Source organism: Zophobas morio, unplaced genomic scaffold (assembly GCF_036711695.1).
Source record: "Zophobas morio isolate AGI-343-1 ecotype UQ-CSIRO unplaced genomic scaffold, CSIRO_AGI_Zmor_V1 ptg000031l, whole genome shotgun sequence".
NCBI classification, from domain to species: domain Eukaryota; kingdom Metazoa; phylum Arthropoda; class Insecta; order Coleoptera; family Tenebrionidae; genus Zophobas; species Zophobas morio.
Window position 1 is genome coordinate 7,628,411 of NW_026972136.1, and position 137,764 is coordinate 7,766,174.

Here is a 137,764-nt window from a genome sequence, read left to right on the forward strand (position 1 = left end):
AGTTTCTGACAATTAGTAACGCTGAAAAGTTGATGTATAAGAAATCAACACGGATTTATAAACCACAAGTACAGTCACCTTCTAAATTATCCTAGTGGAGTAGCAACTTGCACAACATAAATAAGAAAAAATCCGGTCCTGGAAGCAATAATCCCCATGTGTGCGTAAAAGTAAAAAATCTCGCCCACTGCATGGTTTACCAAAAGGGTTAAACTGTTTACATTCTCTTCCTCAAGTGTTCGTTGACAAACAAACCCCATCCCTTTGATCCAGCACCATCTAATCGCAAAAGCAGATAAAAGCCCGTCGACGGATTTATAGCACGATAAAAATGTGAAGGATTTCACACAGTCACGAAGGTAGCGTGCCACCTTTTAAAATGATATGTTATTTCAATTGGCCGCCAGAAAAACAGCAACAAAAAAATCGAAAATGAAAGGGTGTCTCGGTAGCACAGGAGGGATCAAACATCCAACCCTTCTTAATGCGTGCGTGTATCGCATCAGTTCTTATTCATATTATAAGTATAAGAACGGCTCGCCGCCTTCTTTCATTTACTTTTTGTGCCTCGGAATATGTAATGGGTGTCTGTGTGTATACACATGGTGCAGACGCTGTAATGATGTTGGTTTTGTATCATCCGACCTCATTATAATACTTCGTTGGGGCGCTTTTTGCCTCGCTTTCGTAACGACGAATTATAGATCGGGGGGATTGTTAAGGACGAAAGCGATCATGGACCATGGGTGACCAGTGGATGGTGGGATTGGATATTGGAAACTGAATGGTAATGAAAGTGTTGGTCGTAGCAACAGCTGGGGAATGGTGATTATGAGGCGGAATAAATACGAACATATTTTTGGAAATATACAGGGTGTTCATTTTGTCTGTACTCTTTTTCTCTAGCAATAAGTCTCGGTCCAAACGCTGTGTGTAAATAAAAAAAAAAAATAGATAAATAGATGCGTTTGAATTTTCTTCAAAAAAATGCGGCCAATGACCTGGGTACCAACAATTCCACACCAAGCATTAACTTTGAAAACTTCTTGGAAGTGCTTTTCCTAATACCAATGGGGATTTTGCTGGGCATAGTAATGTGAGTTGTGTCTGTTTACACACCCCTTATTAGTAAGTGTGGCTTCATAAGTAAATAAAACGTTAAATAAAAAATTGGTCGAAGGTCATTTTAACAGAACTTCCCTTGCCACTGAAGTGCAGCCAAATAAATCCCAGTTCTTTAAAAAATTATCTTTTTTTTTGCGATTTTTATTTTCTCTATAAACTAAAAACTGACTTGAAATTTTACTTCAATTTTTTATTTTTTCGAGTTTTGAAGGTAAATAAAAATTTTCAATTTTTCAACTTTTTGCAATTTCTCGATTTGAGTTTCTCGAGTTTTCAGTTTTTAATTTTTCCATTCTACCCTTTTAAAGACATTATTCATATGGTAATTTCTTGTAGAGAACTGAGGATTTTGCATCTAAACTCCGCCCCAATCAGCTCACGATGAATAAAACATTGATCACAAGTGAGAAGGGGTGGGTGGGCGGGGCTTATATTTGGTCTATTTTTTCTTAATATACGAAATCTTCTTTTCCCAACAAGGAACCGACAATATGTTTAACTATCCTGTTGTTGAAAGGAAACTCTATATATTAAAGAAAAAGTAATGAGTTTTTCATTACTTATCAAACCGAAGGGCGGAGTTTGGTTATAACATCAGTATTACTCTAAAAATTCAATCTTTTTAAAAACATTTCATATGGTAATTTCTTGTAGAGAAATGAGAGTTTTGGAACTAAACTCCGCCCTTCAGCTCACGATGAGTAAAATATTCATCACAATTGAGAAGGGGTGGGTGGGCGGGGCTTATATTTTGTCCATTTTTCAGGTTTGGGATTTTTCCAGTTTTTATTCGATTTTTTTTACGTACTCGATTTTCCAATTTCGAATTTTTAATGTTTCGAGTTCTCGGTTCTTCAATTTTTCCCTATTTTAATTTCTCAATATTTAACATTTTAGGTGTTTCCATTTTTCGAGTGTTTAGCTTTTCGACGTTTCTATTTTCAATAATATGAGATTTTAAGTTGTAGATTTTTCGATTTTTTGCTGTTTCGATTTCTCTATATTTTTCGGTTCGTCAATTTATCGATATTTTAATTTTTCGACTTTTCGAATTTTTGGATTTTACAATTTTTTAGTTTTTTGATTTTTTAAAATTGTCGGCTTTCGACTTCGATTTTTCGATTTTTCAGTTCCGATTTCTCAGTTTTTCAATTTCTCGATGGTCTCAGTGTTCAGATTTTTTCAATTTTTCCGTACTCAATTTTTCATTTTCGATTTATCAAGTTTAGATTTTGCAATTTTTCGATTTTTGATGGTTCGATTTCTCGATGTTTCCATTTTTCGGTTCTTCGATTTTTCCATATTTCAATTTTTCAATTTTCAACATTTTAGATTTTTCGATTTCTCGATTTTTGATTTTTGATGTTTTAATTTTTCGTTTTTTCTATTTTTCGTTTCTTCAATTTTTTGATATTTTGATTTTTCAATTTTTGAAATTTCAAGTTTTTCTATTTCTCAATTCTTCAGTTGTTCGACATTTCAATTTTTCGAATTTTTTAATTTAAATTTTTAATTTTTTTGGAGTTTCAATTACTCGATTTTTGGATTTTTCGACTTCTAGGTTTTTCAATTTTCGATTTTTAAAATTTTAGATTTTCCAATTTTTCAGTTTTTTGATTTTTTAAAATTGTCGGTTTTCGACTTCGATTTTTCGGTTTTTCAGTTCCGATTTCTCAGTTTTTCAATTTCTCGATGGTCTCAGTGTTCTGATTTTTTCAATTTTTCCGTACTCAATTTTTCATTTTCGATTTATCAATTTTAGATTTTGCAATTTTTCGATTTTTGATGATTTCTCGATTTTTCAATTTTTCGGTTCTTCGATTTTTCCATATTTCAATTTTTCAATTTTCAGCATATTAGATTTTTCGATTTTTTTATTTTCTTTATTTTTACAATGTTTCAATTTTTCAATGTTGCTATTTTATAAATTTGTTTTTTTCAATTTCACTTTTTTTCAATTTTTCGTTTCGTCAGTCTTTCAATTTGAAGTTTTTCAATTTTTCGGTTTTTTTCTTTAATTTTGCGATATCTAAACATACTGTGTATTTTTATGTACAAATGATTTAAAATAAAAAAAAAATCTCTTCGAGTTTTCATTTTTAAATTTTCCAGTTTTCCGACTTTCCAAATTTTGAACGTTTCAATTTTCATATTTTTTAGGTTTTCCCATTTCTCGATTTTTTAGTTTTTCGACGCCCTTTAGCCCACGATGAATTAAATATTCATCACAATTGAGAAGGGGTGGGTGGGTGGGGCTTATATTTTATCCATTTTTCAGGTTTGGGATTTTTTACATTTTTCGATTCCTCAGGTATTATCCGATTTTTCAAAACCTCGATATTTTTAAGTACTCGATTTTTCAATTTTTCAATTTATAAATTTAGATTTTCCAATTTTTCGAATTTTTGATTTCTCGATTTTTCAATTTCTCGGTTCTTCCATTTTTCACAATTTTAATTTCTCAATTTTTAACATTTTAGGTTATTCCATTTTTCTATTTTTTAGTTTTTCAACATTTCTATTTTCAATAATATGAGATTTTAAGTTTTAGATTTTTCGATTTTTTGCTGTTTCGATTTCTCTGTATTTTTCGGTTAGTCAATTTTTGGATAATTTTTCAATTTTTGAAATTTCAAGTTTTTCTCTTTCCCGATTTTTTAGTTGTTCGACATTTCAATTTTTCGAACTTTCGGGTTTCCATTTTTTAGATTTTCCAAGTTTTCAGTTTTTTGTTTTTTTAAAATTGTCGGTTTTCGACTTCGATTTTTCGATTTCTCAGTTTTTCAATTTCTCGATGTTTTCAGTGTTCTGATTTTTTCAACATTTTAGATTTTTCGATTTCACGATTTTTGATTTTTTGTGTTTTGATTTTTCGTTTTTTCAATTTTTCGTTTCTTCAATTTTTTGATATTTTGATTTTTCAATTTTTGAAATTTCAAGTTTTTCTATTTCTCAATTGTTTAGTTGTTCGACATTTCAATTTTTCGAATTTTTTAAATTTAAATTTTTAAGTTTTTTGGAGTTTCAATGACTCGATTTTTGGATTTTTCGACTTCTAGGTTTTTCAATTTTTAAAATTTTTGATTTTTCGATTTTTAATTTTTTTTATTTTTCAATTAATGTTTAGATTTTTTGATTTTTTATGTTTCGATTTTTCGATTTTGCGCTAGTTTGATTTCTCAGTTTTTCGTTTTTTTGACTTCCCAACTTTTCGGTTCTCAATGTTTCAGTTTTTCAATTTTTCGATTATTCGATTTTCAATATTTCGATTTTTCAACTTTTCGATGTTTCTGTGTCTCGATTTTTCGATATTTTAAATTTTGGATTTTTCGATTTCTCGGTTTTTTAATTTTTCCATTTGTAATTTTTCGTATCAGTTTTTTATTCTCTTTATTTTTACAATTTTTCGATGTTCCGATTTTACGATTCTGTATTTTTTCAATTTCACTTTTTTTCAGTTTTTCGTTTCGTCAGTTTTTCAATTTGCACCTTTTCAATTTCTCGGTTTTTTTGTTTAATTATGCGATATTTCTTCGAGTTTTCATTTTTAAATTTTCAATTTCTCGATGTTTTCAGTGTTGATTTTTTCAATTTTTCGATTCTTCAGTTTTTATTCGACTTTATGATTTTTCAATTACTCCATTTTTTATGTACTCAATTTTTCATTTTCTATTTATCAATTTTAGATTTTGCAATTTTTCGATTTTTGTTGGTTCGATTTCTCCATATTTCAATTTTTAAATTTTCAACATTTTAGATTTTTCGATTTCTCGATTGTTGATTTTTTGATGTTTTGATTTTTCGCTTTTTCAATTTTTCGTTTCTTCAATTTTTTGAAATTTTGATTTTTCAATTTTTGAAATTTAAAGTTTTTCTATTTCTCAATTCTTCAGTTGTTCGACATTCCAATTTTTCAATTTTTCGAATTTTTTAAATGTAAATTTTTAAGTTTTTTGAGTTTCAATGACTCGATTTTTGGATTTTTCGACTTCTAGGTTTTTCAATTTTCGATTTTTAAAATTTTTGATTTTTCGATTTTTAATTTTTTTTTATTTTTCAATTCATTTAAAAGCAAATTAAGATTGAAAATATTTGGCTGACAGAAATAATTTGTCATAATTGCGTTCATTAATATTTAAAAATAACAACAAATCAAAGCTGTTTATGAAACGTAAAATGGGTTACCTATGCAGAAATATTCAGGCGTGAACAGATAAAATGAACAGCCTGTATATCGCATACCTCTTATTTGTAAGTATTTTCTAAAACATTAAAATATGTTAACACTCTTTGCAGCAAAAATCCTCTTAATGACATCTTCATCCTCTCCAAATTAGTGCAATTTACGACATCCACCTGCATGAACCTATATTAACAAAGTCTTCTTGTCAACGACCAACCATCACTTTTCAGCACTCAGCTGCTTGTTATTCCCGTCAATACCATACCGATTAAACCGCAACCCGTTCTTGGCGTGGCACCTCTCCACCGTTATTAACCAAAGGAAGAGCAATTAATCCGCCTCAAAAAAGTTAATTACGGCCTAAACACCATTCATCATCGAATATGCAGAACACCTTCGGCTTCCTCCGACTTTCCAATTCCGTGTAATCAAATCATATTATGCGTCGACAGGTTCGAAAAAGCAAACAAGAAGAAATTTACCACCGCGATGGATTTCAAGCTGAAGAGTCCACAAAGCCTTCTTCGGAGCGATCCTTTCTATTGGTTTTCCAGCATTTCGAGTAAAAACTCGTCATGTGTGCACAGTTATTATAACCTTTTTGTGAAGACGTCGAGTGGGAGGATACAGTTTTGTTTACACAAGTCTGTTAGGGTGGGTGGACTCCTTACATACCAACACCTGCCGCATTTTTTCCGTGTAATACCCGTGCAGACCAACACAAACACGACGAGTGGGGAAATACGAGATTTGTGGCAGGTAGGACGCAGGGCGAAAAAATTAGGGAACAAAGGGTGAAGGAGGTTCGAAACACATAACGATTTATGCAATAGCTGTTTGCCTTAAAATTTTCAATCATATTTAAAAAAATAATTTGGAAAAAAGTAAACTAATTTCACAATGTCGCTAAATAGACTCTGTTGGCAATTTCCCGCCGTATAATTTGGTTCTTACGCAGGTAGTAATCTTTGAAGTCATTTGATCGTTGCGTAGAGATTAAACAACGTGGATAATAACGTACACGCTTCATTAATCAAAAAGCTAGTGTTCGTAATTATTTTTTAATGACCATGAATAAGCAAATTGTGAAACGATATCGCAAATTCTAATAACGGTTTAAACCACATCAAAGATGCTATATTTACTTTATCCATCAGTTTATTTCACTCATAAAAGAATATTTATTGGATACTTTCCACAAGAGCTTTTACTGCATGATTTAGAGTTGTTGCCTTTTATCTTAATATTTATCTAGATCACCTATGTACCTTAGAATCCCAAATCTTTAAATTCCTTCAATTCCTCTGTTTCTTAGTGTCCCCACCTCATTTCCGAAACACAATTATTTTTGTTTTAACCATATTTAGTTCAAATCCTTTCAAGATTTCTAATTCAACTATTTTGGTATGTTTTCATCTATTCACCGCTCGTTCATTATTTGTCATTCTGCTGATAACATTGTCAGATGCCTTTAGCCATGCTTCAAATGGAATCCTATCTTTCCCCGCTGCCTTTCCCTTTTTTATTTCCCAAGAGTAAGCTAAGGAAGTATATCGGACGAATGGCCACTTTTACATTTTCTCGACGTTTCATGACCTCTACAGCATGAAAAAAGTAGTTTCCCGTTTCCGTCCGTCTGTCTATATGACTGGTGTCTGTATTCATTTTTATTAGATACGTAATCTCCGAAACTGCTGGACTGATTGTTGTCAAATTTTGTATATACAGTAGAACCTCGATAATCCGAATTAATTAGGGAAAAGGTGTGTTCAGATTAGCGATTTGTTCGGATCAGCGAATTTTCGAAAAATCTGAAAGAGAATTGAATAACAACTTCATACACTGCTGAAGACAAACTTCAAGAAATAAGCCTTAATTTTTTTAAATAGAAATTAAGTATAGGGTAAAGTCAGGAGAGTTGGACCACCTTTTAAAAAACTCACTATAATTCCTTTATTTAACAACTTAAAGAAATATAAAATTTACAAGAACATAGCTGAACATTTATTCTTTAAGGTACAAGTAATTTTTTTGTTCCAACACAATATGATAATCCATCAAAAAAAAAATGATAAACGCTTGCAACGGTCCAACTATCCTGTCAAGGGTAGGACAGTCGGACCATTGTAGGTTGGCTAGATAAACCACCAAATTTTTACTTTTTCTTTTTGTTAATAGTGTTTCCACAGGTTTGACAAAGGGCCTCATAGCTCGTACATCCCTCGTGTAACCATGTTTTGCATAGTACACATTATTGAATCCAAAAAAGAAGCCAACCATATTTTGCCCGCTATAGCTAAAAATTAATAGCCATAGAGATGCAATACAAATCTCCCTTGCGTTGGTTTTTCGTGTGTAATTGCTTGGCATTTTTTAAAAAATAGAGCATAAGTCTATCTCTCTGTCACACCGTTGGACCATCTATCCTTTTATGTTAGGACAGATGGACCACTACATTGCGGCACAACTAGGTGATAAATTCACGTAAAGTGAGGTTAAAATCAAAGAAAAAGCTTCCATTAATTGCACTATCTATAACTTTTATAAGCAAACTTACCAGGCTTCCAAGAAACGTTATCGCAAACTAAGCGACTGAAATTTCAGGCCCGCAAGAAAATTTTAATGTTGAATAACGCAAGACAATTAATTCAAACAAAAGTATTTTCACATGTCCCGACATGAATGCAGATAAATGCAACTGTAGTTCGCGGGAAATTTAAATTGTTGCAATAGGTTCAGAGTTATTGCTAATGGACCGTCTCTCCCACTGGTCCAACTCTCCTGACTTTACCCTACTTGACCATCTTTTTTTGGAATCAAAAAGTAGTACTTTATAAGATAAAACTGATTTTGGCAAATGAGTTATCCTCGAAGAAAAGAGACGATGGGTAGGCGGGGTTAGTAGCTGCAAAAATAAGATCGATTTTGGCAAATCACATACTTTCTAAGAAAAGAGGGGGTGGGTGGGCGGTTATAGTACCTGCTAAGGTAAGACTGATTTTGGCAAATGGAAGAAGAATGGAAGAAAAGAGAGGGTGGGTGGGCGGGGCTAAGCTAAGACTGATAAGATTCTAAAAAAAATATGAAAAAATTCTGGAGTCCCTTGTGTTTTGTTTTTGAAAAATCCGCAAGAATCTCGAGATCCCTAGTGTTTTATTTTTGAAGAACTCTAAAAAGAAGAACCCTCGTGTTTTATGTTTTAAAGAATCTCAAAGAATCTTGCGCTTTTTTGTTTTATTTTGAGCAGAATTTTAGAGAATCGGGGGAACATTTGGTGTTTTATTTTTGAAAATAATAATATGAAATAATTTTATAGGTTCTTAAGTTTTATTTTTGAAAAAAGCCTGAAGGAATTTTAAAGAATTTTGAGGTGTCCTGTTTTTGCTTTTAATAGAATTTTAAAGAATCTCGGAGATCCCTAGTATTCTATTCTTGAAAAAAATATCAAAGCATCTTGGGGTCCCTTGTCTTTTATTTTTGAAATAATGTGAAACAATGTCGAGATCCCTAGTGGTTTTTATTTTGAGGAAATTTGAGGGAATCTCGACGAACTCTGGTCTTATATTTTTAAAGAATCTTGGAGTCCATTGTTTCGTTTTTAGTAAAATTATAGAGAATCTCGGAAACCCTTGGCATTTTATTCTTGAAAATAATCTGAATTAATTTTGGAGCTCTCTTGGGTTTTATTTTTGAAAAAATCTGAAAGAATCGCGGAAACCCTGGTGTTTTATTTTCTTAAGAATGTCAGAATTTTTAGATGACTTTTTCAAAAATGAAATTTTCCATTATGTACTCGTATTAGGTATTCCTTATGCAAATTTCGACCCATTCTCGACGATTTTCGAAATTTAACTAAATAGATTTTCTTGTAGATTTTGGGTCACAGAAGTCACTTCTGGCTTCATTTCTTCGATAACTTAAACTGTTCGTCCATTGAAATATATTGAAAATATTGTCCCATATACCATCAACACGCTATGTTTTTGTTTTTTCACCTTCTTCAAATTTCGGCCAATTTTTGACATTTTCCAAACCTAACTAAATACATTTTCTTGTGGATTTCGAGCTCTAGAACTCACTTCCGGCCTCGTTTCTTTAATAACTCCAACCTTTTTTCCAGAATCGACCGTTGAAATATCGAAATTTTTAGAAATTTTCAAAAATTCGCATTTCGTACTGATTCTTTCGAAAATGTTGCTCCGTTTCCATCACCACACTATATTTTTGTAATCAGCAAGTCGAGATCTACGCCCCAGAATTTTTTCACAATTTTCAGACAACTTTTTTAAAACTGAAATTTTTTCAAATGTCAGCCAATTTTTGACATTTTCGAAACTTAACTAAATATATTTTCTTGTAGATTTCGAGCTCCAGAACTCACTTCGGGCCTCGTTTTTTTGATAACTCCAACCGTTTTTCCAGAATCGTCCGTTGGAATATCGAAATTTTTAGAAATATTCAAAACTTCCCATTTCCCACTGATTCTTTCGAAAATGTTGCTAGGTGAGCATTAGCACGCTATATTTTTGGAATCAGCAAGTCAAGATCTACGTCCTTGAATTTTTTGACAATTTTTAGACAACTTTTTTAAAAGTGGAATTTTTTCAATGATCCCCCCTTCTTCAAATTTCGGCCAATTTTTGACATTTTCGAAACTTAACTAAATACATTTTATTGTAGATTTCGAGCTCTAGAACTCACCTTCGGCTTCGTTTCCCTCATAACTCCAACGGTTTTCCAGAATCGTCCGTTAAAATATCGAAATTTTTCAAAATTTGCAAAAATTCGCATTTCATATCTATTCTTTCGAAAATGTTGCCCCACGACCATTAACACGCTATGTTTTTGGAATCAGCATGTCAAGATCTACGTCCCTGAATTTTTTCACAATTTTTAGACAACTTTTTTAAAAGTAAAATTTTTGCAATTTCAAATTTCGTCCAATTTTTGACATTTTCGAAACTTAACTAAATACATTTTTTATAGATTTCGAGCTCTAGAACTCATTTCGGGCCTCGTTTCTTTGATAACTCCAACCGTTTTTCCAGAATCGTCCGCTGAAATATCGAAATTTTTAGAAATCTTCAGAAATTCGCATTTCGTATCGATTCTTTCGAAAATGTTGCTCCGTGACCATCAACACGCTATGTTGTTGGAATCAGCATGTCGAGATCTACGACCTTGAATTTTTTCATAATTTTTAGGCAACTTTTTTAAAAGTCAAATTTTTCCAATGGTCTTCAAATTTCGGCCAATTTTTGACATTTTCGAAACTTAACTAAATACATTTTCTTGTACATTTCGAGCTCTAGAACTCACTTCCGGCCTCGTTTCTTTGATCATTCCAACGGTTTTTCCAGAATCGTCCGTTGAAATCTCGAAATTTTTCAAAATTTTCAAAAATTCGCAATTCATATCGATTCTTTCGAAAATGTTGCTCCTTGACCATCAACACGCTATATTTTTGCAATCAGCATGTCGAAATCTACGTCTCTGAATTTTTTCACAACTTTTAGAGAACTTTTTTAAAAGTGAAATTTTCTTCAAATTTCGGTCAATTTTTGACATTTTCGAAACTTAACTAAATACATTTTCTTGTAGATTTCGAGCTCTAGAACTCACTTCGGGCCTCGTTCCTTTGATAACTGCAACCGTTTTTCCGGAATCGACCGTTGAAATATCGAAATTGTTAGAAATTTTCAAAAATTCGCATTTCCTACCGATTCTTTCGAAAATGTTGCTCCGTTTCCATCACCACATTATATTTTTGGAATCAGCATGTCGAGATCTACATCCCAGAATTTTTTTCACAATTTTTAGACAACTTTTTTAAAAGTGAAATTTTTTCAATGGTCCCCCCTTCTTCAAATGTGGGCCAATTTTTGACATTTTCGAAACTTAAATAAATACATTTTCTTATAGATTTCGAGCTCTAGAACTCACTTGGGGACTTGTTCCTTTGATCACTGCAACCGTTTTTCCGGAATCGACCGTTGAAATATCGAGATTGTTAGAAATTTTCAAAAATTTGCATTTTCTACTGATTCTTTCGAAAATGTTGCTCCGTGACCATCAACACGCTATGTTTTTGGAATCAGCATGTCTAGATCTACGCCCGCGAATTTTTTCACAATTTTTAGACAACTTTTTTAAAAGTGAAATTTTTTCAACCTTAAAATTTCGGCCAATTTTTGACTTTTTCGAAACTTAACTAAATACATTTTCTTGTAGATTTCGAGCTCTAGAACTCACTTCCGGCCTGGTTTCTTTGATAATTCCAACCATTTTTCCAGAATCGTCTGTTGAAATATGGAAATTTTTAGAAATTTTCAAAAATTCGCATTTCGTATTGATTCTTTCGAAAATGTTGCTTCGTGACCATTAACACGCTATATTTTTGGAATCAGCATGTCGAGATCTACATCCCTGCATTTTTTCACAATTTTTAGACAACTTTTTTAAACGTGAAATTTTTCCAATGGTCCCTGCTTCTTCAAATTTCGGCCAATTTTTGACATTTTCGACACTTAACTAAATACATTTTCTTGTAGATTTCGAGCTCTAGAACTCACTTTGGGCCTCGATTTTTTGAAAACTGCAACCGTTTTTCCGGAATCGAGCATTTCGGACTGATTCTTTCAAAAATGTTGCTCGGTGACCATAAATTCGCTTGTTTTTGGAATCAGCACGTCGGGATATATATTCCTGAATTTTTTCAGAATTTTTAGATTACTATTTCAAAAATGAAATTTTCCGCTATATATCCTTCACTTAATTTAAAGCAGTACTCTGATGTTCCTCAGGGCTCCGTCTTCTCTCCGTTATGTTTTGCTCTTTACATGAATGACATTGTGAGTCAAGATGCGTTTCAATACTTATATGTTGGCATACAATTGGACTTAAATCTGTTAACCAACTTTCAATAATAATAAAAAAAATACGTTTATTTTTTGTCTATTTTATTTGTTCATTTTTAGTGAAGAAAAAATATATAATTTTGAAAAACCTTCTAGCTACAAAAAATCTGCTCAACAGTTATTTGTTCACAAACATCTATTTTCTGTTTGTTTCTGCATCGCTTCCCAATTTCCAAACCCCAATCAAAGCCTCATTCGCCGTCGATCCTTTATATTTGGCAACAAATTATAACCGAACATCTCCTAAACGAGTCGCCTCATCCGGTTATCCTCTTGTTGGTTCTTTTGCGAAGAATGTCCCGGCCAGCCCGCAATAATTCATTGCCAATTATGTTACAACAACGCCACTTAAACCCACCGAAAAAAATCCCAATCAATAAAAGCTCCTTTCATCATTTTCTTGCATCGGTTCCGCTCGATCCGGTTACTTTTTCTTTTATGCAACGGCCGCCAAGCACAATCGCGCCAGGTCATCTTTTACAGTTTGATCTGCTCTCGTGCCGGATAATAACGTTGTAACACAAAGACGTCCATTAAACAAGATGAGATGCATTTACAAACCCTTGCGGTAACCCTTTGGGAAGCAGCGGGGGGGAAAAATTCCGATCGCACGCCAAACAACGGATTTCCATTAGGTTCGACGCTGGGATACACAGAATGGTTGTGGTGAAGGGTTACGTGGATATGTGGCTTTGTCAGAGGGAGGATTTACTGCTGAAGGTGTAGGAAGAGGTATTTTTGGTTTTGGTGTGAAAGAATGGACGTGTGTTTTTGTATTAATATCATTTTGTCAAAGAAAAAAGAAAAAATTGTTACACCTCCTTTAGCAAGTCCACTTATTAAACATTCCTTGTTGTTCCGACCCGCCGTCATTTACATTTCCAGGTTAGCGCTGTATCAGAAATCAGTAACGGCTCGGTTGTTCCACCGCTATAATCGCATGATTAATACCAGAAACGAATATCAAGATCAGTGATCGCGATTTCACGCCCACCACTGTCCACAGTGTAAAATTTGCCCATTACCATCTGGTCGCGATTTTATCGCCGGTTCCAGTTATTCGGGCGTTTGTCGCCGTCACGGCACCGGCACCAGGAGGAAGAAAGTGCCTGCTTTTCTCGGCGAAGGCGACTTCCTCGTGGCGCAACGGTCTCTTTGAGAGCAATTAATTATCTCGTCGGTACTGATACGGGGAGACAAGAAAATAAAGGAAAACAGCGGGCAGCTGTCGGGGCCGAGGCCGGTACATAACTCACGTGCGTTGCATATTTGCGGCAACGGCAAACGGCAAGACTAACCCGTGGCCACTGCACCCGCTTCTGATTTAGTGGCTGATGGTCCTGCTGCACCCAGAATATTTACAATGTAGATGTATGTATGTAGATACAAATGTGGTAGTCGAGCGGGTTCGTGCAAGATCGTAAAAAACACAGAAGCGAAAAAGGACATTGTAATTTCTTGATGATTTCAACTGGTGACGTCATCCACTTGTATGACTCGTAAAAATGTTAACTCCACCAGCAACAGAAATATACTTTAGTGCAACAACGAAATGAACACTTGATATCGTTCGAGATTTTTTTATTAACAAACTACCACAGATGTTAAAAATTTTGTTCCAAGTACATTTGATTTCGTCATCTAAGTGAATGGATAACATTTTGTGGCATACTGTTACGATGATCGGTGATTTAAAATCGGCGTGGGTAAAACTCAACACAGCACGTGGTCCTTCTCAAAACGTCTCCGTCACCGCTTCTAGGACTTGTCTGGAGCACCCATTCGCGACCTTCGCTTCCAGGCTCTTCGTTAGCGAACGCACTCCGACCGCCGTCACCGACGATGATTCACCCATCATCGCCGCACATACTAGAAACCCATACGTGTGGTACCGTGGCGGCGTATGGGTTTATTTCGTAACATACTTACACGGATTTCAATACTATTCGTTAATTTTTGCGGTATTCCTTTGCCTTAATTCGTTCACGTTGTTAATGGGAGAATGGTAAATTGTGTTTTTCAGATATGGCCACTGGAAAAAATCTGCCGGTGTAAGAGTGCGAGACATTGGTGGGCAGAAATTTTCTGTTTCGACTTATTTTTGAAGATTAAAAAAAAAACTCATTCCATTTTTTCATTTTTTTAAATCTGAGAATGTATTTTGATTTTTCATTCAGATACTTTACTATTTCGGCTTTTAAATTTTTCGATTTTTTAGATTCTCGATTATTAATTTTTTGAGTTTTCGTATTTTGAGTGTTTTGATTTTTTTTTATTGTTCAATTTATCAGATTTTTGTTTTCTTGTTCCACTTTTCATCTTTTAAGTTTTTAGATTTTTCGTTTCTTCAATTTTTTAATTTTTAAGATTCTCCTTTTTTAATTAACCTTTTATCTTTTCAGTTTTTCCTGTCTTCAATTTTTCTACGCTTGAATTTTTCAATTTCTTATTTCTTCTTTTTTCGATTTTCGGATTCTTAATTTCTCATTTTTTGAAATTTTTGATTTTTCTAAATTTTTAGATATTTTAATTTTTCAATTTTTCATTACTTTTTTTTCTCGATTTTTTATATCCTCGATATTGCATCTTTCGATTCTTTCAAAATTTCGACTTTTCATCGTTTGAATACAGAATTATTTTATTTCTTTCTTTTTCTAATTTTCCTTTCTTCAATTTTTCATTTCTTCTTTTTTCGAATTTTCGTTTCTTCGATTTTTTGATTTTTCGTCTTTTGAATTTTGCAATTTTTTAAATTCTTTTTTTTTGATTTGTTAATTTTTAAGAATCTCCTTTTTAATTGACCTTTTATCGTTTCAGCTTTTCGTGACTTCAATTTTTTTTCACTTGAATTTTTCAATTTCTTATTTCTTCTGTTTTCGATTTTCGGATTCTCAATTTTTCATTTTTTTAAACTGTCGATTTTTCAAAATTTTTAGATATTTTAATTTTTCAGTTTTTCAGTTTTTCATTAGTCTTTGTTGTCGATTTTTTATATTCTCGATATTGCATCTTTCGATTCTTTCAAATTTTCGACTTTTTATCTTTCGAATACATAATTATTTCATTTCTTTCTTTTTCTAATTTTCCTTTCTTCAATTTTTCATTTCTTCTTTTTTCGAATTTTCATTTCTTCGATTTTTTTATTTTTCCTCTTTTGAATTTTGCAATTTTTTAAATTCTTTTTTTTTGATTTGTTAATTTTTAAGATTCTCCTTTTTAATTGATCTTTTATCGTTTCAGCTTTTCCTGACTTCAATTTTTCTTCGCCTGAATTTTTCAATTTCTTATTTCTTCTGTTTTCGATTTTCAGATTCTCATTTTCATTTTTTGAAACTGTCGATTTTTCAAAATTTTTAGCTATTTTAATCTTTCAGTTTTTCAATTTTTCATTAGTCTTTGTTGTCGATTTTTTATATTCTCGATATTGCATCTTTCGATTCTTTCAAATTTTCGACTTTACATCTTTTGAATACATAATTATTTCATTTCTTTCTTTTCTGATTTTCGTTTCTTCAATTTTTCATTTCTTCTTTTTTCGAATTGTCGTTTCTTCGATTTTTTGATTTTTCGTCTTTTGAATTTTGCAATTTTAATTTCTTTTTTTTTGATTTGTTAATTTTTAAGATTTTCCTTTTTAATTGACCTTTTATCGTTTCAGTTTTTCGTGACTTCAATTTTTCTTCGCTTGAATTTTTCAATTTCTTATTTCTTCTGTTTTCGATTTTCGGATTCTTAATTTTTCATATTTTGAAACTGTCGATTCTTCAAAATTTTTAGATATTTTAATTTTTCAGTTTTTCAATTTTTCACTAGTTTTTGTTGTCGATTTTTTATTTCTCTATATTGCATCTTTCGATTCTTTCAAATTTTCGACTTTTCATCTTTTGAATACATAATTATTTAATTTCTTTTGTTTTCTGATTTTCGGTTCTTCAATTTTTCATTTCTTCTTTTTTCGAATTGTCGTTTCTTCGATTTTTTGATTTTTCGTGTTTTGAATTTTGCAATTTTAATTTCTTTTTTTTTGATTTGTTAATTTTTAAGATTCTCCTTTTTAATTGACCTTTTATCGTTTCAGCTTTTCGTGACTTGAATTTTTCTTCGCTTGAATTTTTCAATTTCTTATTTCTTCTATTTTCGATTTTCGGATTCTCAATTTTTCATCTTTTGAAACTGTCGATTTTTCAAAATTTTTAGATATTTTAATTTTTCAATTTTTCATTACTTTTTCTTCTCGATTTTTTATATTCTCGATATTGCATCTTTCGATTCTTTCAAATTGTCGACTTTTCATCTTTTCAACACACAATTATTTCGTTTCTTTCTTTTTCTAATTTTCGTTTCTTCAAGTTTTCTATTTCTACTTTTTTCGAATATTCGTTTCGTCAATTTTTTGATTTTTCGTCTTTTGAATTTTGCAATTTTAGTTTCTTTTCTTTGTAATTTTTAAGATTCTCCTTCCTAATTAATCTTTTATCTTTTCAGTTTTTCGTGTCTAATTTTTCTTCGCTTGAATTTTTCAATTTCTTATTTGTTCTTTTTTCGATTTTTGGATTCTCAATTTTTCATTTTTTGATATTTTCGGTTTTTCTAAATTTTTAGATATTTTGATTTTTCAATTTGTCATTACATTTTCTTCCCAATTTTTTATATTCTCGATATTGCATCTTTCAATTCTTTCAAATTTTAGACTTTTCATCTTTTGAATACATTATTATTTCATTTCTTTCTTTTTCTAATTTTCGTTTCTCCAATTTTTAATTTCTTCTTTTTTCTAATTTTCGTTCCTTCAATTTTTCATTTCCCCTTTTTTCGAATTTTCGTTTCTTCAATTTTTTGATTTTTCGTCTTTTGAATTTTGCAGTTTTAATTTCTTTTTTTTTGATTTGTTAATTTTTAAGATTCTCCTTTTTAATTGACCTTTTATCGTTTCAGTTTTCCGTGACTTCAATTTTTCTTCGCTTGAATTTTTCAATTTCTTATTTTTCTGTTTTCGATTTTCGGATTATCAATTTTTCATTTTTTGAAACTGTCGATTTTTCAAAATTTTTAAATATTTTAATTTTTCAGTTTTTCGATTTTTCACTAGTTTTTGTTGTCGATTTTTTATATTCTCGATATTGCATCTTTCGATTCTTTCAAATTTTCGACTTTTCAGCTTTCGAATACATAATTATTTCATTTCTTTCTTTTTCTAATTTTCGTTTCTTCAATTTTTCATTTCTTCTTTTTTCGAATTTTCGTTTCATCGTTTTTTTGATTGTTCGTCTTTTGAATTTTGCTATTTTTAAATTCTTTTTTTTTTGATTTGTTAATTTTTAAGATTCTTCTTTTTTATTGACCTTTTATCGTTTCAGTTTTTCGTGACTTCAATTTTTCATCGCTTGAATTTTTCAATTTCTTATTTCTTCTGTTTTCGATTTTCGGATTCTCAATTTTTCTTTTTTGAAAGTGTCGATTTTTCAAAATTTTTAAATATTTTAATTTTTCAGTTTTTCAATTTTTCACTAGTTTTTGTTGTCGAAAGATTCATTATATTCTCGATATTGCATCTTTCGACTCTTTTAAATTTTCGACTTTTCATCTTTTGAATACATAATTATTTCATTTCTTTCTTTTTCTGATTTTCGTTTCTTCAATTTTTCATTTCTTCTTTTTTCGAATTGTCGTTTCTTCGATTTTTTGATTTTTCGTCTTTTGAATTTTGCAATTTTTAAATTCTTTTTTTTTGATTTGTTAATTTTTAAGATTCTTCTTTTTTATTGACCTTTTACGTTTCAGTTTTTCGTGACTTCAATTTTTCTTCGCTTGAATTTTTCAATTTCTTATTTCTTCTGTTTTCGATTTTCGGATTCTCAATTTTTCATTTTTTGAAAGTGTCGATTTTTCAAAATTTTTAAATATTTTAATTTTTCAGTTTTTCAATTTTTCACTAGTTTTTGTTGTCGAAAGATTCATTATATTCTCGATATTGCATCTTTCGACTCTTTTAAATTTTCGACTTTTCATCTTTTGAATACATAATTATTTCATTTCTTTCTTTTTCTGATTTTCGTTTCTTCAATTTTTCATTTCTTCTTTTTTCAAATTGTCGTTTCTTCGATTTTTTGATTTTTCGTCTTTTGAATTTTGCAATTTTGATTTATTTTTTTTTATTTGTTAATTTTTAAGATTCTACTTTTTAACTGACCTTTTATCGTTTCAGTTTTTCGTGACTTCAATTTTCCTTCGCATGAATTTTTCAATTTCTTATTCTTCTGTTTTCGATTTTCGGATTCTCAATTTTTCATTTTTTGAAACTGTCGATTTTTCAAAATTTTTAGATATTTTAATTTTTCAGTTTTTATTCTTTGTTGTCGATTTGTTATATTCTCGATATTGCATCTTTCGATTCTTTCAAATTTTCGACTTTTCATCTTTTGAATACATAATTATTTCATTTCTTTCTCTTTCTAATTTTCGTTTCTTCAATTTTTCATTTCTTCTTTTTTCGAATTTTCGTTTCTTCGATTTTTTGATTTGTTAATTTTTAAGATTCTCCTTTTTAATTGACCTTTATCGTTTCAGTTTTTCGTGACTTCAATTTTTCTTCTCTTGAATTTTTCAATTTCTTATTTCTTCTGTTTTCAATTTTCGGATTTTCAATTTACAATACGATTTTCGAATGTGCTACAATTTATAAATATCATGACGGAAATCTTAATCTCCCGAAAATCTTAATCTCTCAACCACGTGAAAGAGACCTTTAAGAAAAACATTGTCCCTAAAACGTGCGGAAGTGCGATTCCGAATCGAAATTGCTGATTTCCCGCACTTGTTAGGAAAATAACTATTTTCTATCTGGTCACTGATTTGGAAACAACTTCGTACGGTTCTACGGTAACTAGAGTGATTATTACACAACAGTCAGAAAATCACGTAACCAATTTGTAGTGGCGAGGATTTAGTAACATTTTTAAGATAAGCAAATTATTTGGATCCTATTTATTTAAAATATTTACCATTAAAAAATAAAATTGTCTACATTCTAGATTTGTTAACTTCTAGTACCTTTATAAGAACGAGTTTTTTCTAGAGCTAATTATTTTTATTAGAAAAATTTCAAAAAGTTCTGAAACATGTGACATTTCGCAATTTTTTTTGTTACTCTGTACATATAATTAAAAAAATAACTTCACAATGTTTCCTTTTATAAAATATATATACATATATATCACACTTTAATATACATAAAATTTTTGATGAGAATGGTAAGACAACACGATATTCTTAAATTCAGTTACTCTCAGTTATAATTTCACTTTGCAATTTTTCATTAGTGTTAAGTAATTTCGGCTATTGATTAGTAAGTGTTTCTTGTATTGTAATAATTGATGTAATGTACTATATTTTCCTGTAAAGGCCTTTGGTCGTTGGATCTATTAAATAATAATAATTATTATTATTATTAAAATAACTTCAAATTTCACAATAAATCGATCCAGTAGTTTCGAGTAATTAATAAAATCGCCAATCGACGAAAGGCAGATAGACAGACGGAAAAGTGAGGCCCTAATTTACGCCTGTTGTATTTACCAATGACAGTTTCGTTCGTAGAATATTTAGTTAACAATCACGTTAATTTCGTGATCTCGCTTTTCCAGTTCCAGTAGTGGAATACACAATTATTTTTCACCGCTTATTAAAGAATGCATTTTTTATTAGTCGCAATTACGCTTCCACATGCATAAGGACTTTTCAGCAGTATATTTAACCCTTAATTTTTATAAACACTGTATTTAAATTTCCACTGTACAACGAGAGTATTCATCGAAAATGCACGAGATCAAAGTTATAATTTGTAGGACTATCGTCAGGGATAAATAAATTTCATTAATAATAAAGAAACGTTTAAAAGGACATTCCTTACGTAAAATGTCAGTGATGCATTAACATTTCAGTTGAAAACATTCAACTATTGAAAGTGACAAGTTTTTAATTGTGAAAATATTTTTAAAAAGTAAGTAGTAAGCATTCTTGCTAAGTGCATTTTATTAATCTAGTCCGTCTAGTTGATTAGCAATGGCAAATTTTAACTGGATTTTAGCAATAAACGCAAATTTAATAATGTTTAAAACTGTCGGACTATGGCCCAAAGGTGAAAAATACAAACGCGACGTTTACACATTATATATGGTAGTTTCGATCACTTTTATCGTTTCAGTTTTTCGTGACTTCAATTTTCCTTCGCTTGAATTTTTCAATTTCTTATTCTTCTGTTTTCGATTTTCGGATTTTCAATTTTTCATTTTTTGAAACTGTCGATTTTTCAAAATTTTTAGATATTTTCATTTTTCAGTTTTTCAATTTTTCATTAGTCTTTGTTGTCGATTTTTTATAATCTCGATATTGCATCTTTCGATTCTTTCAAATTTTCGACTTTTCATCTTTTGAATACATAATTATTTCATTTCTTTCTCTTTCTAATTTTCGTTTCTTCAATTTTTCATTTCTTCTTTTTTCGAATTTTCGTTTCTTCGATTTTTTGATTTGCTAATTTTTAAGATTCTCCTTTTTAATTGACCTTTATCGTTTCAGTTTTTCGTGACTTCAATTTTTCTTCTCTTGAATTTTTCAATTTCTTATTTCTTCTGTTTTCAATTTTCGGATTTTCAATTTTTAATTTTTTGAAACTGTCGATTTTTCAAAATTTTTAGATATTTTAATTTTTCAGTTTTTCAATTTTTCATTAGTCTTTGTTGTCGATTTTTTATATTCTCGATATTGCATCTTTCGATTCTTTCAAATTTTCGACTTTTCATGTTTTGAATACATAATTATTTCATTTCTTTCTCTTTCTAATTTTCGTTTCTTCAATTTTTCATTTCTTCTTTTTCGAATTTTCGTTTCTTCGATTTTTTGATTTGTTGATTTTTAAGATTCCCCTTTTTAATCGACCTTTATCGTTTCAGTTTTTCGTGACTTCAAGTTTTCTTCGCTTGAATTTTTCAATTTCGTATTTCTTCTGTTTTCAATTTTCGGATTTTCAATTTTTATTTTTTTGAAACTGTCGATTTTTCAAAATTTTTAGATATTTTAATTTTTCAGTCTTTCAACTTTTCACTAGTTTTTGTTGTCGATTTTTTATATTCTTGATATTGCATCTTTCAATTCTTTCAATTTTTGGCTGTTCGTTTCTTCATTTTGTTCTTCCTTTGAATTTTTCAAATTTTTATATTTCTTGTTTTTTTTTTCGATTTTTCGTCTTTTTGAATTTTTGAATTTTTATTTATTTGAATTTCTTGATTTTCAATTTTTCATTTGTTCTTTTCTCTATTTTTTAGATTTTCGATGTTGCATATTTTGATTTTCACCTTTTTTTGCATCTTTCGAATTTCTTCTTTTTATCGATTTTTTATAGCTTCAATTTTTTGATTTTTCGTCTTCTGAATTTTTCAATACTTCATATCACTTTTAAATTTTCTCGACGTTTCATGACCCCTATAGCACGAAAAAAGAAAAAAGTAGCCTCCCGTTTCCGTCTATCTCTTTGGAAGTCTGTCTGTCTGTCTGTCAGTCTGGTGTCTGTATCCATTTATATATATTAAACACATAATCTCCGAAACTGCTGGACCGATTGTTGTAAAATTTTGAATGTATATTAGAAATATCATGTAGATGGTTAAATGCTAACCAAAATTTTGCTAATCATCCTCACCAACAATTTGATGACGCCATTTCACTGAACTATATTTTAAAATGTTTTTAATGTTATACACAAATATACTCCTGTACTTTTACTCTACTAATTCAGTTTTTTCGTTAAACGTTCAAATTTTCGCAAAACATCTGCATGGTATAATAACGTTACATTACCAAGAATTTTTTTTCTTGCATTGGTAATACGCTGTGACTACTTTTCTTTTGTGCTTTTGTATTATCCATGTTGATAACGTCAACACAAATCTTTTATTGGTCAGTTTAATTTTCTCGAACATGTGACGAATGCGGACGTCTTTATATAATAATGATAAAATAAGATTTATAATATTCATAACATTTTGTTCGATTGTGGTTTAACTAATAATATTAGTCCTCTGTTTTGAGAAGACAAACTCATTCAAATTAAAAAAAATCTGCGTGACATTCTTTCGACGTATAAACATAAACAATCGAAGTTAAGGATATAATACACTTATAATAATACACTCTTTCCCGTTGGTTAATTACTTTGAATATTTTCATTTTCATGTTGTCATATCGTCCGTATGTCCGTGGATGGCACCTCTTTGGAATTTGTTATTTACATCGCTGGTTTTTATTATATAAAGGTTATCAAAAAACAATTTTTTTTATAGTCTATTCAACCTTGGACCAATTGTTTTATTTGATTGTCTTCTGAGTTTTTCGATTGTTCGTTTCTTCAATTTTTCTTCGTTCAAAATTTTCGTTTCTTCTTTTATCGTACTCTTAATATTTCGTTTCTTCAATTTTTCGATTTTCCATCTTTTTCTTTTTCATCCTAATTTTTCTTCTAATATGTTGATGTGTCTCTTAAAAAAAGTAAAAACTCACAGTTACTCTTGATTTTAAATATAGAAAATACTTACCTAACAAAAAAGAAAGATAATATAAACAGAACAAGATGCAGTAATAAAATACAGGATGTTCTACTGAAAAAAAAAAAACAAAAATATTAATATTTGAAAAGTGGCAATTAAAAAAATATATATATATAAACGCTCTGTATACGAAAGTTTTATTTTATTTATACCATAACAAAACCCTACTGCGATTTTTTGTGAACTCTTCCATGGCCAGAAAAAATTTGAGAAAATTGGAATAACGTGGCAATGTCACATCGGAATTTCAAAAAGCCTCAAGCCAATGACAACGCTAGGTTCGTTGTTCTCTCGTTGATCTCAGGCTTTTATTATTGCATCTATTCGGCAACTATAGTACAAAGGAACTCATTTAGGACTAAAGTTATTTTATAAGTTATAAACCTACACAGTTGTATTTTTTTAATAGAACATTGGTCAGAAAAAAGAGATCTCCAAACCCTCTGAGAAGATTTAAGGACGTCACAACCTGCAAGTTTTGTAGATGTTGACGATTTCGTTAATTTAACCTCGACTGTATTTCTCTCCTTGATACGTAAAAGCATAATAATTTTCGTATGAAAAACTCATAATTTTTTCAGTTATCATATTTCTTGCTGCATCTTTTTTGCACTCTTCTTGCTTCTTTTGGAAAAAAATTAGCAGAGCGTGGTTTCGATCCACGGACCTACCGGGGTAACAGCCCAGCAACGCTTCCAACTGCGCCACTCTGCTCAACAAAAAGTGTCCAGGTTTTCTTGGATTTTAACATCAACTCTAAACGCTGTTGCGACTTCGATGAAGCGGCACCGTGTGTGGCCATCAACGGGAGACTATGCAGTTGACAAATGGTGCAGACGCTTACCAAGAATATAGAGGTAATTTTTTTTGAATTTCCTTTGTATATACAACCAATTTGATTCCTGAAAAAAGTGAAGAACCAACAACATCTTTGTGAAAATTCGTGTTAGTTGGGTTTACTTGTTTGTTTTTGGAAAAAAAGTTTAGCAGAGCGTGGTTTCGATCCACGGACCTACCGGGGTGGCAGCCCAGTAACGCTTCCAACTGCGCCACTCCGCTGGACAAAAAAGAGTAAAAGATTTCTTAAATTTAATATAAAGCCTAAGTACTCGTGGTTTTAAAAAGGAGCATAGCGTATTGTCATTCAATGGAAGAATATGCACGTGGCGTGTGGTGCCTACCAACAATGGAGGGTATATCGGAAGAACAAGTTTTTGCATCATTCAAGCAGTGTCCCTAAAGTGAAGCATTCAGATTGTAACCGGTTAGGTTCGTCAGAAAATAACAACAAAACAAAGAAAAATTTGTCAACGTAACTAAAAATGTGATATTATCCGTTCATGATCTTTATATAGTAGGGTTGGCCTTGAAAATCTAGTGAGTTTGTTGGTATTCGATGCAGAAGAATAAAAATTCCCTGAACTTTTTTCGTTAGGTTATGTTTTATTTAATTAAAGGTTAAAAAAATGCCAGAAATATAAACATTGTTGCCGATACTTTCAGTTTTCAGTAGCAATGACCAAGTTAACGGTATCCATTTCATAGAAAGCATAAAACTTTACGCTATTTAAAACAGTGATTCGGTTTTTGGTAAGTGTTTATTTCATATGTAAGGAACAAACACTAAAATTTCACTTAAACATTGTTTTTATATGGATGGGGGTTCTACATACGACTATTGTCGCATGCCACATTTAGCATCTCATCTTTAATTCTCAATCATCAGTTCGTTCTGCTCGCTCACTCTTCTTAGAAATGGAAATTTCGACCATTGTGAAGAGCCTATTTCCATATCTTCCAACTTCTTTTTTCACTTTTCTAAGATTACTAAAAGGGTTGGTAAAATACAACGTTGCTCTAGTGCTTTGATGGGTTTAGCTCTTCTGAAACATTTTTCCGGCCTTAAATTGATGGATTTACCGATATAGCTATTACTAATGCTTACGTAACTACTCTTTATTTGCTTTTACTAAGTACTTCCAAACGCTTATTAATAAGAACGTTACTATACGCCTTATCCAGGTCCATGAAGAGTTACAAAAAAAAATGAAAATGCTTAAAATTTGGTATTGTATTTGCATTGTAACAACGTGGATTATCTGACTAAAATTATACTTATTTTGTTGTAGGTCAGGTAGTTTTTCACATGCTACCTCGTTGTAGACTTGCTGAAACACTGGGCCTACATAATTTTTTCGGAGAGTACTTTCAACCGGAATATGTCGATTGCAGTGTTTTTCAAGGAATTCTTGAAGAGGGCCTTCATCCAATTTTTTTAAAGGTATATTAGACTGGATCATCATTTACATAAATCGAAATTAAACTGAAACTGCTCATCTTTTGTGGGAGTAGATGCAACAGATTCATGTATGGTCTGCTGTTTAATTTTAGAAACTTCAAACATTTTCTTCCTTTCTACATAAAGAGTCGTTCTGACATGTTGCGTCACGTTATATTTTTTATCACTTTGAATCTAAAACAACGTACATATACAAGATTAACAAATGAAAATAGATAAAAAAAAATTAGTAGGCTTACGGTTTTCACACAAGCTCTGCAGAATATTTTGTTGTTTTCTAATTTTAATTCTGGAAAATCCCTTATCCACTCATCCGGTGTCGATTTTACTTTCGGCATTCTTTTAAAATCTTAGTAATATTATCAAAAAGAACTCAACATGTAACAAGGGAGAACCACGTATAACACTGTACTACGACAGATGCGATAGACTGATGGTTGTGAAATAAACGGTTCATTTACTTAAAAGTTTCCATTAGAAAAATTTTAAGGTAGGTAGTTGGGTACAATAATCCTTTTTTCTAGAAAATCTTCAACGGTCTTGCCGCAAAATGCCGAAAAAGAACATCTGGTTAAAAGCTTTAATTCATTATCAACGGAAGTAAGGATTTAAAGTCATAAAATGTATGGAGTATTTTTCCAATCCTATAATAAAATTTTATTACCCAAACGACCGGGATCTATTTACAGAAAGGGTCTTGAGTAAGTGTACTTCAATGGTCAAGTCCAGGTAAAATGCATACGATACGATACGGCTAACTAACAAGTATTTGTCATCCCGACAAGGCCGGCATTTGAACAAAATAAAAAATATGCATTAAAACTCATATTCGTCGAAAAAAGCATTAAATAAGCATATTAGTTTTAATATGCATAAAATTGAAAAAAAAGCAAATAAGCATAAAAAAAATGTGTCAAATGACTCCAAATTGTATCATAGTTACAGATATAAAAAAATTTTGAAGTGCTTACATTTTTCACAAAAAGCATTAAACCTAGAAATCCGCTTTCTAATCATCACCGTCATTCTCAAATTCAAATTCTGAATCAGATTCACCTAGCGAAATAATGAAAGGAGGTATAGATTCGTAGGAAAGATTTCCCAAATTTTTTTCCCAATCAGCCGAAATAAATTGTTCACAATGTTTACAAAAATTTTGCCACATGCTTGGAGTACATTTAGAAACCGCCTCAAGCCATAAATTCTCTACCCTATTTTTTAATGAAGGTTGAGAATTTATATGCTTGTTGTAATAGTTCTTACAAAATCCCCACGCCATTTCAATTGGATTATATTGATAATGGTACGGAGGTAATCTAAGAACTTCATGGCCACTTTCTCTTAATGTCTCGTCTACCAAATATCTTTTTTTTCTATTGTTTCTGAAGGGTTTAATTAAATCCCACAACTGTTTCTTCGAAAATTTTTTGTCAAATTCAACACTATATTTAAAGAACCATTCCTGCATTTCACATTTTTTACTAGAAAAAGTGGGTGGTTTATCCAACTGAACCACATATTTTTGGTTCAACTTTGCCAAAGCAGGAATGAGCTGATCAACCACCCAGTTTTGAAAAATTGTCCCGTCCATCGTATTATGATAGTTTCTATTGTTATTTTTTGAATTTAAAAAATTGTTACAACCATCCAAGAACCCCGTTGAACACCCGCGTGGAGAATAGTAAACCTTGATCCTTCACTTTTAATTTTGGTGGAATTGCGTTTTAGATCAGTATCGTGCACCCAGCGACGAATGGACGAACCATTTTGATAGATTCATGTTTCATCCAAATACACGAAAGTCAAATTTTCACAAGAATTTAGAAACTGTAAATATGTTCTCAAAAAAGTAATTTTGGCTGCAACGACATGCTTTTGTTCACATAGAATTTTGCGATCATTTACTTCCCTGTGTTTATAACCCATTGACTTAAGAATTTTGTATAATGTGGTTCGCCCCCCTTTAAATTCCAACTGTTCCCTAGAATATGCCAAAAGAGTATCTACAGTGAAATATTCGTGTTTTTCATTAAGTTGCCAAATTTGTCGTTGCAGGTCTTTCCGAAACATATAATTTGTAAATAAATCCGTTGGTTTTCGCTTGCCAGATAGTGATGTTTTTAAATTTTGGTCCCCTGTTGATAAAATTTTCGCCACAGTTGATGTTCACCCTATGAGAAAAAAAAATAAAAAAAATTTTTCCAGCGTATTTTTACATTACAGAAAATATGTTCGAGATCCTCATAGTTACCGTTAATCTGTCACAATGACAAATTATCTATGCTGACAAAATTAAAACATTTGTTCGCTTCATTAAAAAAATGCGTCTAATAATTCTGATATAATAAATGAAGTAGAAAAGTGGCAATCCAACTCAAAGCAAATGTCAATCAGACTACTGACAGACAAAAACTAAATAATCAAATCAGTTTATCCAACGTAAAGAAAAAATATCAAAGTCTACTTTACTATATAAAGATCATGAATGGATAATAGGTAAAAATATAAGTCCTACCCACAATCGTTTTATATCTGGTATTGACTGCTCAGAACCAGTTAGTTATGAATAAATGAAAACATAAAGAAAAGAAGCGGGAAAAAGAATGAAGGAACTCTCTAACCTGATATTAAAACTGCATATCTATTAAACTTCTTGTCTAAAAAAGAAAACTAATAAATGTCGATAGTTTCATTCAGTTTTTTTTAATGTTCAGCAAAAAAATAAAAAATACTGGAATATATTGCAGACTTGAACATATTATGCCGCAGACATTATTATTAATTTATACTACCACGGATCTTAATAGGATAACGGTCTTGTCAATGGATCAGTTAATTAGCTGTAAATACACTCCTGAAGAAGGTAGAGTTTTTTTTACATAGTTAGAATTAAATTGTTATTAGCAACCGCAGTCTCTGCCATCTTATGGTAAGCGATTATAAATGTTGATATTGTGCGATCATAAAAGGAAATACATACAATGAAGTGGTACTCGAATCAGTTTACCATCTGGTTTGTACATGTATTTTAACGATAGTGACTCTGAATAATGGAAATACGTTGAAATAGGTGAATAGAGATCCTAAAGGTAAGATCTCAAGTGATTCAGATCGCCAAATTGACGATTCATTATAATCAAATTTCTAGGAAAGAAAAATTCCAATTTTTATGAATACACTAATTCATGGACAACTTAATGTGTTATACCGAGTACGAAATAGCTTACAGTTTTGTTTTTGACAAGACGTTTCTCTGAGATAAGAGGTTACAGATGGCTTACCCCAGATTTAGTACCGCTAGCCCGGACCTGACATGAATTTAAAACTTTAAGCAAGATTAGATATTTCTAAAAAGGCAAATTTTACTAACCGTCACTAAAGTGTTTTCCTTTCTATCTTTCCTTAAACACCCTTGGTCCGACAACGAGGGTAATTTACCGACATTAGACTCAATCCACGACCATAAACCCGATCGATATTAAGATTTATCTTCTGGTCAGTCCATTTACATACAAACCCCATCCGCCTTGTACCCGTCGGCCTTATTAAAATTTATTGTAATCGTTCGATTGCCCACGATCCCAAATTACCAATAATAGTCTAACGGATCCATGGTCAAAAAAATCAAAAACATCGTCCGAGGTCAAGCGACTTTCCTTCATCTTGTAAAATTAGCCCGCTCTAATTTTACGATGTAGGCCCTAATCTCGATTGTCCATCGTTTGTGATGGAACGAGCTTTTGATTGGGGGAATGGTAGGACATCGATATGGGTGGCATTCCGTGTGCCATCCGTTACTCTTTCAACAGCTCGCATTATCTACGAGAGTATATAGTGAGTTTCAAGGGCCGAGCTGTTTTCTTTCGGGCGGCGTCTGTTCGGCGCTACAGGTTGTATAAATCACGCGAACCGTCTGCCGCAGAGGTGTCGATTTTAGAACACTTTTGTATGCAAAAGAAGGCCACCGGTTTTCCAATTTTCAATTATTGGATGCCGTTTTGTTGATTTATTGCCGGATGCTGGCTGCTTGCGTAAGTGTGCGACTCGCACTGCATGTGATGAGGAGAATTTATGGGAGATGTTACTCATTTCCTTTTGTCGACGAGGCTTTTGACATTTTGTGGGGTTTTTTGCAATTGACAGACAATAGGACGGGTTTTTGTTCCGCTGCGAAGTGGGAAAATTTTTGGCATTCTTCGTATCATCATATGTTTATTTTAAAACAGCTTCAGTTGGGAAATAGCAAGAGTTTTGATTTTTTTTATTTTGGACACTCACTTTAGCGTCAATTATCAAATTTAAATTTAAGTTCGATCTCAGTTTGAATTTAAAAAGCCTAAAAATACACGTGCCGGAATGACAAGTTTACTTTTAAAATTTAGGTAAGAACAAATATTTTTGTTGGATTAACCAAAATGTTCTTCAGACAATAGATTTTTATTAAATTTTAGAAGTGGTTTTTTGACAAAATATGTTGAAATGCCAGCACAAAAAGTGATATTTAAAGAAATTTACAAATGTCAAATTTATACAGGCTTATGATAAAGTAGTGCACAAAATTCATAAAAAAAAAAATAAAAGGGTGCTTTAAAAAAAAGCAAAAATATGTCAAGTCATTCATTTTATTTTTATTTGTAAAAAAGACGCTATAATTTTGATCAGATTATTATTTTTCTAGACATGAAAATGTAGTTTGATGCTTGATGTAGGGGTTGCATAACAAAAAAAAAATTGGTCGAAGGCTATCTCAACAGAACTTCCCTCGCCCCTGAAGTGCAGCCAATACTTGTCGCAAATATATATATTTAAAGCAGATAACCAACGGGAAAAAATGCTTTTCGAAAACCCGGAACAACGAAAAATCGAAATATCGGTAAGTCGAGAAATCAAAAAAATTTAAAAAATCGGAAAATTGAATAACTGAAAAATCGAAAAATTAAAAATTTTTGACATGAAAAAATTGATGAAGCGAAAAATCGAAACAGAAAAAGTTGAAAAATCGGACAATCGAAACCTCAAAAATTGAAAAATTAAAACATAGAAATATCCAAGAACTGAAAAATCGAAAAATTCAGAAATCGAGAAATCAAAAAATTTTTAATTCAAAATATTGAAAAATCAAAAAATTGAAAAAAATTTAAATATCGAAACAATTAGGAAGCGAAAAATTTAAAAATCGAAAATTTGAAAATGTAGTTTGATGCTTGATGTAGGGGTTGCACAACAAAAAAATCGGTCGAAGGTTATTCCAACAGAACTTCCCTCGCCCCTGAAGTGCAGCCAAATAAATCCCACTTCCTTGAAGAATTATTTTTTGCAATTTTTATTTTCTGATAACCCTATAAAGTAAAAATCAGTGGCGTAAATAACGTTCCCGCAGCTTATTTAACTTGAATTTTTTCTTCAATTTTTCATTTTTTTGTTCCTTCATTTTTTCGAGTTTTGAAGTTTAAATTTAATTTTTCAATTTTTCAACTTTTCAATTCAATTTCTAGATTTTTCGTTCTGAGTTTCCCGAGTTTTCAATTTTTAATTTTTCTTTCACAATTGTTCGTTTCAATTTTTTATTTTCTTTATTTTTACAATTTTCCAATTTTTCAATGCTTGTTTTTTAAATTGCACTTTTTTTCAATTTTTCGTTTTTTTTTTCTTTAATTTAACGATATCCTCTAGTTTTCATTTTTAAATTTTCCAGTTCTCCGATTTTCCAACTTTTGGACGTTTCAATTCTTAGATTTTCCAATTTTTCGATTTGAAATTTCACGAGTTTTCAATTTTTAGTTTTTCAAATTTTAGATTTTTCATTTCTTCAGTTTTTCGAGGAAAACGAAGTACAGGTTATTCTACGTGACTTACCTTAGGAGTAGAGTCCAAAATGATTGAATAATTGACTTTATGTTTTTTATTATAATAGCTCTTGTTTTTGCGTTGTTGACAGAAAACTATGTATATAAAAAGAAATAAAACAAAAATTATTAGTTTAGTTTATTGTAACATATTATTTCTCTAGAAAATTTTATCCTTTTAAAAACATATTCCATATGGTAATTTCTAGTAGAGAAATGAGGATTTTGCAAATAAACTTCCCCCTTCGGCTCACGATGAATAAAGCATTCATCACAATTGAGAAGGGGTGGGTGGGCGGGGCTTATATTTGGTCCCTTTGTTCTAATATACGAAGTCTTCTTTTCCCAACAAGAAATTGACAATATGTTTAACTATCCTGTTGCTGAAAGAAAACTCTGTATATTACAAAAAAAAAAAAAACAAAAATTGTAATGAGATTTTCATTCCTAATCAGACCGAAGGGCGGAGTTTAATTGTAACGTCAATATTTCCTTAAAAAATTCTACCCTTTTAAAAACATATTTCATATGGTAATTTCTTGTAGAGAAATGAAAATTTTGCAACTAAACTTCGCCCTTCGGCTCACGATGAATAAAGCATTCATCACAATTGAGAAAGGGTGGGTGGGCGGGGCTTACATTTGTTCCATTTTTTTTTTAAATTATGAAGTATTATTTTCACAACAAGAAATTGACACTATGTTTAACTATCCTGTTGTTGAAAGAAAACTCTCTATATTACCAAAAAAAAAGAAAACAAAAATTGTGATGAGATTTTCATTCCTAATCAGATCGAAGGGTGGAGTTTAATTGTAACGTCAATGTTTCTCTAAAAAATTCTACCCTTTTAAAAACATGTTTCATATGCTAATTTCTTGTACAGAAATGAGAATTTTGCAACTAAACTTCGCCCTTCGGCTCACGATGAATAAAGCATTCATCACAATTGAGAAGGGGTGGGTGGACGGGGCTTATACTTGGTCCATTTTTTCTTAATATACGAAGTCTTCTTTTCCCAACAAGAAATTGACAATATGTTTAACTATCCTGTTGCTGAAAGAAAACTCTGTATATTACAAAAAAAAAAGAACAACAATTGTGATGAGATTTTCATTTCTAATCAGACCGAAGGGTGGAGTTTAATTGTAACGTCAATATTTCTCTAAAAAATTCTACCCTTTTAAAAACATATTTCATATGGTAATTTCGTGTAGAGAAATGAGGAATTTGCAACTAAACTTCGCCGTTCGGTTCACGATGAATAAAGCATTCATCACAATTGAGAAAGGGTGGGTGGGCGGAGCTTATATTTGGTACATTTTTTCTTAAATTATGAAGTATTATTTTCACAACAAGAAATTGACACTATGTTTAACTATCCTGTTGTTGAAAGAAAACTCTCTATATTACCCAAAAAAAAAAACAAAAATTGTGATGAGATTTTCATTCCTAATCAGATCGAAGGATGGAGTTTAATTGTAACGTCAATGTTTCTCTAAAAAATTCTACCCTTTTAAAAACATGTTTCATATGGTAACTTCTAATAGAGAAATGAGGATTTTGCAACTAAACTTCGCCCTTCGGCTCACGATGAATAAAGCATTCATCACAATTGAGAAGGGGTGGGTGGGCGGGGCTTATATTTAGTCCATTTTTTCTTAATATATGAAGTCTTCTTTTCCCAACAAGAAATGGACAATATGTTTAACTATATTGTTGTTGAAAGAAAACTCTGTATATTACAAAAAAAAAATAAAAATTGTGTTGAGATTTTCATTCCTAATCAGACCGAAGCGTGGAGTTAAATTGTAACGTCAATATTTCTCTAAAAAATTCTACCCTTTTAAAAAAATATTTCATATGGTAACTTCTAATAGAGAAATGAGGATTTTGCAACTAAACTTCGCCCTTCGGCTCACGATGAATAAAGCATTCATCACAATTGAGAAGGGGTGGGTGGGCGGGGCTTATATTTAGTCCATTTTTTCTTAATATATGAAGTCTTCTTTTCCCAACAAGAAATTGACAATATGTTTAACTATCCTGTTGCTGAAAGAAAACTCTGTATATTACAAAAAAAAAAACAAAAATTGTGATGAGATTTTCATTCCTAATCAGACCGAAGGGTGGAGTTTAATTGTAACGTCAATATTTCTCTAAAAAATTCTACCCTTTTAAAAACATATTTCATATGGTCCGTTCTTGTAGAGAAATGAGGTTTTGCAACTAAACTTCGCCCTTCGGCTCACGATGAATAAAGCATTCATCACAATTGAGAAGGGGTGGATGGGGGGGGCTTATATTTGGTCCATTTTTTTCTTAATATACGAAATCTTCTTTTCACAACAAGAAATTGACAATATGTTTAACTATCCTGTTGTTGAAAGAAAATTCTATATATTAAAAAAAAAAACAAAGATTAAGCCCCACCCACCCGCGCCGGTCTCAATTGTGATGAATTTTTCATTCGTTGTTAGACCGAAAGGCGGAGCAAAAGAGATATTTCTCTATTGATTTGAATGAGTTTGTCTTCTCAAAACAGAGGACTAAAATTATTAATCATATCACAATCGAACAAAATGTTATGAACATTATAATTTTTATTTCATCATTATTATATATATATAAATGGATACAGACAGACCGACAGGCAGACAGATCGATAGACAGACAGACAGACAGACAGACAGACGGAAACGGGAGACTACTTTTTTCGTACTGAAAGGGTCATGAAACGTCGAGAAAACATAAAAGTGGCAATTCGTCCGATGGACTCGATTACTATACATACTTCCTTAGCTTTCGCTCGGGAAGTAAAAATGGAGAAAATTAATAACAATCGGAATAAGCATGATATAAACATTAAACAAAATGAAATCCAAATAAGCAAAAATTAAAACAAAAATCTGTCAAAGAGAACCGTTTGTCAGTTTCTTATGTTGCTTTAATAAAATAAAAAATATTTTTTGGCATGTAATCCGGTAGTTTCTGACTTGTAAACAAATATGTTTTTTGTTTGTCTATATATCTGTCAAATAGCTCGTTTAACCGAAAAATAACGTATAGGAATCCTAAAAATGGTAGGTTATGGCGTAATTAACGTAGATTTTTATTTAAAAGGGCGATTCTGGAAAAACGATTGGAGTTATCGAAGAAATGAGGGCGAAAGTGACTTCTGCGGCCCAAAATCTACAAGAAAATGTATATACTTAGTCAAATTTCGAAAATTTCGTCGAAAATTGCTCGTAATTTGTATAGATTTTTATTTCAAAGGGCGATTCTCGAAAAAAGATTGGAGCTATCGAAGAAATGAGGTCGAAAATGACTTCTGCGGCCCGAAATCTACAAGAAAATGTATTTAGTTAAATGTCGAAAATTTCGTGGAAGATTGGTCAAAAGTCTTTTTACGAATTGTTTACCTATATTATGATTTTATCTCTAAAATATCATTTGTCAAAAACGTAGTGTGTCAGACCGCATTTTTTTTTTTTTTGATCAGATACTTTCGTTGGTGTTTGCTGAAAAAGATTTTGATACTGACAGCAGTACCGTGAGACCGAAAATAATATGAATTTGAGTTGGTTGCCAAGCTTTGGGTGGCACTAGTATCTTCAGTTTGACATTATCTTCAACTGTTCATTTTTTGTCGGTGGATGTTTCACATTTATAATTTTGACACTAATAAAATACTGTGACCTCAGTTGTGCACTAGTACCACCCATTTAACTGGGCTCATAGCCAATTCTCATTCGCTATATTTTCAATCGGACAGCATTATTTTGTGACATTCAATTCTAATCGTCTATCTGTCTACGACCCTTCACTTTATCGCAGTTATTTGTTGTCACTTTTTTATTTGAAGACTTGAAATCTAGAACCTTCTTGCACTCTTCCAGTTTTCCTTCATTCCTTTTATGTATTTCAATTTTTTCCTGAACTACTTGCTTTTATTTGAAATCAAGCTCATTATCAATATCCGGAACGCTAATTGCTCTAGTAATTACATAGGTCGTGACTTTTATGAGCAAGTTTCCGAGTTACTACCTTACTAGGGCCATGTTTTGTCTTCGTTTTCCTTTATTTGATTGAATATATTTTTTTTTCATTTGTTATCTTCTGTTTGCCATCATCATTACAGTTTCTTTATTTCTTCTTATGTTGCTGAAGTTTGAAACTGGAGTTCTAATCTCGAAAGGTATAAAATATTTGAGTTATTTTAACAGAAAATTCTGCTGACTTATATTTCCTTGTTCAGTTACCATTAAGAAATCCGGAATTAGTTTACCGATTTGAGCAGTTTTAAAATTCTGTCAAAAAGAGGACTCATCTGGCTTATGTGGCTTTAAATAACTAAGGGACAAAAATCACGAAAAAGGAAATGTGAAAAATCGTTACATAACATTACGAAGAAGTCACAAAATAGAAAAACGAACGCCACTGGCGGACATTTGTTCGTCTACTGTGACCGTTGTATGGTGTATTCTTATCCAAATATTTCCACTTTAACATTGAAATAATAACTTTTATTACCACGTAGTTGTAAGTACTACTAACTGTCTACTTTTACGTTTTCACGACCTCATGTTCCCCGGAGTATGAAGAAATAGGTTTCCCGTTTCCGTCCGTCCGTGTGTCTGTCTGTCTGCGGTCTGTCCAGATTTTTTAAAATCTGGTTCTTTCATTACAAATAATTTAATTTAATAATTTGGGTTAAACCAAGTTGTGAAGAAATTTACAATGGTTTAAGAAAATCTGTACGAGACGATTTACTTTACACAAAAAAACAAATAACAAAGCCCGTCCAGAGAAAATGGTGGCTATTTTGCATATATCATTAGCACCACTTTACAAGTGTCAACCAGCCTTGATTAACGCACACATTTAAAACCCGAATGACTAACACATAAATAATCCAATAAATAGAAAAATGACGTAAGTTAAAGTTCACTAAACTGACCAGCAATTAAGCCAACAAAGCCCGCACGATCGCAATCAATGCACGAATCGTGACTTTTGTAAACTTAGTATTTTTACAAATGCAAGAGCGTGCACACTTTCACCTATTTACGGCCCTGGAAGTGCGGCAACGTGGCAAAACTTCGATTATGAAACCTAGAACGAAAAAATGGGCGGCCGCACTTAATTGGAACAAATACGTTCTTGTTGCCTCTGTTTGAAAGAATCGTCTTCGTTATCAATTAGAGTCAATCAGATTTAACAAGCCGACTCCGAATACAGATCGGATCGTGCATAAACAATGTAAAACGACCAAAACTTTGTTTGCCAACGGTCGCCGTAATTAATAGCGAGCTTTCGGATTTGATTTTCGTTCCAGGAATGGTTATTGATGTGACCTTTTCCATTGAACTCATTGAAGAGTGAGCGAATTTTGTGGCGTTGTTGCATGGTGGATTTTTTCTCGAGGACAAGGTGATTTATGTAGATATTTTTGGCTTCCCGGATCGGGAAGTGATGCAGATTTTCGATGTGGGGGCTTTAACAGGTTTATAGGTTTCAAGGCTTCCTGAGTGAATAAACTGTGCAGTATCCATTCATTTAATTTTATGATATGGAGGTTACATTAAACAGGAAAATAATCAGAGCAGTTCAAGTCTTTGCACAAAGCCCCTTTGTGTCGCCTAGGAATTCAATTTCAACTCGATTAAAATCCCCGTAGACTTTTGTCTGTTATTTCCTTCTCGTCCAAAGGTATCTGAATAATAAAACCAGAATCGTAAAGCAAGATCCGATTATAATATAATCATCTCAACCCTACTTAAGAAAGGTAACCATTAGTCACTACATGATTAATGAGTTGTTATACAACCGCATTAGAGCCATACCTGGGCCGTACTGGTCGCAATTTCGGCGATTTTGTAACATATAATCACGAAAGCAAAAAAAAACCAACACGAAAAATTTTTGTATTGTGCGGAGCTAAAGAGAGATCGGTGTTTGGACCAGATGAAGTTATTTGACTCACGCTGGGCTGTTTATTACTCGAAATTGACTGTTTCCTTAATTATAAATATCGCACACAGAGCGATAAAACCTACTTGGCACTTCCTAATTATCACTTTATTTTTCGAAAATTTGTTCCGGCTCGCAACCGCTCTAATCCGCCCCTGCCTCAACCCCCACATACGGGTTATTAGAACACGTGCAAGATAATATTTATGTTATACAAGTGGTTGGGTTAGGGGTTGCTCGACGGGGTAGAACTTTCCTTCCACATTCCTTTGTTCTGGTCTGACCTTGGCCGCTCTTAGCCACCATGCAAATTCGACCAACCCGAGTAAAACCTACCATTTTCCGGCAATTTATTACCACAGGTTAGGTCATGGCAGAGACGACGACGAGTCGGCCTCCGGTAAAATAAAAGAGCCGTGGTCACTTTGATATATGATCTTCTGGCGGAGCCTTCGGAGGGAAAAAATCAACAGTGCAGAACTGTAAAGTATGGGGAATTTAATCCCGGCTTTGGTACCGCTGAGATGCTGTTCCTCGGTGTTTAGTGCAGAATGCTGACGCCATTATAAATACCTTTCCAGTAAGTGCTTTAATAACGTCTCAATTCGAGGAGGATAAAAAGTACGACACCGCTTGGGCGCATCTTTTTCACGGGATTAAGCGGTGGGTGACGGCGAGGATGTGCAGATATTAGAGATCTTTTTATATGAGAGACGCTTCAGCATAAAATCTCACTGAAACGATTACGAGTCCAGCGGATGAAGGAAAATTTCAAATAAATGAATACACGTTGACACGATTCGTTTGCCCTTTTATGTCCTTAATGTTAAAAATCTCAAATTCGTAAAAATTGTGTTAAGATACCTTAGGCCATCGTCCATCGTTTTGGTACTTTGCTTTTGACACAAGGAAACTTTGTTAATTAAGTGAATCTGAAATCTAAACCCGCGTTCATTTGTTTTTCTTACAAGAGAAGGTCTTTGTCAGGCAAGCGGATTACTAGCCCACTGTGACGAAATTGTAAGAATTACCGCAAGTTGAGCACCAATTAAGCCATAACCGCACTACCTATTTTTTTAGCCGAACTATATGTGATTTTAATTGTGTTTGACAAATGACAAATAAAGTCTAGTTTAATGTGGTAAATTAGTGAGGGTAATAATTTTATGTTTAAATAAGTTTAAACTGTGCTTTAACAAGCGATGTTTGGGGGAGGTGGTCATTAAAGACCACCGCAAACCACCAGTCTGAAAAATTCTTATTCGTGTTTAAAACTTCCTGCACTTGTGGTTTATGAACACGTGTAGAGTTTTTACCCTTGGGATTCAAATTTTTCGAATAAAAATCAAAACGGTATAATATTTTGCAATGTAACTTTGAAACTATAAAAGAAAGTTCTCTGAAAATTTGCAAACGTTTTAAGGTTATCAATTTCTCGACAATTTGAGTACATAATACTATTATAACTAGTTTTACAGTAGCCCTATCCCAATTTAAATACGCGTCCGTGCTAAAATGTTGATGAAGTTTTGTTATGGAAAAACTCATTTGAAACATACGCACAACATGTTATATTTTAACAGTCTATATTATATAACTTTATTTTAACCTATAGGGGTTATCATAAAAAAATAAAAATCACAACATTTTTCAGTGGCTGTATTGTTCGACTGAATACTTTAGGAAAAAAATTCTGTCTGAACAACTTTAGACCATTTTTTAAATTTAATTTTTACTTTCTAAGTTCTTCATTTCATATTTCCACGTTTTGTTGTAGATATGTTTCCATTATTGCACACTTCATCACATCCTTTGCAAAAGTACATTTTGTTATGTATATTGGTTTAGGTTTCTATACACTATATGCAGCTTTTTAGCTTTTGTTTTCACCGCCTTCGTTACATCATTGAATATTATATCAAATAACGTTAGACCTAAAACTCCACCTTGCCTCGGTTTATCTCTGGGTTCGAATACTTCCTTCCCCCATATTATTTGTTCTAATATCGTTTCTTATTGTGATGTTGATAATTTTTTTCTTCACACACATTCAGTTTTCGTTTCTTGGTGTCTTCTCCAAGACTTTTCTAGGTCTATAAAAACTCTAATTATTTTATTATTTCGAGTATTTTTTCTCAATTACCTGCTATACCGGGCGTCTCGAAAATGGCGAATTAACTCTTCAGTACGTTATCTACAGGGGTTCCGGGAGTCCCAAAAAAATTAAAACTAAAATTGGCAAGACTGCACGCACCTAATGCGTAAATACCTCTGTCTGAAATCCAGCTTTTTTTTTTAGGACAGTAACCAAACAACGAGTAGTCATTAATCGTTATTTTTCATTAATAAATAAACCAAAAAACATTTAATAAGACACTTATAAATTATAAACCAAAACAAAACCAACAAAAGAAAAATCTATTAAAGCATGACCAACTAAACACTAGAGAAGATGTTCAAATTTCCTGCCTTTTGCATGTGTATAAGTAATGTTTTCAAATTTTGATCATTTTTTGTAAAAGTTATTCATCAGTAAGATAAAACTGGTTTTTGGCAAATGACATACCCTCTAAGAAAAGAGAGGGTGGGTGGGCGGGGCTAACAGCTGCTAAGATAAGACTGATTTTGGCAAGTGAGATCATTCACTCTAAGAAAGGGTGGGTGGGGCTAGTACTTACTAAAATAAAACTGATTTTGGCAAATGATATACCTTCTAAGAAAAGAGAGGGTGGGTGGGCGGGTTCTAGTACCTGCTAAGATAAGACTGACTTTGGCAAATGAATTTTTTTACTATTTTTCCCAGACTCACCAGTTGATTGTTAAGAGCGTAGCGGAGAGTTAATCCACCATTTTTCAGACACCCGCGATAAAGTATATGTGATTCTGCATTCCTTTTATTTTACTTTAACATTCTGTGTTTCTTTTAATTGTGTTTCCATAGTCACTTTAATTCAGTCATTTAATCTAATAATAACCACTGATATTCCTTTTTACTTCCCGAGAGGTCTAAAGAATAGGTCTCCTGGTTCCGCCCGTCTGTCTATTTGTTGTCTATGTCGATTTTTATTAGACGGATAATTTCCAAAACTATTGGACCGATTGTCTAATCATCTCCATCAATAACTTTATGACATCAGCTCAACATTTTGGGCAGTAGAAGATATTTAAATTTTATAAAATAATGTGCTCCTGTACTTGTGGTTGATGATGACGCTTTGATTTTGTTCGAACTCGATCTCTGGACATATCAATTTTTTTAATGATTAGATCAAGAACGGTTCACCCCATTGCCTAGAAAGTGTAAAACTGCAGTAATGTCGACCTCACCTATAATTAATAATAACTACTCACCAAAATCAATATTCGGACATTTAACTCCATTGTAACTTAATTAATTTATTAGTTTCTTCTTTTGAGGAGACAACATCAAATTTCATTTGCTTTTAACAAAAATGCAAACTTTAATCTACCGCTGATTCTGGTTATCAAAGCTTAATAGTCGAATGGACCAAGACTATATTTCATATTGTCCAAGCTTGTGTGGACCGCGCCCCGTGGGAATTTACGTCACTGGAAAGCATCCTTTTTTACCTGTATTTTGACTAAAAAATGTTATTATAAAAAATAAAATTCGCAGAAATAAATTTTATCATTTTTCGAAGAAGTTATAATTGCCTCAATTTTGATTTTGCTGATCTGTCTCTTTTTAGCTTCTTTACTGCTTCTGTTACCATTTTTGTTTTGAACTTTTCTTCTTCCGTCTGTTCTTTTTCTTCTTTCGTACCTTCTTCTTTGTCACCCTCTTCTTGATTATCTTCATGTCCCTTATTTAGCATTTCGTCCAAATATTTTTTCCAACGTTTTATTACATATGTTTTCTTGGTCTACCAGTTGTTTACACTGGATACATATTTGTGTATTTAATTGTTTTATAGAAACAATTTCTCTGTATGTCTTGTTCCATTCCTTCCTTGAATTCTTCCCAAATGTTTTATTTTGCTTTTTCTACAATTTTTTAACTTCTCTCCTTTGTTCCTTATAATGCATTGTAATTTCTTAAATAATGTTTCCACTGTTCCTTCTTCAGCTTGATTTCTTCTTTTCTTTCTTTGTTCCATTTGTTGCTTATCTTTGTCCAGCAGCTTCACTCCACAAAAGTTTCTACTTCCCGACGTATAGTAGGTAATAGACTTCACAGTTTTCTGTTTTCTCGACGTTTCATGAGCCTTAGATTACGAAAAAAGTGGTCTTCCGTTTCCGCTGATCTGTTATATCTCTCTGAAAATCTTCGAAACTACTACACTGATTATTGTCAAACTTTGTTGTACGTGCCTATATTAGTAATGTCATGTAGATGGTAAATAAAATCTCCTTTATCATCTCTACCATCAATGTGATGCATTCGCTTACAATTTTTCATAGTAACTAGGATTTAAATTTTACGAAATAACAAATTCCTGTACTTGTTGTTTATGAATTCGTCTTCAGATTTTCCCTGAAACATTTAAATTTTCGTAAAAAAATCCAAATTGACCACCAACATTTTACACTAGTCTAAGTGGAATTCTCGCAACGTTATTGTAATACGTATACTGTTGTAAATGCGAAATTCGTATACGTTCGAACGTCGCATGGTTTTTTTTTGCAATTATTGCTATTATCTTTATATTTTTTGTTGATCAAATTTAAAGAACTGCAGTGTTTTATTATTAGTATTACACTGCACGTGTCGGAATTGACAGACGTGTCCTTGTTGACATAATGTTGTTCGAAACATTTTCAAATAAGAAAACTCACTAATACAGGCATAGCTTCTACCTTTATCAATGCATCGATATCTATGGATCAGTCGCTAATCCGTTTCTTATCATGGTCATGGTCACTCCAGACCAAATATAGACAAGTGTGTTTTCGAATGCTTAATGTTATCGAATCAGACAGTGGCGGACTATGGATGATTAAAGTATAATGCATTAAAGAATTGTCTACAAGAATTTGAAAAAAAAAAAAAATAAAGAGTGCCAATAAAAAAATTGGATGTCATACACAAACAAAAAAAATTATAGGATGGCAAAACACATTTGTGGGATGTCATTTAGCTTTTTATTGATATTGTTATTATTAGCTGTTACTGATATTACTTACCTGTTATATTTCTTTTAATGTGTAAATGAAAGTTCGCAAAACCAAAATTTTTTAATTTTTCAAAGAAGCGGGATTTGTTGTACTATTTTTTTATATTAAGTACATATATTGTATTATAATAGTGTGTGGCCTCTCTTCAGCAGGTTTTCTCCCTCTGTTTAATTGGGTTGTACAATTTTTTCCAAAAAACTCCAAATTAAAAATAAAGATTTATTAATAAAATACACTTGTCATTAAATTTCTCGTAGAGGTAAACAGACAAGTTTTGTTAACAGAAGCGGCTTGTTCTATGAGGCAGATGAGGTAATGCCTCAGATGAATTTGCGCTGTATTATTATTTTTATTAATTCTGACTGATATATTTCTGAAAAATAAAATGTTTTTTTTATATTTTACAAATAAATTTGAAAAATTAATGTTTTTCTCATCTTGGAAGGTGAGGATTCGCTATCCCTATATTTAAACAGTGCCCTTCAACACACCACATAGAGCCAGAGTCGAATCATCCATAGTTTACGCAAAAGTAATGTCGTTTAATATGTAGGCTGTCCGTAATGCAACTTTTCGAATTTTTCTTTTTCAGTATTCAACTTTTGGATTTTTCAATTTTTCGATTTTACTTTTTTCGTTTTTTCAGTTTTTCGAATTTTTCTTTTTTAATTTTTCCTTTCATCGGTATTCTGATTTCAATTTTTTGAGTTTCCAGTTTAATTGTTCGTTTTTTAAATTTTTCGTTGCTTCATCTTTGAGAATTGCAATTTCTAGATCCCAGAATGTTTCTAAATATTTTTGAATTTTTTGGTTTTTCAATTTCTCGTTTTGCATTTTTTTTTAAATTTCAAATTTAAAATGTTGTTTTTCCAATTTTTTGAATTTTCAGTTTTTCGATTTTTAATTTTTTGTTTCCTCAGTTTTTTGATTTTAATTTTGTTTCCAGTTTTAGATTAATGAATTTTTCAATTTTTCAGTATCCTTCATCTTTTCATTTAACTCTTTAAATTAAATTTATTAGATTTTTAAATTTTTCGATATTTTATCTTTCGTCTTTTCAGTTGTAATCGTTTAATTCAAATAAAGAAAAATTAAAATATGTACAAACTGAAAAACTGAAAAATCTAGAAAACGAAAAATTGCGGATCGAAAAACTGAACGAAAATTTGCATGATCGAAAATCTAAAAATTCGAAAAATTGAAAATTAGAAAACTTGAAACCGAAAAACTGCAAAAATCGAAGAACTATAAAATTGAATAATTCTGAATCGAAAAAGTTAAAAATGCAAGTAAGAACAAAAGAGAAAATCTGAAAAGTTGTAAATAGAAAGTTAAAACAACTTCGAAAAATTGTAATAACTAACAAAAATTGGAAAATCGAGAAATTGCAAAATCAGAAAAATAAAGAATTTTTAAAAATTCAACAATGGATGTTATTAAAAACGTGCTCATTGCTCAGTCAACACAGTATAAATAAACGCAGTGAAAGCAACTAAAAATTAATTAGCTAAGAAAAATTTAAATATAGAAATTGAAAAATCCAAAAACTGTAAAAGGGTGAAAATTTCAGTTGTAATAAATTTATTCTTTTGTTTACAATTTAAAAATTCGAATCTGGGAAAATGGAACAGTAAAAAATTGAGAACTTGAAAAACTTAAGAGCTAAATTAAAAATTTAAAAATTGAAAACTAGAAAAACTACAGATAAAAAAATTGAAAAATCGATAAAAAGTTAAAATTTCTACAAATTGAAAAATTCAGGAATTTCTACAAATTGAAATATCGAAAAATTGCAAATTAAAAATCTGAGAGACCGAAAAATAAAAAAAATTAAATACAAAAAATTTCAAAAAATATAAAATTGACAAACAAAAATATCCTAATGGAAAATTTGAAAATCGAAAAATTAAAAATCGAGAAACTGGAAAATTCAAAAAGGGATAAACGAAAAATCTAGAAATTTATAAATAGAGCTAACTGTTGATAAATCAAAAATTTAAAACTGAAAACTCAAAAAATTGCAAATCGAAGCTTTAAAAAAGTACAAAATAAAAAACGAAAAATTGAGTAAAGGTAGTCGTAAAAGCAAAAAAACTGAATAATTTTAAAAAATCCAAAAATGATTGCCATTAAAAAAACCTGTCAACACGATATAAATAAACGTGGCGAAGCAACAAAATTCGAATGACACCGATGTGCTTTGTTGTCATTGTCAAAATTAATGCATGGCCTCAATTAAAAATCGTAAAGTTAAAAAATTTTTGAAAATATAAAAACTGGAAAACTAAAAACGACAAAATCGTAAAATTTGTAAGTTCAAAAATCCAACAACTGAAAAATCGTAAAATGGAAGAATCAAAAAACTGAAAAAACGACAAGTTCGTTTACAGATATTCTCAGAGCTAGGAACCATCTTTAACAAATGAAAAACTTGATAAAGATATTTTATGGTAGAAATAAAATGAATGATAAACAACAGAAATTCAAACAAATCTTTTGCGAAAATTTGATATTATAATTACTCAAATAAAAATTGATTTCCACATTACACGTTTTTTCTTAATGTTTCTAAAATTTCATTCTTTGCCATCTACACGGCAATCTTAAAAAAGATACATAGAATTTCGGAGTAGTTAGTTTAATATGTAGTTTAAAAAAGACTACTAATACTAATAAAATCGTCAATAGAGAAACGGAAACGGAAGACCTATTGTTTTTATATTCTAGGAGCTTGTAAGCGTCAAGAAAACACATTCATGTATTGAAACTGAAAACCCAAAAAAAATTATTCACTATAAAACAAATAGTCGTTTCTCAGACTTCATTAATGTTCATCTCGTGACTGATCTTGTCGCTCATAATAAACTTATACATAAAACCCAAGACACAAGTCAAAATTAACTAGCACTCCCGTAAGTACGATTAAAAAAAACAAGTACATCCTCACGCACCAGCCGTAATAGGTAATTACGGCGCTACCAGAACCTGTATTTGCCCGCACAAAGCATGAAAAATAGCTCCCGGTGTTGTACGATTTTTCATAATCGACAAATCTCCGCTCATTAGCATCGCCGGCATTCTTCACCGTCAAATCCGGAATCCTCCTCTTTTCACAGACTCGAAAATATGTGAAGCTGTCTAGCACTAATAGCTCATACGTAGGTGTTAATTTGATGCCCAATCAAGCCTCACCTCGGCCATTGCATTCGACTCAGCGTCCATATTTACACAACAATTGACATGATTCCTCTCATCGTACACAATGCTGCTTTCCGATTTGTGTGTGTTCTTAAACAATTCACGAAAAGCTCGTCGATATTTCATGAAATATTCATAAAAATTCCATTCGAAACCCGTCTTTTTCTTCTTTAGACAATATTAGTAGAAAATATTACCGTTTTAGCAGCGGGTGGGGCTCGGACCTGTTTGTGTATTGTTATATTTCGTAGTGGGACGTTTTTATATCCAAACAACGTATTATAAATTTATCGAGCGGCTTCGATGCGGCCGGCGCCATAAAAATCGTTTGTGTTTTTTCAGTGCGGTCTTGTCCCGAAATGACGTCATTCGTTTGATTGTCGCTATAACTTTAAACAAATATCCCGAAGGCTTGTTTGCTTTTATTAAAATGCAAAATTGTTAGCAAGCGTGCTGTGATATGCGTTCAGTAACCGCCGAGTGGTGGGGGTTGCTCTCCCTCCAACGGCCATTAGAATGCGATGGCGCGAGAGGGAGGGTTCGAATGTTAGAAAGTGACGTAATAGTTCGCCTACTAGATAGTTGATATTAATGTTGCTTAACTCATGATACTATCTTACTGATAAACACATTTTAACTTCTTTTGCATATTCATAAAAGAATTATTTATGATAGGCGATAAGTGAGCGCCTAGTAGGCGGTGGAAACAATCGAAACCTACATGTCCAGTTTTAATTTTTATTAATGACAGTAGATGGAATTATCTTCCACGCCTACTTGACTAGTTTATCGCGAGTTTCATGCAAATGTCTGATTGATGTCATTGGAGGGTATAAAGAGACATTGTTTCGAAGGGAATAAAACGGTGCAGTTTTCATGAAGTTTTGCAACCGCAGCGTCATAAAGCAATAACGGGTGTGAAATTTGTGAAATATATTGAATTGATGTAGATAACAGCGTCTCTTTGAAGCTGTTGAACGTAATAAAGCTTTGTTTGAATAATTTTACTTATACCTCTCTAGCGTAAGTTCAGGAAGTATGTACATATTGTAATCGAATCCATCGAGCAAGTGCCTACTTTCAAGTTTTCTTTACCTTTCATGACCCCTAGAATGCGAAACAATAGGTCTCTAGTTTTCGTCGGTCCGTCTGTCTGCCTGTTGTTTAGCGTATTTTTATTAAACAGATAATCTCAGAAACTACTGATTTAAAAAAAATAACGGACTCCTTCATTTATGGTTTATGAATCCGTGGTTAGGCTTCCAGATTTTTGGAAAAAAGAATCAAAATTTTATAGTATTTTAGAATTAACTTTAAAATTGCAAAATCGAATGTTGTGAAATCTTTAATATGTTTTAAAATTATCGGAAACATGGTAAATCGTTAATCAAATCCATTTATGACTCCAAGAGTTGACGTCATCAACTCTTACAATTTTTGATATAAATGTATTTTAAATGTCAAAAAGTAACATAATCTTTAACTTGTGGTTTATGAATTCGTGTTGAATTTTTATCCTAGGCATCGAGATTTTTGAAAAAAAAAGTCAAAAATGTGTCAAAAAAAAAATTAAAAACATGTCTTTTTGTTGTTGATTTAAGGTCAGGCCTGCCCAATGCTTATTTAAATGGCATTTTTCAATTTTCCGAATCCTTGATTTCTCGATTTTTAAATTTTCCATTTCTCAATTTTTTCATATATCTGCGCAGAGCTTTTTGCGTTTTTTAATGCTTCAATTTCTCGATATTTCAGCAATCAGATTTTTCAATTTTTCGAATTTTTAATTTCTAGATTCTTCAAATTTTCCAGTTCTCGATTTCTTCATTTTTCGATTTCTGACGTTTCAGTTTTACTATTTTTCAATTTTTATACGCTTCAATTTTTCGTTTTTTAAATCTCTGGGTTAATCCATGGTTCCGATTTTTCAGTTTTTCAGATTTCTCTTTGAAATTTTCGATTTCCCAATTTTTCGACGTTTTAGAGTTCCGATTTTTGAGTTTTTTGATTCGTCTATTTTTTTTTCATTTTTCATTTTTCGATATTTCTGTTTTGGGAATTTTCGGTATTTTGATTCTTTAATTTTTCGATTTTCGATTTTGTGTTATTATTTTGGGTTTTTCAATTTTTTGATTTTTTGATGTTTCGATTCGCTGATTTTTCAATTCTTCGATGTTTAAATTTTCCAATTTTTAAAATTTTAGATTATTCGATTTTTTATTTTTTCGATTTTTCAATTTTTCGGTTTTTAAATTTTTCGAATTTTCAGTTTTTCCATTTTCCAATTTTTCTGTTTCTCGATTTATCAAGATTTCAATATTTCGATTTTTTGTTTGTTGAATTTCTCGATTTTTCAGTTTTTCAGGTTTTTGATTTTTGAAATTTTCGATTTCTCAATTTTTCGATGTTTTAGTGTTCTGATTTTTCAGTTTTTTAATTCGTCCACTTTTTTCATTTTTCAATATTTCTGTTTTGGGAATTTTCAATATTTTGATTCTTTAATTTTTCGATTTTCGATTTTGTGTTATTATTTTGGGTTTTTCAATTTTTTGATTTTTTGATGTTTCGATTCGCTGATTTTTCAATTCTTCGATATTTTAATTTTCCAATTTTTAAAATTTTAGATTATTCGATTTTTTATTTTTTCGATTTTTCAATTTTTCGGTTTTTAAATTTTTCGAATTTTCAGTTTTTCCATTTTCCAATTTTTCTGTTTCTCGATTTATCAAGATTTCGATATTTCGATTTTTTGTTTGTTGAATTTCTCGATTTTTCAGTTTTTCAGGTTTCTGATTTTTGAAATTTTCGATTTCTCAATTTTTCGATGTTTTAGTGTTCTGATTCTTCAGTTTTTTAATTCGTCCACTTTTTTAATTTTTCGATATTTCTGTTTTGGGAATTTTCAATATTTTGATTCTTTAATTTTTCGAATTTGGATTTTGTGTTATTATTTTGGGTTTTTCAATTTTTTCATTTTTTGATGTTTCGATTCGCTGATTTTTCAATTTTTCGATATTTTAATTTTCCAATTTTTAAAATTTTAGATTATTCGATTTTTTATTTTTTCGATTTTTCAATTTTTCGGTTTTTAAATTTTTCGAATTTTCAGTTTTTCCATTTTTCACTTTTTCTGTTTCTCGATTTATCAAGATTTCGATATTTCGATTTTTTGTTTGTTGAATTTCTCCATGTTACAATTTTTCAATTTATCGATTTATCGAATTTTATTAATTTAAAATTTTTCAAATTTATGATTTTCCGCTTTCGGCCTATTTCGATTTCAAAATTGTTCTATTTTTTGTTATGTCGACTTTTCGATGTGTTGATCTTTTGAAGTTTCGACTTCTCGATGTTTCAGTTTTTGAGTTTTTTGATGTTTCGATTTTTCGATTGCCGGTTTTCCGATTTTTTGGATTTTTGATTTACCAATTTTTCGTCTTTTCGATTTTCAGTTACTCAATTTTTCGATATTTCAGTGATGAGATTTAAAAATTTTTCCATTCTGCAGTATCTAGATTCTCCAAATTTTTGAGTTCTTTATTTCTTCATTTTTCAATTTTTAAATTTTTGGAAGTTTCAAGTTTAGGACTTGTACATTGGTGGACTCCACAATTTTTCGTTTTTTAAATTTCACGCTTTATTTTCCCATTTCTCGATATCCCGACTTCTCAATGTTTGGATTTTTCAGTTTTTCAATTTCTCAAATTTTCGATTCTTCAATGTTTCGATTTCTGAAATTTAAAATTTTTGGACTTTGATTTCTCGATTTCTCAATTTTTCGACGTTTCAGTTTTGGCATGTTTCAATTAAATTTTCCATTTTGCATTTTTCTATATTTCAGGTTTGGGAATTTTCAATAATTTTTCGATTTTTCGTGTTCTTGATGTTTTAATGCTTCGATTCCCAGATTTTTCAGTTCTACGATATTTTAATTGTCCAATTTTTAAGGTTCTAGATTTTCAGATTTTTCATTTATCGATTTTTCAATTTTGTCGAAATTTCGATTTTTCGATCAATTTCTCGATGTTTTGGTTTTTCAATTTTTCTATTTATCGAATTTTATAAATTTAAAATTTTACAATTTTTCAATTTATTACTTTTCGATTTTCCACCGTTGGCCTCTTTCGATTTCACAGTTTTCCAATTTTTTGATTTGTCGGCTTTTGGATTTTTCGATCGTTTGAAGTTTTGATTTCTCGATGTTTCAGTTTTTAAGTTTTTTGATGTTTCCTCTTTTCGATTTCCCAGTTTTCCAATTTTTTGGCTGTTTGATTTTCCAATTTTTCGTCTTTTCGATTTTCAGTTACTCGATTTTTCAGTTTTTCCATTCTGTTATTTTTGCGATTTTTCAATTTTTCGATTGTTTGATGTTACGATTTTACGATCTTTCAAGTTTGGATTTCTCAATTTTTGAGTATTTCAGCTTTGAGATTTTTGAGTTTCTTTATTCCCCAATTTTTCGATTTTTCATTTTCTCGATTTTTCAATTTCTCAATTTTTAGTTTTTCAATTCCTCAAATTTTTGATTTTTCAATTTTTCGATTTCTGAAATTTAAAATTTTTGGACTTTGATTTTTCGATTTCTCAATTTTTCGATATTTCAGTTTTGGCATGTTTCAATTAAATTTTTATTCCATTTTGCATTTTTCGATATTTCATGTTTGGGGATTTTCAATATTTCGATTCTCCAATTTTTCGATTTTTCGTTTTCTTGATGTTTTAATGCTTCGATTCCCAGATTTTTCAGTTCTTCGATATTTTAATTTTCCAATTTTTAAGATTCTAGATTTTTCGATTTTTCATTTATCGATTTTTCAGTTTTTTCGAAATTTCGATTTTTTGATCGATTTCTCGACTTTTTGGTTTTTCAATTTTTCTATTAATCGAATTTTATAAATATAAAAGTTTACAATTTTTCAATTTATTACTTTTCGATTTTCCACCGTTGGCCTCTTTCGATTTCACAGTTTTTCAATTGTTTGATTTGTCGGCTTTTGGATTTTTCGATCGTTTGAAGTTTCGATTTCTCGATGTTTCAGTTTTTAAGTTTTTTGATGTTTCCTCTTTTCGATTTCCCAGTTTTACCAATTTTTTGGCTGTTTGATTTTCCAATTTTTCGTCTTTTCGATTTTCAGTTACTCGATTTTTCAGTTTTTCCATTCTTCTATTTTTACGATTTTTCAATTTTCGATTTTTTGATGTTTCGATTTTCCGATTTTTCAATTTTTCGGTATCTTAATTTTTCAATTTTTTGAATTCTCAATTTTTCAAGTTTCGATCTCTCAATTTTTGAGTATTTCAGCTTTGAGATTTTTGAGTTTCTTTATTCCCCAATTTTTCGATTTTTCATTTTCTCGATATTTCAATTTCTCAATTTTTAGTTCTTCAATTCCTCAAATTTTCGATTTTTCAATTTTTCGATTTCTGAAAAGCAAAAATTTTCGGACATTGATTTTTCGATTTCTCAATTTTGCGACTTTTCAGATTTGACATGTTTCAATTAAATTTTTCTTCCATTTTTCATTTTTCGATATTTCAGGTTTGGGAATTTTCAATATTTCGATTCTCCAATTTTTCGATTTTTCGTTTTCTTGATGTTTTAATGCTTCGATTCCCAGATTTTTCAGTTCTTCGATATTTTAATTTTCCTTTTTTTAAGATTCTAGATTTTTCGATTTTTCATATCGATTTTTTAGTTTTTTCGAAATTTCGATTTTTTGATCAATTTCTCAACTTCTTGTTTTTCAATTTTTCTATTAATCGAATTTTATAAATATAAAAGTTTACAATTTTTCAATTTATTACTTTTCGATTTTCCACAGTTGGCCTCTTTCGATTTCACAGTTTTCCAATTTTTTGATTTGTCGGCTTTTGGATTTTTCGATCGTTTGAAGTTTCGATTTCTCGATGCTTCAGTTTTTAAGTTTTTTGATGTTTCCACTTTACGATTTCCCAGTTTTCCGATTTTTTGGCTATTTGATTTTCCAATTTTTCGTCTTTTCGATTTTCAGTTACTCGACTTTTTCAGTTTTTCCATTCTTCTATTTTTGCGATTTTTCAATGTTTCGATTTTTTGATGTTTCGATTTTCCGATTTTTCAATTTTCCGGTATCTTAATTTTTCAATTTTTCGAATTCTCAATTTTTCAAGTTTCGATCTCTCAATTTTTGAGTATTTCAGCTTTTAGATTTTTGAGTTTCTTTATTCCCCAGTTTTTCGATTTTTCATTTTCTCGGTTTTTCAATTTCTCAATTTTTAGTTTTTCAATTCCTCAAATTTTCGATTTTTCAATTTTTCGATTTCTGAAAAGCAAAAATTTTTGGACATTCATTTTTCGATTTCTCAATTTTTCGACGTTTCAGTTTTGACACATGTCAATTAAATTTTTCTTCCATTTTTCATTTTTCGACATTTCAGGTTTGGGAATTTTTTCCATTTTTCGATTTTTCGTTTTCTTGATGTTTTAATGCTTCGATTCCAAGATTTTTCAGTTCTTCGATATTTTAATTTTCCAATTTTTAAGATTCTAGATTTTTCGATTTTTCATTTATCGATTTTTAAATTTTTTCGAAATTTCGATTTTTTGATCAATTTCTCGATTTTTTGGTTTTTCAATTTTTCTATTTATCGAATTTTATAAATTTAAAAGTTTACAATTTTTCAATTTATTACTTTTCGATTTTCCACCGTTGGCCTCTTTCGATTTCACAGTTTTTGATTTGTCGGCTTTTGGATTTTTCGATCTTTTGAAGTTTCGATTTCTCGATGTTTCAGTTTTTGAATTTTGGAAATTTTCAATTACTCGATTTTTCAGTTCTTCGATCCTTCAATTTTTTTTTCTCCCTGAGTTTTTCGATTTACCAGTTTTTCATTATTTCTATTTTTCAATTTTTCGAATTTTTAAATTCCATGTTTTTCAGATTTTTCATTTTTCAATTTCTTAATTTTTAAAATTTTACATTTTTGAATTTTTCAATTTTCGATTTTACGATTTTTTGATGTTTCGATGTTTTGACAGTTCGCTTATTTGATTTCTAACATTTTTCAATTTTTATATTTATCTATTTTCCTTTAGTTTTTCAACATTTCAATTTTGGGAACTTTTCAATTTTTGGATATTTTGATTGGATTGCTCGATATTTCAACCTTTCGATTGTTCGATCTCCCAATACTTCGAGAAAAAATGTGGTCTACGTTCCTCTTATTCGGTTATTTTACTATCTGGACACCTAGAATAAATAATCAAGGCGGATTCATAAACCATAAGTAGTATGTTGTTATTTATATAAAATTTTAAAAAACATTTACCATGAAAAATATTGAGGTGACGTCATCAGATTGTTGGTGGGGTCGATCAGACCAATTTTGGTTAGTGCTTTACCATTAACTTACAGTATGTACTGGATATTTTTAAAATACAAACATTTGGAGACTATCTGTCTGACAAATATCGACACAGAAGACATACAACAGACAGACAGACGTAAAGGTAAAAGAAATTGAATTTGAAATATTATTTACAAATAGGTACGTGCTGAGAAAAATTATAAGTACCTATTTTTTTAATGATTTAATTACTGCCAAAATTACTTTTCAAAAATGAAACCTTAAACCAAACTAACGGAAGACAGTAAAATAACTTTTGAAAATGTCTTGAACAGTTGTACTATGCAGCTAAAGTAGAGTCTGCCAAATAGTGAATATTGACTTTCTGGTTATTGGAAGCCAGCAATAAACCGCTTATCATCATCATTATAATTCTAAGCAGTCTATTGGGGGCTTTCTGTAAGCACTTTTGGAAACACAAAACCAAATGTTCACTATTCGACGAACTTTAGTTTAATCAGTGTGCTACTTCAGCTTCAGTTCTTTCCAGAAACATATTTTTAATTCAACGAAAATTCACAAAAAAATCAGTATGTGTTACCTAACGAGTTCCAGTAACAATTGATTGGTTCAGAAGAATTCTGAACTGTGGTCGTTTGAAAAATTAGATGAGTCAGTCAGTGGTACTTTCGAATAAAGTGCAAAAGTAACTTATTAGAAAAATTCCAGTTCATAAAGCAAATAGATACTTCACAACAAAACACCCAATAAAAACAAAATGAAATCCGTTTTTCCGCAGACTTCGCCCCGACAAGAAAACCAATCTATCTGCGACGAAAAAACCGCAAATTCCCCATGCAAAATCCATCTCCTGCCTCTCTTTCCTCCTTCCTTCTCACCCGACAAAACCTAATTAACGCCTAACTGTACCCAACCCCATTCACTTGCGCTTTTTCCCCCTCGCGACTACCGCGGTGTGAAATTACTCAGCACGGAACGGTTCATCTGCAAAGAATAGAAAAACGGCAAAAACGGCCGCTTTCATGTCCCAACAACAAATCAATCACCTCTCGGACGTTGTCTGCAGCAGAATGCTCATCTCCGACATCAGATACGCTGCGAATCGACCGAGAAACAGGTCTGCGCCAGCTCGTGCCGAATGTTGATACGAGCGGCTGCAAGAAGTCGATGGCTCTCTTGACGTGAACTCTGACTTGCTACTGCGTGCCAACAAAGGGCTACTGCTGCTTGGAATTTTACGAGCCGGCAAAATGGCACGTTTGGTTCGTGTAGTTTGCGGAACGACGTCGGCGGAAAAGTGCTCGCAGGAGGCTGAAAGACACGGAGGCACGTTTTGTGGGAAAACAACGCGAATGATGGCGGCGAGTTAGGCGGGAACTCGCTATTGTGTGCGTTGATACGTGCCATTACCAGGCAAATCAAACATTTTTATAAAAAATTTGAAAAATTTTAAAATCAGATTTTGAGATGTTCTTTGTATGATAACTTCTATATATATCCCAGCAGCCTCTGCGTCGTGGGGGCGAAATTTAAAGCATACAATCAACGGAAAAATGGCCTCTCAGTTTAATAACAAGCTTTAACTTTGAGTGTTTAGTTATTTCGTTTTTATTGTATCTTTTTTAACCAACTTGTTTGATATGAATGAGTGTCGTCTCAAAACAGAGGACTAAAATTATTAATTAAATAAGGCACAGTCGAATAAATAAAGACGTGCGTATTCTCACCTTTTTTTAATTTGATCTATAAAAAAGATAAACATAGATAAGAGAGAAAAAGAGATTTTAAAATGGAATTTTTGGAAATGACCGTCATAAATTTGTTGGAGGGGATGATTATCCAAATTTTGGTTAGCGTTTTACCATCTACAAGATATTCCTAATATACAAAATTTGACAGACAGGCGGAAGCGGAAAACTTCTTTTTTCGAACTTTCGGGGTCACGAAACGTCGAGAAAACATAAAAGTGGCCATTCGCAAGATGCACGGACATAGCTTACGGTCAGGAAGTAAAAAGGCCATAATTTTCATAAGGGGAGGAGTGTTAGAAAATTGGGCTTTTGAAAAAGTTTCCTAAAAATCCACAAAAAATTCAAGGATTTAGATATGTATACTTTTGGAAATTTCATTCTACCCTATAAAATTTTATTGACAATAACGAGATGGACAGTAGTACAATGGTAAGAAAAATTTATGGCCCACACCAGTTCACCCGAATTTGTCGGAGAACATTTAGCAGGTAGTTTTACTCATAAAATAATGGTCATTTTCGTTCGTGAGTAACAATAGACTCTGTCCGGACCTGAATTATTCTGCTTTCTAACATCTGGGGAATACCGGCACGCGACAACTTTAAGTTGTAAATATTTATCTCTTGCAATTGTACTACTGTCCGTCTCCTTATTACCAATAAATTTTTATATGGTAGAAGGAAATTTCTAAAACTATAGTTCACAAGTCTAAGTTCGGGAAAAATCAATAAAAAATTCCTTACGTCAATTTGACGTTCCCTTCCAGAAACAAAATATCGATTTAGACCAATAAATCAAAAAACTCTAAAAATTAACCACATTTGGGCCCAAGGATTTTTTAAATTATTTTTTCTCTGTTCCATAAACAGTCCTCAACAACTAGAGTTGGTACGCCATTTTTTCAGCACCCTGTATAGATATATAAATTGATAATTTTGAAGGTGATCCAAAGAAGGTCGAAATTTTCATAAATAAGTGAAAAATTGGCTTTTTCAAAAAAAATCCAAAAAATTTGCTATTCGACCCACCACTTCGAGAAATACAATGTGGTTCCAAACCAAGATTTTGAAAACCAAAATATTTTTATCCAAAAAATTGACATAGATACCTGTATAAGGTGATTTTGGAAAACTGGTAAGAGTTTTCGAAGAAATTGGGGGCGAAATCTAAAAAAAAAATATTCCCAAGTAGTTTCAAAGGTGGTCGAAAAAATCCCGAAATTTTCATTAGGAAAATTTGGGATTTGAAAAAGTTTCCTGAATGTCCACAAAAAATTGTGGGATATAAATTTCGACCCGCTGATCTCATAAATATATTAGCCTGTTTAATGTTTATTGTTCAAAGCAAGGTTATGTAAATGTTTGGTCTGGAAATAAAATTTTTTAAAAAATCTTAAAAATTCTATCTCAGTGAACGATTCTGAAAAAATGGCAGAAGTTTTCGAAGAAATGAAGTTAAAAATTCTGTTGGTAGAAATCTATCTTTATTATTTAATTGATGAAAAATTGAACATTTGGAATAGTTCTCTAAAAGTCCACAAAAAATTCTAGGACACATATCTCGAAGCATTATTTCGAAAAAAAACACCGTATTTATGGCCCCAAAGCAAGATTTTAGAAATAGTTGCATATTCGGTTTGACATTTTTTTTTTTAATTTCATTAGGAGATTTTGAATTTTCGATGAAATGAGGCCGAAAATAGTTGCCAGAGGTCGAAATCTGTCCATAAAAAATTCAGCAATATAGATCTCGGAGTGTTAATTGGAAAAATATAGCTTGTTTATGACCTAGGAGCAAAATTTTAGAAATATTCGGTTTGAAAATCAACTGTTTTCAAAAATCATTGCAATTGCCATATTTCGTTGGGCGGTTTTGGAAAAATCGTAGGGAGGGGAAGTATTGAAAATCTGGGTTTTGAAAACGTTTCCTAAATATTGTGGGATATAAACTTCGTTGTGCTGATTCTATAAATATAGTTCCATGTTTAATATTTGTTGTCCAGAGCTAGATTATATAAATATTTCGGTTGAAAGTAAAATTTTTTAAAAATTCCTAAAAATTGCTACTACTCAATGAACGATTCTGAAAAAATGGTAGGTGTTTTCAAAGAAATGAGGTCGAAATTGGCAAAAATATCACTTTCGGTAATTTTGAAGTTGGTCTAAAGAAGGTCGAATTTTCATAGGTAAGTCAAAAATTCAGTTTTTGAAAAACTTTGTCTTAAAATTTAGAAAAAAAAATTGTGTGATTATGGTTCTAAAACAAGGTTTTAGAAGTATCCCGCTTGATTTTTTTTTCTAAAAGGCGATTCTGGAAAAGTGGTAAGAATTTTCCAAGAAGCAGGCCGCAAGTAACTTCGGGAGATCGACATCCACATTTGGTAATTTTGAAGGTGGTCCAGAGAAGGTCGAAATTTTCATGAAAAATTCAGCTTTTCAAAAAGTTGTCTAAAATGTCCACAAAAAATTCTGGGATATAGATCTCGACGCACTATTTCGAAAAATACAGCGTGTTTATAGGCCCGAAGCAAAATGTTTAAATAGTTGTCCGGTTTGACTTTTTTTTTTAATTGCATTAGGTGATTCTGGAAAAATGGTAAGAATTTTCGAAGAAACGAGGCCGAAAATAACTTCCAGAGATCGAAATCTATCCATAAAAAATTCTGCAATATATGTAGATTTCGAGATCTCTGCATAGCATGTTTATGTTCTCGGAGCAAGATTTTAGAAATATTTTAAAATCAAGTTTTTTTTTTGAAGAATCATTAAAATTACCATATTTCGTTGGGCGATTTTGGAAAAATCGTAGCAGTTGCTGAAGAATTGTGCCCGAAAGCAACAAGTCCGCAAAAATATTACTTTCGCTAATTTTGAAGGTGGTCTAAAGAAGATCGAAATTTTCATAGGTAAGTGAAAAATTGAGTTTTTGAAAGTCTAAAAATCCTAGAAAAAATTTGGGATTCGACCTACTACTTCGCAAAATACAAGGTAATTGTGGTTCCAGCGCAAGCTTCTAGAAATATCAGGTTTGAAAACCAATTTTTTTTATCCAAAAAATTGGCATAGGTTTTTCCATAAGGCGATTTTGGAAAATTGGTAAAAGTTTTCGAAGAAATGAGGTAGAAATGTAGAAAAAAATATTCTTAAATAATTTCAAATGTGGTCGAAAAAATGCCGAAATTTTGAGAAGGGGAGAATATTGAAAATCTAGGCTTATGAAAAAGTTTCCTAAATATCAAAAAAAAAAAAATTGTAGGATATAAATTTCAATGTGCTGATTCCATAAATGTGGTAGAATGTTTAATGTTTATAGCGAGAACACGATTATATATTCTTTAAAATATCCTAAAAATTGCTCTCAATGAGCGATTTTGTAGGTCGAAATCTATCTTTATGTAATTTTCAAATGTGGTCGAAAAAATCAAAATTTTCATGAAAAATTGAAGTTCCAAGCAAGATTTTAGAAACAGTTATCTCGTTAGACATTTTTTTTTAAAGTTTGTTTCATTAAGCGATTCTGGAAAAATGATACGAATTAAAGAATTTTAGATCGCAACGTGCTAATTCGAAAAACTTAGCCTGTTTATGATTCCTGAGTAAGATTTTCTCAGGAACCATAAACAGGTTAAATTTTTTTAAAGATTTTAGAAATATTCGGTTTGAAAGTCAACTATTTTCAAAAATCATTAAAATTTTGAAAAAATCGTAGCAGTGTTGCAAAAAAAATGAGGCTGAAAGTAACTTCTGGACGACGAAATCCACTGAAATAGCACTTTGCGTAATTTTAAAGGTCGAAATTTTCATGGCTGAGTGAAAAATTGAGTTATTGAAAAAGTTTCCTAAAGCGTGATTATGGCTCCAGAGCAAGGTTTTAGAAAAATCTAGTTTGAAAACCAATTTTTTTTTATCCAAAAAATTTACATAGTTACATACTTCCTTAAGGCGATTCTGGAAAATTGGTAAGAGTTTTCTAAGAAATGAGGCCGAAATCTAGAAAAAAATATTCATAAGTAATTTCAAAGGTGGTCGAAAAAAATTTCGCAATTTTCATAAAGCATTAAAAATCTGGGCGTTTGGAAAAGTTTCCTAAATATTCCACAAATATAATAGCCTGTTAAATATTCAATGTCCAAAGCAAGATTATATAAAATAATTGGTTTGAAAGTTAAATTTTATAAAAAATTCTAAATATTGCTATACCTTAATGGGCGATTTTGGAAAAATAACTTCTCTGGAAAATCTATCTTTATGCAATTTTCAAAGGTGGTCGAAAAAAGTCGAAATTTTCATGAAAAATTGAGTTTTCGAAAAAGTTGTCTAAAAATCCACAAAACATTCTGCGATATAAATCTCCATGTGCTGATTCGAAAAATACAGCGTATTTATGGTCCCAGAACATGAAGTTAGAAAGTCAATTGTTTTAAAAAATTATTAAAATTGCCATATTTCGTAGGGTCATTCTGGAAAATTGTAGGAGTTTTCGAAGAAATGAGGCAGGAAGTAACTTCTGGAGATCGAAATCCACAACAATACCACTTTTGACGATTTGGAGGATCATCTCATAACTGAGTTTTTGAAAATGTTACCATGGAAAATTTTGGGATTCGACCCACTACTACGTATATTTTGCCTTTTTTCTTAAGAAACGTAGTCGTCTTTTCAGAACAAGAACCTTAAAACATTTTTAAAATGGTAAATTCTTGTGAACAAATATGGATCTTGCAATTAAGCCCCGCCCTTTGATGTGACAACGAATGAAAAATTCATCACAATTGAGAATTCAGATCGGGGCGGGTATGGGTGGGGCCTAATCTTTGGCTCTATTTTTTTCTAAATATGCATAGTATCCTTTGAACAACATGATCCTCAAAAACATATTTTTAATTTATAAGAATTTTGCAGTTAAACTCCGCTCCCTTGGCTCACGATAAACAAAAAAAATTGGTCTAAAGAGTTTAGACAGTACTTCCCTCGCTGTCGGAAACTTGACGACTGCATGCCTATTGTATTTTTTTTCTCATTACATTTTTGTAGTGGGAATTTAAAAAAAAATTGTGATGACGTCATCAACATTGCAAGGACACGTATATCAGTTGGGATAGATGTAGTGTAATACTAAGAATAAAATTATTGTATTCCCAAATCTTCGGGAAAATGAATTGGGTCGTTTTGAATATTGATTTCTTATAATCAATAAAATAACGAAACAATTTACTCACGTATACGGCGTCGGTGTGTAATATCTAGAGAGCGGATTTCTGTCGGGCTAGGCAAGGCCAAACTCGGTACGGCTCGTACGGGATGCGAATTCATTGCGGTTGCGGACTGCACTTCGTTTATTTGAGATTAGAATAACGCTGTTTCGTTGCACTCTGCTGTTAATTCCCGTTCTCATTTACTTAGCCGTTTGATTAATAAATCGTTAATTATATTTATGGAATTAGTACCGATTAAACGTGACGTAGCCCGACAAAAATCCGCTGTCTAGTAATATGAAAGGCAACTGAAAATCGTTTATGTATAAACATTCTTAATTTAAGATGACAAGCGTAACAGCATACGTGAGAGTCAAACAGAGAAACTGTAAACAAAACGACCATCGGTTTTATTGCTTCGACTTCCGCTTATTATATAAAACATTGGGTTTTATTTTAATTCTTGACGGTGAAATTCACAATTGGTTGATTATAAACATGTCTATTTCACATTCGCGGAACCAAGTGAACGCATAAAACAAATGCAGGTCTGTAATGTTAAAGTCGATGTAAATAAGCGTGCTACCCTTATGTTTCAACCGAGTTTTTCCTTTAACAAATTTTGTGTCTACCAAATTGGGTTGTTTGGGGTGTAATACTAATAATAAGTGTTGCCTTTAATTTAATCAATAAAATAAATTGACTTCATTAATTTTTTTGAACCACCTCTTAAGAAAATCTAAAAAATATGAATGGAATGATAAATCACAAGTACAAACTCATCATACTTTTTGCATTTTAGATAGAATTTATTCAGCAAAATTTAAGGGTGACGTCATCACTTTTTTTAGGAGGGATGAACAAATACATTTTGAACAAAAGTTTACCATGCTTATAATAACTTTAAAATATTCCCAAGATTTCAAAGCATTCGGTTTTGTAGTTCCTGATTAAATCAATAAAATAAATTTACGCATTCATTAATTTTTTTGAGTCACCTGTATATGCAAATCGAAAAAATTTGAATGGAATGATAAATCACAAGAAGAGACTCACCATATTTTGTACATTTTAGATAGGATTTATTCAGCAAAATTTTGTGGTGACGTCATACATTTTTTAGGGGGGACGACCAAATACATTTTGATCAAAAATTTACCATGCTTATGATAATTTTAAAATATCTTCAAGATTTCGAAGCATTCGGTTTTGTAGTTCCTGAGTAAATCAGTAAAATAAATTTACGCTTTCATTTATTTTCTTGAATCACCCTGTATATGTAAATCCAAAAAATATGAATGGAGTGATAGATCACAAGTACAGACTGATCATATTTTGTACATTTTAGATATGATTTATTCGGCAAATTTTCGAGCTGACGTCATCAAGTTTTTGGAGGGGATAAGCAAATATATTTTGACTAAACATTTATTATGCTCTTTATAACCTTAAAATATCTGCAAGATGTCAGAGCATTCCGTTTTGTAGTTCCTGATTAAATCAATAAAATATATTTACGCATTCATTAATTTTTTTGAGTCACTATGTATATGCAAATCCAAAAAATATGAATGGAGTGATAAATGACAAGTACAGGCTCATCATATTTTGTACATTTTAGATATGATTTATTCGGCAAACTTTCGAGCTGACGTCATCAAGTTTTTGGAGGGGATAAGCAAATATATTTTCACTAAACATTTATTATGCTCTTTATGACCTTAAAACATCTGCAAGATTTCAGAGCATTCGGTTTTGTAATTCCTGATTAAATCAATAAAATATATGTCGGCGACGGTGATCATTGTGGCTGTGGCTTGTAGTACGACCCTGAGCGCCCAAAAATTCGTTTTTTTTTAATAAAGGCTCCGACATATATTTACGCATTCATTAATTTTTTTGAGTCACCCTGTATATGCAAATCCATCCAAAAAATGTGAATGGAGTGATAGATTACAAGTACAGACTCATCATATTTTGTACATTTTAGATATGATTTATTCCACAAACTTTTGAGCTGACGTCATCAAGTTTTTGGAGGGGATAAGCAAATATTTTTTGACTAAAGATTTATGATGCTCTTTATAGCCTTAAAACATCTGCAACATTTCAAAGCATTCTGGTTAGCAGATTAAAAATTAAATTTCAAAATGTTGTTTTATAATTTTGATTTTTTTTCCAAAAATCTGGACGTTTCGGGTGAAAAGTCGATTCAGAGTTGTAAACTACATGTGTAGGACTATGTTATTTTATACAATTGAAAACCCATTTACTATGTACAATTTTGAAGTGACGTCATCGCATTAGTGGTGGGGATGATTAGACAAATTTTGGTTAGCGTTTTACCATCTACATGATATTCTTAATATAAGTACAAAATTTCACAACAATCGGTCGAGTACTTTCGGAGATTATCTGTCTAATAAAAATCCGGGACGGCAGACGGACAGACGGACAGACGGACAGACGGACGGACAGACGGACAGACGGACAGACGGACAGACGGACAGACAGACGGAAATGGGAGACCTATTTCTTCGTCTTCTAGTGGTCATGAAAGATCGAGAAAACGTAAAAGTAGAGAGTCGGCCGACGGACTCGATTACAATACTTTGCTTACGCTCGGGAAGTAAAAATCATCACAATTGAGATAGTGCGGGTGGGCGGGGCTAAATTTTGCCTTGTTTTCTTAATATGTGTAGACTTATTTCGACAATAAGAAACTTAAAGCAATTATGGTTTCAGAGCCGGGTTTTAGAATAATCCGGTTTGAAAACCAAATGTTTTTAATCCAAAAAATTGACACAGGTACTTGCATAAGTTAATTCTGGAAAACTGGTAAGAGTTTTCGAAGAAATGAGGTCGAAATTCAGAAGAAAATATTTATAAGCAATTTCAAAGTCGGTCGAGAAAATCTCGAAATTTTTATAAGTGGGGAGTATTGAAAATTTGGAGTTTTGAAAAAGTTGGGGTATATAAATATTTGGCGTGAAAGTCATTTTTTTTAATTCTATATATTGGTAATGGTAGGAGTTTTCGAAGAAATTAAACCGAAAATAACTTCTGTAGGTCGAACTCTATCTTTATGTAATTTTCAAAAATCGTCGAAAAAAGTCGAAATTTTCATGAAAAAGTTGTCTGAAAGTCTACAAAAATTCCGGAATAAAAAAAGGTTTGTTTATGGTTACGGTTTTAGAAATATTCGATTTGAAATTAATTTTTCTTTTAATCCTAAAAATTGCCATAATTGAAAAAATGATCCCGAAAATTCTGGAATTCCAAATCTATCAAAAACTATATTTGTTGAGAGGCGAGGGAAGTGTTGTGTAATTAACCTTAACCTTAAGGAGGTATTCTAATAGGGTCCATGCGACGAAAATCTACTTTCGTGTTTTCTCAACGTCTTATAACATCTAGAATCTGAAAAATAGGGACCCTTTTTGAAATTAAATTGGTTCTAATATATGTTACACTTTTTGACAGAATTGACCCTTCGTGGATCAGTAATTTCTACAAAAATAATCAGGCCACCACTCAAATCATTCGAACCTGTATTGTTCAACATCGACTAATCAGTGGTGTATAGTTTAGTATTTATTGTGTAACCGTTTTGGAAACCTAGGCGTTATATGGAAGACAGTCACAAAATTGCGGAAAGGAGTACGTTGTTCACTAGAATTTAGATAATCTTAACAACCAACGATCTGTTTTAGAAAAGCTGTAAAGATTTTAGTGGTGGAGAAAGACAAATAATCCGAATGTGTATAGAGTTTTATTTTTGCAAGATCAATTAATTAAATTGGGCAAAATGTTTTCTACATTATTATTTTCTATATTTTCTAAATTATTTTACTTAGAGTAGAAAAATTGTACCGTAGAAAATTTTGGTGATAGTTATTCTTTCAACATGACTAAATACATTTATAAAATGATATCATATAAAAAATAGGTACGTTTTTTGTCACTGTTAAGAGTACTAACGGCACAATTAATTGACACTATTATTTTAAATTAATATACAATAATACTGGATCTAGGTAGATAAAAACAAAACTAGATGCTAACAAAAAACAAAAGTGGTTTGAATTTTTGTAGTTTAAGCCGTGAACAAACATAAATCAAGAATTTTCATTTGCATATTTATGAAATTACTCGTACAAGTTAAATGTATATTAATTTTAATTGAATCTATCACGCTATTTCTGCTGTATTATGATTATGACACGACAGAGATCTAATCTTATAATCACCGGAATGTTGCATTACTTAATACACTAGTTACTAATAAGCACACATTATTAAAACTGGACTTATATAAACAAAATGGTTCTTACTTTTCATTTTATATTCTTACACAGAATTGAATTTATTGCTTACGCCACACAACGGTGTTTTGAGATACGATTCTCACATCGTTTTTGCGACATATTAGATTATAAGAAAATGTACCAGGAAATCGATGCAGTTATTGTCCGTGTGAACTGCGTATTGAAGAAAGAAGTCAAATATAACTAACTGTACTGTATGCGTATCTGCTTTTTGCTTATTTCGATAAATACTTATAACAAATGTGTTTCCCATCAGTTACAATTTCTTATAAAGATATCGTGTAAATAGAAAGCAAAAAATGGTAGCTATTTACATATATAAAACTGGAGATTTATTTCTTTCATAATAATAAGTTGATTCAAAGGAAGTGTAAGTAAAAAAATTGGAACGGTTTTCCACTTGGAAGCAGTAATATGAATAGGTGTATTAGATTCCATTTACACTACTGTATTGTGGGTTGCCCATACGTCACTGTTGCTTTGATGGTACAATAATATAGTGGGACTGTTATTAGTGCCTACGACTTTTCAAGGTTATTTGTATTTGTACAGTTGATTCTGCCACTATAAGTATATTATACGCAGTATATTAGTATTCTGTACTAGTTATAATTGTACAAAGTAACGTCACGAAAAATCGTCCGAATTCCTAAATATAACTACTAGCTATAATGCCTCAATTCAATCACTAACTATGAATAAAAAAAAATATTTCACTTACTTACTTTGTTGGTGCAGTGGCAGATTTTACTACAAGTTTCTTCCTCGAAGGTTCCATTAGAACTACAACAGAAATATTTCCTCGGTAGCATCTGGTCTCATTTCTTATTTACAACGTAAAGAAAATCTAAAAAATGCACAGCTATTAACGAATTTAATGAAGGAAGACACTAATAACCACTTTCACTCAGCTAATTGAAAAAATAATTGTAGGTTTAAAGACAAAACGTAAATTTCCTCAATTTTAATGAAATACAACAAAGAACTCCTCCAACAAAGAAAATCAATGTGGGCCGAAAAATTTAATAAGCAGCTTAACTCTAATCAACCCATTATTAATTTTATCCCAAAGAATAAATTTTTCATATTCCTCTGTCTTACACGTCAAGTACAATGTTTAATTTATAACATCTCGGTTTATTGACTGCCGTTCCCATTTCCAATCCGTAAAAACCGCGCCATTTTTGTCTATACACATATTAGGCGGCCCTCTTTCTCTATAAACAGAAGTGCACCTTCACTCGGGAAAAAACCCCGCTGCACTCGCCAAATTAATTTAAGACCATTATTGTCCTACTTTTTTCTGCGCCCATTTTGGGCTCCACCCCGTATATGGCACCATCGCACATGTCGACGAAATTAATTACTCGTTAAAAAGTTATTTGGCGAAATCGTCTTGTGCCGAAGCAAGAAACCGACAACAACAAGACGCAACTACAAGATTCCGAGAGTTTAAAAGTCTTAAGGCCCGGTAAGGAAGTACCAGCAAACCGGATCAAGGGAGCCGCTTCGATGATGACTTTTTTGCTGCACGATAAACTATTACTCTTTTTAAACGGGGCATTCAATTATTTTGCGTAAAAAGGCCCCAGATGTGCGCTCGGCAGAGTAATCAACATTCCGTTATGGCCTTTTGTATCGGACGTTTGCCTAATGGAATTCTTGGGCTGCACGAGATTCGCTTTCGATTGGAATAAATTAGTCGGGACGCAGATGGGCGAAATTTGATGGGCACTGGGCGATGGGTGGGTCGATGGAGGCCAGAGAGCATGCGTTTGGTGGGCGGACGAAACGGGCGCTGGAATATAAAGGGTTGGACCACTTGTTGAAGACTTTTTAAATTGGTTGTTTATTGAGAAGTTAATGGTGTTCAGAGGTATTATTAGAGGTTGTAGTAAACGTAGCACTTTGGCACGGTTGTGGCATGTGGCACCTAGCAAATATGTTCACCTGTGAGTCGGACTATAAAGTTACCATCCAAGTTTTCAAATTTGGGTATTGTTTTTTTAATTATTAAAATCTATTTGGTCGGTGCCCCAAATAATTTGTTGTCATTTATTTATATCCTGGCATCTGCCTCGACTAAATTTAGATACAAAAGTTAGATTTTTGGTAGTGACTCAAAAATTTTCTTAAATTCTTCAATTTCTTCTTAGTATGCTTTCGTCCGGTATAACATTTTTACATTTTTTTAAAATGTAAAGTCTCCAGATAAAACAGTCGTATTAAAAATATGCAACATAAATTTCAAAAAAGCATTTAGTTGAAATAAATTCAAGATAAACTTTTATCCATTGGTTTATTAAGGTTCTTCCAATTTTAGTTCATGCATTTGCAATAACTTCGTTTATTACTCATTTAATTGCAACCACCAGTTTAATCATCTATTTTTAAATTCTCTAAATTTAAACTGTTAATTTTTTCTTTTAGACATTTTTTTTTTTATTAGACAATAAATTTCGTTTTCTTTGTGCTGCAATAAATGTTGAAGTAGTTTCCTAAACACTCGATTTGCCTTAATAATTGTTTTTCAGTGGATTCTAAATTTTGAATTTTGATTTTTTTTCATTAATTATTTCTTCTGGACTGATAATTTTAAATAAAGCTTTATTTTTAAAATCTTGGCCTTTAAAATATTTAAGTACAAGGATCTTTTTTAACTTCAAGTCGTACATGAAATCTTCTTGATCAAAGTGTACCTTAAAAGATAATTTTAAATAATACATAGGAAATATTTTCATCGAAGGTATGTTATTTTCCAAAATCAGTTTTATCTTAGCAAATACTAGCCCCGCCCACCTGCCCCCTATTTTCTCGAAGTTCTGATAACCCCGCCTTAAAATGGCATGTGAAAACAAAATTGAAAGCCAGCGAAAAATTCAAAAATTCAAAAATTTAGCCTTATCTGTGATCGTCTAACCAAATGGAACCCTATATTGTGTTTGTTTTTTTTTTTTTGTGGCGGAATGCATTCAGATGCAAGTGGTGGACCACAAGGTTGGAAAAGTACCACTAAATAAAACACAAAATATATGGAGGACACAGAATAGTTTCTTCCTCCATTGACCAACAAAAGGAAAAAAAAAGCTGCGGCTAAGTTGTGCAGGTTGAAGGTCTCTTAGTTCTCAGCTACAAAAAAAAAAACTTGCCTAACTTTGAATGAACTAAAATTAAACGTTCTGAATCAATGCAAACATTTGAATATCACAAATTTAATAAAACAAAGAAATATCTGAATTAAAATCTGGAATTACAGGTAAACCTTCACGCAAAGTCGACTCGACACCCCGTCTGTGCCTCACACGGCCCCACGCATTTATTTTGGTTAAACTTAAAATTTCCTGAATTTGGCGATATCCAAGGGAAACTCATAATTTATGTCACTCTATCAACAATACAAAAAAGAATTTACATGATGTTAAATTATGCCACACTTTATCAACGATTCAAACAAAAAATTTACAGGATGTTAAATTATGCCATGATTCAAGTGGCTGGTTACTTAAAACAATTAGCTTTGAGAGTTTCGTGGACTGTCCCCAACTTATCCCAAACAAACGCATGATAAATAAACACAAAATGCATCCCGCGTCGCGACAACTACGGTCTCGCTGATGTCTAGTTGATAACTATTATTCCCCCCTACCCTCAGTCCACGATATTATGAATTCTACCGTACTTTCCACGGTCATTTTCCCAAAGTGGGACAACGTTAGCTTAAATTAACTGCTGTAAATGAACTATTAGCAATCTTGCATGAGGAATTAAGAAGTGTTATAATGTAACACTTCAGTATAAGCATCCAGAAACCTTATTTATAACTCGAAAAATGAAGGATGAGTGCTGACTACGTGAATCTCAAGAAATCTCTTAGCAAGTGCTTTATCTGAACAATTTCATGACTGTTAAATTGTGTTAGAACCAGTAACGATTAAAATCCTAACATGAACTGTGAATTGACAAACAATAAAACAAATTTTACTCAATGTGTCAGCATCGGTCGAAAATTCGCATATTTCTGCTTGGAAAAAACCGCAAGAAATAGCTACGCTTGTTGGGGAAACTGTGGCATCCTCATCAATACGATCAGTTTTCGTTAAAAAAAGGCTGTATGTTTCCTTTTTACTTCCCGAGCGTAAGCAAAGGAAGTATTGTAATCGAGTCCGACGGCCGACTCTCTACTTTTACGTTTTCTCGATCTTTCATGACCCCTAAAAGATGAAGAAATAGGTCTCTCATTTCCGTCTGTCTGTCCGTTTGTCTGTCCGTCTGTCTGTCCGTCTGTCCGTCTGTCTGCCGTCCCGGATTTTTATTAGACAGATAATCTCCGAAAGTACTAGACCGATTGTTACGAAATTTTGTACTTATATTAGGAATATACCGAGGAGGACCCGGGTGGGTTAGGTAGCATCGCGCTTGCCTGCCACACCTTGGGTCGTGGGTTCGATTCCCGCCCTGCTCTGGGTGTTGTGTATGTCCCCCGTTACCCTGTAACTGGGCCTCCGGCCTGTTGGGTAACGTTAATCAATAAAATAAAAAAAAAATAAATAAAAAAAATAAAAATATCATGTAGATGGTAAAACGCTAACCAAAATTTGTCTAATCATCCGCACCACTAATGCGATGACGTCACTTCAAAATTGTACATAGTAAATGGGTCTTAAATTGTATAAAATAACATAGTCCTACACATGTCGTTTACGACTCCGAATTGAGTTTTTACCCGAAACGTCCAGATTTTTGGAAAAAAAATCAAAATTATAAAACAACATTTTGCAATTTAATTTTGAATCTGCTAACCCGAATGTTTTGAAATGTTGCAAATGTTTTAAGGCTCTAAAGAGCATCATAAATCTCCAAAAACTTGATGCCGTCAGCTCAAAAGTTTGCCGAATAAATCCTATCTAAAATGTACAAAATATGATGCGTCTGTACTTATGATATATCACTCCATTCATATTTTTTGGATTTGCATATACAGGGTGACTCAAAAAAATTAATGAATGCGCAAAATTTATTTTATTGATTTACTCAGGAACTACAAAACCGAATGCTTTGAAATCTTGAAGATGTTTTAAAATTATCATAAGCATGGTAAATTTTTGATCAAAATGTATTTGGTCGTCCCTCCTAAAAAATTTATGACGCCACCACAAAATTTTGCTGAATAAATCCTATCTAAAATGTACAAAATATGGTGAGTCTCTTCTTGTGATTTATCATTTCATTCGATTTTTTTCGATTTGCATGTACAGGGTGACTGAAAAAAATTAATGAATGCGTCAATTTATTTTATTGATTTAATCAGGAATTACAGAACCGAATTTATTTGCTCAGCCCCCCTAAAAAAATTGATGACGTCACCCTAAAATTTGGTGAATAAATCCTATCTAAAATGTTAAAAATATGATGAGTCTGTACTTGTGATTTATCATTCCATTCATATTTTTGGATTTGCATATAAAGGTGACTCAAAAAAATTAATGAATGCGTGAATTTATTTTATTGATTTAATCAGGAATTACAAAACCGAATGCTTTGCAATCTTGGAGATATTTTAGAGTTATCATAAGCATGGTAAACTTTTGTTCAAAATGTATTTGTTCATCCCCCCTAAAAAAATTGATGACGTCACACCTAAATTTTGCTGAATAAGTCCTATCTAAAATGCAAAAAATATGATGAGTTTGTACTTGTGATTTATCATTACCATTCATATTTTTTAGATTTGCTTAAGAGGTGGCTCAAAAAAATTAATGAAGTCAATTTATTTTATTGATTAAATTAAAGGCAACACTTATTATTAGTAATACATTGCACCAACCCAATTTGGTAGACACAAAATTTTGTAAAGTAAAAACTCGGTTGTAACATAAGGGTAGCACGCTTATTTATATTTACTTTAACATTACAGACGTGCATTTGTTTTGTGCGCTGACTAGTTTCCGCGAATGTAGTATAGACATGTTTATAATCAACCAATTGTGAATTCCACCGTCAAAAGTTAAAATAAAACCCAATGTTTTATATAATAAGCGGAAGTCGAAGCAATAAAAAACTCTAGACGACCATCGATTTTGTTTACAGTTTCTCTGTTTGACTCTCACGTATGCTATGTTACGCTTGTCGTCTTAAATTAAGAATGCTTATACATAAACGATTTTCAGTTGCCTCTCCTAGTATACGCCGGCGCCGTATACGTGAGTAAATTGTTTCGTTATTTTATTGATTATTACAAATCAATATTCAAAACGACCCAATTCATTTTCCAGAAAATTTGGGAATACAATAATCTTATTCTTAGTATTACACTACATCCATCCCAACTGATATACGTGTCATTGCAAAAATGTTGATGACGTCATCGCATTTTTTTTTAAATTCCCACTACAAAAATATAATGAAAAAAAAACACAATAGGCATGCAGTCGTCAAGTTTCCGACAGCGAGGGAAGTACTGTCTAAACTCTTGAGACCAATTTTTTCTAACTACCAAATCAACTAAACTTAATCTAGCTTCCTTACCGCGTGGTTTCACTCACACCAAACAAACACAACAGTAAGCGTACTTCCCTACCAACCCTTTCACTAGATACTACCCAGAAATTTCCTAGGAGAGCTACCAACTACCAGAAAGAACTAAACTTGCACATGGTTGCCTATGTTTTCTTAATTAATTATTTTTTCAAATTTAAATTATTCAAATGCGATTTCGAGCCGTTGTTTTTTTTCCGGGCGAAATTTTAATTCAAATTTGGTCACCATAGAGTGTACGTCATTTTCCAAAATCAGTCTTTTCTTCACAATACTAGCCCGCCCACCCGCCCTCTATTTCTTTAGAAGGTATGTCATTTGCCAAAATCAGTCTTATCTTAGCAAATAGTAGAGTTTTTACCTACTTCAAAAAATGATGAATTTAAAAAATCGCAGTTAGGCGGATTGTTGCAATATCTTGAGAAAAATTTCAGGAAATCGTGTCGAGACGAACGTTCATGATAAATTTGACAATAAATATGAAATACATGGGTTTCTGACAACTTGTTGTCATTTCGTGTTCACACTCTTCACTTCACTTCAACAATATACGTCAAGGCACTAATTTTCAGGTATATTTATTTAGAAAAACCCAAATACGTCAATTAATTCAAAAAAGGATAATTCAGTAACACCAATTTATTATTAATCTTTCAGACTACAGTTCGTAATGGACACCTTCGACTGGAAACTGACGATCAAACGGAACATAATCATGCTAAAAATAGCCGGCTTGTGGCCTGCAGGTGACGAAACCTACAAATTCAACTTCTACACCCTCTACGCTATCGTTTCCATTTTGACCTTCGTCTACGGCCACAACTTCTTTCAATCGTTCAACATCATCTACATTCTAGACGATCTGGAGGCACTGACGGCCACCATATTTGTCTCACTTACCGAAATGCTCGCCATTTTGAAATCATATTACCTCATTCAAAATATGAAAATCCTCAAGCAACTAATGGTGACCCTCAATGGCGACATGTTTCAGCCGAAGAACTTGAGACAGAAAGACATAGTTGAACCCAGTTTGAACTCGTGGAAAATGGTCTACACTGTGTTTAGTTCGATGACTATGGGTGCCATTTTCTTCTGGGCGACGTTTCCATTCCTCGACAAGTCGGTACAGGAGCATCGACTGCCGTTTTTAGCTTGGTATCCGTGGAATTCCAAAATTTCGCCGTTCTATGAAATGACTTATGTTTATCAAATGGCCAGCGTGTGTTTTATTTGTATAGTTAATTTGAATATTGATACATTGATTGCTGCTTTGAATATGTACATAGGGGCACAGTGCGACATTTTGTGTGATGATTTGAGACACATTCATGAATTTGCTGATGTTAATGCTAGGTTGATAAGTTGTGTACAACATCACAAAGCTATCTTGAGATTTGTTGGAAATTCCAACCAGTTTTTCAACTGGATAGTTCTAGTCCAATTTTTCGTTAGTGCTATCTCTATTGGAATGACGATGTTTCAACTAACAGTGGTATGATACTAATCTTTGAATTTTAGTTCTTCGTATAAAACTTTTGCTTCAAGGTTGCTGCCTTCAGCAGTGAGTTTTATTCTTGTTTATTTTATGGAAATGCCGTCGTGGTTGAAATTTTCATGTACTGCTGGTTCGGTAATGAAGTGGAAATTAAGGTAAATATTTACTTGAATGTAGAGTTTTTGAAAGCTGAACTTTTTTGCAGAGCAGTAACATTCCTTATGCTGTTTTCGAGTCAGACTGGACCGATGCCTCTCTAGAAGTACAAAAGAATGTGGTATTTTTTATTTTGAGGTGTCAAAAGCCAATTAAAGTATCGGCTTTGAACTTGTTTTATCTTACGCTGGACACATTTGTGAAGGTAAGTAAGTTTATTGATTTAGTAACGGTTTTAGACTTTTTTTGCAGATAATGCGAACGTCCTGGTCGTATTTTGCTGTTTTACATCAAGTTAATGAACAGTAGCAAGTGATCTAATGTACAGTAATAACACAACTAGTTGTTAAATATGTTAATTAATATGTAAGTGTGTTTGTAATGATTTATTTATATAGTCTCTTATTCTTATTATTTATTTTAATTGTACTGCAATAAAACTAAAGTGAAATATTTTTTTTTATTAATTTCGATTTTCAAAAGATCACTGAAATAAATTTTTATTTAAAATAATTACCATCAATTTCATAATATAAACATATGTAAACATGTCAAATACTTTGAAAAAAAGAATAATGATGGATATTTAACAAAAAATTACTTATTAGATATATATATGACAGCATATGTCCTGCCAGCGAAAAAATTGATGAATATATTTTTATAATGTCTTATGGAAAACAAAAAATCTTTGTATGACCGAAAATATGACGGGTTTTAGCTTTCAGCCACAGGGATAATTTTTTCTTCTTCAAATCAGAAAATTTTTTTGGAACATCCTGTCGAAGTTCTAAAAAAATCTGAATATTTACGATTTTATTTATATTTAGGGATTATTTTGTACCTACACGTTTATCTCTATTGCCTCGTGGTTAACTTTGTAAGCACATTTTCTGGTTTTAATCAACTCTTTGCTTCCAGTATCTTGGAAAGTGACTACGACAGTAATTTATGTACTAAGAGTGCAAGATGATATTTTTGTGGTTGGAAGATGATGTTTTGAGTAACCCCAAATTAGCGATGAAGTTATTTTACGCTTTTAACGTATACACGATTTTTCTGTGAAACAGAAATTTAAAAAATAATATAATTTTTTTTAACTCAGTTCAGGGTGTGAATTTATCAAAATCTGAATTATTTCAGAAAATGTAAACAAAGTTATGAATGATAGTTCTGCTTGGTTTCACTGTGAGCGGAGCGGTCGAAGAAAAAATTGCCACTATATGACCACCAAGAGAGCAGCAATTTCCGGGGCCAAAAGAACATAAACCACCCGCCACTAGTTGAGCGTAACAAAATTTTCTTGCCATTGTTGCACTTAAAATTGGGTTTGATGTCACAGCTTTCAACAAAGGACGCGGAGTTCATTATCTTGGCAAAAATTTTTCCACTAAACCACCTTAATGGATTATTTCAAAGAGCATTTTTAGAGTTTTCAGTGCAAAATTTAGTTCTCGAAAGAAAAACATTTTTGAAAAAAAAATGGAAAATTACGCCTCGAGGATTTTTTCGAAGACGTTTAAACATACAGATTTGTCAAAAATGTAGACACAATTTTGATTTTAGAGGTCTCCAATACCTGATAAAATTGTCCTCTTAGATAACATTATAAATATTCGAAAAATCGAGAGTATGTCAGAATGATCTAAATATTTTGAAAAAATCTAGAAATTGAAACCATTCGTAATTTACGTATCGAATTTTAAAAATTCTTTAGTATTCCCAACGAAACAACACAATTTACGATATTTGTATAAGTTTTAGAAGTTTCGAAGACCGCTTAAACACCAACAATATAAAAAATAAATTTGGAGCAGGTCTTGGAATTATTTACCGTTTACTTATTATACATAACAGATTAATTATTTTCTGAGACTAAGGAGGCAACCGAATATACTTTGGAGCATGGATGGTTTCATCATTACTATCTTAAACGCAGTCAGGTTGACAGATAATTGACATTTTCTAACCTGTTATTTAGTTGTTGAATGTCATTTTAAATAACTTAGTTTTTGAAATTTTTAAAATTATGAAAATTCTGTAGAACTGAAAAGACTTTCAAACAATTCCCAAAGTTTTGACCTCAAAATTGTCATTTATGAACTCCGTTGCCAAGTTGCCCTTGATAGTAACTTTGATGTTCAACTTTTGCCATATTTAAAAGGGTTGTAGAAGAAAAGTGGAAGATTTAAGTTGATTACTAAAAAAATTCACCATTTTAGACATGTTTTAAGTTTCTCCTTGTCTAATAAGTCTACATATATTAAGAAAACAAGGCAAAGTGTAGCCCCGCCCACCCACCCCATCTCAATTGTAATGATTTTTTCTTATTCGTCGTGCGCCAAGAAGGCGGAGCTTAACTGCAAAATCTTTATTTCTCTACGAGAACTTAAAAACCTGTTTTTTTTGAGTATCGGGTTATTCAAAGAATACTAGGTATATTAAGAAAAAAATTAAAGCCAAAGATTAAGCCCCTCTCATACCTGCCCTGATCTAAATAGTAATGAAGTTTTCATTCCTTGGTAGACCTAGGGGCGGAGCCTAATTGCAAAATCTATATTTCCGTACAAAAATTTACCATTTTAAACGTGTTTTGGGTTTCTAAGAGTAAAAAAAATATCACAATTGAGATGGACTGGGTGGGCGGGGTTTATATTTTGCTTTTTTTTCTTAATATACTTAGTCTTCTTTGAAGAGCACGATATTCAAAAACATGTTTTTAAATTCTTGTAAAGAGATAAGTATTTTTCAGTTAAACTCAGACCCCTTGTTTCACGGCGAATAAAAAAAATCATCACAATTGAGATGGGGCGGGTGGGCGGTCTTACATTTTGCCTTTTTGTTTTTATATATGCAGACTTCTTTCACAACATGAAACTTAAAACAAAATCGATATTTCCTCGTCAAAATCTACCATTTTGAGCATTTTTTAAGTTTCTTGTTGTGAAAATATGGCTATGTATATTGAGAAAAAAAAAAGGCAAAATGTAATGATGTTGATAAGTGCATCACAAAAACGAGACGCATTCGAGATTTTTCAATTTTGAAGATTTTATTATGTGGAGTATAACATTTTTCGTACAATCGCATTTTTTGAAATCAAATCATAAAACATTCATATTGAATTAATTTGACACTTTTGACAAGATGAGTATGACACCTTCAAAACATGAAAAAGCTTTGGTGGGTTATTATGTTCAGAGAAGCTTAAGACTGAAGTCTACAGGAAGCTTTTGGACAGAGTGGTTAAAATCTATAAACATAAATAATGGTATTGAAATAGCACAATGCAAGAAATCTAGTAGCATTTCTAAAGAAGAAAAATATTGGGTATCATATAAAAAAATGTAAAGTTGTATTTACCTGAGAGTAGATTGAAGAAGTTGTTACAAAGATGACGGATCATGACATTATGGATTAAGGTGCAGTTGTAATTGCCAAGGTACCTGATACAAAGACACATATTAAAGGGTTTTTCTCAATTACTGATAAACTCAATGACAACTTCCTTTTCTCAACATTTTTCGATAATATTTACAGTTCAGATCCAAGGAGGCAAACTGTCTGTATCAATTTGGCAGAATATTTAAAACTCCAAGATCCAAAATTTTACATAGGACATGCTTTTAGACAGATGTCGGCAACTTTGTTGGTAAAAATACTCGAGCTTACGTTATAAAGTAAGAGTTGCAAATAACCTGAAGACAGTCGGGCAACTTTTTGAAAATCACTAAGAAATTAAGAAATTATGTATATTGAAAAATGAGTTTCATAAGACGTTATTAAGGGCCGGTTGCATAAACGCAAATCAAATTTAATCTCTGATTAACTCCATAGTAACGATTGTTATTATCATAGTTACAATTGTTCTTAATCAGAGATTAAATTTGATTTGCGTTTATGCAACCGGCCCTTAGAGTACGAATACCAACATTAGAAAAGAAGTCGTCAGATGTATTTTCTACTATTTTTTCTACTGCAGATTGTAGTAATTGAAGTTTAAATTTTCGCAATATATCAAATATGGGAAGTTACCCAAAGGAGCTCTCGATATGTTTAGGGCAAGCAGTGTCTAAATTTAAACTTGTCCGGATGCTCCAGAGTTCCACAGGTGCAATTAGATGAATCACGTGGTAGTAACCTGGACGGTGAAAGTAATTTTCAATAGTAATACCATGAGTAGGATGAATATTTGTGATAATTCAGATGATTTATTAGCTAATCGTAATACATACTTATACAGGGTGCCGCATCCAAGTCTGGATATAGGGAATTAACATGTGAATTGGTTTTTATTTTATAATATCTCCTCAGATCACTTTAAAGCTATTATTGAGTGATGCATTTGTGGAAGTCGAAGAGGGCTATCGGCCAGTATTTTTTTCAAATCGTTGTATCGCGCTCATTCACTGTAAAAAGGTTTTAAAAATCGTATTTTGAAATTCGCGCCCGATCCGATTTGTCACGAAATGTTCCGTCGCACCGTCGAAGTTCGGCGATCGCGTCTTTGGAATATCCATGCAAAATTCAAAAGTCAAAGTGAAATTAGAAATTATTCTCAGAAATCAACGAACAACTCAAACTGAATTATTTTATCCAGTGTGATGATTATTGTAGGTCAGTTTAAACGGAATTAATGCACAAACTGTACAAAATATTTTATTATATAAACCAATTCCCATGTTAATTCCCTATATCCAGACTTGGATGCGGCACCCTGTATATGTACAGCTTGTTCATTAATTCTTTTTTAATTTAACCAATTTGTAGATTTTTTTGTCCGCTGTTTGCTATAATTTTTTATATGATTTAACAAGATTGTGTGGATGGTAAAACGCTAACAAGAATTTGTCTGATCATCTGGTGGACAACAATGTGATGATGCCCCCTCATCACATCGGTAGTAAAAGTTATCAAAATTTTATAAAATAATATACTCCTGTATTCGTGGTTTATGAATCCACCTTGATTTTTGTATATATGCAGTTTTTTGTGTTTGTTCTTTCCTACAGTTTTATGATAAGTTGTTGAACGAACAGAAGAAATTTCGATATAAAAAATATTTTTTCGTGCCTCCACGGCACTCTTATCTCTTATCATTTAAATTTATTTGGGATCTTATTTTTATTTTTTTGAGGTTATGATATTCCCTTGTGGATGTACCTTTTTTTGGTTTGTTTATTCATAAAACGCTTTTTCACTCCACTTTTGTTTAAATTTGCGTTACTGGTTCCGGGCTTTCAAAACTTTTCATCAGACAGTCTACAACATTTAAAGAAAATTTCATGAAAGCTTCACTGGTCATAATTGTCCAATAGTTGTCTCTACTATTATTGCAAAAAATTGGTCTAAAGAGTTTAGACAGTACTTCCCTCGCTGTCGGAAACTTGACGACTGCATGCCTATTGTGTTTTTTTTCTCATTACATTTTTGTAGTGGGAATTTAAAAAAAAATTGTGATGACGTCATCAACATTTTTGCAAGGACACGTATATCAGTTGGGATAGATGTAGTGTAATACTAAGAATAAAATGATTGTATTCCCAAATTTTCGGGAAAATGAATTGGGTCGTTTTGAATATTGATTTCTTATAATCAATAAAATAACGAAACAATTTACTCACGTATACGGCGTCGGTGTGTAATATCTAGAGAGCGGATTTCTGTCGGGCTAGGCAAGGCCAAACTCGGTACGGCTCGTACGGGATGCGAATTCATTGCGGTTGTGGACTGCACTTCGTTTATTTGAGATTAGAATAACGCTGTTTCGTTGCACTCTGCTGTTAATTCCCGTTCTCATTTACTTAGCCGTTTGATTAATAAATCCTTAATTATATTTATGGAATTAGTACCGATTAAACGTGACGTAGCCCGACAAAAATCCGCTGTTTAGTAATATGAAAGGCAACTGAAAATCGTTTATGTATAAACATTCTTAATTTAAGATGACAAGCGTAACAGCGTACGTGAGAGTCAAACAGAGAAACTGTAGACAAAACGACCATCGGTTTTATTGCTTCGACTTCCGCTTATTATATAAAACATTGGGTTTTATTTTAATTCTTGACGGTGAAATTCACAATTGGTTGATTATAAACATGTCTATTTCACATTCGCGGAACCAAGTGAGCGCATAAAACAAATGCAGGTCTGTAATGTTAAAGTCGATGTAAATAAGCGTACTACCCTTATGTTTCAACCGAGTTTTTCATTTAACAAATTTTGTGTCTACCAAATTGGGTTGGTTGGGGTGTAATACTAATAATAAGTATTCCCTTTAATTTAATCAATAAAATAAATTGACTTCATTAATTTTTTTGAACCACCTCTTAAGAAAATCTAAAAAATATGAATGGAATGATAAATCACAAGTACAAACTCATCATATTTTTTGCATTTTAGATAGGATTTATTCAGCAAAATTTAAGGGTGACGCCATCAATTTTTTTAGGAGGGATGAACAAATACATTTTGAACAAAAGTTTACCATGCTTATAATAACTTTAAAATATTCCCAAGATTTCAAAGCATTCGGTTTTGTAATTCCTGATTAAATCGATAAAATAAATTCACGCCTTCATTAATTTTTTTGAGTCACCCTGCATATGCAAATCCAAAAATATGAATGGAATGATAAATCACAAGTACAGACTCATCATATTTTGTACATTTTAGATACGATTTATTCGGCAAACTTTTGAGCTGACGTCATCAGTTTTTTGTAGAAGATAACCAAATATATTTTGACTAAAAATTTATTATGCTCTTTATAACCTTAAAACATTTGCAAGATTTCAAAGCATTCGGTTTTGTAGTTCCTGATTAAATCAATAAAATAAATTTACGCATTCATTAATTTTTTTGAGTCACCCTGTATATGCAAATCGAAAAAATTTGAATGGAATGATAAATCACAAGAAGAGACTCACCATATTTTGTACATTTTAGATAGGAGTTATTCAGCAAAATTTTGTGGTGACGTCATAAATTTTTTTGGGGGGACGACCAAATACATTTTGATCAAAAATTTACCATGCTTATGATAATTTTAAAATATCTTCAAGATTTCGAAGCATTCGGTTTCGTAGTTCCTGAGTAAATCAGTAAAATAAATGTACGCTTTCATTTATTTTCTTGAATCACCCTGTACATGCAAATCCAAAAAATATGAATGGAGTGATAGATCACAAGTAGAGACTGATCATATTTTGTACATTTTAGATATAATAATAATAATAATAATAATAATAATAATCATTTATTTCCAACAGGCAAATTACACCCAATTACTGGAAACAATAAAATACTTAGTTCTAACAAAGAATGTAGGCATAAACTTAAAATTAAACGTATTTAACCAGAAAAAAATATATTAAAGTGAAAAAGAAACAAGGGAAGGTAAAAAAGAAAAAGTTATTTCTCAAAAACCGTAATAACAATTTCCGAAATTCTATAAATGGAGTCAAAATGAATATCACATACACTGTTTAAGCTATTAAATAAATCCATCATCAGCGCTATCGGTGACTTAACTAAAACATTAGTTCTTTTAGGTGCAGAATAAAAAGTACGTGAGTTCCTTGCGCACATGCGAGGCACTAAAAAACTAAGTTTATTTAAAAGATAAATGCAGTCTATTCGGTAGTTGACAAGATTGTAAAGGAAGCGAATAACACTTATAGCACGTCTGGTATTTAAGGTTGTTAAGTTAAATCTTGCCAAAAGAAGCGAATGATCAAGACCAATAGGGGGATAAACACCATCAACAACATAAGAAATGAATTTAAGGAATTTCCTTTGCAACGATTCAATGTGATCTTTATGAATATTGTATATAGGGTACCATATCAATGCACAGTATTCCAGCCTGGATCTAATCAATGATGCATAAAGGAGTAGCAGAACAGATGCATCGGTGAAATCTTTGCAATTCCTATAAATGAAACCATAAGTTTTGTAAGCCATGCCCAAAGTATCAGAAATGTGATCAGTGAAATAGAATTTTTGATCAAATAGAACACCGAGGTCCTTGATTGAATCAACACGATTTATAACCTCTCCATTTAACGAATAATCATGTAGTAATAATATAGATATGATTTATTCGGCAAATTTTCGAGCTGACGTCATCAAGTTTTTGGAGGGGATAAGCAAATATATTTTGACTAAACATTTATTATGCTCTTTATAACCTTAAAATATCTGCAAGATGTCAGAGCATTCGGTTTTGTAGTTCCTGATTAAATCAATAAAATATATTTACGCATTCATTAATTTTTTTGAGTCACTCTGTATATGCAAATCCAAAAAATATGAATGGAGTGATAAATGACAAGTACAGACTCATCATATTTTGTACATTTTAGATATGATTTATTCGGCAAACTTTCGAGCTGACGTCATTAAGTTTTTGGAGGGGATAAGCAAATATATTTTGACTAAACATTTATTATGCTCTTTATAACCTTAAAACATCTGCAAGATTTCAAAGCATTCGGTTTTGTAGTTTCTGAGTAAATCAGTAAAATAAATTTACGCATTCATTAATTTTTTTGAGTCATCCTGTATACGCAAATCCAAAAAATATGAATGCAGTGATAGATCACAAGTACAGACTCATCATATTTTGTACATTTTGGATATGATTTATTCCACAAACTTTTGAGCTGACGTCATCAAGTTTTTGGAGGGGATAAGCAAAGATTTTTTCACTAAAGATTTATGATGCTCTTTATAGCCTTAAAACATCTGCAACATTTCAAATCATTCTGGTTAGCAGATTAAAAATTAAATTTCAAAATGTTGTTTTATAATTTTGATTTTTTTTCCAAAAATCTGGACGTTTCGGGTGAAAAGTCAATTCAGAGTTGTAAACTACATATGTAGGACTATGTTATTTTATACAATTAAAAACCCATTTACTATGTACAATTTTGAAGTGACGTCATCGCATTAGTGGTGGGGATGATTAGACAAATTTTGGTTAGCGTTTTACCATCTACATGATATTCTTAATATAAGTACAAAATTTCACAACAATCGGTCGAGTACTTTCGGGGATTATCTGTCTAATAAAAATCCGGGACGGCAGACGGACAGACGGACAGACGGACGGACAGACGGACAGACAGACGGAAATGGGAGACCTATTTCTTCGTCTTTTAGGGGTCATGAAAGATCGAGAAAACGTAAAAGTAGAGAGTCGGCCGACGGACTCGATTACAATACTTCCTTTGCTTACGCTCGGGAAGTAAAAACTGATCGATGCAGATTACAGATTAAAATTAAAATTACTGATCCCCAACTGGGGTGGTTACCATGTCAAATTAAAACTTTTTATTCCCCAAACGATTGTTCATGTTTTCTTGACGTTTCATTAATTGGCGAACTTAAAAATTAGATCACCAGTTTCGGTTCGTTTGTCGTTTGCGGTCTGTTGGCAATTATATAGATAATTTCCAAAACCACTGAACTGATTATTGTGATAATTCAGAATTTTAAACAATATCATGTAGATGGTAAAACGGTAACAAAAATTATTTGTCTGTGCATAATCCTTTATTTTTGTAGCTGTAATTTATCAATCTATCCTTATTTTTAGCTATAATTAATGCAACTTGGAAAGTACGAAAATGAATATGCTAATCAAAATTCACCTGTTCATTCCTTCCAAATACTTAATGACGTCATCTCAAAATTTTGTTACGTAAATCGCACTTGAAATTTACAATATGAGATTTATCTGTGTTTCTGGTTTAATAAAGAATCCATATTTTTCTAAATTGTTTATACAGGATGCCTCAAAAAATTTGTGAATGAAGCAATTAATTTTATTTTTGAATTTCGCAACTGTTTATTCACTTTTCCTGACATGCACGGTATTGTTATTATCACAGGAAAATTGATTACGTCACTTTAATATACAAAGTGAGTTACTAAGAGCACGCTCTTCGATATCTGAGTAAAGTTATTTTCAAATATACGGGACGTTCTGTTGTTCATACACATCACAAAACTTAGTTTTTTAATATATACCTGTATATTTTTGTACACTCTCAGTGGCTTTATCGTAGACTATAAAAACTTAGTCTATATTTTAAATTCATATCCGACATTGCCACAGTATCCCAATTTTGTTGAAACTTTTTGCAATCCAAGAAAATTTGCAATTACATTAGCTTTAAAAAACCCGTATTACAATAACTGTCTGTTTGTAATAATAAGAAGTGTACAATATAACGGATTTTTGAAAGAAGAGGTCTAAAATTATAATTTTTTTATGCAGTGAGAAGGATGATTTTAGAGTTTCCCTCAATAATAATTTTCATATAGGAACATTAATAAAATCATAGAATTAAAGTCTCAAAATGATGGATGCGCCGGGCAATTACGAGTGAATTTGTGTATCGCACTTCGTTTATTACAGCACATATGGTAAAGGGTAAGGACCACAAAAAAGAACTAGTTTTCTGTAGGTGTTAAGGAAATAACTAAAATATTATCTCAATTCAATCATCAACCAAAAAAAAAAAGTATAATCTACTTACTTATAGTGCAGTATTTAGTAGGCGTTACTAGAAACAAGCTTCTTTCTTGAAGGTTCTGTGACAACTACAACAAAAACATTTTCTTTTGATAGCGTCTGTTCTCATTTTTTATTTACAACATTAAGAAAATCTAAAAAATGCACAGTTATTAACGAATTTAATGAAGGAAGACACTAATAACCACTTTCATTCCGCTAATGGAAAAAATAATTGTAGGTTTGAAGATAAAACGTAATCCTCTATTTTAATGAAATACGACGAAAAATTTCCCAACAACGAAAATCAATGTGGAACGAAAAATTTAATAAGCAGCTTAACTATAATCATCCCATTATTTTATTCGAAAGGATAAATTTTTTATAAACCTTTGTCTTACACGTCAAGTATTAATGTTTAATTTATAACGTCTGGGTTTATTGACTGCCAGTCCCATTTCCAAACCGTAAAAACAGCGCCATTTTTGTCGGCTTTCTTTCTTTATAAACAGAAGTGCATCCTTACTAAACAAGAAACTTTTCTGCACTCGTCAGGTTATTTTAAAGACAAGCTATTTGGCGAAACTGTCTTGTAGTAAAGAACAACAACAAAATTCAATATTCCGAGAGTTGAAAATTCTTAAAGCCCAGCAAACCGGATCAAGGGAGCCACTTCGGTGCTTAATGGAATTTTTATGATGGGTGAGACTCGTTTTCAATTGAAGTAAATTAGTGGAAGAGACGAATGTGTGAAATTTGATGGGCATTGGGTGATGGGTGCTTCGACGTGGTGCTAGACGCATGCGGCGTTTGGTGGGGGGAGATTAGTAGGTCTGGAATATAAAAGGTTAGAGCTTTTGTTGAAGACCTTTTAAATTTGTTGTTGATTCAAAAGTTAGTGTTGTTCAGAGGTATTATTAAAATGTAGTCGTATTCATAGCATGTTGTGTTCCATTGGAAATCGGCTTGTGATTATACCATTCAAGTTTTTCAAATTTTAGTAAATTTTTCGACAAATCGGCAATATCTGGTTGGTATCCTCCGAATATCGATTGTTTCTTCTTTATAGAATCTAAGTATTCATTGTTTTTTAAGAATTTCTTGAGATCTTTACTCAAAATTTCAAAACTATGTAATTAAAATTAAAGGCAATTAGTTTAATTTCTACACAGTTAAAAATACAAATCCAACAAGCCACCCAAGTTTTTTTATTTTGTGGAACACCAGCGGTTAATAAGATTTGTAAAAAAAATATAGAAGTGTTTAATAAATAACCTGACACGAGAATTATTCAATGTTTTGCACAACACATAACAAAACAAACACTGTAATATTCATTTTTCAGGCTACAGGTTCCGATGGGTACCTTCGATTGGAAACTAACCATTAAAACAAACATAACCATGTTAAAAATAGTCGGCTTATGGCCTGTAGGTGACGAAACTTACACATTTAGCCTCTACACCCTCTACACTATCATATCTATATTTACATTTATCTACTGCCACAATTTCTTTCAAGTATGCAACATTTTCTTTATTCTGGATGATCTTGAAGCATTAACAGCCACGGTATTCGTCTTACTGACCGAACTTCTCTGCATCTTGAAAGCGTACTACATAATCCAAAACATGAAAATCCTCAAACAACTAATGGTGACTCTTAACAGCGAAATGTTTCAACCGAAAAACTTAAGACAGAGGGACATAGTAGAACCCAGTTTGAATTCGTGGAAAATGGTATATACCGTTTTTGGTTCGATGGCTTTCGGCACTCTTTTCTTTTGGGCGACTTTTCCGTTTCTCGATAAGTTGGTACAACAGCACAAACTACCATTTTTAGCTTGGTATCCGTGGGATACCAAAATTTCCCCGTTTTACGAAATCACTTATGTTTATCAAATGGCGAGTATCTCTTTTATTTGCTTGGTTAATTTGAACGTTGATACGTTGATTGCTGCTTTGAACATGTATACAGGGGCACAGTGCGACATTTTGTGCGATGATTTGAGACACATTCATGAATTTGCTGATGTCAATGCGAGGTTGATAAGTTGTGTGCAACATCACAAAGCGATTTTAAAGTAAAGGTGACGTAACTTGAGTGGTGGATATTAGGAATAGTTTTTTTTTTAGATTTGCTGCAAATTCGAACCAGTTCTTTAGCTGGATAGTTCTAGTTCAATTTTTCGTCAGCGCAGTTTCTATTGGTATGACAATGTTTCAACTAACTGTGGTATGTAGCAATACTGTTTTAAATTTGTATTTGTTTAACTGAAATTTTTAACTTTCAGGTTGCTGCCTTCAGTAGTCAGTTTTATTCTTCCATATTTTATGCAAATGCTGTCATAGTTGAAATTTTCATGTACTGCTGGTTTGGGAATGAAGTCGAAATTAAGGTATACACTTAAATGTCGAGATTTTTTAAAACTGATGAGAGTCGGTGCATTTTTTTGCAGAGTAGTAATATTCCTTACGCTGTTTTCGAGTCAGACTGGACCGAGGCTTCTTTAGAAGTACAAAAGAATATGGTGTTTTTTATTTTAAGGTGTCAAAAGCCAATTAAAATCTCGGCTTTGAATTTGTTTTATCTCACACTAGACACATTTGTGAGGGTAAGTATATAGGTTGTCGGTTTAGAAATAATTTTACACTTTTTTTGCAGATAATGCGAACATCGTGGTCGTATTTCGCTGTTTTGCATCAAGTTAGTGAAGAATAGCTACCGATATAACGTATAGCATAGCAGATAGTTGTTAAATTGTTTAATTTAATTAAATATGTTTCAATTAAAAATAGGTGTAAGAAATTATAGTGTATCTCGTGCCAGTGAAAAGTGTTTTTTTATACTTTACGACTTTTCAGTAATTAAGTATATCGAAATTTTTAGAAATTTTCAAAAATTCCATTTCGTACCGATTCTTTCGAAAATGTTGCTCCGTGACCATCAACACACTATATTTTTGGAATCAGCATGTCGAGATCTACGTCCCTGAATTTTCTTAGAATTTTTGGACAGCTTTTGTAAAAGTGAAATGTTTCCAATGGTTTTGTTCACATTTCGACCAATTTTTTACATTTCCGAAACCTAACTAAAAACATTTTCTTGTAGATTTTCAGCTCTACAACTCATTTCCTGCCTCGTTTCTTTGATAACTCCAACCGTTTTTCTAGTATTGTCCGTTGAAATATCGAATTTTTAGAAATTTTCAAAAATTCGCATTACGTACTAATTCTTTCGAAAATGTTGCTCCGTGACCATCAACACGCTATATTTTTGGAATCAGAATGTCGAGATCTACGTCCCGGAATTTTTTCAGAATTTTTAGACAACTTTTTTAGAAGTGGAATTTTTTCAATGGTCCCCCTTGTTCAAATTTCGGCCAATTTTTGACATTTTCGAAACTTAACTAAATACATTTTCTTGTGGATTTCAAACTCTATAACCCATTTTCGGTCTCATTTCTTTGATAACTACAACCGTTTTTCCAGTATTCTTCGTTGAAATATCGAAATTTTTAGAAATTTTCAAAAATTCGTATTTTGACTGATTCTTTCGAAAATGTTGCTCCGTGACCATCAACACACAACTTTTGTAAAGGTGAGATTTTTCCAAAAGGACCTTGTTCAAATTTCGGCCAATTTTTGACATTTTCGAAACTACACTACTTTATATGTTAAGAATGTACGCTATTTTGTGATTGGAAGAAAAAAATTTGCACAAGGCGTAAAGCGTGGGGAGAATAAAGTTGCTTTACGATTTAAATATATATACGATATTTTCTTTAATGCCAAAAATAATATAATACAAATTTCAAAACCGTTAACTTTTACATTACTAGAGTTTAACAGTAACGCAAAAGGTAAGAGTTGCAATATTTGGACGATATTACACCAATGGGACGTAATAATTGAAGTTTTTTCAAAATCAGGAAGGAGTTAAGAAACTGTAAATGAAAGGTGGTAAAGACTATTAAAAATCACCAGTTTAGCATGCAACAGAAAACTCAGCAACAAGCACCAAATTTACTTATATTTTTAGCAGTAAAATTTAATTACAATTTAAATATAATTTTGAATCTAAAGAATATTAAATTTTGATTATTACATCCTACTTGTTTTCACATACGAAATATTTCACTTTATTTTTGTTTCATTAAAACAAACTAAGTTAAATGATTTAATTAGGATTCATTCGAAAAATTTAGTTTCGTATGCAACAATAAATCCCTATTTGTTTAATTGATTTTAAAATATGCAATTAAATTACTGTAGATGGAAATAATAGATGTCTGATGCAATTTGTTTTCACTTTATCAACCTAAACTAGAAAGTGCAGACAAAACGCTACAAAAGTAATCGGACGTCAGAGTCTGCATTGATATATTAATACACATTTTATTTTCGTACAAGCCAATTATTTTGAAATCTTTGTTCTACTAAGTAGTTGAGTAACAGTAATTTACAGCAAAGTGGTGACAAACTACTTAAATTTGTAGCAGAGAGTTGAAGACTTGAATGGTTTCTTTTTGGAAAATAGTTTTTATAGGTAGGAAAGTTTATTATGTGTTTTTTTTGTCTTTTACCTCATGTATTGTACACAAAACTAGTTAGTTAGCTAATAAAATAACACAGAAGACCATAGCAAAACATTTTTGTAGAGCCACATTTTATCAAATGACTTATTATTTGATGGTGAGCGTCTATTAATAATTTATGTGGTTTAGTTTTATTTTTTTTTTCGTCGATAAAAGAACCGTAAGAATTATTATTTGTGAATGATTCAGCAGTGTAAAACATTGAGGTTTCTTTAAAATAATAATAAATATTAATTGTACTCTCATGCGTTTTATGATATTGACTCATATATTTTTTTTACATTCGGTATTCGTTTATTTATTTTTGGACCTAAGAAGGTGGCAGTTCTGATTAGCATTATTACTTGCCCAGGGTAACCTAAGGAAGTATTGTAATCGAGTCCATTGGGCTTCTGACTACTTTCATATTGTTGAGAAAGAAAAAGCTCTCCCGTTTCCGTCCTTGTGTCCGTCGTCTGCCTTCTGTGTCAATTGTTATTAGACAGATAAGCCCTGAAACCATCAGACCGAGTGCTGTCAAATTTAAAGGTATTTTAGGAATATCGTCTATATTATCGTCTCTATTGAATGTTGCCTAAATTTTATAAAATAAGATACTCCTGTGCTTGTGATTTATGAATCCGTGTTGAGTTTTAACTCTACACGTCCAGATTTTTGTTAAACAAAAATTATAACAACATTTTAGAATTTAACTAGAAAACCGACATCTCTGAAATATTGCAAACGTTTTAAAGTTATCCTTTTACAATTTTTCCGAAGAAATATTCTTCAAATTTAATAGTATAAACATACACCTGCTTGTATCCGTGTCGAATTTTGACCTTCGACCTCAAGATTTTTGGGAAAAAAATAAGGCATTAATCAAAGTTTGTCTTTTTAACGTCATTTTGCAATTTATGAAAGCCGAGTGTGCTAACAAAACGATAAAATTTTATTCTCTGATGTTTGTAGTCTGAATGTGCCAGTATTCGAATTTTTTCGAATCATCAACATAAACAGTCGAAGTTAAGTATTTTAAGCATCAAATTTTAAAATAAAAAAAAAAGCTGGAGGTGTTGGACTATACTTTAAAGGTGAGGGGAGTTCTGTCGAAATAACTTTCGACAATGTTTTGTTTGGGCTCGAATTCACAACTACTAGGAAGTACTTAATACAAAAATCACCATTTTTAAGAACTAAAATAAGTAGAGTTTTAAAAAACATAGAACATGTAGGTCGCACTGAAATATCATTTTCTGAAATGGTGTTTACTTTTATTAAAAACTCAATTAATTACATACTCCTCTACAAAACGATATCAAATTTTAAGCTGAAGGTTAGACTTTCAATTTAGATGTTGTAAAGATGTAAAATTTGTTAGTGAAATAGATTGATTTTTTGTTTATTTAAATGGTGTGTTTAAGCCGTTTTCAGTAAAATAGATTAAAGACGAGTTTTCAGGAAATTTCAGCTTTTCAATTAGCTATGCGTTGTTGCGTGTGTGTAAGTAATTTTCTTGTTAAAAAAGTCTTATAATACTTTCACGGCTTCCCCACTAAATATATATATATATATATATATATATACATGTTTTTTGTAATTGTAGCACCCAAAACGTATGTTCGTTGTAATAGTAGCACCCGATTTTACAAAGTGGCACCCGACTTTGGGTGCCAGTATGTTTTTAAATGGGAGTCAGCTCATTAGCGTCATCTGACATCGAAACGAAAAACTACGAAATTTCGTATTGGTGCCACTTTTACAATATATATTTCGGCTTATATTCCACTAGTTGGAAGGTGTACTCACCAGAGGGCGCCCTTGCATATACAGATTTACATACAGATATAATGGCACTACAAACTGGCACCACTATGTACTTGTATCAAACTGGCACCCGATAACTGGCAACACTGCATTCTTGGCATTTACAGAGTATTCGTATTCGCCGTGAAGTTTTTAGTTCAGTTGTAATTGTGAAAAATGTATTAATAAATTAAAAGATTAGTTCATCTAGGAATGCAACAACTTAAAAATGGAAAGATACCTATGGTTCTATTTAATTTCGTATTATCTGAAAAATCAAATTTCTTTGAAAATACTTTTTAGTTCTTCATTATAACTACATATATGCCATAAGTAGCAAATTCTAAGTTTTTGAAATACAGCCAATAACTTCTCATTCGTTTCAGAATTTCAAAGTTTACAATGAATCAGATTTAGTAGAAAATAGAAATAAAAAAACTTTACGTTTTACAAATTTCATAACAATCCGATAACTTCTAAATATTTTGCAAGACATTTACAAAGACAGAGAGAAAAGTTAAAGTAATATTTAATTTAGATAAACAAAGTTGGAAAAGAAAAAAGGTGTTATTTGTATGAAGCAAACTTCTAAAGCACACTTTGCGGAGAAAATAATTGGTTACAGTTTGAAAAAATTAATGGAAAAAGCGAATACTACCAATTTTAAAAATAAGGTATTGGAAGAAATTGAAACTGATCTGGAAAGATGAAAATGACGAAGAAGAAAATACAGAAGAAATAAAACAAAACTGCGGACCGGACTTATTAGGTTTTTGAACTAGTGACTACCCGACCTGGACCGGAGTTCAAGTTTTTGTGTGACAAAGGATATACAGTACATGCTAAAAAAAATATCTAAAATTATTTATACAAAACTTCACAATTTTAGTATGTATGTATTTGTGAGGTGGTGAAAGATGACTTTATTTTAAGAATTTCACAAAAAGTGAATATATCGTTTTGGATACAATAAAAAAAAATGGTCGAAGGTTATTTCGACAGAACTTTCCTGGTCGTTAAACTATAGTCCGACAAATCCCGCTGCATTAAAAAATTATAAAATTGATGTTGCGTTGTTAGTTTCGTGCAGTGTTTGGAAGTACTTAATAAGTAATGACTTAACGAGTAATTGTAATGCATTACTTTTCAAAAAATGTTATGAGTAATTGTAGCGAATTACTTTTTTTTTTTAGTAATTCAGTCACTTTTACAATTACTTTTACCCCAAATACTCAAAAATATTGTTTTGTTTTTCTCCACGAATCGTTTACTTGACCTGCTGGAATTATTATACCTAGTTCGTCCCCACAAATAGAAGATTAACCCAAGGAGTGAAAATCTAAAACGAGTTTAGCACAAAATTTGTTAAAAAAACACGTATTCATAATATACATAAACTCTTGATCATTTTAAGGGTGAGCTAAAACATATTGCAGCATAAGGAAATTCATATAAAGTTCTGCCCAAGTTTTTGCCAAAAGTATACGTCCGATTGTAATAAACTTAACATCGTTGAAATGAGCGTAAAAAACCCTACCCAGACTGCTTGTCCGTTTTTTAAATTTTGTTGTCAAAAAAACACAACGCCTTAAAATTGTGAAGAGTATGAAATTATCTGGTTTTCGCTATTTATGGATCAATTTTAAATTTCCAAAAAGGTACATAGTAGAAATTGTATTTAAAAGTTCATTGCGCTTTACAGAAATAAAATATCTTAATAAATAATTTAATAAATAATAATAATAATATATATATATTTTTAGCCCAAGAACAAAATACAAAATGTCCAAGAAGAGTACCATTTAGAACACACTTTAAGATAATAAACAAGAAATTAATAAAAATATTATGCCTAATTAAAAAATTAAAGGAATACAATGTAGAACAGATTTTTTTTTATTATTTAGAAAGATATCTGCAAATATTTGTAACTCATTATATAATGTACACATCAATAACATAGATGAATTTTTATGCTGGTTAGTTTGTGCACTTGAACAATAAAAAGTTTTAACACAACGTATACCTAACCTAGGGACGTTAAAGTTTAACATCTCAAACAATTCAGAGTTGTCTATGTTGTTATGAATGATGTTATAAAGACACATTACAGAACTTATTTGTCGTCTTACATAAAGTGGATCTATATCAAATTCTGTCACAAGATTATAATCCGGGTACTCTCTATGTTTAACAAAATATAAGTATTTTAAAAATTTGCGCTAGATTGACTCAATGTTGCGAATGTGTATTTGATAGTGCGGGTTCCATATTATGCTACAGTATTCTAGATGACTTCTCACAAATGCAAAAAATAATATTTTGAAACTATAAACAGGGGCAGAATATTTAAAATTTGTGGTCAAACAAACTTTAGCCATTTTTCTGGTCCACTCAAATCTATAACCAGTAACCGATAGAGTGCGTCGTTTTAAACCACTCATTATACGGCCATGAAATTTTATGAGAGTGTCCACCCTCTAAGGTTTTCTAAATTTAATCTGTAAGTCACAACGCCAAGTAAGAGGCAATTAAATTTACATTATCTTGTAGCCCCCTTCTAAGTATTTAGGAACATCCTTTTTGATAAAGATTGGTGGACTAATATTTACGATACATTTACACGTAGCCAATAAGATATTTTGAAATCTCCTACCAATGCAAATTTTTGTTTAAAAGTTGTTACAGTTGGCATCGAACTTTTATTTGTAGCTAGAGTGAAATGAAATTAGACGCAAAAGAATTGGGTCTTCAATTTTTGGTAAAATATGTAACATGTTGCCCCACAACAATTCCATCTAGCGCCGCAGTAGAAAGGATGTTTAGTGTTGGATGTTTTTAAGATAAAACGTCATGCCTCAGCTGACGAAAATTTTGAATGCCAGTTATTATTGAATTTAAATTATGAATATAATCCTCTTACGTGAAGTATTTACTTGTTTTATTTTATTTACTGATGTGGGCATGCAACAAATGCGTTAGTAAAATAAATCACTCACTGCCATTTTCGTTCTAACACGTTTGTTTCCCTTTGGACCCATACAACAAATATCTAAAATTGTATCTTCATCAAATTTTTCAAAGTGCAAAAAGTATTTGCTAAAGTAATGCATTACTTTTTAGAAGTAAGTGTTCCAATCACTGTGATAACCTCCTCAAAGTAAAAACCTGCTGCGGAATTAAGATCCCGCAGCCTCTGGATCGTAGATAACCAACAGGAAAAAATGTAGATATTCTCCGTTTCTCAGTACAAGTTTAACTTCGACTGCTTATGTAATTAGACAACTAACAAGTTCAGATTACAAGCATCAGCTGTTAAAAGAAAATTAAACCGATTTTTTCTTTTCAAAGAAGAAGAGAGGACTGATTAATTAATTAATCACATTCAGTTTCTTCCCAAAAACACTCATAAATTTGAAGAACATTTATCCTGCAAGATTATAAGATCATGGACAAAGTTTGATTGACGATAACCATGCTTCCAATAAACTTAAGATATTTGCAAGATTTCACAGCATTCAGCTTTTACAATTTAGAAGTTAATTTGTAAAATATTGTTAGGTAATTTTGTTTTTTTTTTCAAATATCTAAGTAAATCAAGGGTCAAGACTCAACACGGATTTATAAATCACACATGCAAGTGCATGCCATTTTATAAAATTTTAAAATATTTATTCGGCAGAATTATATGATATGGCGTCATAATTTTTTGGGGAGGTCATAAATAAGTAAATTTTGAGTATTCATTTATTAAACTTTTTATAACCTTAAAACATTTGCAAGTTTTCAGCGCATTCGGTTTTGCAATTTTACAATTTGTAAAATACAATTTTTAATTTTTCACAAAAATGTGAATCTCTAGTGTAAAAAGTCAAGATGGATTCTTAAATTACACATGCAGGAATATGTCTCTGCCTGCTGTCCCGATTTTTATTAAACAGGTAATCTCCGAAAGTACTGGGCCAATTGTTGTCAAATTTTGTATTTACATTAGGAAATCATGTGGATGGTAAAACGATAACCAAAATTTATCTAATCATCCCCACCACAATTGTGTGATGACGTCGTTTCAAAATTGTACATAGTAAATGGGTTTTAAATTGTATTAAATAACAATGGTTTATGACTTCGTGCTGAGTTTTTATTCAAAACGTCCAGATTTTTGGAAAAAAATCACAATTATAAAACAACATTTTGCAATTTAATTTTGAATTTGCAAAACCGAATGCTTCGAAATGTTGCAGATGTTATAAAGTTATGATAAGCATAATAAACTTTGTAATTGATGACGTCGGCTCAAAATTTTGCTGAATAAATTCTATCTAAAATGTCCAAATATAATGAGTCTATACTTGTGATTTATCATTCCATTAATATTTTTTGGATTTGATTATACAGGCTAACTGAAAATATGATAAGCATGATAAACATAATATATAGTATACATAAACAAAATATATTTATTATCCCCTGAAAAAAATGTCAGTTCAAAATTTTGCCGAATAAATCCTATCTAAATTGTACAATTTATGATCAGTCTGTCCTTGTAATTTATCATTTCTGGCATATTTTTGGATTTGCGGATATAGGGTGACTCAAAAAATTAATGAATGTATGAATTTATTTTATTGATTTAATCTGGAACTGCTAAACCCAATGCTTTGAAATCTTAGAAATGTTTTAAATTTATCATAGGCATGGTAAATTTTTTATCAAAAGTATTTGCTCATCACCCCTAAAAAATTTATGACGTCACCTCAAAATATTGTTGAATAAATCCTGCCTTAGATGTGCAAAATATGATAGGCCTATACTTGTGATTTATCACTGCATGAATATTTTTTAGACTTTCTTATGCGGGGTGTCTCAAAAAAATTAATGCATGAGTCAGTTTATTTTATTGATTAAATCAGGAACGGCTCACTTCATTTTCTCAGAAAATTTTGGGAATTCAATACAGTTTTTTTTTTAGTATTACAGTGCACCAATCCAAGTTGATATACGTCTCGTTGTTTTTTCTTGCACTGGTAATACGCTGTGACTACTCTTCTTTTGTGCTGTGACTAGTATTATCCATGTTGATGACTTCATTACAAATTTTTATTGGTCAAATTAAGAACCAGTCATCCCATTTCCTCGAAAATTTGAAAAACACGTCTTTATAATAACAATAATGTTAAAATAAGAATTATACGGCGTGTTATTGAAAGGTACATACAAAATAAAATCGGCAATTGGTCTGGACGTATGGGTGCTAAAAGTAAAAAAAAGTTCAGGTAAATGTAAAATCATCTTTCGTTTCTATAGCAACATTTAGTCTTGACAAAAGTTTTATTGTTACAGTTGCTAGGATTTACTAAACTAAATTAATTTTAACGATTTATCCTTCAGTAGCGTCTAAAAAAGTTGGATAAGGGTTAATTTTCCCCTTATAATTTTGAAACACACAGTACGTTTTTCAGGCTTCTTAGACTACCCGAAGAACTGTCAATTTTGTTGTGCGTACATTTTAATAACACCCTGTATTATACGATCAGAACATTTTGTTCGATTGTGGTTTAAATAATAATTTTAGCCTTTGTTCTGAAAAGATAAACACATTCAAAGCAAACTAATTTCTCTCGATGTATTGACATAAATAAACATTTGACCATCAGATTGCTATTGCCTAGTGTTGGAGGACAAGTGTTATTAAAGATGGATTATTTTATGGTGAGTCATCAGAATCTAACAACAGACTGTCAGTCAGTAGCGTAACATGCACACTTCAGAAAGGGGTGGTTTTTAAATTTATTTTTTGAAATCGCAAACAATAACACGTGGAAACATAAACTTAAGTGAACTGGTTAACACACTAGCACGAATGCGGATGAATCGACTAGGCACTAATTTGAACAGGTACAGGTAGAAAAGTTCACTATGACAGAGAAACGATGACGGACGCCTCTCAGGGTGCGCCCATTCGAATATGCTCATTATGTTTCATTGTACTTCAGGAGCGAGGGACGTTCTGTCGAAAAAATTTTTCACCAATTTTTTTATAGGATTTTAAATGTCTTTCCTTTGGAAATCATGCTTGAAATTAAAACTATACTGAATTAAAAAACGATATCAACGCAGGCATGCGGTTTTACACAACCTGTTTCTCATATTATTTTTCGCATTTTAATTAAGATTTGCTTATCAAATTTTTATGCCAGCATTAGACAATTGTCAACAATAGTGTCTTACGGTATTTTACTTTTCAATACTAATAATAACAATATTTGTGCAAATTCCCTCTTAGCTTATGCTGCCAAAATATACTAAATTTACGATAAGTGGGTACGAAGCACCTAAGGTATTGTAATATGTTTGTTTCGATGAACATAAAAAAGTGGCAACAACGCAAGGTGCCACAAAAGCATTGATTGTCTCAATTTATATACAGATGGGTGCCTTATTACTGTTGATTTTGATTGTGCTTCTTTTACATGATTTATCAAATCAGTATATACACCGGGCGTCACAATTACATTCATCCTACAGGGTGCCACTTAATACAAAACTTATGTATATATATATATATTTTAATATTGTTTAACTTTGTATTTTATTCTTAATTAATTTGTAGTGTTTTTTTTTGTTCGTGTTTTACTACTTACAATCGAATAGTCTGTATAAAGTATTACAAATTTTCAAAGGGAGAGTTCTAGAATTGTAAAGTCTTTGCATAGTAAAAAAAGGCTTTAAAAATGGTGGATGCGCCGGGTAAACGCTGGTCAATTTTGCATATTGCACCCCGTATTTTTGGAACGTGTATGGAAAAACAAAAAAAATGTTTTCTGTGTAAAGTAATGTACTTGATGTCAAGTAAATACGAATAGATAAACAGTGTATTCAATTCAATCATTACGCAAAAAAAATATTCAACTTACTTGGCAACATTTGGTAAGTTTTACTAGAAACAAGCTTCTTTCTTGAAGGTTCCAAAACAACTACAACAAAAATACTTCCTCTTGCTAGCATCAGCTCTCATTTTTTATTTACAACATTATAAAAATCTAAAATATGCACTGCTATTAACGAATTTAATGAAGGAAGACACTAATAACCACTTTCGTTCAGGTAATGGAAAAATAATTGTAGGTTTAAAGACAAAACGTAATTTTACTCTATTTTAATGAAAGACGACGAAGAACTCCCCCAGCAACGAAAATCAATGTGGGACGAAAAATTTAATAAGCAGCTTAACTTTAATCATCTCGTTATTTTATTCGAAACGATAAATTTTTTATAACTGCCTCTATTACACGCCAAGCACAAATATTTAATTTATAACATTTCGGTTTATTGACTGCCTTTCCCAATTTCAATCCACAAAAACAGCGCTATTTTTGTCTGTACCCGTATTAGGCGACTTTTTTCTCTACTCTGTTGCTGTCGTCAAATTAATTAAAATCAGCTTACGACCATTCTGGTTCTACTTTTTCTATGACTTAATAATTGAACATTGGGCGATGGGTGGTTCGATGTGGTCCAAGAAACGCATGCGTTTGGTGGTTTGACGTAACGGGCGCTTGATTATAAAAGGGTTAGACAACTTGTTGAAAACTTTCTAATTGGTGGTTTATTCTGAAGTTAAAGTTGTTCAGAGGTATTATTAAATGTTGCAATGAATATTTAGCACATTGGCATGATTGTGGTATATGGCACGTACCAAGTATATTCTTCAATTTTTCAATATCTACAAAGTTAAAAATTTTTATTTTACACCAATATAAATTTTAACAAAACATCGAATTGACACAAATACAAGAAACTACCCAAAAAATTATAAAAATTTTATAAACGTCATATCACTCCAGTATTAATTTTTCAGGGTACAGTTTCCGATGGATACCTTTGACTGGAAACTCACCATAAAAGCTAACATAATCATGTTAAAAATGGTCGGCTTGTGGCCTGCAGGTGACGAAACCTACAAATTCAACATATACACCCTCTACACCACCGTATCCATTCTCGCGTTTGTCTACGGCCACAATTTCTTTCAAGCATTCAACATCATCTTCATTCTCGACGATATTGAAGCATTAACAGCCACGATATTCGTCTTACTCACCGACATGCTCGCCATCATGAAATCCTACTATCTCATCCAAAACATAAAAATCATCAAACAACTGATGGTGACTCTGAACAGCGAAATGTTTCAACCGAAAAACCTAAGACAGAAGGACATGATAGAACCCAGCTTGAATTCTTGGAAAATGGTGTATACCGTGTTTAGTTCAATGGCTTACAGTACCCTTTTCTTTTGGGGAACTTTTCCGTTTCTCGACAATTTGGTACAACAACATCAACTGCCATTTTTAGCTTGGTATCCGTGGAATGCCAAAGTTTCGCCTTTGTATGAAATAACTTATGCGTATCAAATGGCGAGTGTCAGTTTTATTTGTATATTGAATTTGAATATTGATACGTTGATTGCTGCTTTGAATATGTACACTGGGGCACAGTGCGATATTTTGTGTGACGATTTGAGACACATTCATGAGTTTGCTGACATCAATGCGAGGTTGAAAAGTTGTGTACGACATCATAAAGCTATATTAAAGTAAAGTATTGCACTTCAGTGGTAGATACTAGAAGTAGTTTGTTTCAGATTTGCTGAAAATTCTAACCAATTCTTCAACTGGATAGTTCTAGTGCAATTTTTCGTTAGCGCTGTTTCTATTGGTATGACAATGTTTCAGTTAACTGTGGTATGTAATACTAGTAATACTACTTTAAATTTTTATTTGTTTAACTAAAACTTTTAACTTTCAGGTTGCTGCCTTCAGCAGTCAGTTTTATTCTTCTTTATTTTATGTAAGCGCTGTCGTGGTAGAAATTTTTATGTACTGTTGGTATGGAAACGAAGTGGAAATTAAGGTACAGATTTAGATGTCGAGGTTTTTTAAATCTGTGCTTTTTTTTGCAGAGTAGTAATATTCCTTACGCTGTTTTCGAGTCCGACTGGACCGAGACCTCTTTAGAAGTACAAAAGCATATCGTGTTTTTTATTCTGAGGTGTCAAAAGCCAATCAAACTCTCGGCTTTGAATTTGTTTTATCTCACACTGGACACATTTGTGACGGTGAGTAAGTTATTCATTTGGTATCTGTTCTACACTACTTTTTTTTGCAGATAATGCGCACTTCGTGGTCGTATTTTGCCATTTTGCATCAAGTTAGTGAAAAATAATTTACTATATAAAATATATATATATATATTAGGGTGATTCAAAAAAAAAAAATAATTTTTTTTTTCGTGCAAAGAGGTTCAAAAGTTTCTTTTCAACGTAAAAAAATACCAGTTAAAATTTGAGCTCTTAATATTAATATTAAGACCGTCCGCATCGCGTTTTTCTATTTCCCATAAGAATAACATGGGAAAATTTTTGTTTGCACCTTCTGATTTTTATTGCTAGCCCGTCGTGTGTCGTGAAAAAAATTCAATCACATATTTTTATAGAGAATTGAACGCTCTACAAAAAGTGTCTCCTATGATTGTGCGAGAAACCTGATAGTTGAAGAGTTATTTTAGGCTAAAGTTAAATTTATCCAAATTTTGACGTTTTTGATGCATTACAATAAATTTGATGGTCTTATTGGAATAAATCACCACAAAAATTTATACACATTTTAAATTTAGTTTTTTAAACAGTAATTGTTTATAATTTTATGCTATAATAAGGCCAGTAAAACTCTTTCCGAACATTTTCAGCATCAGTGGGTTAAAAAATCATAGTCAGGTTTCTCGCAAAATCATAGGAGACACTTTTTGTAGAGCGTTCAATTCTCTATAAAAATATGTGATTGAATTTTTTTCACGACACACGACGGGCTAGCAATAAAAATCAGAAGGTGCAAACAAAAATTTTCCCATGTTATTCTTATGGGAAATAGAAAAACGCGATGCGGACGGTCTTAATATTAATATTAAGAGCTCAACTTTTAACTGGTATTTTTTTACGTTGAAAAGAAACTTTTGAACCTCTTTGACACGAAAAAAAAAATTATTTTTTTTTTTTGAATCACCCTAATATATATATACATAAGAGAAATTGGTTGTTAAATAAGTTAATATTTATTCCGTTTATTTTGTGTACGTCTGTAATTATTATTTACTAAATACTTATTTGTGTTATTTAGTTCAATTGTACTGCTAAACTTGAAAATAAAACTACCATATTTAGTTTATTCGAATCTATGTTTATTACATGACCGAGGAAATTTTCAGTAAAAGAATAAGAAATTACCTAAAGCAAAAAAAAAAAAAATTGTAAAAGATCGGATATTAAAAAAAAAATTGTCGAGGGTATGGACGATACCCAAACGGCATGGATACAGCTAGAGGACAAGAAAAGGAGTTGGAATCCTTGAGGAAGATGGAAAGAGAGAGTGATGAAGGACGTTAGAGGCAGATAAATAATTAATTGGAAGGAGAATGAACATTTCATAAAACACTTCATAAAAAACATACTTCACTCCTAAGTTTTATATTCTGAAAATGAATGTATTGATTCTTTGTGTGTTATTTCTTTATTAGATATACATGGTGGTATTTTGTGTCCGAAAGAAAACATTCGCAGCAAGTGCAAAATTTTGAGATACTGAAAATATGCAAACGCTATTATTTGCAGTTCGACGGCAGAAGTTTAATTTAGTACATTACAAATATGGCTCAGGTATAGGTTTTTTTAAATTGCAACCTATATATTTTTCAATAGATTTTGGTAGAACATTAATTAACGTTTACAATAATATAAGCTGCTTTGTGTTTATTTCATTTTAAGTTGATAAAAAATTAAATTTATAAATAATATAAAAATTTGGGGCTGAGTTGGAACTACCACTTTATTTTACTAAAAAAAAAAAAACAACTAAAATATGTTTCAAAATCAGTTATTAATTGCGTTAAAAGAAACCATTCCCAATTTAGTTTTTTTAGCCTTCTAAATTAGGCAACGCTCGCAAATACGTCAGATTTTTTATATATCGCCACAACTATAATTCTAAGGACCTCAAATCTGGGCAGCGAATGGCCGTAGATCCAATTTTCACAACAAATATTTTCTAGAGTTGAAAATATGAACCATTTTCGACAGGCAACAAAGAAATATTGCACTTTAAAGAATTATGACGTTAAAAATTAAAATTAGTAATTTAGTTGTGGTTTGTACATATGTTGCATATGATAATTCGATATATGTATCTCTTGATTTAGAAAGTGTATGTTTTTTCTTACTGAGCGTAAGGGACTCCGTCGGCCCACTGCACTGTCTACTTTTACATTTTCTCGACCTTTTATCACCCTTAGAATACGAAGAAATAGGTTGTCCGTCTGTTCGTCTGTCTGTCTGTCCGTCTGTCTGTCTGTCCGTCTGTTTGCCGTCCGGATTTTATTTAGACAGATGATCTCCGAAAGTTCTTTCAATTGTTGTCAAATTTCGTATTTATATTAGGAATATAATGTAGGTGGTAAAACGCTAACCAAAATGTGTCTAATTATCCCCACCAATAATGTGATGACCTCACTTCAAAATTGTACATATGGGTTTTTTTTAATAATAATAATAATAATAATTTATTACGGAAAATCTCCATTTTACAAAATTAAAAATATAATCCAGTACGTACATTAATGGGAGGAAAAAAAACAAAGCTATTTAACTAACAATAATAAACTAATAAAAATTGAAATAAATCAAAAATTTTAAGTTGTATAAAATAATGTAGTCCTACACGTGTAGTTAATGACTCCGTGTTGAGTATTTTCCCGAAACGCCCATATTTTTGGAAAAAAAAAATCTAAACGACAAAACAAAATTTTGGATTTTAATTTTGAATATGTAAAACCGAATGTTTATTTTTTAATCAAAATATATTTGCTTATCCCCATTATATTTGCGACTTATCATTCATTAATATTTTTTGGATTTGCTTATACAGGGTGACTCAAAAAATCAATGAATGCGTGAATTTATTTTATTGATTAAATCAGGCTCTAGAAAACCGAATGCTTTGAAATCTTGGAGATGTTTTAAAGTTGTCATAAGCATGGTAAATTTTTGTTCAAAATGTATTTGTTCATTCCCTGTAAAAAATTGATTACGTCACCTAAAAATTTTGGCGACCAAATCCTATCTAAAATTTGTAAAATATAATCAGTCTACACTTGTAATTTATCATTGGCCTCATATTTTTTAAATTTGCTTATACAGGCTGACTCAAAAAAATTAATCAATGAGTCAATTTATTTTATTCATTAAATCAGAAAGAGCTCACTCCATTTTCACAGAAAATTTTGAGAATACATTACTATTATTTTTAGTATTGTACTGCACCAATCCAAGCTGATATATGTGTCCTTGCAAAAATGTTAAGACGTCATCACAAAATTGTGTAAAGAAAAAACTCAACTCGAAAATGCTAGATATGTTTCGTCGTACTTTAGGTGGCAGGGAAGTTCTGTCGAAACAACTTTCGACCAATTTTTTACAATTAAAACTACTACAACATATAGAAGTGTGTAATAGGATACGTCGGATGAACGGTTACTTTCTAGTTTTCTCGACGTTTCATGACCCCTACAGTTTGAAAGAATAGTTCTCCCGTTTCCGTTAATCCTTCACTGTGTCGATTCTTACTAGATTATTGTCAAATTTTATATATATTTTAGAAGTATCTCATGAATGATAAAAACGCTAACCAAAACTTGTCTGATCACTCCATTAACAATTTGATCACGTCACTCGAAGATTTTGCATAGAAAATGCCATTTTAAATTTTGTATAATGGCAAATCCCTGTTGTTGTGGTTTATGAATCCACCTTGATTTTTATTATTATTATTATTGTAATTTTTATGGCTTAAATCTTCTAACATTTAATCGGTTTTTATGACTATGCTATATATTTACTATATTTCTAAATTATATTAATTACAATTAATTAAAAAAATATCACATTCAGCAACAAATCTGAAATTCTTTAATTCATATTTAATTTCTCGTATTTTTATAAAAAGCAGACAAAAATATTGTGCAATAATGGTTATTAATTGGAGATTAGTGTGTGAGTCAAAAATTAAAACGCATCGTTATTTTCGTGATAGATTTTTTTTTTAAACTTTGACTTTGTCGGTAGGATGACAGTAATTTGCAACACAAAAAAAAAATACAATTTAAATTTATAGCAGCCATTTTAAGCTGCTGATGTCGAATAATGTATCCTAAATAATTTTGAAAGCAATAGAATCTTGTTTTCTTTTGTGTTCATTCTCTTGTGGCTGTGTTATTTTCCACAAAAAAAAATATAATTTGTTTAGCATTATTGTGGACAAGCTGTTTTATCGAAAATTTTTAGTAAATGATTTTCATAGGTTCTCAGGGTTTTCACTATTTGATGTTGGATATCTAATAATTTTTAAGGCAGCTCTACTATATTTCTATTTTAAAAAATATCTATGTTGTGGTATTTCCTTTAAAATTTTTTTAAACAAGAAATCTAAATCAATTGTTGTTTTTAGTTTAAAGTTATAAATGTATTTTGGGATCGGTAATAGAAAGAAGAAATTAACCATTACAATCGTAAACTACATATGTTACGTGTTCATTGAATGATGTTTCTTTTTCTTTACCGCTTTGTTTCTCCAAAGTCTACTAACAAAGATAAATTATTTTAACAATAATAAACACATAGACAGAAAAGAAAATGAGAGTAATTTGAATTTTTCAAATGATTGATATTTGTATAATTTCCACGATTAAAATTTAATTAGTAATATGACACTAAGTTTATGACAGTACTAAATATATTTGTTTTAAATGCTACCAAAGATCATTTTACGACCAGTTTATATATACTATTGTTTATTTTGATGAAATATTAGATCCACAATTTTTGTATACTTACATGATACATTATATAATAACACAAGCATTTTTTGGTTAAACTTAAACTACTCACAATCTGCTTAACCGGAATAAGACTTCTCCACTACAGCCACAATTAACAAATAAAGCCATTTAATTATTTAGTCGTGTTTCTTGTGTTATTACTAATTCATGCAAGCATCCTTTGTTTGGAGGCAATTAAGAAATAATGAACTTCATCTGAAAGTAATTTTTAATTTAAATTACAGGTTTAGCTACAACCCGATCCAATTTTTATAATTTCAAAGCTAAGTATCTTTTATAAAAGACCAACATAGTAATTATCGGTCACAAAAAATAAAACTTCCTTGTAAATAAGTACCAACTAAGAGTGATTAAAGGGTTATCGAAAATATACTGAATTTTGTGTCACTTGATCAATGAATTTTTAAAATTCTGCATCAAACCTATAATTTAGAGATTTTTAATTCATGACGGTACATTTATTTAAGACTTGTTTTCTCTAAATAAAATTTATTTAGTCACTATCTAGCCGTACACACAACACCACAACTTACTGTGTGAATTTTTACCATTTTTTTAGAAAATCACGACAATGGAAAAATTCGATTGGCATAAAAGACTACAGCCGCTGTTATTTTTCTTTAGAATAGTAGGCCTCTGGCCAAAAAAGCAAGAACTTTACAGCTACAACCTCTACACACTATACACTGCTCTGTCGTTTATTTTGTTCGATGTGTGCCACAATCTCTTCCAAGTGGTACAAATGTTTCTGATCCCTATGGATTTAGAAGCTGTGGCTGGATCCCTATTCATCGCAGTCCAAGCAGTGGCAGTTATTAAAGTTTTCGCTTTCATACGGCAGATGAAAATGATTAAAGAGCTAATGCTGAAACTGAACGACGACATCTTTCAACCCAGAACACACGAACAAAGAGTAAGAGTAAGCGCAGCTTTGCAATTTTGGTGGAGGATTTATGTGGGATATCAGTTAACTCTTGCTTGCACTGTAGTTCTATGGAGTAGTTTCCCACTTCTGGATAAATCGTACAAAGAATCTCGTTTGCCATTCGTGGCTTGGTATCCATACGACTACACTAAAAGCCCTCTTTACGAAATCACGTACTTTTATCAAAGTTTTAGTCTGGCTTTTCTCAACGTGTGTAACTCAAACTTAGATATGTTTGCAGTGTGTTTGATGATTTGTATTGGAGCTCAGTGCGATATTTTGTGTGATAATTTGAAAGGACTTGGACATTTGGAGGAAGAAGGAGGCTATAATGATTTTAACAGTGGGTTTTTGGATATTATAAGAGAACACAAAGAAATTCTGATGTATGTAAATTCCTTAATGTGTCACACAAGTAATAATTAATTTTTAGTTTTGTTGCAAAGTTTAATTTGTTTGTCGACAAAATTCTCCTAGCTCAGTTTGTCACCACCGCTAGTTCTTTAGCGCTGTGTTTTTTTCAGCTAACATTAGTAAGAGTGAAATTTCAGTTGACCTTATAAAAATTATGTATTCTAGGTACCTGCATTTAGTAGCGAATTTTTCTCAATAGTAAGCCTCATAATATCTACCACGTCTCAGATTTTTTTATACTGTTGGTACGGAAACGAAATCGACGCTAAGGTACACAATTGTATTTTTTCCCACTCAGAATATATTTTTTGTTTAGAGCAGCAAAATTACGTATTCAGCGTTCAAATCAGGATGGATTGGCACTTCATATGAAGCACAAAGGGCTTTGTTAATTTTTTCCCTGCGAACACAACAGCAAATTACCATTAAAACATTCAATTTGTTTCCGTTATCGCTGGTAACTTTCATGACGGTATGGAGATTTTTTGGGGCGAAAATTTTAGATTTATTGTATAAATTGTAGATTATGAGAACGGCATGGTCATATTTTGTGGTCCTACGGCAAGTGAACGTTCCAGAACAAAATTAATGTTTTATATTAGTTTAACTATAAATTCGACAACGTTTTGAATGAGTATTTTGTTGAGTAAATTTAATATCATATGTAGTTAGAAGAGCTCATGTGTGATTAATTATAAGTAAAAACACAGTATTTTTAGAAAAACTGAAGCATTTTTTGGACTTCAAGAGTAGATGGATCTACTTAAGAAATTAAATCACATAGATCAGCGTTGCATTGTGTATTTAGTTCAAAATTTTGTGTGATGATATCTTACAACAGAAAAATAAAAACGAACATATTGTTAAAGCAGTTTCATTTAAAACGAAAATTGAACAAAAATAGTGTACTTTAGAAGAAATCGGTTACTTTTTCTAGAATTGTGATATTTAAACAAAGATTTTAAGTAGTATAATTACGTCTCTGTTATTCATAGAGATGTGGACCGCAAATTCGTGATTTGGGGAAAATTTCCCATCAGAACTACTTATTTTAGTATCATTTTTATGAATTTGAATTTTGGAAAAAATGGTGGAGACGTCGTAATAATAATTTCTAATTTTATTAATATTTATTTAAAGTATTCTTAGGAAATTTTAATAACAAATAACGCAGGTACATCAGAAGAAATGATTTTAATAAATTTATTTTTTTGAAAAAGAAAAATTTGCCTTATTATCCGGAATACTACTAAACTTTTATTCGTAATCCAACGAATAGTTCTAATCAGAATCAAATAATACTTTAATTTTTTTTAAATATGGTGGAGGAGCCGGGCTAAATTTAAATTTCATTAATATTTATTTCAAGAACTTGTAAGAAACACGATCTTAATATTTAAGCAGAGATTTTAATAAAAATGAATATTTTTTTTTAATCGAGTTTTACCAATATAAATTCATTTTGTGCTTTTTTGACAAATTTGAATTTTTAGCTAAAAATGTTGCAGGCGACGAAATTATTTCTAATTCAAATAATAATACAGGGTAATGAAAAAATGAATGACGAATAAGCACCATGGTCCGTTGTTAAGAAGGCTCCGAAGAAAATGGTTAAAAAATTCCCGAACCAAATTTTTGAGAATGTTAAACTTCAAAATTGGAGAACTAACTTCGAAATTCTAATGTTTTAATGTGAATTTAATAGCAGTGTAGTCTACCGATACAGTTGGTCAAAAATGGCATCTGCCAACCGTAAAAATGACGTTATGGATCGTATACTATATGAAATTAGTATTAAATTATGAATGACTTTTTATTTAACTGTCTATGCAGGGATTTTTTTTTCGAGCTTTTCAGAGCCTTACCATTGATCTTATCCGTAATTTTTTTAATCACCCTGTATTTATTAAAAATATTCTTGAGAAATTTGAGTACTAACGTTCATCAGAAGAAATTGTATATTTATACACTTTAGTGGAGATAAGTGACTCTTTTTCGAAGTGATTTTAGCAAATTTATCTTCTTAAAAGAAGCAAATGGAAATGGACAAACTAAAATTATATTTATACCATTTTGACAAATTTTAATTTCAGGGAAAAATATGGTGGAGGCGCCGGGCAATTTGTAATTTCATTAATATTTATTTAAAGAATTTCTAGGAAACTTGAACAAAAATTAATAAATGTGAGCAAAAATTGTTTATTTCTTCAAGGATCTTAATACTTCACCAGAATAACAAAGTACATAGAGATTTCAAAGATGATTACTTTTGGATAAATTTTGAAAAAAATATCCTTCCAATTAAAAATAAAAATCACCGCTTTTAAAAAATAGTCTATTCTAACACTATTTTCTAAAATTTGGATAAAAAAAGTTGGAGGCGCCGGGATAATTTCTAATTTCAGTAATATTTCCTTCAAGAATTTATAGGCAACTCGAACAAAAATTAATAAATGTGACCAAAAATTGCGTGTTTCTTCAAGCACCTCATCACTTGAGCATAATAACAAAATACACAGAGATTTGAACGATGATCATTTTTGGATAAATTTTGAGAAAACTATTCTTCTAGTTAAAAATAAAAATCATTGTTATTAAAAAATAGACCATTGTAACCCTATTTTGTAAAATTTGGATAAAAAATGGTGGATGCGCCGGGATAATTTCTAATTTCATTAATATTTCCTTCAAGAATTTATAGGCAACTCCAAGAAAAATTAATAAATGTGTCCAAAAATTGCGCGTTTCTTCAAGCACCTCACTACTTGAGCAGAATAACAAAATACACAGAGATTTAAACGATGATCATTTTTGGATAAATTTTGAGAAAACTATTCTTCTAGTTAAAAATAAAAATCACTGTTATTAAAAAATAGACCATTGTAATACTATTTTGTAAAATTTGAATAGAAAATGGTGGATGCGCCGGGATAATTTCCAATTTCATTAATTTTTCCTTAAAGAATTTATAGGCAACTCCAAGAAAAATTAATAAATGTGTCCAAAAATTGCGTGTTTCTTCAAGCACCTCATTATTTGAGCAGAATAACAAAATACACAGAGATTTGAACGATGATCATTTTTGGATAAATTTTGAGAAAACAAGTCTTCTAGTTAAAAATAAAAATCATTGTTATTACAAAATAGACCACTGTAACACTATTTTGTAAAAATTTGGATAAAAAATGGTGGATGCGCCGGGATAATTCCTAATTTCAGTAATATTTCCTTCAAGAATTTATAGTCGCCTCGAAGAAAATTAATAAATGTGACCAAAAGTTGTGTGTTTCTTCAAGCTTCTAATTAGTTGAGCAGAATAACAAAGTACACGGAGATAATATTATTTTTGTAGAAATTTTGAGAAAAATGTCCTTCAAGGTAAAAATAAAAAATCTCTGTTACTCGATGAGAAATAGAGAAAATAAAGATAAGTTTGTGATTTGGAAAAAATGATAAAGAAAAAAAAAACATTGTAACATTATTTTATAAAATTTGATAAAAAATGGTGGAGGCGCCGGAATAATTTTTCTCTTTTAATATTCATTTTAAGAATTTAAATTAATCCTTACTATTAAGATTAGGAAGCATTGTCTGTTTTTTAAATAACTCGATACTTGGACAGAACGATGAAACATCCACAAATTCGAACGAAGTTAGGTCAGAGCTGATTTTGACAAATGTGTTGAAATACAAAAAAATTCGGATCGTTTTTGAAAAATATGGCTTTGTGAAGAACAGAAAAACTGGGTTATTTTACCAAATAAACAAAGTAGAGATATATTCGTGATCTTGAGGAATTGTCCGGTAAGAATGACCTACCTATCTATAAATAGCTAAAAATTTCAAGTTAATCGAAATGGTGCTAAACTAGTCAAACTGGTGCTAAATTCTGGGAAAATTGAAATTTTTGGTATAAAATTTTGGAAGCAGTGATTTCAAGAATTTGCAAAAGACTTGAACAAAAAGTAGAAGAAATGGTACATTTCGAAAAAATTGGTATATGAACGGAAATTAAATGAGGCTTTATAGCACCAATTTTCACAAATTTATTGCCTTGAATAAAAAACCATGTTCATACGTAATTCAACGACATATATTCAAAGTATCCAGAAATTCGTGATCATGAAAAAATGTTCTTTAAAAAAAAAACTAATTTGAATACAAATTTTTCCAAAATTTAGTTTTTAAACAGAAATGGTAGGGACACATGATTCTTTGAATTTGTAATTTGAGTAATAATTTTGTATGTTAGAATAAATGGTGAATTTCTTCAAGAATATTAACTAAATGAAGATAAGTGACAATTTTTTGGAACGATTTTGACAAATATATTCACCTCAATAAAAAAAATCATTTTCATTCGTTGTTCGATGAGATACGGGCGAAATAAGCACGGTCGTGACTTTGAAAACTTTTTCTGTAAGACTTTGACCAAATAATAGGAATTTTAATTGTTTATATAAAAATGGTGCAGGCGCCGGGATATTTACTTTTATTAGTACCGATTTGTTTCAAGAAATTTTAAGTAAACTGAATTACTTCTGATTTACATTCGTCAAAAACGTGTATTCGAAAGGAATATCAAAAATGAGCAAACATAAATAACCCTTTTTCGACTTAGATTACAAATAACGGAAACTTTTAAAAGAAAAAACAAGCAAACATTTCGTTATAAAATACAATTTAAATAATTTTTGCATACTCACTATGTTTTACTGGTAACTCCAACATTTCTGGTTAAATTTAAAAATCATAACCTACACAATCCGAATAAAGCTAATTTCTGCAGCACAATCATAATTCACAAGACAAAGTCATTTAATTAGTTGGTCGTTTTTCGTATGTTATTAGTAATTCAAGTACCCTTTGTGTAGGGAGCAATTAAATAATGCTGGAGGAATTATGAACTTCATCTGAAAATGAATTTTTAATTTAAATTACAGGTCTAATCACCCAATTTCTATATTTGGAAAGTAAAATAAAACCACCGTAGTAATTATCGGTCACAAAAAATAAAACTTCCTGGTAAATAGGTAAAAGCTAATAGTGATAAGGGGTTACTGAAAAAATACTGAATCTTGTATCACTTGATCAATAAATTTTTAAAATTCTGCATCAACCCTACAATTTAGGGATTCTTAATTCATGTCGTTCCCTTTATTTAAGATGTTATTTCTCTGTAAAGTTTTTATTTGCTAAGAAATCAGCAACACACATACAGCATAGTTCATAAGGTCTGTTATCTCCGACTTTATCATATTTTAATGTATTTTTTTTTAGAAAATCTCTAGAATGGATAAATTCGACTGGCATCAGAAAATGAAGACGTTGTTATTTTTCTTTAAAATAGTAGGTCTGTGGCCAAAAAGGCAAGAACTTTACAGCTTCAATCTTTACACAGTGTACACTGTCGTGTCCTTCATTTTATTCGGTTTCTGCCACAATCTCGTCCAAATTATAAAAGTATTCTTAATCCCCATGGATCTTGAAGTTCTCGCTGGAACCCTATTCATTGCATCTCAAACAGTGGCAGCCATGAAAGCTTTCACTTTCATGAGACAAATAAAAATGATTAAAGAGCTGATGTCTAAACTGAATGATGATATTTTTCAACCACGAACACAAGATCAAAGAACAACAGTAGCCTCAAGCTTGCAATTTTGGTGGAGACTTTACGTCGGATATCAAATTGCTCTTGGTAGCACTGTAGTTATGTGGATCAGTTTTCCACTTCTGGATAAATCGTACAAAGAATCACGCTTGCCATTCGTCGCTTGGTATCCATACGACTATACCAAAAGTCCGCTTTACGAAATCACTTACATTTATCAAAGTTTTAGTCTGGTTTTTCTTAACGTGTTTAATTCGAACTTGGACATGTTTTCAGTGTGTTTAATGATTTGTATTGGAGCTCAGTGTGATATTTTGTGTGATAATTTGAAAATGCTTGAACGGTCTGACGAAGATTATAATGGTTTTAACGAGACGTTAGTCGATGTAATCCGAGAACACAAGGAGATTTTGACGTATGTAAATTCACTGTTAATAGAAATAATTATTATATTATTTTTAGTTTTGTTAAAAAGTTTAATATGTTTCTGGACAAAATCCTCTTAGCTCAGTTTCTCACTAGTGCTTCTTCTCTAGCGCTTTGTTTTTTTCAGCTAACATTAGTAATTATGGAATTCTGGTTGTTCATTTGTAAAATATGTATTTTAGATACCTGCATTTAGTAGCGAGTTTTTCTCAATAGTAAGCCTTATAATATCTGTGACGTCTCAAATTTTTTTATATTGTTGGTATGGAAATGAAATAGAAGTTAAGGTACGTTGTTGTTTTTTCGTAACCAAAATTATATATATTTTTTTGTTTAGAGCAGCAAAATTACGTATTCGGGGTTCGAATCTGAATGGATTGGAACCTCTTCTACAGCACGACAAACTTTGGTAATTTTTTTCTTGCGAACCCAGCGGAAAATCACAATTAGGACATTTAATTTGTTTCCATTATCGTTAGGAAGTTTTATGTCGGTATGGTGTTTCCTTGTAGTAAAAATTTTGAGTTTATTGTAAAAATTTCAGATTATGAGAACAGCGTGGTCTTATTTTGCTGTATTGCGACAAGTAAATGTTCCAGAACAACAGTGAGTCCGAGCTTAAATTAAAATTGATAATAGTTTTTGTCCTTATTTTTATCTGAATAAACATGATAAATGTATCGGTTAATTAACTCACACAGACCATCGTTGCATACTTAATTTAGTTAGTAATTTAGGGGAATGTTTGCTGTACAAGTTTGGTCCACTGATTACAAGCAAAAGGTATAACGAATGCATACTAATTCATTAATCAACATTTATTCGTTCATCGCCTCCCAAAAGTTGATGACGTAATTTCAAAATTTTAGGGGTCATCATGAAAAAATTAAATTTGATAAGTTTTCGAAGTTGCATTTGTTCGACTGTACTTTAGAAAGTTCTGTAGAAATAACCTTCGACCATTCTTTTAATACTGGCTACACAGTGTGTAAAATATTGCGTGCTAATTTTAAAGCTTAGGTTAAAAAGAAAAAAGAAACGAATGAAGTCTTCATGTATAAATGAAATTTTATACTGAATTAATTTACGCAAAAACGTTCATAAATTTTAGTCTCACAATACAGATTGTAGCGAATCACAACAGTGGAATTTATTAGGATTAATTGTAGTGGGTGGAATTAACGAAACATTATTTCAATTGGTTAACGATTTATATTCATTAAACGAATAAACAATGAGCAGTATCTTAAAAATCGTTTTTTTTTTGTTAAAAATTAATAAAAAAAATCATTAGATCTGCATGAAGTAGGCCATCCACGTTGGCCATAAATAATTGATAGGTGGAAGGTTTATCTAATAAGTGATGCAACTAAATAATCAATAATTGATGTATCAAAGAATTCTGCATACTGACAAAGGGTTGGTATCAGTTTTTAATTTTTAATGAAGCGTTTGCTGGCATTTCCTCATACATGTTTATGTGATGTAGGCGGCCATCAGTATATATAGGAAAAAATGCATGTAGAAATTCAGTTTTAGTTGCGACGTTGTAACAGCAGAAAATATTTTAACACATAACTGTTGTTTTAATACAGAGAAGCTTCATGCGTCGAAGAAAATAAGTACAGCAGAAGGTATAAAACACGTAAGTTAGTTGTTTATTTGGTAATGGTAAGCAGCTTTAATATCTTGTATAAAAGCCATAAGTTCAAAATTTACGGTAAAAATATTTTGTAATTAAATTTAGTTGAGAATTTTTGTCTTAAGTTTGCTTCTTAATTTACTTGAGATGTTTTCTTTGGTGCGTTCACACAGTTTTATAAAAAATAATTTCAGCAATAGTGAAGCTTCTGAAATTTTACACAATATTGTCAAACCGTTTATATGCAGACATTATTTTTTCTCCATTCATTATTTTGTCTTAACAGAATATGTATTACTAAATTAGGAAACGCTTCTTAAGAGCTACCTGTAACAAATGGACTTATTAAAAACTATAAATTTTCCTAGTAAAGTACTCGCTTTTTCTCTTTCTTAATCATTCATTTCAATTGCTCATTTTTAATTGTTTGAAATCCTATGATCTCAGTTTTGGTAACTTTACAACAAAAGTTAATTACACGGTTGCTGCTCGATCTATCTAACCAAATACGAACGTAGCATTTTTTTTTAATATCTGAGTGATAATTGTGTTATATTAAAAAAAGCATTAGGGCCGTCAGGCATTTATCAGCTGCAAGTTGAGTGGAAGGTGCGTACTTAAAGCAAAGATGTATTTAATTAACTTTATTTTCAGATTTTCAGCCAAGTTGAAGCAAAATTTCGGCAAGTCGATATGAATAAATTTGCATTGTTGTTAATGTTGCTAAACATCGCTGCAACAGTTCCGGATATTTTAGAACTACTACAAGTGTGTAGTGTCATACAATTTCCACAACTGGTTGGCCGGAAAAACGACACTGATTTGAAGTTAAAATTCTGCCTAGTGTTATACGAAGCGCCACATTTAATACTTTCAGTTCAATATTGCCTAAATTGTGAGGCCTACTTAAGTAAATTTTCATATAACTTGAAGACTAATTCTTGTAGGAGCAATGCAAGCAGTAAGAATAATCTTGCTCTTTCGTTAGTACTTTTAGCACAAAAATTAGAGATCTACATAATAAGTTAGGACCAACACGTTTATTATGTTATAAAGGTAATATGAAGATATTTGTTTAAATAACTACAATTTTAAAGAAATTGGAGTATTTGTTGAATTTTCATTCTTTATATATTATATATAGAGATTATGGTATCATATTGTAAACTAATTAGTCTTAATACTAAGTAATAGTTTTCAAAATTGGTTGTTTTTGTTCAGTTTTTTAAGGCAACTTATTTTTAAATAAAAAAAGCACGAAGTTCATCTTAAACTATGTAGTAAAATTTCCTAGTAAGTGTGATTTTAACTGGAATGCGACATTTATGATATCTTAAACTGAGATTATTTTGTAGATTTTTTTCCGCGCAATGTATTTATATTATTATTAAATAAATATTATTAAACTAGAAAATTTATCGCAAGATCTGTAATAAACAATTTTGCTTTGTTTTTACTTTCTCAAATAAGCATGTGTCAATAAGTAGTTTGTAAAATAATTGTTTCTAAAAAAGTGACAAAGCTATTGAAATAGATAACAATAGTTTTCTAAAATTGTGTGAAGAAATATGCACAAAACTGTAAAATAAATGTCACAAGTAAGTTATTAACTTATTACTTAATATCGCTGAGATTTATTGCAAATTTGTGTAAGTATATATCCAAAATAAATTTATAATCATACAATGTTATGAGTTTAATAGTGAGTCATCACAACTGCAATTTTGAATTAATTGTAAATCACTTACCCCATTTTATTTCAATTTTTGATTATTTTTTGGACCGGAAAATCGGTTGTCATAATTAACGCATTTTATTCGACGCTTCAACACAGATTTATAAAATATCTCCTCTTTTATATCTACAGTCGTCATTCACAAAATATGTATTATTGAATTATGGAACGCTTTTTAAGGGCTACCTGTAACAAATGGAGTTATTAAAAATTATAAATTCTTCTAGTAAAGTAGTCGCTTTTTCTATCTCTTAATCATTCATTTCAATTGCTCATTTTTAATTGATCGCAATCCTTTGATCTCAGCTTTGGTAACTGCCTTAATCAATTATTTATATTTCTTCTTATAATTAATATTACAACAAAAGGAAAAAGTTAATTACACGATTCCAGCTCGATCTACGATTCTTGATCCAACTAGCATTTTTTCTTTAAATATTTCAGTGATTATTGTGTTATATTAAAAAAAGCACTAGGGCCGTCAGGCACTTGTCAGCTGAAAGTTGAGTAGAAGGTATGTACTTAAAGCAAATATGTATTTAGTTAATTTTGTTTTCAGATTTTCAGCTAAGTTGAAGCAAAATTTCGTCGATATGAATAAATTTGCATTATTGTTAATATTGCTAAACATCACTGCAGCAGTTATGGATATTTTAGAACTACTACAGGTTTCTAGTGTCATACAATTACCACAACTGGTGTGTCGAAATTTTGGGCGGAAAGGTTTTACTCAAAAGGACACTGATTTGAAGCTAAAATTGTGCGTTGTGTTATACGAAGCGTCAGATTTAAAATTTTCAATTGAATATTGCCTAAATTGTGACGCCTACTATAGTAAATTTTCATGTAAGTTGGAAACTAATATTTGTAGGAGCAGTACAAATAGTAACGTTAATCTTGGCATTTCGTTAGTATTTTTAGGACAAAAATTTGAGATTTACATAATAAGTTAGGACTAACATGTTCATTATGTTATAAATGTAATATGAAGATATTTGTTTAAATAACTACAATTTTAAAGAAATTGAAGTATAATAGTTTTCAAAATTTGGTTGTTTACGTTCAGTTTTTTAAGGCAAGTTATATAAAAAAAGCAAGTTCATATCAAACTATGCAGCAAAATTTTCCAATATTTTGTAGATTTTTTTCTGTGAAATGTATTTATTATTATACGTTTTTGTGTAATATTCTGCAATGTCAATAAATTATTACCCATAAAAATGACTTCTTTTTCACCTTTTTGTATTAAAACATTCATTAAAATTTTAGGACTGACGAGAAACCAAATTAATCATAAAGTTATTAAGAGTTTTTGCTTTTGAAAGTGCACACTTTTTTAATGTTTTTAAGTTAAATTTTGTATTTAAAATTATTTTTGAATTTTTAACGTTAAATGGATTAGTAAATAATTAAACAATTAATTACTTAGATAAGATTCTAGTATAGCGTATAAAAAAATGAAAAGAAGTTTTTGTAGCTCGTTATATATTCCTGTTTTTTCTTTCAATTAATATTAATAGGTCTTTGTTGTACTGAATTTGTTTCATTTATTTAAGGTGCCGACATCCCTCTATTAAAACTCGTGGTGGTGGCGGCAACATTATCACCTGAATCAGTCACCAAATCTTGAACAACTAGAATGGATTTCTTTAACTGGAACCTCATGTTTGAGCCAACGATTTCCTCCTTAAGAATCGTTGGTTTGTGGCCAAAATACGATTCATACAAAATTGACGCATACAGCGTGTATGCTGTAATAAGTGTGTCGTTCTTCATGTACGCTAATACATTTTTTCAAGCAATAAATATTTTTATAGTTGAAATGGACATTCAAGCTTTGGCTGCAACTATCTTCGTTGCTGAGCACATTGTTGCAGTTTTGAAAATATCGGGCTTATTGCAGAATCTGAAAAAAATTAAGAACCTTATGAAACAACTTAACAGGGAAACTTTTCAGCCCAAAAGCTCAACTCAGCTGAGAATGGTCGAACAATATTTACAAATGTGGAAGATGTTCTATTTGATTTATCAGTGTGGTGTTTTGGCGTTGGGAATTTTCTGGTTAACTAAACCAATTTTGGACAAGTCTTATAAGAGCTATGAGTTGCCGTTTTTTGCTTGGTATCCGGTGGATGTTAAGACGTCCCCTTTTTACCAGATTGTTTATTTGTATCAGTGTGTTGCGTTGTTTTATATTGCTCTGGCACATATGCAACTTGATTTGTTGTCTACTGGTTTGATGGTGTATATAGGAATTCAGTGTGATATTTTGTGCGATAGTTTAACACATGTTACGTGTTTATCTGAATTAATGGAGTGTATTAAGCATCACAAGAAAATTCTGAGGTAAGATGATCACTATCATGTTTTCAGCGTTATAAAAAACGATTTTAAGATTTTCGACAGATTTTAACGCTTTCTTGGGAAACATAATTGTGGCACAGTTTGCCACAAGCGTGGCGACTATAGCTTTGGGTTTGTTTAAGTTGAGTCTAGTGAGTATTAACACTAGAAAAAATATACCAACATAAACAATATTTGCAGGCTGTCCCCGGAAGTGCTGAATTTTATACTCTAGTCTCATTTGCTTTGACGACGACTTTAGAATTATTTTTATATTGTTGGGTTGGAAACGAAGTGGAAATTAAGGTATTTATCAAAAATATAAATTTTTGGAAATTGTACATTTTTTTATAGAGCAGTAAAGTTCCTATTGCTGCCTGGAATTCCAGATGGATTGGTAAATCCATACGGATGCAAAAAACTGTATTATTTTTCCTAATGAGAACCCAGAAGGAACTGACCATAAATGCATACAATTTGTTTCCACTATCACTGCGCACTTTCATGGGAGTAAATGCCAAGAAATAAAAATTGTAATGTGTGTTTATTAATTTGTTTCATTTTAGATAATGCGAAGTTCGTGGTCCTATTTTGCCGTTTTGAGGCAAATGAATTCTCCTCAAGCTTAAATTAGTCGTTAAGTCTTTACATATTTGCTTTTACACACAAAATCACAACAGCAAATTTAATAAATGAGTCAAAAATCAGCAAAAACCAATTATGTTTATCCCTTTTTCCCAAATAACGATATTTGTGTATCTCTATTGCTTAATTATATGCTGTATTTTCTGATAATAATTAAAGAACAATGATAATGCAATAGATGTACATTTATTACTTTATTTCACCAAATTGGTTTCATTTATTTTGTTAAATTATGTCAAAATTATCACTAATATACCGACCGACAAAAAAATCGGCCATCGTGAAATATTTCCAAAACCACTTTAAAAATTGTTCATTTAAATAGTGATTGTTATTTCATTAAAAACCATTCTCTGATGGCATAGGGTGTACAAATTAGGTAAAAAAGAGACAAATAAATAGAGAATTAAATTTAATTTAAGAAAGCAATTGAAACAGTACAGCATTTCAGGGTGGCCGGTTATTTTGCCGGCTAGTATATTATGTTTGTTGTTGATTTAATTAATGCAGTATCATGTGTAGCTGAGTTCGAAGTTATGTTCCATATTTTGGAAAGATGTAGTTATATATTTTTAAGTATTAGTTGCTTGTTTGATAGAAGAAAATGTAGCGAAAACGCATGTGTTTTATTAATTCATAATGTTGTACATAAATGACATTTCCGGGTTGGCAGCTATCATCGATTAAATTTTAGGTTAATTGTAGACGTATGTCACAATGTTTATAAAAAGTCAAGTCAAGTCTTTTTAATGTTCTACCATCCTCAATTAGTTCCTGTGAAATGTTTTATGCAACTGATGAATATTTTGCTTCTGTTAACATATCATAATGTCTTATTAATTTTATTGTATACTTTATGCGTATGTTCTTTGTTTATTGTGTAGTGTATTTTTTCATGTATTTTTCTTTTTCACGTATTTTTTTCTTTACTGTAACAAATCGATAGGTACCTGATTCGTGTATGCATTGTGTAGTATAAAACACCAATAAATTTATTATTAATAATTTACTTTGATACTATTTTTCAGTGAGGCCAATATTGTGAAATTATAATGTAAAATTAAGCAAAAATTATCAAACTGTGGTATAAATAAAATATACGGGGTGTTATGAAAAAATAAATTATTACAAATTTTCAAATATAATATTTCAGCTGTTTCAAATAGAACACCTTGGAATTTAAAGGTGTATTTTTGTTCTCTATTTGTTTTGTAGAATAATTTCTATATTTAAAATTTAATAATTACTGCAATTTTCAATTTTGTGAAAGACGCACTGACATATTGAAAAAATGGAATAAGATGCGATATTAAAATACAGGGTGTTTTATTTGAAAAATTGAATGATTGATATTGGAAAGTTGTAACGTCTTAGATTCTTCATAAATACCCTGTATATTAAAATTTGGTTTAATTTGGACCATAACAACCGCGTAATTCTGTTTATCGCCCCATAAAATTTTGTAACACCCTTGTATCGGTAAAAAATTCAAGAAGACTGGAATACATTATGATTGTAAAGCCTAGGCTAATGAGAAAATGTAGAAATATATAGAGTTCTATTAAAAAAAAATAATAATAAGTTTTGTTAAGCCTCAGAAACAAAAGACTCTGTATAGTCGAAAATAATTTTAATTTACGCTACTCAAAAACTGTACAACTTTAGTCTCAGACTTTTTTTCATTTTGTATATTTTGTTCGTTGGTTACCAAGTTTCAAGTTTCTAAAATACAAATCAACAATTTCAATTTTTTTTCATACTGAAGTATAGTTCATCAAATCAAGTTTATTTGAAAAATTGTAAAATTTGATTTTGCCAAATTATATTTGTTTTGTGATCACCGAGATAAGCTAAAAAAATATAGGTAATATAAAATACCAGTCACTGCCTAAGAAAAAAAGTAACCCGTGAAGAGGGTAAAAATTCAAGGCAGATTCATAAATTACAAGTACAGAAGTAAAACAAAAGTTTGAGGTGACGTCATCAAATTGTTCGACTGGACGATTACACAAATTTTGTTTATCGTTTTACTATCAAGACTTATTACTTCCCGCGCGTAAGCAAAGGAAGTATTGTAATCGAGTCCGTTGGCCGATTCTCTACTTTTACCTTTTCTCGATCTTTCATGACCCCTAGAAGACGAAGAAATAGGTCTCCCATTTCCGTCTGTCTGTCCGTCTGTCCGTCTGTCTGCCGTCCCGGAATTTTATTATACAGATAATCTCCGAAAGTACTGGACCGATTGTTGTGAAATTTTGTAGTTATATTAGGAATATCATGTAGATGGTAAAACGCTAACCAAAATTTGTCTAATCATCCCCACCACTAATGCGATGACGTCACTTCAAAATTGTACATAGTAAATGGGTCTTAAATTGTATAAAATAACTTAGTCCTACACATGTAGTTTACGACTCCGAATTGAGTTTTTACCCGAAACGTCCAGATTTTTGGAAAAAAAATCAAAATTATAGAACAACATTTTGCAATTTATTTTTGAATCTGCTAATCCGAATGTTTTGAAATATTGCAGATGTTTTAAGGCTCTAAAGAGTATCATAAATCTTTAGTCAAAATATATTTGGTTATCCCATCCAAAAACTTGATGACGTCAGCTCAAAAGTTTGCCAAACAAATCCTATCTAAAATGTACAAAATATGATGTGTCTGTACTTGTGATATATATCTCCATTCATATTTTTTGAATCTGCATATACAGGGTGACTCAAAAAAAAAATGAATGCGCAAAATTTATTTTACTGCTTTACTCGGGAACTACAAAACCGAATGCTTTGAAATCTTGAAGATGTTTTAAAATTATAATAAGCATGGTAATTTTTTTATCAAAATGTATTTGCTCATCCACCCTAAAAAAATAATTGATGACGTCAGCCCAAAATTTTGCTGAATAAATTCTGTCTAAAATGTACAAAATATAATGAGTCTGTACTTGTGATTTATCATTCCATTCATATTTTTGGATTTGCATATACAGGGTGACTCAAAAAAATTAATGAATGCGTGAAGTTATTTATCGATTTTATCAGGATTACAAAACCGAATGCTTTGAAATCTTGGAGATATTTTAAAGTTATCATAAATGGTAAACTTTTGTTCAAAATGTATTTGCTTTCCCCCCCTAAAAAATTGATGACGTCAAACGTCCAAAATTTTGGTGAATAAATCCTATATAAAATGTTAAAAATATGATGAGTCTGTACTTGTGATTTATCATTCCATTCATATTTTTTGGATTTGCATATAAAGGTGACTCAAAAGAATTAATGAATGCATGAATTTATTTTATTGGTTTAATCAGGAATTACAGAACCGAATGCTTTGAAATATTGGAGATGTTTTAAAGTTATTATAAGCATGGTAATTTTTTTTAACAAAATGTATTTGTTCATCCCCCTAAAAAATTGATGACGTCAAGAAAAGAATCAAACTCCCATGGTTTTTAGAAAATTCGTTTTTGACTGCTGTATTTTAAACTGAAACTTTTAAATTGACGGTAATCAAGCAAGACGAAAATTCTATCAAAGACAAATCTTGAAAATCGGTGGCTGTGTTTAATCGTGTTTTTACTGTTCTTTCGGTATAAACAAATGTATTAAATACCGAGTGACTATTAATACATTCTGGCACCAACAATTTGTATAATTTTCTCAAAGTGGATGTCTCGTAGACTTGGTCAATAATTTTAATGAAATTACTTTAATGCACGGTAATTTGCAAAGACGTTTCAGACACACTAATAAATAATGAAAATGTAAATTGGAAGCAATTACATCGATGCAAAGAAGTCTTTGTCTTTGATAAATAGGATTAATAATACATTATAGTTTGTAGCTTTATATATTTATGTTCTGAAAAATAACATTCAGATGGTAGAAATCTATCCTGAGTAAAGGCAGGGAGAAGAAAAAAATTAAGACAATGAGATTAAATATTTTTTTCATTTTATGTTAGGTACGTGTTGTGATATGTGTAAGTCTTTAAACGATAGATGGATAAAATTGTCCACGTAAGTATTACAGTTATTAATTTTTTTAATTTTTGAAAGTCTCTGGAATAAACTCAAAAATTTGGTCGTCCAAATTTAATTTATAGAACAAACTAAGTAAAAAATGAGGTGTGAGTATTTTTTTTATTTCTGAATACTTCATTGTTTGGATTTATTTTTTTAGAAAACCGGTTCAAATGGTTGTTTGACTAATCTGATGTACCTGTAATTCACTTCATAACTAAAGGAACAAATTTACTGCTGCAAAGTTTTCTTAAGTTAGTCATAGAGTCATCACAAAAATTGTAAAGATTTCAGTTTGTTTACTTACGTTTTCTTGTTTAGTAATTCCTCTTCAACATGTCTGCTTTTTTAGAAAACAGAATAAAGAAAATTTCACAATCATTTTAGAATAGTCATAAATTTTTTCATTCATCTAACCATCCATAAAAAACTGAAAAAAATGTTAGTTTAAAACTAACTCAAGACAGTGGCTCTGTATGAGTTAAAGTCAAACTAACTAACAACAATATTTATGAGTTTATATTGTATAAGCTTGTGACTTTCTCTCCACTAAAACTCGTACAAAATAATTTACCTATTCATTTATTAGTTATTCATGTGAACATTATTTTCGAATGAACAGAAATTAAATTATAATTATAGGATGCAAGCTTGGTGCTTAAATTAATAAACTTCTAATTTAAGGTTTGAGGAAAAACTTCAACCGGAAGTAGTAATTACTTGTAGCCAAACAAACAATAATTATGCAAACAAACTCGTAAGTTATCCTGATTAAAGGGTTATTGGAAAAACAACGCTAATTATAATTTCCACAATTTAAAATTAATGCTTTAATTTTCAGCTTACTTAATTTTCTTGTAACCTGCAGCAGTATTCTTCGATTCACTTCGCGTGGTTCGACTCGTGTTGGTGAACAAAGCTTAAAATTTTCATTATTTAATAGCAACTTTCCAGGTAAAAAACTTACATCTACCTACTACAAACCAAATGGAAAACTTTAACTGGAGGCAAAAACTAAAACTGGTACTGTTTTCGTTTAAAGTGATAGGCCTCTGGCCCAGTAACCCCAAAACATACGCCACTAATTTTTATACACTCTATGCCACACTTTCTTTCATTCTTTTTGGTTTCGGTCACACTTTCGTTCAAATGATTCAAGTGATTCTGTCTCCATTCGATTTAGAAGCTCTAGCTGGGACACTATTTATCGCATGCCAAACAATGGCTGTGATGAAAGCTTACGGTTTCATGAAACAAATCAAAATAATGAAGGACCTTATGTCTAAACTAAATAATGACACCTTCCGGTCTAGAAATGTTACCCAGGAAGTGACACTAAACTCTAATTTAAAGTTTTGGTGGAATCTCTACGTAGGATACGAGTTTGTTACGTATAGCACGGTGTTGCTTTGGTTAAGTTTTCCAATTTTGGACAAATCGTACAAAAATTCTCGACTGCCGTGTGCAGCCTGGTATCCGTACGATTTTCGAAAAACTCCGTTTTATGAAATTACCTACTTCTACCAAATTCTCAGTCTTTGTTATCTGAATGTTTGCAACACGAATATGGATATGCTTTCAGTTTGTTTGATGGTGTATATTGGGGCTCAGTGCGACATTTTGTGCGATAATTTGAGAAGTCTTGGAAAGTGTGACGAAGAAAGTAGGTCTGAAGTTTTCAATCGAGAGTTAGTGGAGATTATAGAGCATCATAAGGAAATATTAAAGTATGATTGTCACATATTCTTATATCGAAAATTAATTACCTAGTTTTTAGATTTGTGAAGAACTTTAATAGATTTGTTGACAAAATTTTACTCGCCCAGTTCTTGGCAAGTCTTTTGTCTCTAGCCCTGGCGTTTTTTCAAATTACTTTGGTACTTTTTCTGCTGTGATTGTTTTCATTATTTTTAAAATATTATTTTGTTTAGATTGCGCCTTTAACCAGCGAATTTCTCACAGTTGTGAGTCTGATAACGTCTACAATTTTTCAAATATTTTTGTACTGTTGGTATGGGAATGAAGTTGACATTAAGGTAATTCTTTTAAGTAGGTATTTAGTTACAAAGTATTTATTACTTTTTCCAGAGTCGCAAAATATTTTATGCGATTTTTGAGTCCGAGTGGATTGGAGTGCCACCGAAAGCTCAACAAAATTTGCTCATTTTTTCTTTGAGAACTCGGCAACAGATTACTATACGGACTTTTAAATTGTTTCCTCTTTCGTTGGGCACATTTATGACGGTATGTATTTAATAATAAATCAACATGTGTATCTATGTATAAAATTTATAATGAAAAATTTTAGATTATGAGAAGTGCATGGTCTTATTTTGCTGTGCTACGACAAGTCAATATTCCCCAAGAGTAAAATATTTTGATATTGTCTTACTTATTTGATAGTTTAGTTAAAGTTATGTAAGGAACAAGTTTCTGTAAACATATTAATTTTTGGTTTATTTCAAGATTTTCGAAGATGTGTTTTGTTTGGAATATACAGGGTGACAAAAGATTTTCGAAAAAAAAACAAATACTTTATAAATTCGTGTTACCTGTAAAGATTCTTCATTTACAAAAACTGCTGAAAATGATTTTTGTATTATTTTTAGCGCCCCAAATTTTCGAAACAAATCGTCTTTCAAAAAATAATTCGATGACAAAACAATCTTAAACTAATTCAAGGAATAACCACGTGAAATTTTGACGCATGTTTAGTAAACACTCTGTACATATGTTTTTGAGATATACACACTGTAACGCAAACATTTGCATTGTTGTTTTTACAGTGATGGTTTTCATAAGATTTCAATTAAAAAGGACAAACTGAGGTTAATTGATAAAATAGATTTGTTAAAAAAACTTAAATATTTTACTGAAATATTATAGGTAATACGCCAATAGGGTTTCTCAACCGATTTTCTGGAGCGTTTGCATAAATAAAGTTAAGTTTATGTTTTACAGTAATTTTGGGAAAAAATTAATTAATTAAAAAGTTAATAATTTTAATAATTTTGCAATAAATACTACTTGCTCTAAAAATACCTTTTTACTTCCCGAGCGTAAGCAAAGGAAGTATTGTAATCGAGTCCGTCGGCCGACTCTCTACTTTTACGTTTTCTCGATCTTTCATGACCCCTAGAAGACGAAGAAATAGGTCTCCCATTTCCGTCTGTCTGTCCGTCCGTCTGTCCGTCTGTCCGTCTGTTGTCCCGGATTTTTATTAGACAGATAATCTCCGAAAGTACTCGACCGATTGTTGTGAAATTTTGTACTTATATTAAGAATATCATGTAGATGGTAAAACGCTAACCAAAATTTGTCTAATCATCCCCACCACTAATGCGATGACGTCACTTCAAAATTGTACATAGTAAATGGGTTTTCAATTGTATAAAATAACATGGTCCTACACATGTAGTTTACAACTCTGAATCGACTTTTCACCCGAAACGTCCAGATTTTTGGAAAAAAAATCAAAATTATAAAACAACATTTTGAAATTTAATTTTGAATCTGCTAACCAGAATGCTTTGAAATGTTGCAGATGTTTTAAGGCTATAAAGAGCATCATAAATCTTTAGTCAAAAAATATTTGCTTATCCCCTCCAAAAACTTGATGACGTCAGCTCAAAAGTTTGTGGAATAAATCATATCTAAAATGTACAAAATATGATGAGTCTGTACTTGTGATCTATCACTCCATTCATATTTTTTGGATTTGCATATACAGGGTGACTCAAAAAAATTAATGAATGCGTAAATATATTTTATTGATTTAATCAGGAACTACAAAACGGAATGCTCTGACATCTTGCAGATGTTTTAAGGTTATAAAGAGCATAATAAATGTTTAGTCAAAATATATTTGCTTATCCCCTCCAAAAACTTGATGACGTCAGCTCGAAAATTTGCCGAATAAATCATATCTAAAATGTACAAAATATAATCAGTCTGTACTTGTGATCTATCACTCCATTCATATTTTTTGGATTTGTATATACAGGGTGATTCAAGAAAATAAATGAAAGCGTAAATTTATTTTACTGATTTACTCAGGAACTACAAAACCGAATGCTTCGAAATCTTGAAGATATTTTAAAATTATCATAAGCATGGTAAATTTTTGATCAAAACTTGGTCGTCGCCCCTAAAAAATTTATGATGTCACCACAAAATTTTGCTGAAAAAATCCTATCTAAAATGTACAAAATATGGTGAGTTTCTTCCATTCAAATTTTTTCGATTTGCATATAACAGGGTGACTCAAAAAAATTAATGAATGCGTAAATTTATTTTATTGATTTAATCAGGAACTACAAAACCGAATGCTTTGAAATCTTGCAGATGTTTTAAGGTTATAAAGAGCATAATAAATTTTTAGTCAAAATATATTTGGTTATCTTCTACAAAAAACTGATGACGTCAGCTCAAAAGTTTGCCGAATAAATCGTATCTAAAATGTACAAAATATGATGAGTCTGTACTTGTGATTTATCATTCCAATCATATTTTTGGATTTGCATATGCAGGGTGACTCAAAAAAATTAATGAAGGCGTGAATTTATTTTATCGATTTAATCAGGAATTAGAAAACCGAATGCTTTGAAATCTTGGGAATATTTTAAAGTTATTATAAGCATGGTAAACTTTTGTTCAAAATGTATTTGTTCATCCCTCCTAAAAAAATTGATGACGTCACCCTTAAATTTTGCTGAATAAATCCTATCTAAAATGCAAAAAATATGATGAGTTTGTACTTGTGATTTATCATTCCATTCATATTTTTTAGATTTTCTTAAGAGGTGGTTCAAAAAAATTAATGAAGTCAATTTATTTTATTGATTAAATTAAAGGCAACACTTATTATTAGTATTACACCCCAACCAACCCAATTTGGTAGACACAAAATTTGTTAAAGGAAAAACTCGGTTGAAACATAAGGGTAGCACGCTTATTTACATCGACTTTAACATTACAGACCTGCATTTGTTTTATGCGCTCACTTGGTTCCGCGAATGTGAAATAGACATGTTTATAATCAACGAATTGTGAATTTCACCGTCAAGAATTAAAATAAAACCCAATGTTTTATATAATAAGCGGAAGTCGAAGCAATAAAACCGATGGTCGTTTTGTTTACAGTTTCTCTGTTTGACTCTCACGTATGCTGTTACGCCTGTCATCTTAAATTAAGAATGTTTATACATACACGATTTTCAGTTGCCTCTGATACGTATACGTGAGTAAATTGTTTCGTTATTTTATTGATTATTACAAATCAATATTCAAAACGACCCAATTCATTTTCCCGAAAATTTGAGAATATAATAATTTTATTCTTAGTATTACACTACATCTATCCCAACTGATATACGTGTCCTTGCAAAAATGTTGATGACGTCATCGCAATTTTTTTTTAAATTCCCACTACAAAAATGTAATGAGAAAAAAAACACAATAGGCATGCAGTCGTCAAGTTTCCGACAGCGAGGGAAGTACTGTCTAAACTCTTTAGACCAATTTTTTACATTAAGTGGTCGTGTAAGCATCAGATAATGAATCAGTTTTTGCAGTTTTAGGTTTAATTATATGAAATTGGCGTTAATTAAGTAAAAACATATATATATTTTTTAGACTTTAATCTAACAATTATACTCAGAAACGGTTGGGTTGAAATTCCAAAAATCTCTTATGAGTGGAAGCTTAATTAAAGACAAATTCGGAAACTTTATAGTATTTTATTAAAAAAAAAAAAACTATGGATATGTCACGAAATTTTCTGCAAAATCTTGATCTATGTTTTCAAAAAAATTAATTTAAATGTTGCAGATTTGAGAATTTTTCAACAGGATCACTTTTTTACTACCCAAGCGTAAAGAAGGCCTTCAGAGTCTGTCAGTTTGATGTCATTCTCTCAATTTTTTTTTTTAGTAAATATCATTTAAATTTTTTCCTTCTATATTTGTGGTTTATGATTTCGCTTTGATTTTTTATTCTAGGCATCGTCATAAAAATGTTGAATTATATATTAACCAGACGGTTCCTGGTTCGAGTAACTCGTGGGTTGCAAGTTTTTATTGATTAAATCAAAAACGACTTACCTCATTTTGTGAAAAACGTGAGTATAAACTAATGTTCCGTTCAACTATATTTAATAATAATAAAATGAGGACTGTCATAATAACGGCTATTTACACAAAATACTATTCAAGACGTTTTGTTCAATTGCTGCTTTCTGTTTTGAAGAAATAGCTTGAAACATGCTTGTTAGTCGCATTCTTTCGAGGTATAAGCATAAACAATCGAAGTTAAGCGTGTACTATAAAAATATTTTTTTCTGCATAGAATCGCATGCTTCTTTACCTGTTATTGGGCAATCCAAATACTTATATCTTTGTTTTAAATTATTGGAGCAGTCCAATAAATACTGCTTCTCTGAAAAACTATAAAATTTGATTTTGCGGAATTTTACTTTTTCGTGATAACCTCTGTGGAGTAAAAACAATATAGAAGGTATTAGACGCAGTGCAATAGAAAAAAGAAGATTTCACCTTCTTAAAAAACCACACTTGGGGCCACCGAGAAGGTTTCGCCCTTTTTAAAAAAGAACGGTTGGGACCCCCGAGAAGGTTTCACATTTAAAAAAAAGGCAGTTGGGACCCCCGAGAAGATTTCACATTCTTAAAAAAATATATACATTTGGGTCCCGGAGAAGGTTTTATATTTTGAATAAAGACAGTTGGGACTCCCGAGAAGATTTCTCATTAAAAAAAGATACCTGGGGCCCCGAGAAGGTTTCAAATTTTTAAAAAAGACATTTGGCGCCCCAAAGAAGGTTTTACATTTTTAAAAAAGACACATTGGGACCCCTGGAGAAGGTTTCATATTAAAAAAAAAAAACAGTTGGGACCCCCCCTTCCGAAAAGGTTACACATTCTTAAAAAAGACATTTGACCCCAAGCAGGTTTCACAATCTTAAAAGAAGACAATTGGCGCCTCCGAGAAGGTTTTACATTTTTAAAAAAGAAAGTTGGGACCCTCGAGGTTTCACATAAAAATAGACATTTGGGGCCCTCGAGAAGGTTTTACCATTTTAAAAAGACAATTTGGACTCCCGAGAATGTTTCACATTCTTAAAAAAAACATTTGGCCCGTAGAAGGTTACACATTTTTAAAAATGACCTTTGGGACCTCCACGAAGGTTTACATTTTTAAAAAAGACAGTTTGGACTCTCGAGGCTTCACATAAAAAAGACATTTGGGGCCCTCGAAAAGGTTTTACATTTTTAAAAAGAAAATTTGGACCCCCGAGAAGGTTTCACATTCTTAAAAACATACATTTGGGTCCCCGTGAAGGTTTTACATTTTTAAAAAAGACATTTGCCCCCAAGAAAGTTACACATTTTTAAAAATGACTTTTGGGACCCCCAAGAAGGTTTCACATTTTTAAAAAAGACAGTTTCGACTCTCGAGGCTTCACATAAAAAAACATTTGGGGCCCTCGAGAAGGTTTTACATTTTTAAAAAGAAAATTTGGACCCCCGAGAGGGTTTCACATTCTTAAAAATATACATTTGGGTCCCCGAGAAGATTTTACATTTTTAAAAAAGACATTTGGCCCCAAGAAGGTTTCACATTTTTAAAAATGACCGTTGGGACCCCCAAGAAGTTTCACATTCTTAAAAAAATACATTTGGACCCCCGAGAAAGTTTTACATATTTAAATAAAGAGGGGCGTACAAAATTTGACAACAATCGGTCCAGCAGTTTCGAAGATTACGTGTCTAATAAGAAAGAATACAGACACCAGACAAACAGACAGACAGACAGACAGACGGAAACGAGATATTACTTTTTCGTACTCTAGGGGTCATGAAACGTCGAGAAAACTATACTTACACTCGGAAATTAAAAATTAATAAAATTCCAAAATTAATTTTTTTATTTTTCAAAACAGCTGTACTTCATGTAGCTTTTATTTGCAACTTTTAAACGGCACAAGCGTGTATTTAAAAATATATTTAAACCATAACCTTAAATATTTTTTGTCAGTTTTGTTTTGATCTCTAGACCGTGGGGACACTCCGTACAATCTTATAGCTTACGTTTACGATTTGGTGCGTGTAATAACTAAACTGCTCTTGTTAAAACTGGTTTAATTAGCGTTATCAAAAAAATCACGAAGGAAAAAACTTATCGCTTAGATTTAAAAAAAATATGCTTTAGAATAAGGGGAAGTGTTAAGAGATGCAAATTGTCAAGCAGTTAAAAAAAGACCAAAAATGAAACTAAAAATTTCGCAGAGGAATTGCATTTGTATGAATAAGTGCTATTTTTTTAGTAGTTTAATGTTTAAAACCTGTTTAGAAGAACAAAAAAAAAATCGCTGCACTCTTTGTAAACTCTTCACACACTAGAAATAATTACAATTATTCCTTTCTTATATTGGTAATATTCACCAAATTAAAACTAATTTTTTCAAAATATTCTTTAGCTCGATTTTATGCTTAATTTTAATTTATAATAATTTTTCATTTAAATCTATAGAACACTACTTTTAGCATGAAACTACTTAATCTTGATTAATATTATAATGTGCAAGGTTTTAAGTTAAGTGGCTGGAATTAGTGGCATTAGTGAAACTTGAGTTTATAAAATTAAATAATTAAGCATTTGTGGGTATTATATCCTATTTACATTATTTACTAAACAAATCAAGAAAGTTTTGAAGGTGGTAAAATGTATGATAAATCACTTTTTTATTTAAAAATTAATACAAAAAATGCATGACGTAGTGCGTACATGTTGGGAAAAAATAATAGGTAGGTGGACGGTTTATCTAATATATGGAGCAACTGTTTAATAATTTATGTATCAAAGAATTCTGCATACCGGGCAAGGGTTGCATTTATGGCTTTAATTTTTAATGACGCTTTTACGGACATTTCATCATTCATGTTTATGTATTGTGGGCGGTCGTCCATAGATACGGAAAAAGACACAAATATATTCAGTTTTAACTGTGAGACTGTATAAGTACGTTATATTTAAATGCCCCCAGTTGTTTTTACGCATCAAAGAAGAAAATTAGGAGAAGTTATCAAACACTACAAGTAAGTTATGTAGCTGTTCAACGGGATATGTGTTATCTGTTGTACTTACCATAAATAAATAAAATTATAATATTCGCTTCTTCTAGCACACTTCTGATATTTTAATACAAGTCTTGTCAAACGTACCGTACTGAATTATGAAATACCACTTTAGGGTTAACTGTAACAAACGTTTTTATTTGAAAAAATGACTTAGGTATATTACGACGTTTTCACTTTGACGGTTCCCGAATCTTTAATTTCAGTTCCTCATTTTTAATTGATGGAAACCCTTTGATCTCAGTCTTGCTAACTGGTCTTATTAAATTATTTCTATTTCTTCTTGTAATTAATATTACAACAAAAGGAAAAAGTTAATTACAGGATTCTTACCGATGCACAGGTCGTTTCCCAACTAAGTATGCAGCCAGCTTTTTTCTTTTTTCATTATTTGAGTGATTATTGTCTTTTAGTAAAAGAGCTTCGGATCCGACCAGACCGACATTCACTAGCTGAAATTGGACTTGAAGGTATGTATACACACGAGAAATGTTTGAAGTTTATTTACTTTCAGATTTTCAGCCATGGATTTTTTTAATTGGAACCTCATTTTTGAACCAACGATTTTCTCCTTACGAACTGTTGGACTGTGGCCAAAGCACGATTCATACACGACTGATTTATACACCCTGTATGCCACAATCTGCGTCTCCCTCTTCATGTACATTAACACATTCTTTCAAGCAATAAACATCTTCGTAGTCGAAATAGACCTTCAAGCTGTGGCCCAAACTTTATTCGTTGCTGAACACATTGTTGCAGTTTTAAAAATATCAGGCTTATTAAACAACACCAAAAAAATTAAGAACTTGATGAAACAACTCAACGATCAGAGATTTCAACCCAAAAATACCCATCAAGTGGAAATGATCGACAACGGTTTACGTTTGTGGAAGATTTTGTATCAGACTTTTCAGTGGGGTGTTTTGACATTTGGAACTTATTGGCTGAGTAGACCCATTTTGGAAAACAGACACGAATTACCATTTTTTGCTTGGTATCCTGTGGATATTGACAAGTCGCCTTTTTATCAGATAGTGTATTTATATCAAGTTATTGCGTTGTTTTATATCGCTCTGGCCCATTTAAAACTTGATTTGTTGTCGATTGGTTTGATGGTTTATATAGGAATTCAGTGCGACATTTTATGTGATAATTTAAAACATGTTTCGGGTTTGTCTGATTTGGTGGACTGCATTAAACACCACAAAAAAATTCTAAGGTGAGTGTTTTTTCATGGTTTATAAGTTTATAAAACAGTTTCAGGTTTTCTAGAGACTTTAATGCTTTTTTGGGAAATATAATTTTGGGACAGTTTATCACCAGCGTGATCACTATTGCAATTGGTTTGTTTAATCTGAGTCTAGTAAGTTTAATTAGAACTTGCTAAAAGTAGCACTACACATGTAAAAATTATTTCAGACTGTTCCAGGAAGTGGGGAATTTTTTACTCTCTTCACGTTTACTTGTATTGTCACTTTAGAACTGTTTTTGTACTGTTGGTTTGGAAATGAAGTGGAAATTAAGGTAACTGAAGGAAAATTTGTCTTTTAATCCTAATATTTTGTTTCAGAGTAACAACGTTCCCATTGCTATCTACAATTCAGACTGGATTGCCAAATCGGTACAATTGCAAAAAACGTCAATATTTTTCTTGATGCGAACTCAGAAGTATATAAGCATAAATGCATTTAATTTGTTTCCACTTTCACTACGCACCTTTATGGGAGTAAGAAATAAAAATGGTTATGATTTTTTCTAATTGACTGATTTTAGATTTTGCGCAATTCGTGGTCGTATTTTGCCGTTTTACACCAAATGAATTCTGGTCAAGTTTAAATCAGAAAAGTCAACAAACAGTTTTATTTTGTTATTGCTTTTTTTGAATGAGCACATAGGTCGATTTGGAATTAAATACAACCTTGATTTTAATGTGAGTGAAATATTTTTGTTTGTCAAATACGGATACGTTTGTTATTTTGTCATATCAACAAAGAATTTTCTGTTAACTGTAATTTAATTACAAGTAGCTATATATATAAACAAATAAGTTTTTCATGTACGAATTCTAGATTTATATTAAAATATCTTGCTATGAACACATAGTCAATTTTTTTAAATTTATGGAACTTAATTAAATTAAATCTGTGCTTATGTGATCGTATTTGGCGGAAGTATTAAATTTTATTTGATCTTCAATGTTATGAAATTCTACTTTTTGATCACTTTGTAACAATTTTTATGTATATAAGACGGTGTCAGCCCATTAGTAAAGATTGATGGCAATATTGGCTAAAATTTATTTATTTTGTTGTGGATTATTTTAGAAAATTAATTTTGTTATAAGTCTGGAAATACAGAAACTTTAAAAATAGTGCTATGGTGTATTATTTTTAACCCTTACTACTGTTTTTATTGGACACATTTAATTTAGATTTTAGAAAATTCGATGGAAATTTCTACTCATAATTAATGAAGGCATATTTCTTTGCAGATTTCGACCATCAGAAGTTACTTTTGATCCCATTTCTTCGATAATTCCTATCATTTCTCCAGAATCGGCAATTGACTTATGGCAGTTGCTAGGATTAAAAAAAAAAATAAATGAATTTCAAACCGAATATTTATAAAATCTCGCTCGGGAACTACAAACACGTTATACTTTTCGATTCTCAGTTTTTTGTATCAATTTTTAAGCAATTTTTAACACCCAATTTTACGAAAATGTCGACACTTTTTGCACCACCTTCAAAAATTATCTAAATATATTTTCCTCTAAATTTCTACCACCTTAAGTTACTTTCAGCCACGTTTTATTGGTAGCTCCTACCATTATTCCAGAAGCGCCCATTGAATTATAGCAATTTTTAATAAAAATTGGAAAAACTACAAGCAACTCTTCAGACATTTTTTATCTGCACCAATAAATCTAATTTTAGCAGTTCACGTATGAATTAAGATTCATACATCCTTGGACCTGAAAGTCATATTCAGGAATCTTTTTTGATCACTAGGTGTGATATAATATTATAACATATATTCTCATTAACACCGAAACCACACAAAATGCGGTATCACTTTAGTTTTGTCTAGATAGTGACAAAATTAAACTTCAGTTCAGTTTTGTTTAGATAATGCCAACGTGTTGGCGAACCGCGTCGATAAATATTTGAAAATAATATACTGACCAAAAAAGATTCTTTTCCAAGTTGAGAAAATAAATCAACATTTATCTAGCGTCGCTCAATTATAATTTTTACTTCAAAAGTGTAAGCTAAGGAAGTATTGTAAATGGAGTCCATGTTTTCTCGGCTGTTCATTTTCCGTAGAGTACGAAAAAATGGGTCCGCCGTTTTCGTCTATCCGCGTCTGTGTCAATTTTTCTTAGACAGATAATCTGGACCTATTGTTGTCAAATTTTATATCTATATTAGGAATATCATCATAATCATCCCCACCACCATGGGATGACATCATGGTCAAAATTTACAATAGTAAATATTATTTAAATTAAAAAAAAGGAAAAATTTAATTACACTTGCGATTTCCAAATCCATTGTGTTACCCTAGATATTCAGATTTATGGAAAAATTTAAAATTGAATAAAACATTTTATTATTCAAATTTGAAATCGCAAAATCAAATGCTCTGAAATCTTGCAAATGCTTTAAGGTCATTGCAAGCATGGTATATCGTTAATCGAAATTTATTCGTTTATTTTTTCCTAAAAAATTGATGACGTCATCTCAAAATATGCAAAATTTTATGGCTCTATTCTTGTGGTTTATGAATGCACCCATAATTTTTACAATTACCTGCATAGAGTGACTCAAAAAAGGCAATATCTTTATTTTAACTTGTAAGAGTTATAGCAAAAAAAAAAATAAAATTTGCAAAATCGAATCAAATAATTTTTCGAAAAAGCTGAGTTTGATGTACCTACTGTACTTTAGGGGCGAGTGAAGTTCTGTCGAAATAACATTTGAGCATTTTTTTATTTATAGGGGTTATCACAAAAAAATAAATTCTGAAATTTGATTTTATAAATTTTTAAAAAATCTGTATTTGTGCGCAAAATTATACAAGGTGATTGCGAAATACATGCAAAAAAAAAATGGGGAATAGCTCACAATATGATTATGTCACTGGGTAAAATTCACGGTCCTAAGTAGTAGCAGTGTCTAGAAAAAATTATTTGAAATTAAATGTAAATTATTGTACGCGCCGCTGGACTGTTTTGTGACCTACATAATTACTACAATGAATGGAATAGAGCGAGTCGGATTAAATACCAAAAAAGTGACTTTATCAGGCACTTTTTTAATCCCAACGTGAAAAACACGAGAAGGGCCAGTTAGCATCGAGCGGTCGGTGAAATCGGTTTATGGTGGAGTTTTCCCATGCAGATTGTGTCGATATGGTAATTGGTGTGGGCGAACATTTGCATGAGTGATAGAAAAACTCCGAGATCATGGTACCTTCAACTTCAAACTCACGATCGTGGCCGTGATAGGACAGAAAGAAGAAGTTGGATTTTCACAGCTTGTAGTGCATCCTACATTAAAAGAATACGGCCACATCCATACCATGTTGACAAAGTAAAGGGTTTGGAGCCCGCTGATTGTCCACGTTGTGTAACTCACTTTTTGTCCGATCAAACTCCACATGCTTGTCCACAAATACGATTGCAAGAGACGGTTTTCGATAAATGTGTATCGGTTGGATGAAACAGTTTGTGGAAATCAACAGTGTCCAGAAATTATCGAAGAGCTTCAACGAGTGAAAGTGGTTTTTACCTATCAACACACCTCTTGCAACGCTCTGACGCCTGTATTGCTAGTCAAGGACAACATTTTCAAAATTTCTTGTAAAAAGGTAGTAGCATTCTAAGTTGCTCTTATTTCTGTTCCAATAAACAATCTAAAATCGTTGTGACAAGGATCAAACATCCATCAGAATCAAAATTACCAAAAAACTTTCACATTGACCTTTAACGATGATGAATGAGTAAATGAATGAACGAACGATAAGCAGCAAAAAGTCGGTTTTACTTTTAATTGAAACTGAAAGTGTTTAGGTCGTTTTTATTCGAACGTTTTTCCAACTCTGTTTACAAGGTGGCTCAGTGCCTTCGTATCGAGGGTGGTTCATGGGGGTTTTGCCCCATTCGATTTTTAATTTGTTTTTTCTATATTTCGGCTCTACTAGGGTGGGGGATGCCGTGGTTAAAATATTTGCACTTATTTCGCAGTCACCTTGTATGAAGAAGGTGAAAATTATATATGAGATTTGTAATTAGAAAATTGCACATAAGTCCATAGATTTGAATTTTTGCGCCAGTTTTTAAATTATTAATTATAATATGAGTTTAGTAGTGACCAAGTAGAACTAGTGCTTTGAATGAATTTCCAAGTTGCTTACCTCATTTTTACGTCAATTTTCTTCCCACATTTTGTTTTTTTTTAGCCTAAAATCTGTTGTTATAATTTGAATATTGTGTTGTGTGTACAGGTTTGTTTAATAGTTCAACACTGTCTGAAAAATCTCTTATTGTATGTCAACAGCTATTATTTCAATGTAAATCTCACCAGAATGTATTACTAAATTATACCAAACCACCTAAGGCTAGCTGTTACAAGTGTACTTATTAAAAATAACAAGTTCTCTCTTAGTGGAGCTGTCGTTTTTTCGATTTCTTAATCATTAATTTCAATTCCTCATTTTTAATTGATAGAAACCCTTTTTTTTTTTTTTTATTTAAAAAGATGAAGACATCAACCGCACAGGGTTATTAGTCTCCGGTACAATAAGGTTGAACAAAAAACATATTAAATTTGTGAGTACAGCTGGGTTGCCTTAAGAAAACTAAGGGCTCGATCTTCTGCTAAAGAAGAGTTCACTAGAAGACCCTCGAGAGTAAGATCCGAGCCTAGGATGGTTCGGTGCGTAGTGTACTTGGGACAGAGGGTTAACAGATGCTCAACCGTGAGAGGCACATTACAGGTTGAACAAGATAAAAAGAGGTTGCCAATGAATCGGCAAGAATGCGTAAGTCTGGTGTGCCCTAGCCGAAGACGTGCCAAGACAATTTCATCCCTTCGTGGGTGAGGGCAGTGGATCCAGTTAGTAATGCAGGGTTTTATTCTCTTGAGCGGAGAGGTAGTGCTGTTCCAGGTGATTTGCCAGTTGTGATAAAGACGCTCCTTGAGGTGTAATTTGACATCGGAACCCGTAGAATGTGGAATCAATGTAGAGGTTGGATGGATGATTGCGAGTTTAGCAGCTGCATCGGCTTGATCGTTACCATCAATATCTTGATGAGATGGAGTCCAGAGGAAATGGATGTTTTTGCCGGTTTGGTGGAGAAGAGCAAGTTGGTAGTGGATTTGTTGTACTAGAACGCAGGTTGGATACATTTGGCCCAGCAATTTTAAGGAGTTCATGGAGTCAGTACAGATGACGATGTTATGATGTGGCGTGTTACGCAAAGAATCATCTTGGACCGCAGCAGAGATGGCAACGAGTTCCGCTGTTAGGATGGAGCTAGTGGCTGGTAGACGATAAAGCTGTTCACCTGATGGAATAGCATAAGCTGCACCAACCCCTTCTGTTGTCTTTGAGCCATTCGTGTAAATGATGAACGAATCAGGAATGTGTGCCAGGATGGCTTGGAAGCGCTCAGCAATTGTGCAGTCGTTATTAGAGGTGACCGAGGAATCACCAAGATGAAGAGTAAATTGGAGGTAGCCGCGAACCCAAGGAGGGAAAATTTGGGGCGGTTTAGGAAAAAACACAGGAAGTGAATAGTTCAGCTCACGAAGGAGCAAGGAAAGACGACGGTAAGCAGGAGAGCATAGGGACGTTTTTTTAGTAAAGATGAGCTGTGAGCGTCGGGAAAAGAGGAGTTTACGGAATGGATGATCTACATCGGCAGCTATTTTTAAACTATAAGATAGCAAAAGGAAGTCACGACGTAATAAGAGCGAAGGTTCGGCAGCGAAACAGTAAAGAGATGTGACAGGGGTCGTGCGAAAAGCTCCTGTTGCTATACGTAGAGCAGAGTTGTGTAAAGAATTTAGGGGAGCCAGCACAGATGATTTAGCAGAGGAATATGCGAGACAGCCGTAGTCTATTTTGGAGCGAATCAAACTTCTGTAGAGCCTCAAAAGCATTTCTGAGTCGCTCCCCCAGTGATGATCAGCTAGAGTCTTGAGAAGTCCTAAGGTTTTGTGACATTCTTGTATAAGCGAACGAGAATGATCTTTCCACGTCAACTTCTGGTCAAAGATCATACCTAGATATTTGATGGTCGCCTGAAATGCGATATTTTGATTATACAGCTTGAGGACAGGTGGAGATGGGGGGCGACGTTTTGAAAAAAGAATGCCTCTCGTTTTCTCCGATGAAAACGTGAAACCAGTAAGCGTTGACCAGTTTTCAACCGTATCGATGGCATTTTGCATGAGGTGGGTCATTGAACTGAGATTTGTACCTTTAATGTACAGAGTGAGATCGTCTGCGTAGAGGAGGGGTTTGACTGGTGATTGAATATCAGAAACTATGTCATTTATTGCTATATTAAAGAGAGTAGTGCTAAGTACCGATCCTTGTGGAGTCCCCGTTTCCAGCGGTCTTTCAGTTGATGTACAACCATTTACGGTGACTCGGAAGCTTCTATTACTTAAAAATTGCTGATAAACATGAACATCTTGCCTTGAATGCCCCAAGTATGCAGTTTTTTGAGAATCGGAAAGCGCCAAGCCGTGTCAAAAGCTTTCTTTAAATCAAAGAAAATGGCGAGCACATACTGACCGTCTGCGAAGGCATCATGAATTTCGGTCTCCAAAGTTAAAAGGTTATCAGCAGTTGAGCGGGAATTGCGGAAACCGCATTGTGTGGGGTGCAGGAGA

At 31.5% G+C, this 137,764-nt stretch overlaps 6 protein-coding genes across 6 annotated transcripts; all 6 read left to right on the plus strand.

The window, feature by feature from the left end:
• The first annotated feature begins 53,869 nt into the window (after positions 1–53,869).
• LOC135139653 (odorant receptor 49b-like) lies at positions 53,870–72,389 on the plus strand. Its single transcript, XM_064069953.1, has 6 exons — positions 53,870–53,984; positions 65,767–65,887; positions 71,084–71,921; positions 71,975–72,079; positions 72,130–72,285; positions 72,333–72,389. The coding sequence occupies exons 1-6, from the start codon at positions 53,870–53,872 to the stop codon at positions 72,387–72,389; spliced, it is 1,392 nt and encodes a 463-aa protein (XP_063926023.1).
• Positions 72,390–79,963: 7,574 nt separating this feature from the next.
• On the plus strand, positions 79,964–85,323 carry LOC135139654 (odorant receptor Or1-like). The gene is made up of 6 exons (XM_064069954.1): positions 79,964–79,995; positions 83,948–84,685; positions 84,738–84,837; positions 84,896–85,000; positions 85,061–85,216; positions 85,267–85,323. Exons 1-6 carry the CDS (start codon positions 79,964–79,966, stop codon positions 85,321–85,323), a joined length of 1,188 nt encoding a protein of 395 aa, XP_063926024.1.
• An 11,535-nt stretch (positions 85,324–96,858) lies between these two features.
• On the plus strand, positions 96,859–98,212 carry LOC135139655 (odorant receptor 4-like). The gene is made up of 4 exons (XM_064069955.1): positions 96,859–97,557; positions 97,796–97,900; positions 97,950–98,105; positions 98,156–98,212. Exons 1-4 carry the CDS (start codon positions 96,859–96,861, stop codon positions 98,210–98,212), a joined length of 1,017 nt encoding a protein of 338 aa, XP_063926025.1.
• A 5,290-nt stretch (positions 98,213–103,502) lies between these two features.
• LOC135139656 (odorant receptor Or1-like) lies at positions 103,503–104,282 on the plus strand. The gene has a single exon (XM_064069958.1). It carries the CDS (start codon positions 103,503–103,505, stop codon positions 104,280–104,282), a length of 780 nt encoding a protein of 259 aa, XP_063926028.1.
• A 5,466-nt stretch (positions 104,283–109,748) lies between these two features.
• On the plus strand, positions 109,749–114,975 carry LOC135139657 (odorant receptor Or1-like). The gene is made up of 2 exons (XM_064069959.1): positions 109,749–110,296; positions 114,954–114,975. Exons 1-2 carry the CDS (start codon positions 109,749–109,751, stop codon positions 114,973–114,975), a joined length of 570 nt encoding a protein of 189 aa, XP_063926029.1.
• A 531-nt stretch (positions 114,976–115,506) lies between these two features.
• On the plus strand, positions 115,507–116,656 carry LOC135139658 (odorant receptor Or2-like). Its single transcript, XM_064069960.1, has 4 exons — positions 115,507–116,030; positions 116,080–116,179; positions 116,229–116,333; positions 116,594–116,656. Exons 1-4 carry the CDS (start codon positions 115,507–115,509, stop codon positions 116,654–116,656), a joined length of 792 nt encoding a protein of 263 aa, XP_063926030.1.
• The last annotated feature ends 21,108 nt before the right edge of the window (positions 116,657–137,764 follow it).

Bases quoted from the DNA above. Each gene is read 5' to 3' on its own strand.
- LOC135139653 (XM_064069953.1), top strand. From the start codon at position 53,870: ATGGCACGTTTGGTTCGTGTAGTTTGCGGAACGACGTCGGCGGAAAAG. The intron at 53,985-65,766 runs GTTAGGCGGGAA...AATGGTGTTCAG, and splicing joins AACGCGAATGATGGCGGCGA to AGGTATTATTAGAGGTTGTA. The intron at 71,922-71,974 runs GTATGATACTAA...TTTTGCTTCAAG, and splicing joins CGATGTTTCAACTAACAGTG to GTTGCTGCCTTCAGCAGTGA.
- LOC135139654 (XM_064069954.1), top strand. From the start codon at position 79,964: ATGCATAAAGGAGTAGCAGAACAGATGCATCG. The intron at 79,996-83,947 runs GTGAAATCTTTG...TTCATTTTTCAG, and splicing joins GTAGCAGAACAGATGCATCG to GCTACAGGTTCCGATGGGTA. The intron at 85,001-85,060 runs GTATACACTTAA...ATTTTTTTGCAG, and splicing joins GGAATGAAGTCGAAATTAAG to AGTAGTAATATTCCTTACGC.
- LOC135139655 (XM_064069955.1), top strand. From the start codon at position 96,859: ATGGATACCTTTGACTGGAAACTCACCATAAAAGCTAACATAATCATG. The intron at 97,558-97,795 runs GTACGACATCAT...TTTAACTTTCAG, and splicing joins ATGCGAGGTTGAAAAGTTGT to GTTGCTGCCTTCAGCAGTCA. The intron at 97,901-97,949 runs GTACAGATTTAG...TTTTTTTTGCAG, and splicing joins GAAACGAAGTGGAAATTAAG to AGTAGTAATATTCCTTACGC.
- LOC135139656 (XM_064069958.1), top strand. From the start codon at position 103,503: ATGGAAAAATTCGATTGGCATAAAAGACTACAGCCGCTGTTATTTTTC.
- LOC135139657 (XM_064069959.1), top strand. From the start codon at position 109,749: ATGGATCTTGAAGTTCTCGCTGGAACCCTATTCATTGCATCTCAAACA. The intron at 110,297-114,953 runs GTATGTAAATTC...TTAAAATTTTAG, and splicing joins GAACACAAGGAGATTTTGAC to GACTGACGAGAAACCAAATT.
- LOC135139658 (XM_064069960.1), top strand. From the start codon at position 115,507: ATGGACATTCAAGCTTTGGCTGCAACTATCTTCGTTGCTGAGCACATT. The intron at 116,180-116,228 runs GTGAGTATTAAC...CAATATTTGCAG, and splicing joins GTTTGTTTAAGTTGAGTCTA to GCTGTCCCCGGAAGTGCTGA. The intron at 116,334-116,593 runs GTATTTATCAAA...GTTTCATTTTAG, and splicing joins GAAACGAAGTGGAAATTAAG to ATAATGCGAAGTTCGTGGTC.